Source organism: Natator depressus, chromosome 8 (genome assembly GCF_965152275.1).
Source record: "Natator depressus isolate rNatDep1 chromosome 8, rNatDep2.hap1, whole genome shotgun sequence".
Taxonomy (NCBI): domain Eukaryota; kingdom Metazoa; phylum Chordata; order Testudines; family Cheloniidae; genus Natator; species Natator depressus.
In genome coordinates this window covers 69281917-69426095 of record NC_134241.1, presented here as the reverse complement: position 1 = coordinate 69426095, position 144179 = coordinate 69281917, and the positions used below count along the sequence as shown (strand labels likewise).

Here is a 144179-nt window from a genome sequence, read left to right as displayed (position 1 = left end):
AGTGCGCAAGCAGGCATGGGCGCTGACTCTGTGAGTGCTTCAGGGCTGGAGCACCCATGGGAAAAAAAGGGATTGCTCCACACCCACTGGAACCCCTGTGAGTCAGTGCATCCCCCTTCCCCCGCCCCCAGCATCTACTGTCCACTGGCTGCCCTGCCAATCGGCTCCTCCCTCTCCCTCCCAGCACCTCCTGCCCACCACAGATCAGGTGTTCCACGGCATGCAGGAGGCATTGGGGGGAGGAGCAAGGGCAGGAAGATGTGGGGGAGGGGTGAAAAGAGGTGGGGTGGGGGCAGGGCAGGGGTGGGGGCTTGGAGGAAGGGGCAGAGTGGAGTGGGGCCTGGGGAGGAGCAAGAGTCAAGCACCCTGCAGCAACTAGGTAAGTCGGCGCCTATGCAAGTAGGAGTGGGGAGCTGGAACTAGAGTCTTGTTTCATCCACACTGATCCTCCTCCGCCCTGCTTCGACCCTGATATAGCTGAGGAAAGATTGCGTTATCTGAGCCAGTCCAGCTATGCTCAGGTATCTCTGAAAGCAGAGGGAGTTGATGTTTTGTCCCTGAAAGCAACACTCAGAGTTGACACCATACAAAAGAATATCAGAACAGTCATACTAGGTCAGACCAAATCTCCATCTAGACCAGTACCCTGTCTTCCAACAGTGGCCAATACCAGATGCCTCAGAGGGAATCATCAAGTGATCCATCCCATCACCCATTCCCAGCTTCTGGCAAACAGGCTAAGGACACCATCCCTGCCCATCCTGGCAAGTGATGGACCTATCCTCCATGAATGGATCTAGTTATTTTTTGAACCCTGTTATAGTCTTGGTCTTCACAACATCCTCTGGCAAAGAGTTCAACAGATTGACTGTGCGTTGTGTGAAGAAATACTTCCTTTTGTTTATTTTAAATCTGCGGCCTATTAATCTCATTCGTTGACCCCTAGTTCTTGTGTTATGAGAAGGAGTAAATAAAACTTCCTTATTTACTTTTTCCATGCCAGTTGTGATTTTATAGGCCTCTATCATATCCCTCCTTAGTTGTCTCTTTTCCAAGTTGAAAAGTCCCAATCTGATTAATCACTCCTCAGATGGAAGCTGTTCCATACCCCTAATCATTTTTGTTGCTCTTTTCTGTACCTTTTCCAATTCTAATACATAGCACTACAGGACAGGATTTTTAATGGAAGGTATATTGGGTGCACCTGCAATATTTGCATCTCCCACACAGGTTTTGTGACTGCAATGGGTTCACATACATTTTGTGGATGGAAACTCCTTCCGGTCCTAAATGTAATGTATTAATTTAGGCAAAGGGACCGGGAAGGCTGAAGAAGAGACACTGCTGAACTTCCAGGGCTTTTATCAGTTCCCATGGTAATGGTTATTTTTTTAGGAAAAGAAAGGAGAAAGATCCAGCATAATGGGTTTAATTCAGACAAAGGCAACAAGCTACCCTTGTACTGATACAGATTATCAGGGTCTGCAGTATGATTATAACATCTCTTTACAACTTCCAAGCATGGTGGAATTTAGGGCCCATCTCCACTTCAAGTCTAACTTGGCTGTCCAAAACTTTGCGGATGTCTGTTTTCTATCACTGTTTGTCCTTGTAGTGTGGATGGGACAACACTTTGGATGATAGAAATGCCCCCCAAATAAGCAAACTCCGCAAGAGTCCCAGTGTGATTTTTGGGTTCACTGCTGCAGTTGACACTAATTGGAAAGAGCAGAAATAGGAAAATTCTATGTACATTGCATAGAGCTAGGGGAATACTGCAAGAAATTGCCGTGATATTCACTGAACTTTTTAAACATATTCACTTAGCATGTGTTGAGAGCATGCTCGTGTAGTTGCTTTCCACAATCATCCACAAACATTGAATTTACAGGCAAAACAACCAAAACAGTTAATTTTAAGTGAACCTTGCAGCATAGTTGACTATAAATGATGAATATTCACACCAGAAACCTGATTGTGAGTTGTTCTCATCCAGTCAGTGAAGAGAAGCATGCCATGTGGCTTAGATATCTATTCAAAGCAGCATGAATCACAAATTTCTAAAATCAAGTGCCAGCAAAAGATGGCTCACAAACCAGCTTCAGAACAGGCATTTTAGAAGGAAGTTATTCTTCATTAATTCAGTATAACGAACACATTCAAGAAAAATTACAGTGTGTTTGTGGACATTTTGTTCCAAATTCACAATGGTACTTAGGCACCTCACTCCCTTCGATTCCAAACAGGAGTTAGGTGTTTAAGTATCTTAATGAATTTGGGCCTTTGGGTCTGATCCAACTTTGCCAAGTCTTTCCATTGAGTTTATTAGGCTTTGTTCAGACCCTTTGTGAACAATCCATCAGCCTAGACTATAACACACATTACTTACAAATACAACATCTGAATGGGTAATTAACAAATATGCTGCAAAGATTCACTTAAAATTCATTCGGTTGGTGAACAGTCTTCATGATCATTTCTTTAACTCGAATATTCATGGAAAGTGAACACAAGACAGCCTCCGACACATGATAAGCAAATTTGTTAACAAATTTAAATGAATATTCCAGGGTTTTTTTTTCAGAATTCATCCAGATCTAAAGTGTACTGAATTTACCTGCTTCTGAACTCTTCAGTTAGAATCACCTACAACAGTGAACGCAAAAAATAATACACTGGGATTCTTGCTGAGTTGCTCACTTTGGGGTGGGTTGCTGTGACCCAAACTATTAGTATTTTATTTGGCATCAGCACTTCCTAGAAAAACACGTTACTTTGAAAAAATTTCTAGACTATGTATTTTAAGGACACCAGGAGTTGAGGCAAATGTGAAGGGGACATGCTGTACACAGTTATTATTATAGGAAACAGAGATCAGATATAACAAGAAAACCCTCACATCCTTAATAATTGAGAAATTGGCACCAGGCATTGTTTGTTTAAGCCCTGCTGTCGCCTACCACTATATGTCTACCTTGAGCCATACACAACTTGACCCTAGACTTCTGGTGTCCATAAGCTTTCATTCATTTGAGCTACTAATAGCTTGGATCTGTAAGAAGTTCAGCCAACATTCAAGCTACTTAAGAATGGCTTGCTTACCCAGTCTAAAAGAAACAAAATTTGGCTTCCTCAAATTTTAGAAAAAAAGTGCTTATATGACACATATAAAAACAAAAAGTTTGTTCTAAGTCCTTTAAGCACTGTTTACTGTAAGCACATCTTCTTCCCGCTGAGATGGCATTAAATGCAGAAGTTATATAACTGTGCCGCCAATATCACAACTCTTCCATTTGCAGCACTGTCAAAGTTTGACTGAGCCTAAAGACAAAGGATGAGGCCTGTTGGCCATTTACCCAGCTTTGCTAGGTCCCTCTTATGATGTTGCATCCCATAATTCTTTATGGAAATATGCTTATGAATGTATATACGACATAACTGGAATATGGTTTATGCTACATATGACATGTAACATATCTCTGCAAAGGTTATGATCTACTGAATGTATTCATCCTATTTGTATGCATGTGTCATTTTTGTATTCGAAGTTATGAATATTGGCTGTGTACTTGTTTGATTTTAAGTAGCCTTAGTAAGACATTTGGGCAGCTTCTTTGGAAAGGAATTTGCAAGTTAAGTGCCCAATCAAGAAACGCTTAACGGACAATGGATCTTGGAAGGTTCCAATCCACATAAGAAGTCTACTTGAGGAGGTTCAAGGTAGCATGTGAACCATGGCTGCTACCTGTAAGTTCTGAGTCATGCATGGACATGTGCCTTGCCCATGTGACTCCAAAACTCCATCGTGTAGCTGGGATTTTACCCAGGGGGAGGGAGGGGTGTCCACCCACAAGAGAAAGTCTGTTTAAACCCCAGGGAGACCCTTCCATTTTGTCTGCAGCTGGCTCAAGAGATAGCCTCTCCACCTCAAAGGATACCTGAAGGAAATTGGAACAAAGGACAGTAACTACAGAGGGTGAGAGTGATTGCTGGACCCAGACTAGAAGGAGGCTAGTGTGTAAAAGAGGCTTATTGGAACATCTCTGAGGGTGAGATTTTATCTGTATTTCGCTTGCGTGTTTTATTTTATTGTGCTTGGTAATTCACTTTGTTCTGTCTGTTATCACTTGGAACCACTTAAATTCAGCTTTTTGTATTTAATAAAATCACTTTTTATTTATTAATTAACCCAAAGTATGTATTAATACGGGGGGGGGGGGGGGGAAGAAACAGCTGTGCATATCTCTCTGTCAGTGTTATAGAGGGAAAACAATTTATGAGTTTACACTGTATAAGCTTTATACAGGGTAAAACGGATTTATTTGGGGTTTGGACCCCATTGGGAGTTGGGCATCTGAGTGTTAGAGACAGGAACACTTCTTACGCTGCTTTCAGTTAAGCCTGCAGTTTATGGGACTTGGTTCAGACCTGGGTCTGTGTTTGTAGCTGGCAAGCATGTCTGGCACAACCAGGCAGGGCTCTGGAGTCCCAAATTGGCAGGGAAAGCAGGGGCGGAAGTAGTCTTGGCACATTAGTTGGCAGCCCCAAGGGGGTTTCTGTGATCCAACCTGTCACACCTCTGAATTTCCTTACACTCTTCTCCAGGTGTGACTAACTTCAATAATTTTGTATCCCCTGCAAAGATTGCCATCTCACTGCTCACCCCCATTCCAGAACACTAATTAATACATTGTCCACACAAGAGGAATTAATCTCTCATCTGCTAGTGGCTGTTGATTAATTGGTAGCCTCTCACTGGAAAAATAAAAATAGCCTAACCATCGAGGAATGGTTAAAAAAATATGAGAGGTTGTATACGGAAAAATTAACACACCAGTTATGTACTCAGCAAAATAGACAGTTACCAGTTACTTAGAAATTAGGTAACCTTTCATTCAGTACTCAAAGTACATTTACCTGGCAAAAACAAACAAACAAACCAGCACACCTGTCCAATTTTTTTTTAATAATAACATTTGATAGACATACTTGGTCTGTGTATAGAGAGATTTTACTCAATTTCATAAAGTCACTAGAAATGACAGATGTTGTAAGGATGCTCAATCCGTAATATGGTAATTCTCTGTTAAATAGAAGGATCTGATGACTGTATTCTTGTATAATGTCCCCTTAAAACAAAAGCTAACTGTTGTAATGATTGTTTGTTTCTAAGTATCAGAGGAGTAGCTGTGTTAGTCTGTATCCACAAAATCAACGAGGAATCCGGTGGCACCTTAAAGACTAAGATTTATTTGGGCATAAGCAGTGATGAGCTGCCAAAATCTTAACAACCAGTTCCCTATAAAAAGTTCTGATTTAAGGTATGTGCCCCAGTATGTATTTTTTGTACCAACAGGGTTACCATACATCCGTATTTTCCCGGGAGGAATTTTTAAATTTTAAAAATCGCACCGAACGGCGATTTAAGAACCAAAAAGCCTGACCTGGCCGGGAAAATACGGATGTATGTTAACCCTGCCTAAAGTTCTTTTTTAAAAAGATGGGCCTGAACTAGAAATGAGCTCCGTTTCACATGTGTGGGTCCCTGCCACTCCCTGGGGGTGTGGTAGGGTGACCAGATGTCCTGATTTTATAGGGACAGTCCCGATTTTGGGGTCTTTTTCTTATATAGGCTCCTATTACCCCCTACCCCCGTCCTGATTTTTCACACTTGCTGTCTGGTCACCCTAGGGTGTTCACATGTGTGGGTCCCAGCTGCTCCCTGCCCCCCTCATTGAAGCAGGTGTGCAGGGTTACTGCCATGAGAACTGCAGGGCATCAGTGGACGTGGGGCCAGCTGCAGACAGGGGCGTGGGGGAGGGCTAGCTGGAGGCAGGGGGTGCAGGGCTGGCTGCAGGCAGGGCACGGAGTGGCTGGAGACAGGGGCTGGTTGCGGGCAGGGGGTGTGGGGATGGCTGCAGGCAGGGGGGTGGGTACTCACAGGGAGAGCAGCAGGACGCAGCCCAGGCCCAGCAGAGCAGCCGGGGACCCACCAGGCAGCATTGGGAGCCCCAGGGCCAGGGGAGCAGCAGCAGCAACAGGGCTTGTGCTCAGGGCCAGGCAGCAGCCCACATGACTCCCACAGCACAGCGCCCCCGGCAGCCGGAGGAGGAATTACATCACTTCCCAGTCAGAGTCCATCAAAGCCTCAGCGCCCCCTGCAGGGAAGCGGGTTAACAACCGGTTCTAAAACTGCTTCAAAATTTAACAACCGGTTTGCGCGAACTGGCTCCAGCTCACCACTGGGCATAAGTTTTCGTGGGTAAAAAACCGATTTCTTCAGATGCATGGAGTGAAAATTACAGATACAGGCATGAATATATATTGGCACATGAAGCAAAGGGAGTTACCTTACAAGTGGAGAACCAATGTTGAAGGCTAATTCAGTCACGGTGGATGTGGACTGCTCCCAGTAACTGATGAGGAGGTGTCAATACCAAGAGAGGGAAAATTGCTTTTGTAGTGAGCCAGCCACTCCCATTCAAGCCCAAACTGATGGTGTTAAGTTTGCAAATGAATTATAGCTCAGCAGTTTCTCTTTGAAGTCTGTTTTTGAAGGATTTTTTTTGTTGAAGAATGGCTACTTTTAAATCTGTTATTGAGTGTCCAGGGAGATTGAAGTGTTCTCCTACTGGCTTTGGTATGTTACCATTCCTGATGTCTCATTTGTGTCCATTTATCCTACGTAAAAGTATATGCCCAAATAAATCTGTTAGTCTTTAAGGTGCCACAGGACTCCTCATTGTTTTTGTTTTGTTTCTGATATTTTCATGGCAAGAATTTGCAAACTTGTTACAACTTCCTAAATATATAGGTTTGTTTGTTTTTTAAAAGTAAAGAAAAGAAAAATGGAATAAATACATTAAGCACTGGTTCTAATGCAACCTTGGAACACCTGATGGTTAACTTTTTGCCATAATGAAAACTGATCACTTCTTCCTACTCTTTGATTTCTCTCTCTTAGCCAGTTTCTGGAATAATTTAGCAATACTTTACAGTTTTTAAAGCAAAAGAAGATAATGTATAGCTAAGCACCCATACTTTCCCTGTTCACCTTTGATAAGAGTGTCCCTATTTTTGCTGAAATCTATGAAAGGCCACAGGCTTCTGAGCCCAGAGAACATTAGCACTGCTTAGGACTTACTCTCACGAAGTAAATCTCCTTGTAGCACAGTGCCATCTAGCTTCTCTCTTTATGGCTGTTCAGCAAAATTGAACAGTTGTATGTCATAAGAAATATTTCCCTGTGGCCAGTCTTAAGTGGATTATGGTCACACAGCAGGTCTGACATATTTGCCCACACATGAAGGGCAAGATGGTTTCTTTACATCGTGAATAAACTACAGAAAGGGCCTAAGGACAAGGAAACTCCACAGTGATCCCATCTTGGAGTTCCTCCATCATTCCATTCAGGGCGGAGATATGGAGACAAAGGTTTATTCCCCTGAGGAACAGGCCACAGGAGCTGTCCCCCACAATGTGAAGAAACTGGAGATCCACACAGCTCCTCTAGAACATTCTCAGGGAGACCCTGTGCCTTTGCTATGGTGCTGGCCCCCAGTGTTACCCAACCCGCACTGCTCGACAACATGGCTACACTGGAGCAGGACTACCAGGTATTCTTAGCCCCAGAAGCTCCTCTTTAAAAGTGCTCCCTGTCCCAAAGGGGCCTCAACGAAGAGATTGTGCAAATCTTCCTACAAGGCAAGAAAGAGCGTGAGGACCAGCATGAGCTAAAGGGACGAGACCTCTCATCGCAGAGACCCACTGGGTTTTTGTGGGACCTCTCTCTGCCCCTGGTAGTCCAGATACTTGTAAGATGGAAGCTAAACCAACTGTCACCACGAGAACCTATAATATTCCCCTGGAATAAGCCTGCCAAGATGGGAACCCTTTTTGTGCAAAGAGTTTCTACGTGTTCAGCAAGAGTCTGCAATACATTCAAAACTGCTGGTGGTGAACAGAAACTTTCTTTGCCTCTGCTTAGTCTTTACAACATATCCAGGGCCTGCCTATTCTCACATGCACAACAGCAAATCCAGCCTTCTTGATGAAGCCTGCTTTCCATTTCAAAGAATGATAGTACAACAGTAGATCGAATTCGCCACAAGTCTGGGCCTGCCTGACCCCCCCTCCCCCAGCAGCTCCCTTGGGCCAAGAATAAACAATATCCATTTTACCCTCCTGACCATGCTCTCTTCATTCCTTGGCATGTTCTTTCGGCCGTGGAGGGAAATTTCCTGCTGTGTCTCATCACAGAACAAGATCCATTCCCCACACAGTATTACCACCCTGTGAATATAATTAGCCTCTCTGTGCTACTGTCCATCCAGGCTTTGGGCCTCAGCTGCTGACAGACTTAAGTTGGAACTGCCCGATTTCCCTTGGTTTTCTACTAGCCACTTAATGTTTTAAAGGAGAAGTGCAAAACTTTTGTGGGGGCGAGGAAGTGTTTAAAATCCCAGGTCAACTAAGAAACTGTAGCCAGATTCCAGCGTGGAACTGCTTGAAGAGTAAGGTACAATTCAATGAGAATAAGGGTGGCAGGATGCTGCCTTACATGCACAGATTTTAAAATAATGAGCCAGCTTGTGCATTTAGCCACTGGCCTGCAGGTGGATGACTCAAGATGCTTCCATTTCTGTGCCTTGCTAGAAGGCCAGAGTGAGGAGGTGGGCTGCAGCCAGCCTCCTCCCTGTCCCTATGAAGCTTGCAGAGGGAATTGTCCCTATGCTGGGAATGCAGGGTGTGGGACAGATCGCTGAAAATTGCTTGCATTGTCCACACCGCTAAGCACTTGCCCTATCGCTAAGGATCACCTGGCCCTATGATTAACCAAAGATTTTTAATAGAAATATGTGCTGACTGCTCATCTAAGGCCTGTGTGAAAAGAAGTCTCAGTGCCGATCCTAGTGGACAGGTGTCTATGTCACCAAAACATGATCGCAACGGGAAATAATTGGCACTTAAATTGCTTTCTACGCTTATGTTTGAAATCAACTGTTGATGGTCAAAATATTATCAGCAACCATATTAGAATGATAAATAGCAACGTTTTGAAGCAGGGTAGAAGCTGTTTGCAAAAATCTATTAATACAGAGTAATGGTCAAATCAGGTGATAAGAGCAGGAAGTAGAACTATGTCCCAGCATGGCTGCTATCACATTGGCACACCAAAATCTGAATGTGCTATTCTAATCTTATGGTAGTAATCTGAACTGTGTTGAAGTTTAAGGTCTCATAGTAAAATTAACTTCCTCACATTGCATATAGGCTACTAAATGCAATAGCTGAATATATGCACTAACAAATAATCTAATTTATTATATATGCACTAAGAGAGAAAATTGTTATTCTGAAAACCATAACTTTACTTTCACTACCTTTCTGTATTTAAACATATGCCCTCAATGTTGCATTCACAAAAGTTTTTGCATTTAATTTGCTTATAGTTTTTGTTTGTTTGCTGGTTGGTTGGTTGATTTGTGAGAAAACAATGAGAAAGATTGTTCTTCCGGGCTGGATGAATAAGGCTGCAACATATATATAATAAAGCAACAGATGATAGCAACAGTACCAGAAAAAAAGACACATTTTAATGTCTTCATCTTGCTGTCCTTGAAGTCCATGGGAGTTCTGCTATTGCCCTCCACAGGAATAGGCTCGTGCCCTGAATTTATATCTTTTGAAAGATTCTGTGGCAAATGTCCTTCTTATAAATTGCTCTGTCAGGAGTCCATGGTCTAATACAAGCATAACTTACAGAACTTTTGTCTGAAATTTATTTCCTGGCACCTGTTCTGGATCACGGGAACAAAGGTCACTATCCTCTGCCACATCAGGAATCTCAATATCTACTAAAAGAACAAGGAGTACTTGTGGCACCTTAGAGACTAACACATTTATTTGGGCATAAGCTTTCATGGGCTAAACCCACTTCATCAGGTGCATGCAGTGGAAAATACAGTAGGAAGATATATATATATACACAGAGAACATGAAAAAATGGGGGTTGCCATACCAACTCTAATAAGAGTAATCAATTAAGGTGGGCTATTATCAGCAGGAGAAAAAAAACTTTTGTAGTTATAATCAGAATGGCCTATTTCAAACAGTTGACAAGAAGGTGTGAGTAACAGTAGGGGAAAAATTAGCATGGGGAAATAGTTTTTAGTTTGTGTAATGACTCATCCACTCCCAGTCTTTACTCAAGCCTAATTTAATGGTGTCCAGTCTGCAAATTAATTCCAGTTCTGCAGTTTCTTGTTGGAGCCTGTTTCTGAAATTTTTTTGTTGAAGAATTGCAACTTTTAGGTCTGAAATTGAGAGTCCCGGGAGGTTGAAGTATTCTCCGACTGGTTTTTGAATGTTATAATTCTTGACATCTGATTTGTGTCCATTTATTCTTTTGCGTAGAGACTGTCCGCTTTGGCCAATGTACATGACAGAGAGGCATTGCTGGCACATGATGGCATATATCACATTGGTAGATGGTAGATGTGCAGGTGAACGAGCCCCTGGTGGTGTGGCTGATGTGATTAGGTCCTGTGATGTGATTAGGTCCTGTGATGGTGTCCCTTGAATAGATATGTGGACAGAGTTGGCAACGGGCTTTGTTGCAAGGATAGGTTCCTGGGTTAGTGTTTTCGTTGTGTGGTGTGTGGTTGCTGGAGAGTATTTGCTTCAGGTTGGGGGGCTGTCTGTAAGTGAGGATTGGCCTGTCTCCCAAGATCTGTGAGAGTGAGGGATCGTCCTTCAGAATAGGTTGTAGATCCTTGATGATGCGCTGGAGAGGTTTTAGTTGGGGGCTGAAGGTGATGGCTAGTGGCGTTCTGTTACTTTTTTTGTTGGGCCTGTCTTGTAGTAGGTGACTTCTGGGTACTCTTCTGGCTCTGTCAATCTGTTTCTTCACTTCAGCAGGTGGGTATTTTAGTTTTAAGAATTGTTGATAGAGATCTTGTAGGTGTTTGTCTGAGGGATTGGAGCAAATGCGGTTGTATCTTAGAGCTTGGCTGTAAACAAAGGATCGTATGATGTGGTCTGGATGAAAGCTGGAGGCATGTAGGTAAGTATAGCGGTCGGTAGGTTTCCAGTATAGGGTGGTGTTTATGTGACCATCGTTTATTAGCACTGTAGTGTCCAGGAAGTAGATTTCTTGTGTGGACTGGTCCAGGCTGAGGTTGATGGTGGGATGGAAATTGTTGAAATCATGGTGGAATTCCTCAAGGGCTTTTTTTCCATGGGTCCAGATGATGAAGATGTCATCAGTGTAGCGCAAGTAGAGTAGGGGCATTAGGGGACGAGAGCTAAGGAAGCGTTGTTCTAAGTCAGCCATAAAAATGTTGGCATAATGTAGGGCCATGCGGGTACCCATAGCAGTGCTGCTGACTTGAAGGTATATATTGTCCCCAAATGTGAAATAGTTGTGGGTCAGGACAAAGTCTCAAAGTATTTTATCTGTGTCAAGGTTCCTCCCCCACTCTGAACGCTAGGGTACAGATGTGGGGACCTGCATGAAAAACCTCCTAAGCTTATCTTTACCAGCTTAGGTCAAAACTTCCCCAAGGTACAAAATATTCCACCCTTTGTCCTTGGATTGGCCGCTACCACCACCAAACAAATACTGGTTACTGGGGAAGAGCTGTTTGGACACATCTTTCCCCCCAAAATACTCCCCAAAACCTTGCACCCCACTTTCTGGACAAGGTTTGGTAAAAAGCCTCACCAATTTGCCTAGGTGACTACAGACCCAGACCCTTGGATCTTAAGAACAATCCTCCCAACACTTGCACCCCCCCTTTCCGGGGAAATGTTGGATAAAAAGCCTCACCAATTTGCATAGGTGACCACAGACCCAAACCCTTGGATCTGAGAACAATGAAAAAAAGCATTCAGTTTTCTTACAAGAAGACTTTTAATAGAAATAGAAGTAAATAGAAATAAAGAAATCCCCCCTGTAAAATCAGGATGGTAGATACCTTACAGGGTAATTAGATTCAAAACATAGAGAACCCCTCTAGGCAAAACCTTAAGTTACAAAAAAGATACAAAGACAGAAATAGTTATTCTATTCAGCACAATTCTTTTCTCAGCCATTTAAAGAAATCATAATCTAATATGTACCTAGCTAGATTACTTACTAAAAGTTCTAAGACTCCATTCCTGGTCTATCCCCGGCAAAGACAGAATATAGACAGACCCACAGGCCCTTTGTTTCTCTCCCTCCTCCCAGCTTTTGAAAGTATCTTGTCTCCTCATTGGTCATTTTGGTCAGGTGCCAGCGAGGTTACCTTTAGCTTCTTAACCCTTTACAGGTGAGAGGAGTTTCCCTCTGGCCAGGAGGGATTTTAAAGGGGTTTACCCTTCCCTTTATATTTATGACAATCTGCTACCCAAGATCCATGGAAATTCTGGACACCCCATTATCTCAGGCATTGGCACTCTGACAGCAGGATTGTCTGGCTATGTAGACTCTCTCCTCAGGCCCTGTGCTACCAGCACTCCTAGCTATCTTTGAGACACCACTGACTTCCTAAGGAAACTACAATCCATTGGTGATCTTCCAGAAAACACCATCCTGGCCACTATGGATGCAGAAGCCCTCTACAATAACATTCCACACAAAGATGGACTACAAGCCGTCAGGAACAGTATCCCCGATAACGTATCAAGGGATACTGTATCACTATCCCCGATAATGTCATGGCAAACCTGGTGGCTGAACTTTGTGACTTTGTCCTCGCTCACAGATTAACATGGCTACCACTCTGAAACCTGTCAATATCTACGGTTACATCTGGGCAATTGTGCACAAAAGAGAAGGGCTTCATCCAGCTAATCTAGCGCCAGAGCACATTATCCTGAGCTCAGAAGTGAATTTTTTCAATTAATTTTTTTAATTCTTCAATTCCAAAGCGCAGCAGAGGGCTGGGAGTCCTCAAAAGGGACTATTCACATATGCAGTCTGGAGAGTTTGTGTTCATTTCAGTTGTTCAGGGAGGAAAAGTAGTCTCAAAAGGCTGATATTTTTTCATTTTCTTTGTGCTTCCAGTAACTCAGAAACAGCTGAGACATATTTTTCCCTCAAACTTTCCAAAAATTATTCACCTCTTGCTGAGACAAAGTATAGAAAGTTTTGTGCATTTTGTTGTATGTTATGAGTACATGACAAAAGATGGTTACAATGAAAGTTCTGACATTACTGTAAATATTCTTCTTTTGTGTGGCTTGGGTAGATAGCAACAATTACTTTACTGTAACTATGATGGTTGCTACCGGGCAGCAGGTATAACATAAGAAAATTAGAGTGTACAATAGCATATATGATGACACAAGAAACAAAAGATAATCATTTGTGCCTCTCAAGTCAGCTCACATGTATCCTGCAGTGTCGTGTTTTAGTGTCACTCTCCTGTTTCTATTAATAACACGTCAGTTGTAATGTACTGCAAAGAGCCAAAAAAAGATCTTCTGCTGGAGAATCCTGCAGGGAAAGCTTTCATATCCTCACCATATACTGTACTTATTTTACTGTTCAGACCATGTTCGTATTATATCAGCTCTGTTATCCTCAATGTATCGCAGGAACTATTACATTACCTGGCCTTAAAAATCAGTGCAAAACATCTGGGTGCTACAGATTGCTATCGACAGCCCTTTAGTCTTCTGCAAGAGTCAACGCAATGAAATAAGGCCCCATTAAGCAGTGCTGAGCCTGTACCATTACATGTCAGTATTACTGCCTACTCCCTGTCAGATTTTACCAATCTCTGCTGTCTGGAGGAGTGCAATAACACAGACTGGAAAATACCAATTTACAGCTAAGGGAGGTGTCAGAGCGGAGGAAAGAGGGGGCTGTTTTGCTCCTGAGAGGAGTTAGCAGATGTACATTGCACTGCCTGATATCATACACAGCACAGCCAAGTTCATAAACAGAAGCTGTTTACTGGCCATGGGAATGTATAATAATTTTCTCCAGCTACTACTGGTTGATTATGAGAGTCCCTCCCACAGTATAAGGGGAGAAGCTTGTTCAAAGCATGGAGTCACCTCAAACATGCCCACTAAAGAATTAAAATATACAAACCTTGGGAGAGTCCCAGTGGAGCCTGACCAGTATTTCAGCTCCCGCAAGACCTTCCTCTTCCTACCACCCTTTTACTAATTAGGTATTATTCATATAGCACAAAACTGAAGGAGGCACTTTTCAGAAGCCAAGACACCTACATGGAAGGGCTTCTAATCTGACCAGATAAAGAGATCTGAGATGCAACAGAAATCAAAGTGGTTAACTGTGATGTCAACTCTTCTCTGAACGGAGAGTAAAGTTTATAGGATCATGGAAGAGGTGTTTTAAGGAAAGATGTGAAGGAAAGGGTAGAGACATGCTGGGCAAGGAGGGGAAGGGGAGTTCCAGTAATAGGGAGCATCAGAGACAAGAGTGGGAGAAGGAAGCAAAGGGGACACTTAGCTGTGTGACTGAGGTGGAGCACAAGAGGAGCATGGTGTGCACTGTCATCCTGCGACTTAATGAATTCTGGCTGCCACCTGCCTTTACCAACATTACTTCTCATTAATATATTATTAAATTTACAATTTTTCCACTCTAAGAGTGGCATTCAGCCTCCACCTCATAATTACCTTCAGAAAAGATCAAGATTATTATGGTTCTTGCCTCAGCCACGTTTGTATTTGTACCTCTGTAATACCGCAGACCTGCTCTCTAATGAGTGGGTCCTACGGCAGGTAGGTACCCTAGGTTTTTCAGAAGCCATGTGTGAGCAGACACCTTTCCAAAGCTACTCCACAAACATGGATCTGGGGTTTGGCTTCACTGACAAAATAGCAATAAAATAATAAAGATCAGACCTTTCTTCCAGCTTCGGCTGCTCTTAGAGTTCTTCCCTCAGGACCACTCAGCCAACACACCAGATTCTCCCTCCCCTACAGAACCACTCCCACCTCCTCTATATCCAGATGGGGTAATAAGTCACCTCCCGCACTGAGTCACCAGAACCCACTTAACCATTTCCTAAGATAATCAACGCCTTCTAACAATGGGAAGAGTTTGAGGCAAACACTGCTTACTAGTTACACTGACTAATCATTAAACAAAGGGGTCTCAATACCTCCATTTGAGAGGATTCAAAGGTTGTACTTTTCTGCTGTATCTTTTCACCCCTGTAATTTATGGATGGTGCTCCTTTGTACCATTAACATGCCTGTTTTGGTAACGCATGTCTAAACCTTTGACACTGACAGTAACACCATTCATGGTTCTTATCCCGTAGTATTTTGGCTGTAAGAGCTGTTCATATTTCTCATCCCACGCGAGGAGAATGGAATACTTTCTTTGTAGTGAAAAATAAGCTTGGATTTCTTCAGCTGCCCCTCTGAAAAGAGCAGGAAAGACCTCAAGGCTGAGAATAATGGCTCATAAAGCTGCCAGACCAAAGAGCTTTAAGGAATCCCAGGAACTCTGGTTTTATTTTTTGGCACTCTTTCAGCTGTACTTGAGTATCCAAGGGGTTTCTGTCATGAGGTGGTTAAAATAAGCCCAAGAAAAGTGTTTTGTTCTATCAGGTTCTCTTGCTTTGCCTGAGCTCCCCAGGTACAGATCATGCCCATCTCACAGCACGGGCCCTCTCCCTCAGCAACACAGTTCTCAAAGGCTAATTGCCATATTTTTAGCAGTTTTTTCAAGGAGCTACAGGTTGTAAACATAGTGTGTTGCATGGGGTATGCAGTTATCTGCTCTGGAGGGGAAATTCTCTGTGCTGAAACTCAAGGGGCAAAGCCAGGAATCACTATTGGGTCAGTCTTGAGGCCCTTTTAATTTTTATTAAAAAGTGTGTGTCTAGTTCCATACCTTCTCATCCCATGCATGGCCTGAACACCTGTCTGGGCATCTCCATCAGTAGTGCAATGCCTGGATAAGAGTCCTCCCCTGGGGCATGATGGAGCTGCCCTGCAGCCAAAATAGCAGCCTCCATGGCTCTGCTGTATTCCTTTGTTGGGAGCAGGTGAAAAAAAGAATCTATGTACTATCATATCCTCCCATCCCACCCCTACATTGTTCCACTCCTCTGCCTACCACACCACTGTGCACTGACATTCAGGGAAGCCCACTGAGATGAACTGTGGGCTAGACAAGGGGTACATAATCCCTCTTCCCCCACATTCCTGCCTACCCTTGCATAGCAGAACTGTACTTCCATTGCTAGGGGCTGTCCACATCCATAAAGCAGGACTTTAAAAATAGATTTTAAGGCTAGAAGGAAGCATTAGATCAACCAGTCTAACCTCTTGTATAACACAGGCTGTAAAATTTCACCTAGTTACCCCTATACTGAGCCTGGTGACTTATGTTCAACTAAAGAATGTCTTCCAGAAATGCCTCTAGTCCTGAGGTGAACACATCAAAAGATCACGAATCCCCCCTTTCCCTTGGTGGTCTGTTCCAATGGTTAATCACTCTGAAAAAATTGTGTATTATTTTTCATTTGAATTGGTCTGGCTTCAGCTTACAGCCATTCGTTTTTGTTATGCCTTCCTCCGTTAGTTTAAGGAGCCCTTTAGTACCCCGTATTTTCTCCCTGTGAAGGCACTGATACACAGTAATCAAGTCACCTCTCAGTTTTCTCTTTGGTGAGCTAAACAGATTGTGCTCTTTAAGTTTCTCACCGTAAGGAATTTTCTTCAGCTCTTGAATAATTTTTGTGGCTATTTTCTGCACCTTTTCCATTTATCAACATCCTTTTCAAAATGTGGACCACAGAACTGGATGCGGTATTCTAGTACTGGTCTCATCAATGCTGCACACAGAGGTAAATTCACCTCTCTCACCCTGTTTATACATCCATTGATCAAGGATTTGTCCCTTAGTTTCTTATTTATCATGTGCATGTCAGTCTTCCACCATCCACTCAGTACAAACAACCTCATCCAAGTCCCCTGAGCATACACAACAAATGCTTTTTTTTAAGCGTAGAAACTTGCAGTAAAGACTTTAACGATCTGGAAGAGGAATAAAGAGGTGGAGTGGGAGAGAGTGGTAAAATAACCAGAATGCATGGGAAAGAATGGAGTGAAAGAGCAAAAATAGAACAGTTTTTTACACATTAGAGAACAATGAAGAGAAAAGCCTTTGGTTTCTGTCACTTGGAGACAGGACTTTTGACTTTAACCAAAGCTGCAATAATCTATTTGCACATTTTAGGATGAAAGGGATGTGGAAATTATATGTTGTCATTTTTATTTGCAATTTTTCCTTAACAAGATGCTGCACTTGAACTACTTTATTTGAAATTAATCTGTACGGGAACGTTTTAAAAATAGCTCCAGTTTGGCAGCTTGGGAGCAAAGATCACGTTGTGCTAGCAGCTACCTGAGTCAAGAGGTGAGCTGGGGTCTCTTGCTAGCTCCTTATGAACGTTGATTTGTGGCACTTAGTCTCCAGGGGGTTGGGGATGGCTGGTCACATGTACATCCCCTTCAAGATGATTCACAGAGCAGCCCTGGCTCTAGCCTCTGGCATCACACTCTCCCTTCACAATTATAGCCATCTCCAAAGAGCAGGGGCCCTAAGGGAGAGGGTGGATTCCTCAATGGCCAAACCAAAAATGGTGCTTCTGAATCAGTAGGAGGATTCTTTAGGCCATGCGCAAAACCAGCTTTTGGGTCATGATGTGTCTCAGCAATGGAGAACGTTGCCTGTTTACCTGCTGGGATTCCCACTGCATTGAATTACACATCTTGGAGGACTAGCTGGCTCAGGCATTTGGAATAGTAATCGGCTCTGAAAAGCCTTTCACGTGTAGGTTAGTATTTGGCTGTGACAGAGGCAGGTCAGTAGTGAACAAAAGTCTAATGGCTGATTGGTGGAATCAATCAAGTTGTATACAGCATAGCAGAGATGCCAAGGAGTGAATGGGAGTCTGATCTACTTTCTCATCCCAGAGGTGATGACGCGAGTGCTAGAGCACACCAGTATACTAGCAGGACTGGCCTTTGGTATTTCTGCTGCCCAGAATGGAAAACATTTTCAGTGCTCCTCCCACCCCTGGCCAGCTAAGCAAAAATTCCAACACAGCTTAGTGGCAGAGCGAGGTGGTGCCCCCAGAAGTTGGCAACCAAAGAACTCACCTGCTCACTTGCCCCTAAGGCTGGCCCGGTACACTAAGTCAGTGTTGGGAAGCGCATAATGTCACTGGCCATGGGTTATTTATACTGTAGGAAGACAAAGCGCTTAGCTCTGGGTCAAGGAATACATGATCTTTCTGAGCAGTAATTTCACAGGGGGAAGAGAGATCTGAAATTAAGACAAATTATGTTACGGTAATTTCTTTGCACAGAACAAAATGGTCATCTAATGTTATTTTCTGGTTACCTGAATGTCTAAAGACGCATCCTCAAAGATTAGTAATCAAATGTAATTGCCTCAGAAGTTTCCAAAGGCTTTCCGACTGTTCTGTGGAATTTAATACATAGCATATATATCTGAAAAAAATCCCAAGTGCAGCTCTTAGGAGATAGGGGTTCTGTACATGACAATAGTCATTTAAAATGTAAATTAAATAAGCTTGGGTTTCAGATATTGCCCTATGAAAACAAACAAGCATTTTAGATTTAATCAGCAGCATTATTCCAGAAGGGACTAAAGCCAGCTGCCTCCAATTTTTCTTGTGGTGGATGTTTGAGCCCAAACATGGCGCTGCTTTAAACAAAAGAAACTTTCTTCCCTTGTGAATACAGTACTTGGATTTGGTTGGCTGATTTGTTTATTCATTTAACATTTGCTCTTCTATTTGTGGGCCCAGTCCTGCAAGGTGCCGAGTGTCTTCAGCTCCCATGGATTCAGTGGGAATTTAAGCTGCTCAGCTCTTGTGGGTTTGGGCTCTAGGATTGTTTTACTGTGGTGGGAATGAATCTAGCAGTGGTTAGACAGAGTGCTCAGCCCTGGGTGGCAGAGTACTTGGCAGTGCTCAAGAGGGACCACTGGAGAGAGATTCCTCCCAGCCCTCGCTAGCAAGAAGGATGGTGACACATTTGGCAGAGAGGGTGCAGCAGAGACACAGTGGATCTCCCGCTCCCCCAGAGAGGGTGCTGAAAAGATGGGAATAGTGGTGGTGAAGCACAGACATTCTATACTCATGTTACCTTGCTCTCCTCTTAGTCCCACTGAGTCTGTCAGGTGAGTACTCTGGCCTCTATAACAATGTTAATAGTCTCAGACAGATCTGTGGTTAGCAGATCTCCCATTTCACATGATTTTCACTCTTCCTTTTCACATAGAAGCCAAGTGACATATTTTGGGTGGGAGGAGAAGACCCAAGGATCTCCCTCCCTGTTCCCTCTTATTCCTCCCCGAAAGGCTCAGTAGGCCCCATATCTACCAGTTTAGCCTTTCAGCTGAGCACAGGATACACGCCATGGGGTTTGCTGTAGCAGAGGGGCCATTCAAGCGTACTTCAAAGCAAACCATCTGAGCTGAGGGAAGCAAAGTTCACAGAACTTTGTAAACTGCAAACTTTTCAGTTGCTGTAGCCACAGCAGATGAAGAGGAGGCTGTCTTATCATCCCTTCCCCAAGGTCTTACCATCTTGCTGCTGTTCCTCTCACATAGCTGCATGACTCATGAGCTTTCACTCCTGGTCCCCACCACATTAAAATCGATGTAGTTGTACCTTTGTTAAGATCACACACACATACATAAGCTCCGTCCTGTATTCTTATCCAGCAAGATTTAGGCAATCAATGGAGACAACTTGCTAAACCAAACGGTACGTGGAGTTGTGAGAAGAAGTGCATTGTATTGCTCTGCAGCAACTCTGGCAGTCTGAATGAGCAGCACCGATGGACTTGGGAAGGGGCTACCATCAGCACTCATTGCAAGACAGCACCAGCGATAATAATGTTCACATTATAACCTAGCATCTCCACAGGACGGCATTACAACGACAGTCCTTGTGGGAAAAGGGAGCTTTTTAATTGCTTTTTTGAAAGGAGGTAAAATAGAGGATTCTACGTCCACTGTCAGAAGAAGTGTAGAGGCTGCAGTCGCGGCTACCAGAAAGCTCCACTGCCACTCTGTATCCTGAGTGGGAGGATTTACTGCCCCCACCCCCTAAAATACTAGAGAATCCATCCACTGTGTCTGTGGTCTCCAGCTTGGCCCAAACTGTAAAATCCCTTTGTAACACTAATGTGGTTTTGTATCCAATTGACTAAACTAACACGCCCTAATTATCGCACCTGCTGAACTCTTGGTGGTAGAATGGGGCTCCAGTCATCACTGTGGCAAGCTGGACTCAGCTATCAACTCCGCCCTTCGTATCATCACTCGTGTGACCTGGACAACTCCAGTTTCCAACCTCCCTATCCTGGCTGTCACTGCTTCCCCAGTGATTAGGTTTGAAGGCAGGGTCCTGGACACATTACTGCACACAGGTAACTAGCAAGTCAGCTTACTTCACAATTTCATCTCAAAGCCACATCAGAAAGGCCAATTAAAGTCAAGGTGCCCCTTTCCTGAGTCTTTTGGACAGTACATCAGACACAACGTTCCTGGGTCATGGGAGGTTTAACTTACATCTTTACCGTTGGGGTTTCTTGAGCTCCCTGACCCACCCCTGTGGGCGTGGCACCCCAGAACAAACAGTGTGCCATCTGCTTATGGACTGCCCTCTTCATCGTCTTGATGGTGGACAGATGACCTTAACATCTCTGGATGCTGCTGCTGTGATAGAGCAGCTACATCACTTATCCAACGTCTAATTCATTATTTGTGCTGTCATGAGCTATATGCCAGAACTACTAACACAAGAAAATAAATAGTTGGACAGATTATAATACTATAAACAGAGAGAGAACCTGTAGGATATTTTGATCAAAGAGAATTTCCCAAGGCAGAGATAGGTGTCAAAATTTGTTTTATTTAAAGGGCTGTCCAAAAAAATCCAAAGCAAATTATGTTAAAAAACAGAGTTTTCTCCATTAATATAAGAGTTTCAGCATGTAATTTATTCCTCTCCATCCCTGATACCTCCAATGGGAAGTACAAGGAGAATGTTTCTTGGAGAGCATAGGAGAGAAGTGGGAGCTAACAGAAGCAGTTCTTGGATTCCTTAGATTGTAGGAGATAGTAACTAACTTCTGCACAAACATCTCCAGTGCATTGGGAATGGTGGGATTTGGATTGAGTGAGCATTATGGAGTGAGCATTGTGGTCACTTTAAAGAGATACTGTCAGGGTTCTTTACATTTTATAAGAAACAAGCATTTGCAAAGCGGATCCTCACTAGAGGTCTTTAGTAGAGGTGTTCAGATGGGTGTTTTATTTCACTGGAACGCCTTGGTTTTTTTAAGAAAGGAATTACATGCCGAAGCATATTTACCAATTATCCCAATTTGGCCAGGACTGTCCTTGTTTCTAAAGCTAGTCCTGCAGGCTCTAACTTTTGCACCAGACAGGCAATTTAAAAAAAATTGCAGCAATTAGATAATGTGGTGCAGGGAAGGCAGGCTGCAGCCTGTGGCTGAGGGCTTGTCTGCCTCTGTGCACTAAAGGCACCAGCAGAAAAGGCTGAGGCAGGGGTGAGAAGTCCCAGGCTACAGAGCAGGTGTGACGAGCACCAACTCCCCATCTCCTAGTCCCCTAGCTGTGCTGACCAGAGACTTTCAGCCTCCCCATTGCTGCAGTAAAAAAGAGGGGGCAGGGAGTAAAACTTGGGGGAGAGGGCAAATTGGGGGGCACAAAAAAGAAGCTACATTGAGGGGGCAGGGAAGGAGAAAAAAGAGAAACTAATTCACAGAAGAAGGGGGATTAAAAAAAAGAGGAGAGAAATAGGATTTCAATAGGAAGGGAGAGAAGAACCTCAAAGGAGTGGGCAGGGAGAGAAAGATGGAGAAGCCCCACAGACCTTCAGGGAGAGAGGAGAAACTGGAGGAGAGGGAATGGGCATAACATCCTCCTTTTAAGTTGCAAGCAGAGGAGTGAACCTGCTGCCCTTCTCCAAACACATTTCAGGGACACCCACCCAAGCGGCTGTGCCGAGGGTTTGTGGGATGGAGGGTTATGGGGGCTGCCCCAGGTTTGCATCACTATCCCAACTTCTGGGTGCCTGTCTAGAACCCTGAGGCCCTCATTTAAATCTGCCTATGATGCACCAGCCTATGGTGAGGGGGTTTGAGCAGCCCCAGACCCTGTAGAAGAGTCTCCCTGGAAATATTTTTACAAGGCTACATCTACAACCCGAACACAGAAACATCATGCTAAAGTAAAAGACTCAGAGAGTGAAGTGAAACCGACCATAAACAAGTCTAAATGGCATTGTCCAAGCTGAGAGAAATGCAAAAGAGAAACTAACAGCATGACACAGGGGCTTTAGAGGTATAAAATGCTTTCATCTCATGAAAATCCCTGGTGATGTCGATTACACAGGGAAGGAAATTGGTTTGATATACATTTTAACCTGGCTGTGTCTGTAAGGCAGCGTTCAACGTCTTTCCCGTAGGGAGTGGAGGATTCTGCTGTGCAGTTCTGTGAGTCATCTACGCTCACACTCATGCCAAATGTGTCAGATGCTACCTCTGGAAGTGAATGCAATCCCCAAGCAGATCATTGGAGCACTAGGTTCCCCAGGCTCTCAACTTTGGTACCCTGCTGCGACTGTTCCTGGCAAGGCAGTGACACCGTGGGGAGGGCAGCAGCTGCTGCCACAGTTACAGCTGGGGTCTCTCCTCTGGGCAGCACTGAGCGCACAGAGCGCCTGAATTCCTCATTCTTCCAGGTATAGAGCAATGGGTTGAATGCAGACAGGGAGCAGAAGAGCAGCCAGCTGGTCACCTGCAATGCCCGGGGTACGGACTGCAGGAAGAAGCCTAGCAGGCTCACCCAGACCACAGGCTGGGTGCCCAGAAGGAAGACACAGCACAGGAGCAGCACGGAGACGCTGCTGAGGCGCCGCTGAACCCGGCGGGCAGGCAGTGGGGCAGCAGGGAAGGGCAGCTGATGCAGGAGGTGGAAGTTGAGGACGCTGACCCGTTTGACGCTGACCCGCACCCGTCTCATGATGCCCAGGTAGCAATGGAGCAGCAGCATGGTCTGGCTGAGCATGGCCAGTGCTACCAGCAGGGCAGTGTGGTGTGAACTGCTGCTGGCACTGCTGATCTCCTGCTGAGATGACTGCTGTGACAGCCATTGTGTCCAGAGCCCAGGCAGCAGTAACACCAAGAGCAGGGCAAGTGCCCAGGAAAGTCCGATCATCCACCCTGTGCGCCTCTGCTGGTAGAGTGCCTGGTAAGTGCTGGGTGCCTTGGTGATCAGCACATACCGGTTGAGGGCCACCAGCAGGTGGGAGAGCAGGGAGACAGTGAGGCCAAGGCCAAGGAGCCCATCCCGCAGCAGCCTGTATCCTGCTGAATGAGCAGAGGAGGAGCTAGGGGGCAACAGCCCCAGCACCGCTTCCTGCGGCATCCAGAGGGCACAGACACTCAGGTCAGCTACACAGCCGTTCACGATGAAGGCATTGCTGGTGGTCTGTAGCTTCTTGAAGGAGAAGACCAGGTAAATGACCATCACATTGGATAAGGTCCCCACAAGGGCTAACAGTGAATAGATGAGAGACAAGGAGATTCTGGTCCCCGCGGATTCTTCACACAGCAGCAGCAGAGAGGAGCTTGGACTCCAGACAGAAGAGGACGAAAAGTTGGGCATCTTGTTGAATGCAGCTCAGCTTCAACTCCTCTGGGCAAATCCCATCCTTATCTGGTCAGGAGGCTGTGAAGCCGAGACACAGACCATGTAGCAGAGAGAAGCCAGAGCATTCAGCTAGGAGGATTCACAGCAGGTAGCAGGCATGTTTCAGAGCATGCAAAATCCAAAGCAGGCAGCTAGCAAGGATGGTTCAGAGCAGGCAGCTAGCAACATCCAGAGCAGGCAGCTAGCAATGGGTGATCCAGGGCAGGTCCAGGGCAGCAGCTAGCAGGGGTGGCTCAGAGCATGCATCAAGCAAGGATGGTTCAGGGCAGGCAGCAGCAAGGATGCTCCAGCTGTGAAAATACCACGAGAAGCAGCACCCTGCAATCAACAGCAAGAAGAGCGGCAGCAGCTGCTATGAAGCCTTGCAGCTTTTTTCTGCACTACAGTATGTACACCGTATATCACTCCTGGAAAATTCAGCCCTTTCGCTCTTCATGAATTATTCAGCAGATTTCCTACTTGCAAAAACAGGAGAAACCCCCCCTCCGGCTTGCTCTGAAAATCCTGCGGTTACACCAACTGATTTCCCCCCTGCTTCAGCAACTCCATGGTTCTAATACCACCTTATATTTACACAGCACCTTTCATCCTCAATGAGCTTTACAGACGCGGATAGACTTCATTCGCCTGCCTCTGAAACACAGTCTATCTGGGGTAGAAACTCCCGTGCTAACTATTCACTTTAACAGATTTCTTCTGATTCACATTGTTAGGAAGGTTTCTGTGCATCTATAAACATTTTTTTTAAAGTATAATTTTAGAGCAGGTTTCTAGTAGCAACATGCTCTTTGAATGTATCCCCCCACCTCATTTATTAGATAGGATGCCTTGTCAAAAGAAAAAACTTTTCATTTTAGGGAGCTAAGCCCCAAATGCATATAATTTTGGTGGGGGGAAGGAAATGTGACTGTGGAATACACGGAAATCTATTACACAGCCTCTGCTCTGGTTCTATCACAACTCTTCACTGTGAACAGTCTAGTGTTATAAACATGGATCCTGACTATGCAGCCCTTACTCCCACAAATAATCCTACTGAAAGCACATGACGAGGTTTCCAGAAGCAGGAACCTGATACAAACAAGTGCAAGTTCCATACTCGACATCACGAACTGGTGTTAATTCCACACAAACCCTTTCTATGGTCTATCTGAGGGTTACCAGGAGTGGCATGGGGATGAAAAAGGGATAGCTAGAGATTCAGTCTTTTCACCACAGTGGCACAAAGGGAATGAAGACTGGCTGTATCTCCGCAGCTGAGGTTATCCCGGGCATTGGGGATCCATATGCATGTAGAGACAACACAGCTGCTTTGTAATGTGTCTTAAAGGGTGCAGAGTGTTGTGGGGAGCACCTTCCAGATTTGTGGTACCCAGCAACATCAGCGTGCCTGTGTTTCTGGAGTGCAGTACATTCGCTCATCAGCCAGTACGCGATATCCAAAAAGCCGTGACTTGTGAATCTAACCTATACCTTTACTTTCCTGTGAAAGTGAGTCAAAAGTAACTGGTATCATTCATGACCAAAATAGCCAATGCCTCATCGGGAAAGCCCATTCCTCTCCATCAAGCACACAATAGTCTAACTTCAATAAAACTACTCATGTTCTTAAAGTTAAGAACATACTTAAGTGCTTTGCTGGATCAGGACCTAAATGTAGTAGTAGTTTGCACTTGCAAACTGAGAAACCCACACTGGATACAAAAGTTCTAGCCAGCTACCACCCAGTATCAAAACCCCTTTTCCCAAGCAACCTCCTAGAGAAGCTAGCCAAAGGCTACTATAAGCTTATCTAACTGAAGCTAATATCCTAGACATGGCACAATCTGGCTTCATGCCAAGATACGGGTCTTAAACCTCTTTAGTGACACTGATGAATGATCTGCTATAAATGGATGGAGAGCAGACATTCATCATCATATTCCTGGACCTTTCTGCAACGTTCAGCACTGTCAACCATGTGATACTGCTGTCCCGCCTGAGAGAGGTGGCATGAGTCTAAGGAAATGTGCTAAAATGATTTGAATTCTCCCTGGAGAGAGGCACCCAATGAGTAATGACCAGAAACAGCACTTCCATTACTAGACACATACAAAACACTCTCTTACTTGTGGAGCTCCACAAGGATCAACTCCTTTGCCGTACCTATTCAATATCTGCAAGCAACCACCATGTGAACTGGTCAGATGATATACTGCCAGCAATATGCAAATGAAACTCAGCTCTACTTATCCTTTTGGGGTGATGGTGAACAACCAGCTTCACTTCAGCTTCCATTGTGATGCTAGTGGCCAAAAGAACTAATGCAATCCTGGGATGCATAAACTGGGCAATCATGATTAGGAATAGAGAGGTTTTTTTACTGGTGTGACCGCTACTGGAATACTGTGTCCAGTTAAGGTGCCCAGAATTCAGGAAGGATGTTGATAAATTGAAGAGGGTTCAGAAAAGAGCCATGAAAATAATTAAAGGATTAGAAAACAGGCCTTATAGTGCTAGACTCAAGGAGCTCAATCTATTTAGCTTAGGAAAGAGAAGATTAAGGGCTGACTTGATTACAGCCTATAAGTATCGAAATGAGAAACAAATATTTAACAATGGGGTCTTCAATTTGGCAGGGAAAGGTGATCCAGTTGAAACTACTGAAATTTATATTGGAAATAAGGTGTACATTTTTAACTATTGGAACATTTTACCAAGGGTCACAGTGAATTCTCCATCTCTGGCAATTTTTAAATCAAGGTTGGATGTTTTTCTAAAAGATCTGCTCTAGGAATTATTTTGCGGAAGTACTGTGGCCTGCGTTTTATAGGAAGTCAGACTAGATGATCACTTAGGTCCTTTCTGGCCTTGGAATCCGTGGATCCATCCGTATGACCAGACCACTGCCACCAAGATGGCCCTGTGCTTGAATGAGATCAACTCATGGACAAAGAAGAGCTGATTGAAGCTGAACCGGAGCAAGTGGGCAGCAGAAAGCATTGTGATGAGTTTGCGGCTACAGTACAATCTCCTTTGGTTGACCTGCAATTGGTCAATTCAGCCCCTAGTTTAGGAGTGCTCCTAGATTCCTCACAGATGCTAAGCTCTGACATCACAACATCCACAATTAATACTTTCTACCATCTCCAGATGGCTAGGAGACTCCATCTTATTCCATCTTATTCTGGCAGATGGTGACCTGATCTCAGTTATTCACGCCTTCACCACCTCCTGTCTGGACAACAGCATTGAGACATATCTGGGCATGAAGCCTTCTGCCTTTAGGAAACTCTACCTTGTACAAAACATTGCAGCACATCTCACCAACACTGGATACTATGAACACATCAAATATTTTCTCCTCTGCTCCCTGAGCTGGCTTCCCATAGAATATCAAGTCAAGTGCAAGGCCTCATTTCTTATTTTCAAAGTGCTCAACAGCCTAGGCCCAGGTTATTTAAAAGATTCCCTAAAGCTCCAGGGCAAAGGCTGTAGGCAACATTTCATCTGTACAGAAGACAGATCTTTATTGGAGGTTGGCCCAACACAATGGAACAAACTCCCATAGGAACCAAAGACCATCACAAACATCATCATCTTCCAGCCCAAGAGCACAGAGCATTTTTCGGACTTGCCTTCTCCAATATAAACGCAGTACAGCCCATACTTACTGTGATACAGCATGGCCAGAAGGCAGCATTAGAATGATATAGGAGAGATATGTAAGTCCCAGGATGAGGAGAAGCCTTATTCCCTGTAGAGGGAAGAAAGGTTTTTATAGATTAATTAAAAGCCCCTGAAGCCAATTAGAGCACCTGAAGCCAGTCACCTGATAAAAACCCCCTGCTTCAATCAGCCAGGGGAAGGAGTTGGAGCAGAGTGCAGTTTGGAGGAGTTGAAGTAGAGGAGAGTTTGGAGAAGAGCCGTGGCTGGCTAGAAGACCAAGACCCTAGGTAAAGAGACACCCAGCTTGTTCAGAGAGAGGGCAGGATGCCCCACAAGCTGAAGAGCAGGAGAGTGAAGTAGCCCAGGGGGAAGAAGCACTAGTTCAAGTGGTTTGCCACTATCCCTAGGGCCTCTGGTCTGGGACCTGGAGTAGAGGGCAGGCCCGGGTCCCTCCCTCTCCACTACCCTTCTCTGGGTTACTAGTGGGACAGTAGATACCCTAGTTCAGGGGCAGGAAACTGCACCCTGAACCCTCCCCCCGTCCCACAAGAAGAGGAAGCGTGGGACCCATCATAATCGTGCCAACAATTTGCCACATTACACAACCCCCCTCCCACCAAAAAGCCCTATGAGAATAAAACATTTCACTGCACACACAATTCTCCCCCTGGTGAGAGGATAAGAGAACAAAGCACAAGTGGCAGATATTGGTCATGTTACTTAATGCTCTACTTGATGGTGTTCAGCTACTATGGTGCTCATTATAAAAACTTTTTGTAGACTGTAGAGCAGGAGCCATCCCAGAGAGCACCCTGGCAGCATCCTTCCCTACAGCCAGGGATCTCCAGCTCTAGCGCCTCCACTAATCACAGTGATGGTATTATGGAAAAAAAAGGTGACCCTGGACTAAAGTAACCATTTAGGACTTCAAAAGTCAAAACTACCATCTTGAATTTCACACTGAAGCCCATAGATGGCTGCCACATCCTTGAGGTGCAGCTCCATCTTAGATTACTCTAATGTGACCAGTCTCAGGGTGACAAAAAGTATGGAGCAGCACAGCAAGGTCCACATCTGAAAAGCTGTCGCATGTGCTGCATGGAGTAAAGCTTGAAACACACACTTTTCATTATTGATGCCATCTAAATCACAAGCCCAATTTACAAATAATGGCTACTCACCACCAGGTGGAGGGGCTGATACAACCTCCGGCCAGTTCTGGTTGCTTTCCCCAGTCTACTGTCGAAATCTTATTTTATGTCAATGTAAAATTAAAGAACATGTGTATTTTAAACACCAACAGTGCATAACTTAACTTCTCTATCATGTTAATACTATAGAATGTGCATTTTCTTAACATTATAGTGTATTTCCAAATACTATGTCACATTGCTCAGTGGTGGGTGATTGTCTCTTATATTAGTAAGACCCAACTGTCATACATGTGGAGGGATGGGAAGCTTGGAGAACACAAACAAACAGTTCAATTCACAGAAATATGTTGCAATGATTACAACGCTCACAAAAGTCTGGATATTAATGTGTATGTATATACATGTACACGTTGGTTTATTGCACTGAGGAATAGCAGATCTTCTCTGACAGAAATACTCTCTTTTGTGGTTGATAATATGACAATTAAGTGTGTTCCAGGTCTGAGCTCAGCTTGCAAGTGCGAACTACTATGACATTTAGGCCCTAATCCAGCAAAGCATTTGAGTATGTCCTTAACTTTAAGAACATGAGTAGTCCTACTGAAGTTATTGGGACTGCCCACATGATTAAAATTTACTCCATCAGCACCTTACTCACTGCTTCTCTCTTATCTTTCCTTTCCGCTGCACCTATGATACAATCAAGGTGAAACCTTGTTTAAGCTTCCCACGATTTAGAGGTCATAGGTTATAATAATAAATTTTGCACATGAGGTTCATCCCCAGTCGTCAAAGACAAGAGCGGATCTTAGCTCCAGTACTTTGTGATTGAAGGATATTTTGTAAATTGTAACAGGAAACATGTCCCCAGTGTGTGTACTTTAATACCCAGATTTTAGAAAGTCCAAAGATATTGAGTTTCATAGCAAGCTATCAATTAAAGTGTTCCTGCCATTTGGACAACCAACATGTACTTGTACCTCTAACAGGACAGTGATGGAGTAATTGGCTGAGCTTGTGAGACCATACATTCAGTTGGATGGCATTTCTCTATCTGTCTGTAATACAATAACTTTTGAACTCCGCAACTGCTAAATTCCAAAACTTCAGGGAATGTTCTAGACATCAATCACCAGAACCCTATTGTGTTTGAGGAAAAACAGAAAATCAAAAGGGGTAAAATGAGGGACGCATTCTTAGATACCAAGGCCAAAGCGAACCATTGTGATCATCTAGTCTGACCTTCTGTACAACACAGGCCATAGAACTTGCCCTGAAAAAGTTCCTAGAGCAGATCTTTTAGAAAACCATCCATTCTTTAAAAATTGCCAACAATGGAGAATCCACCGCAACCCTTGGTAAATTGTTCCAGTGATTAATTACCCTCATGGTTAAAAATTTACACCTTATTTCCAGTCTGAATTTGTCTAGCTTCAACATTGAATCATGTGATACCTTTCTATGCTACACTGAAGACTCCATTATCAAATATTTGTTCCCCATATAGACTGTAATCAATCACCCCTTAATCCTTCTGTATATTAAGCTAAATAGATTGAGCTCCTTAAGTCCACCACCATATGGTTTTGAGGTTCTGGTGGACACAGGCTACTATTGGGAAAAATATTGATAGGAACGGAGGACACTACTCTGTATGCATGAAGGAATAGGAGTAGTACCTTTAATAATTATCCTTGTATAGGTCATTTGTTTAACCATATGACAAATTTCATTATAGTAATGTTCTTTTTATAATCACTGTATTCTTACATTATTGACTGAACACAGCCTCAGGCACTCAAAGTGAAGAACTCTCTGGCTGTCACTTTTTCGAAAGAGAATGGCTTTCTGTACCCAGATCTTTTTGTGAAATTCAAATTCTCTCTTAAAAACGCATCATCTACAACAGTAGAATTATGGTCTTTTGAAAAAGCAGTTTAACATTATGTAGTTAAGAGTCAACTCTATTCTTGTACAATGACTGACAAAAGCTAGAGCAAAATCTGAGTAAAAGATGAAAGAACAAAGGAGGCAGCTGACTTATATAAGCATTGCTTTTTTTTTTATTGTTGATTAGCAGTGTCTACTTCAAAATAGAACAAAATATGTATTTTATGAGGCAAACTATTCATAACAAAATACAAACAATTTTATAGGAGGTAGAATTACCTTACAATTAACCTAACAATCATTCATATACAGTATATCATTATGTGCATATATATATGCACGCACAAACATATGCTACTTGGTGTGTGTATGTGTTACATATACACAAGGCTATTGCATGTAAATTTTATTCAGTGATTTAAATAGCTGTATTCAACATGGTTTATGTAACTATAGGGATTTTCATTATGACTGCTTCCCGTCAAAATGTGATCTAAACATGATTTTTTTCATAATAAAACATTAAATTATCGTAACTTCATTTGCTGCCTCTCTTCCCTCTCCCAGCACCTACCTGTACGTTTACTCAGGTTAGTCCACTCAATGTACTTTAGCAACGAGGACTCAACGTTTAGCCTAATATTTCCTCCTCATCTTTCTGTAACTAGTGAAAAGATTTGAGGCTGACAATTCTAGGTTTTATTGCTGCATTCCGAATTATACTGATCATTCACTGCAGAATCAAATTAGTGCATTTTTTTGAAAAGCACTTTTTTTTTGCACATATATGTATGTGATGATCTCACCAAGACACTTTCTCCTATAAATATAGGAGAAATAGTTCTGTTATAATCAAGTACTACAAACCTCATCTGCTAACATTGTTTGAAATGCTTTCAGTAAGTTTTATTCCTAATTAACTCTAAGTAGATCTACAAGTCCAAGGTTGTCTGTACCACTGGTGAAATCAGCTTGTGGTGTAACAATAATTAATAGCCTGATTGGATGTCTGGTTAGCTAACAATAGAGCATAGTCGAGAAAATGTCTATAAAAGATATTAATTCACTTGCAAACTGTAATGCAAATAATTTTTTCCTTCCATGTCCAAATCTGTGGCAACATTTTTTGCCATCCAACTTGCACACCTGGCCATCGTTATAAGCAGGTGTGCAACTCCACCCAATTCAGTGGAATTACGCTGCTTATGTCCGTTCTGAATTTGGCCTTTCTTTTCATGCACAGTTTAAATGCACAGCAGAAGGTTAATTCTGATTTATGTTAGACTTTAAAACTGCTACAACGCAAATGTAACTATAGGGTAGATCAAATGGTACACACATTTAGCAATGCTGAAAGTAAAAAGCTAAGAGTAAAACATCCCTTTAAAATAAATTATCAGAAGGAAAATGTTAGTAATATAGCAGAATTAGCAGCTATATTAATTTTTTCTTTCAAAAGGAGGAATATGATGATACGAATGTTGGGTTTCCCCTAATCCACAAGTAGCTATTTTAAGTTCCTTTTAGGATGACCATATGGAACATTAGCAGCTGACAGCTGAAAGGAAAACTTGATGATATATCAAGCTCTATCAGATGATACAACTAACTAGTTTTCCAACTAAGTTACTTAAAGCAGATTAGTTGCTAAAAACAAACTGAGCTTGAAGCGGTAACAATGGACCCATAAATAAAACCAAAAATGGTTTTGTTCATAAAATGTTTTCATACACTGTAGATAAACCTTAAAATATATTTAAAAATATATATTTTTGGTAGCAAAGAAGTGAAGAAATCTAAATCAAAATATATTCTAATTTTTACATAATTATATATATTTATAGTTTACCAAAATACTCTTTTTCTTAATACATACATACTGTAACACTGTATACACAAATGTAATTATAAATGTATTATTGAAATCCATTAGAAATACCCTCAAGTCAGAGTCAACTTTAAAATTTTCCAGCTGTATACAAAATTGTTGCAATTTTCATAAATTTAACTTCAGTGCATTTGCAGTAGTCATTAATCAGAAATCTCTGGCTGTTCAAAGTCTCTGCTGGGTGTCTTAGTTTAATGTTTTAATGTATCTAGGGATGAAGAGTTCTCCTCTCAGTGAGCAGTTTCTTTCCCTCAACATTGCTCCTCCAGGAAGAAATGGGATTTTAAGAGTTGAACAGCTTTCATCGAAGCAGCAAGGCTTTAGTATTGAACATATTCAGACTGAAGGGACTGTGCAGAGGAGAAACAGAAACTGGTGTTAACATTCAGTTTAAGAGAAGTCACTTTAAACAACACACACAACTTGTACCTTCAAATCAAGAAATTGTATTTCTAGGAGAAAAAAACAGATTAAGCCATAGAGGAAAACAGGACTATTCCAAGGTCTCCTGTACATAGGCCAAAAAATGAATGTATTTTGGACTATAATATAGCAAATGCACCAAAAATGGGCAAGAGCTATATAAAACAGATGCATCTTTTCTGTATGTAGATTTATATTTACTAGCTTTCCCTCGTCAGTTCATGCTGAAGTTTTAGGTAACAGCATTACTTTTAAATGTTTTTAGGTATCAAGATGTATTGTTTGTGAGTAACTGGGATAAAAAATTCTTTAAAGATATAACTGGCATTGTCCTTTTATATAATTCATTACATTTTAATTCAATTACTTCTAATTCAGAGAATTCTAGAAGTTTTTTTCTTTTTAATGAAAACCTTATGAAATTCAAATCCAACATACAGACAATACCCTTAAAACTGATCTCAATAGAAAAAAAAATGTGATTGTAGTTATCGTAATTTAATTGTTTTCATTCTCTCTCAAACAATGAGAATGAAAATGCTACTAAAATATACAATGCACTTTACAGATTTTGATTCAGATGACACAGGAAACATGTAAGGTATGGGTAATTACTGTGAAAGGAAGCAAGAAAGCAAAACATAATTAAATACAGTGGAACATTCTAGAGATAATTAGCAAAATGAAAAAAACAAAAAAGAGAAAGGACTGAATAGTTTTTGCAAGCAGTTAACATGGAGTAGCAGACAGAAAATTAGTACAGCTAAGAGGATGGCATGATCACCTTTACTGGTTGGTTTATCTGCATCTGGTTATCCACAATATTTTACAACTATTCAGTCTTGCAATTGGTAGTGTATCAGTTAAAAACTAATATGACTTTATATTAAAAAGGATTGTAAAATTCAGATTGACATGGTCTAACTGTATTTCTGTCTGTATTTCTTCCAATACAGATGTAATCTGTGTCAGTTGTGTTAGAGCAGTAGCTTTGTAATTAATGAAGATAGATAAATGTTCACCAATTCTAATAAAATTGTACTGATGAATAAAAATTACTTTTACTTTGAAAGTTCATCACAGTTGCCTTAAAATATATTTGAAAAACAATTATAAACTATATCAAAATATACTTAAAGAGTAGCAATGCAATAGGATTACAGAGGACTGTTGGGAAAAGACCCCAGCTTTCCCTAGTGTGAACTCCAAGGAAGCTAGGAATCTGAGATTTATCCAAAGGCTGATTCAAGATGATTTTTTAAAAAATGATTAAAACACCATTAATTCATCCAGAGGCTAGATTACCATCCACAATAGAGCTAAGTTAAAAAGTAGTTTAAAAATCCCCCCAAAAATTAATTTTTTTTTCAGAAAGCCTATATATCTGTTCAAACACACATGCTTTTATGGAGTTCAATAATCAGAGATATAACTCCAAAGTATTTGGCACACCGTGGATGTTTCTGACAGCATCTGAGTGCTTTCTTTCATATGTTAAACCCACCCCCCCCTCCCACTTTCTATATAAATTTTTGAACAGCTTTCACTAGAGTAGCAAGGCTTTAGTAATGAATATATTCAGATTGAAGGGACCGTGTCTTTATATATGAGAGTAAATATGTAAAGACAGGTCATTGTAAAAGAAAGAAAAGACAGAAAGAGGTCTTTAAAATGGCAAACTACTTTACTACAGGGGTTAGGACCACAAGGGAATTGAAAACCTGCACCACGCTATTTTTCCTGATCTACCCACTGGCAATTGTGCCAGATTATTAGCCCTGTTAAGAAAGTCTGTGAGGCAATCCATTACTGTACGTAATTGATGTTGAAGGGTCCGTATTTCTTTTTGTCCACAAATACTTAAGATTTCTGCTGGTCTCAAAGCTATTTTAAGACCATTTTGTTAAAGCAACATTTTATTGACTGAAATGTAGTCCCTGTGGAATTGTAAAGTTTTTGCAGTGATCTCTTAAAAACTAAAGTCAAAGTAGAGCTGACTAACTTCTTCCATCACAAACTTGAAAGCTTAAAAATTAACTCTATATAATTGGGCGTTTCAGAATAATGGATGATTCTTTAGCTTTTGATAGGTGCACAATGACCAGACAGCAATTAGGAATGGGTCATTAGTTGACTCAAAGAACTAAGAACGGCACATCATTACTTAATAGTAAATTGTAACTCATGATTCTGGAATCACAATTTAAGTAACATTTTAATTCTGGGATTCAAGCTGCAATTCTTGATATTAGAAGATCTGTGCTTTATCACAACATGGAACATCAGGATGTGAAAGATAAAAATCCATAGCAACATATCAAAAAGAAGAACAAATAAGTATATAGCACATGTACAGAGAGATTCAAACACTGATCACTTGTTTTGGTTTGTCTTTTAAATGCTTGTCACAGATGGGTAGGAGTTTCTGTCTTGTGATGTACACTGCTGTTTTCAGCATCTCCACCTCCTCGTCATCTCGAATTAATAGCAATAAAAGATCCTCCTCCCACTGTTCTAAATCATTTTCTAAGTACAGTGAAGAACTAAATTGAATTTTAAAAATGGTAATTTCCTCACATACATCATCATTTGGCCATGGTAAGGAGCTCTTCATTTCTTTGCAGATTAAATCTTGTTGCTATTATCCCCAATACATTTCCTATTAAAAGCTTGTTAAGCTACAATGGTAGCTATAATTACAACTAAATTGCTGAAAAGTGCAATGGCCTTGTTTAGTTTTATTTACTTGAAATTTTAATTTTTTTTATTTGTACAAAAATAAAGCATTTTCTTCTTCTCCGTGATTGCAATCACAGTTGTAGCAAATGTTTTTTTTAAACCTTCTTTTCCGGGGGGGGCGGGGGGGGGCCTGAAAAACTGTCTACCTAATGTTTTGGATCCCATAATATAATCCTTGTTTTACTGCCTGTGGATTGTATTTATCTTTTTTCACTACTTCAGTTAACATTTTAGATCTGTGTACATGTGCACTTTAAGTATGACCTACCATATTGAATTTGAATACTAATGTTTTTTTTTAAACTCCCTGAATCCACATTGGAAGTTATCTGGCTTTGACAAAACTCAGACATGGTCTATTCTGAAGACAAGCAGAATTTAAAATGTGAAAATAAAGAATTAGTCATAAAAGTGTTTTTCCTAATGAACATGATGAGGCAATAAAAGTAAACTGAGTAATAAAAATAAGTAAACTAAGTTAAAAGGGATAATTTTAAAAAGGATATCCATAAGATCTCACTGGAGCTTTCTTTTGGCATCCTGGTGTGGTCTGATACAATAGCCAACTTGATATTTTATGCCTAATCATCAGACTAGGGCTTGTCTACATATTGCCTATAGTGGCCTTCATGCACACTAGCAGGGGTGTAAATTCTAATGCACACCAGTGTGTTCTGCACTAACTGGCCCATGTGGATTCTGCTCGTGAGCTCTAAAAGTTCCCTAGTATGCATTAACAGAGTCCTGTTTCAAATGCGGCTACATTAATGCACACTAGAGAACTTTTAGTGTGCACCAGCAGGGTCCACATGGGCAAGTTAATGCACGACATGCTGGTGCACATTAAAATTTACACCCCACTGGTGCATACTAAGACACTGTGTGGACAAGCTGCTAATTACTCACAAAGGGCCTGATCCAGCAAAGCACCTAAAAGAATAACATTAAGGATGCAAATAGTCATACTGACTTCAATGGAATTACTGATGTGCTTCAAGTCAAGCTAGGGTTGTTGGAACAATCTGTATACTGGGGGTGCCGAGAGGCACTGAACCAAACATAGTTTTCTTGCTATTTTAAAGACAATTTGAAAAACATGGAAACAATATCCATATCCAGTATGTTGTAAATTTACAAGTAAAAGGATAATTATTCTAACTACTAGTGTGGCAAACTCACTCTGCAATTTGAAAATCAAAGATCTCATGGGAACTTTCTCATGGCATCCTGGTGTGGTTAATGTATCATATAGCAACATATGACAAATGGAAAAAAGGGAAATGGATAACATCTCATTTATATAGATTGCTATGAAATGTAAAAAATTGATAAGGGATTCTGAAGACATCAGGGAAAAATCAATAGCTGTAAAGCTAAGAACAATAAGATGGAGGAGTGTGTTTCTTTTTTTAAGATATGAGGGGGAAAAATCCAAGCAAGGTATTATAACCAGTAAGTACCTTTAGTAGATGGAGGTATGCATTACCTAGACACAAATAAGAAAGGAGCCCCAGCCATAACTTAATTTCTTCACCTATTTTGATTAGTGTCATATTCCTGTTGTTAATGTCTAGCTTTTAGTCTTATTACTGGGGTTCAAAAATGACTTTAATAGAGGAAGACTTTTACCTCAGAAGAAAAATTTCGGCACAGGTGACTAAAATAGCTGAGAAAGGAGAGGTAATTGAATAACTAACCCAAAAATGGTAGCAGGTGCTCTCAGCCAGTCAGCTGTTTTTCATTTTCTGAGAGTGTGAGAACCCAAAAGAGAAAGGTGAACTGCCATAATGGAGCAGAGTTGCCTTGGCTTAAATCAGAGGTCTTCAATCTGTGAGGCATGCCCACTTAGCAGGGCATGGAGTAATGTTCGCAGGGCGCAGCTGGGGCCCAGCCCCCACAGAGGGCAGGGAGAGAGCACCGCCCAGATCCACTCCATGGCTGCAGGCCAAGGGTCCGTTCCCACCCCCATCTATGGCCCTAACCTCGGCCCCATTACCCTTGTCCATGTTCCCCCCGGAGCCATGGCCCTGCTCCCAGCTCCGTGAGAGGGGGTGTGAGGTAAAAAGTTTGGGGACCACTGGCTTAGGTAAAGGAGGAGATGCTGTTTTTCCACATGCAGGTAATGAGAGATCAGAGGGGAGAGAGGAGGAATGTTTACTTTAATTTGCATGCACCACTTTCAATTTTTTCAAATGGAAGCATGTATCTACCACAGTTGCTTGTACATTTTATTTACAACAATAACAACTGATGAATAAAAAAAATTAATGGACTGTAGCCTGTAACTAAGCTGCTAAAAATAAGAAAAATGGTCCCATCCAAATGTATTTCAGGGAAAAGCCAGAGTTACACAGTCTTTTACACTGTACCTTGGGCTCTGTCAGATTGAAGAGTATTGCAAGCTCTCCACTGAAAATGCCAGCGTTTCAGCTCCAAGATTTTCAAATCTAGCAGATGTTGATACTAGTATGTGAGCTGATCGCAACAATTACAACTGTGCATGGAAAGAGACATGCTAGGACCAAAATCACACAAGACTAAGATCAATATCAACACCTTGAAATACAGCTGGAAACAAACAGGAAGCCATTGGGGTCTTCGGCACACTGGCGAAATTGTTCAAAGCCAATCTGACTAAAATAAATCACTGCATTCTGCATCATCTGTAGCTTCCAAATGCCCTTCAGAGTTAAACCCACGTATAGCATGATGAATTTCTAAGATCATGAAGGAGTGTTATTGAGGCCAGGTCCACGAAGGGAAAACTGTCACAAACATTAAGGAACACTTCTAACCATCAAGATTATACAGAAGAGGAAAAACATTCATATCATCCAAATGATGAGACTACTTAACGGTGAGAAGTTTACAGGAAATTGAGTATTTAACACTTTAACTATTCTGATGATGAATACTGCTATTTTTAATAATATTTTAATTTGCTTCCAAGGTACCTGCCTGAAATGCAGTCAGTCAGTCAGTGGAGCCTTCTGTCGTATAAGCCCTGATTCTCTCTACCTGCACTCCTATCCTCTTCCCTGCACTTTCCTGTCTGTGAATTCAGTTGTATAACATATAGATATCTGGGAACATTCATCAAGGAGGATTTAAAAAAAAAAAAAAAAAAAAAAGAACCAAGAACATTCACAGCTCTCCATGAAGTTCAAGATCCTTATTTTGCTGCATGGCTTATTCCATTGTTTTAAAATGTCCATGCCTGCAAGAATGAATCCGAGCAAGTGGTGCTGTGTTACTAGATTATCCTGTCCTAAAAACTAGACAATTATCCTGGCTAGTCATTAGACACCCTACATTTATATTTAATCTGAGAACAAGATCTAGGTACAGCTTCCTTTAAGAGGATCCTGTGTAAGGAAGTTACATGCATGGATGCCATGGAATTCAAAATGTCCCTAGTAGGGCTGTCAATTAATTGCAGTTAACTCAAAACAAATTAACTATTAAAAAATTAATCGCGATTAATCCCAGTTTTAATTGCACTGTTAAACAATAATAGAATACCAATTGAAATTTATTATAAATATTTTTGGATGTTTTTCTACATTTTCAAATATATTGATTTCAATTACAACACAGAATGCAAGTGTACAGTGCTCACTTTATTATTTTTTATTACAAATATTTGCACTGTAAAAAAGATAAAACAATTTCTTTAGTTTTCAATTCACCTCATACAAGTACTGTAGTGAAATCTCTATCATGCAAGTGCAATTTACAAATGTAGATTTTTTTTTGCTATATAACTGCACTCAAAAACAAAACAATGTAAAACTTTAGAGCCTACAAATCCACTCAGTCCTACTGCTTGTTCAGACTATACATTTTATTGAAGACTGATATTCTTTAGCATTTGAAGTAATTCTTGATTTACTTTTAATGCATTCTACTTAGAAACAGCAATTTTTTTTCCAAGGAGAAAGAACTGCAGAATATGATTGTAGTCATCACTGTTGTGTCTTGACCAAGTGGCTAAAACGGAAGTAATAACAGGAAACATTTTTGATATAAAAAGATGTGACCATCAAGTTTTAGAGAGACCAGGCCGTGATTCAGTAAGCCATCCCTACACATACATGAAAGCACTTATGTGTTTAAGGCACAGGCGTAAGATATTAAAATTGTACTTCTTTAATACTTAATACGACTTCACATACTGGAATGATTTATTCTGGAAGTTTTCATAGGGTCTTAGAGGGAGACTTTTCAACTTAAAAAAAATCACTTCTGATTTCTCTCTTTTTTTGTTTTAAAACCTCCTATTTTTGCAAATTCCACAAATATTATAACTCAAAGATGAGAAATAATTTCTCTATTTTTTCCCTGTTTCTTTACTCTGTACATTTAACAACGTATAGTGAGTTCATTACTATATCAGTGTACCTCTGTGTGGGTTTTTTACACAGCAAGAAGGGAGAAAAAGCATTTACCTTTCCTCCCACTCTCACCCACTCCCCCTCAAAAGGAAAACAGGGTTATAAAACCATGAAAAATAGAAGGTGGACTCTGGGGGCTGGCATACTACCTTGAACTATCTAACTCAGTGTTTGAAAATGATGAGATTTCAACAGTGCCCATTTTAAAGAACTAAGTTGATTCATTTTACGCATATTTATTTTCAATTTAGGGTGGTATATACACAAAGCAGTTCCTCTAATTTTACTGTATAAAGACACCTATGATATCTAATGATCCAGGAAGATCCTATACTACATATAACTTTTAGTTTGAGAATTTCAATATAACACAAATGATTTGAAATGGAAAATCTAAATGAAAAAACCTCCAAATCAGAAGCTGTAATCATGAAAGGTATTTTTATAAATTGTGTACTTTCATAACACTTTTCTCTGAGCCAAATTCTGGAGAAGCAAAAAGGAAGCAGCTGAAAGAACAATAGAAACAGACAAAGGTGCTATACGCATTCAGGAAATTTTAAAAGAGAAGGGATTAGATTGTTAAGAGTTTTCTTGTGATAGTTTTGGCTGAAGAAGCAAGGTAGATAAGCTTCTGTCATGTCCCTGAGAGAGCTTTTGTGGCTGTGAACTTACAGGAATTGAACGACTCAGGTATCGTGCTGGAGAAGCAGTTAACCCCATAAAGGAGGGCTGGTAGCTGCTGTTGTCGTCATCTGTCCCGGTGCTGTGAGAACTGGCAGGATTGTTGAGGTTGGTGCCATTATTGCTGCTTCTGTTGTACAGGTTGTTGTTCAGCTCATGGTAATTTCTGGTAGGCAGCTGCAAGCTGCCATTCAAATGACTGGAGATATGGTTTACAGAAAAACCTGTCCTAGAGGATGATGACATCATTTTGCTCTCTGTATCATCTGAAGCAGCATACAGGTTCCCTAGAGAATTGGCTAGCCTGGAGTTTACGGAAACGCTGAGTGGAAAACATGTGGGAAAAATACATGCAATGTATATACATGTGAAGATTTCACACACAAGACATTTAAAGACATTGGGGAAAATGACAAGGACCATTCTGACACATATAAACAGTGGTAGCACACAGCTTCATTTTCTCTCTGAAATAATGAAAATCCAAGTTCTGTACAAATTGCACATCAAAAGTAGTAATATAAGACAAGATAATGCAAGACAAGATAAAGTAGCCAAAAAGCTATTTCATAAATATCCTGAGAGTAAAAAATAGGATGCCTTTAGTTCACTAAAGCACTTATTTGGGCTAACATAACATCTCATTTCATCTTAATGAATGAATATTCATTATGTCCAGAGGTTATGTCAAAATTCATCAACCATCGTGAGTTTCATTTAACGTCCTACATTATTCAGAATAGCAGAAATATCTAAGCTGTTACCTAATGGTAACAAATGAAAAGTTCATAAAAAGGGCATATGATCTCCCACTTAGTATTTTCTTGAGATGAACAGAATTTTATAGATATTAAAGTTTTGGGAGTGTTCCCACTAATTTATATTCCATCTCAGACATAAGTGACAAATGTATAAAGCAAGCACAATGGCCTCTTTCATAATTTGTCACGTGACTTTAGAGAAAGTGACCTAACCCTCCCTTAAGCCACCCAAAAAGCCACAGAAGAACAAGAAAACGTACCTTTTTAAATTAGATCCTAAGGATGTAGGGCTTCTGCTTATTCTCTTTGCAGAGGGTGAAACAGCTGCGGCCACCTTGGAGGACTTTGACGGAGACACGGACACTTGTGTACTACTTGAACTATTCAATCTGAAAAAGTACAAAGCTTTAATGGGGAGCGAGATTATATTACTCAAATGTGAACTTCAGAAATAATAAATTGTTTTAAACATCTGAGCCAAGATTTTCAGAAGTGGGTGCCAAAAGTTAGGCTTCTAAATCCATATTTAGGCACTAAGTAGGTGGCCAGATTTTTCAAAAAAGTGTAAGCACTCAGCAGCTCCCATTCACATCAGTTTTGAAAAATCCCGATTAAAAAAAATAAAATAAAAATCTTGGCTCTGATTTGCTCCTATTTATGCATTTTTGCTAATAAACCCTGGATATGTTTAAAGAACCAGAATAAAGATAATTTTAGATATTAAAAGATCACATCAGTTTGTTATTCACAGCCACTGAGTTTTCCCTCAATGTATCAAGTCACTTACTTGGTTAAAGGCTCCGTGAGCATGCTAAAATTTTTAAATTGCAACTGCCAATTTTAGATAGAACGTCTGCTGCTGATAAAGCTCATTTTTGTTCCTAAATTCTGCTCTTCATTCTTGTGTTTTAGGGGCTGATCCTGTGAGATGCTGAGCATCCTCTCTTCTAAATGACGTCAAAAAGTACTCCGCACCTATTCTTTTCTAGGATTGGGCATTTAATAACTAAGTAATATATGACTTAACAACAGAAATATGGTGCAGTAGGTTTCTCAGAAATATTTTTGGGCAAGTCCTAAAATCTAGTGACACTGTGATATCCTCTCACTCCCATAGCTGGCAGCTCAGTATGTTCAACTCCTGGGGAAAGAAAGTGCTGTGTGTTCTTAAAAGGTTCCAACTGAAATAACGTGGTAATAATGGTCTTGGGTGGGAGCTCCCCTAAGTCTGTGCCAAGGAGTCTCTGAGATAGACAAAAGTAAACAAGGGGAAATGGAGATCAGCGCTCTTAAAAATCATGTCTCTTAAAATCACATTGGGAACAACTGTAGCCAATATATTCTTTTGTTTACTAAATACTTTCCCCTAAATAGTACTATTTATCTACCTTAGATACCAGGTGACAGGCACAATGGAAATAACCAACTGCTAGAAATAATGATTCAAATTTATCTTTTTATATGTGGTACCATTTCTAATATGGTTCTTAATATTAACACCACTTTTCATGCTAAATTGTATTATCTTTAATGTGGCACAAGGTTTGCAGAAATGTTTAATTCTGACCCAAGTCACAAGTGAAGTAGTGTCCTTCTAGTCTCTAAAGGACATTTATCAGCTTCATAAAGTTACTATACATTTTACAGAACCGGCAGACTTTAATTAGGAAAGGCCCAGTTATAAGACTAAAAAAGTTTTATTCCACCATTACTAGAAGACTAGCTGTTCTAATTAACCAATTGTTGTCTGTCCCTTGAATGGCTGCTTAAAATAGATTTTAATATCATTAGCAGAAGTCAAACAAATTGCTATTAATCAAACTGATAAGACAAAGCACTAAAAGGTTAAAGAGTAGAATAGCAGACATTTTTAAAAAATGAAATGTAAATGCACTAAACATTTTCTCACAAGTTTAACTAAGTAAATAGATACCTGAAAGGTTGTGATATTGATCTGGTGTGCAATTTCATATCTTCCAGCCTAAAGTAATTAAAGCAGCTTGTCACACAAAAAATTATGAAAGTATCGTTTCAATCTTTTAGTAAATATAAGAACAAAGACCCTGACTTGGGCAATGTTTTATTTATGTGCCGCATACATAAAGTAGAAAATGCTTCATATAAATTGTGAGATGCATCATACAAATATATAATTTTTTAAATTGTACTCCTGTAACATTGTTTTTCAACTACAACCATCACACCTACAATCAGCTGCCATCTCCTGTCATACAGTAGCAGCTTCATACGTGCATACGAAAATTCTGTTATAAAAAGCCAACTATCTAGGTATTTATGTGGTCCTCCTCCTCATAGTATATGAACTGAAGGATAGAAATAAAACTTCTATTCCTTCTTCACCTTTAAGGGTAGCTTGAAAATAGGTTAGAAGATTAAGTCTCTGGTCAGCTTACTGTGGAAAAAAGTTACGTGAAAAATGAAGTTTGCATTTACTTCTGAATGTGGGGAGTACTATTCATGATGTCTTCAGCTTTAAAAGCCTTCTATTTGAACTGCACAATATGTTTAAATACAGACTTCAGCATCATATTTTTTGCATAGACAATGTTTTACAATTATATTTAAAAAGAAGAAATTTTTGAGCAGAAGGGGGAAAAATATAAAAGGAAATCAGAAGTATGAAAAAGGAACCCAAATATTCTTTTCATGTGCAGTTACTAAGCAATAGCAAAGCATTTTGACTTGAACTGCTGTAATTAAGATTACATATGAAATGGCATTTCGTTTAACTGTTATCCTTAAAAACTTTCATATAGTTATTGCTTTACAAGATGGAACTTGAAACTCATGAGAAATAGAGATAAATAATTTAAAACTGGAACCAAATATATTGTTAATTATTTTCATAGGAATGTAAACTTTTATATGGTGAATAAGTATACATTTATAATATGACAACAATTGATACTTTAGATTTTGAGTTGCATTTTTCAAATTTTCATTTGGTGCCTGATGATACAGGGTTATTTTAGTAAACAGCAGCAAAGAAAAAAAAATACAGACATGGAAAGGAATAGAACAATATATATGTCCATATTATATTCAGTTCTGTCTTAGAATACTTCTAGCATAACTAATTAAGGCTCAGACATAATAAAAATCTCTTTACCGCTGCAGTGGCAGAGAGAATAATTCTCTCCTTTGGAATGCAAGTTTTATTTTAAATTAAATATCCTTGTTCGATAATACTACCCTCTCTAAAGTTTCTCCAGTTCTGCATCTCTCTTAGCTTTTAGGACTCCCACCATTTTTATCTGCTTTAACTGTCCACATATCAGGAAGCAACTCTACGCACTTGCTGAGGGACAATATGTGGCACTTAGTATGGTGCTTGCCACAACTCCTTAAGCATCGCTGTTGAGAAATACAAAACATCTTTCCAAGGGTGAAAGGGTACTACCTCCCAGTTCGTAACAGGAGACAGGAAACTGAAATCCATTTTCTCCTATGTGTCTGCAAAGAGAACTTCCATTAGACTACTTCCCTTTAGCTAAAATGAGTTCCCCCTTCTTGAAATGTGGGCACTGGCCTTTTACTTGGCTAATTACAATGTTGTATGCACATATTAAATTGCATCAGTAAGTTGTTACAGTTATGAAAGCTTTTACACCACAAAGCAGTATCTGGCTACCACAAATGCAGTCCAGACAAATGGCAACAATATCAATGGCTAACATTAACCAATCTTGAAGGTTGGTTTTGTTTGATATTAGCACATGCTGCCTCTTCAGATTTTGAAGGGTGGTGTGAATAAACTTGACGAAGACCTAAGTCTGAAGAACCTTTGAAGAAGAGAGCTTAAGATTGTGCAAACTATTTCTGGTGGAAAGCAGTGAACTTTAAACTAACAACAAACCTCTATAAATTTAATGTTTATAGCAGGTAGAAAGTGGTGTGGTAGTAGGTGGACTAAGCACAGGACTAGGAGCTAGAAATTTGAGTTCTAATTATTAGTATTTGTTTGTTGTTTTGTGTATTACCATAACACCTAGGGTCCCCTAAAACCAGCTCTAAGACTAACCACTTCTGTAGTCTTAGGCGAGTCATTTAACCTCTCAGTTCCTGATTCCCCATTTGAGTGCCTACCTAACTCATTGAAAAGTTGGCAGTATTAATGTTTGTAAAGAGATCTAAAAATGAGAAGGTCTACATACCATAATTTGTAAGTGTCAGAATTATAAAACAAACACACGAGCATATGCTTGCCATAAAGAATTAGTACACACTGAATTTAATAATACAAAAAGTGGGAAGAGGATTACCTAAGAGCTCCAGTTGTAGCAGATCGCGGCTGTCTCTGACTTTTTAAGGCACGAAGTTTGTCTCCCTGTGTCATGCCGTTCTTAGATTCCAACTCTGCATTGTCTTCAACGTCATTCTAAAACAAAGGAAGATGCACTCTAATAAAAATACAAAATCTTTGGAACAATGATCTAATTTCAGTACCTCAAAGATTACTTCTGCTTTGCAGAGACCACAATTTAAGGGTCAGATAGTGCAATTATAAACAAACTAGGGAAATACTACCTAGACTGAGCTACTGTAAGGTGGGTGCATAACTGGTTGGAAAATCATTCTTAGAGAGTAATTATCAGTGGTTCAGAGTCAAGCTGCAAGGGCCCATCGAGTGGGGTGCTGCAGTTATCAGTTCTGGGTCCAAGTTCTCTTCAATATCTTCATAAATGATTTAGATAATGGCATGGAGAGTACATTTATAAAGTTTGTAGATGATACCAAGATGGGACGGGTTGCAAGTACTTTGGAGGATAGGATTAAAATTAAAAATTATCTGGACAAACTGGAGGAACGGCGTGAAATAAACAGGATGAAATTCAATAAGGACAAATGCAAAGTACTCCACTTAGTAAGGAACAATCAGTTGCACACAATACAAATGGGAAACGACTGCCTAGAAAGGAGTACTGCAGAAAGGGATCTGGGGGTCCGAGTGGATCACAAGTTAAATATGAGTCAACAGTGTATCATCATTACAAAAAAAGCAATCATTCTGGAATGTATTAGCAAGAGTGTTATAAGCAAGACAAGTAGTAATTCTTCCGCTCTACTCCGTGCTGTTTAGACCTCAACTGGAGTATTGTGTCCAGTTCTGGGTGACACATTCCAAGAAAGATGTGGATAAACTGGAGAAAATCCAGAGAAGAGCAATACAAATGATTAAAGGTCTAGAAAACATGACCTATAAGGGAAGATTGAAAAAATTGGGTTTGTTTAGTCTGGAGAAGAGAAGACTGGAAGGGGACATGGTAACAGTTTTCAAGTACATAAAAGGTTGTTACAAGGAGGAGAGAGAAAAATTGTTCTCCTTGGGATAGGACAAGAAGCAATGGGCTTAAATTGCAGCAAGGGTGGTTTACGTTGGACATTAGGAAAAACTTCCTGTCAGAGTGGTTAAGCACTGAAATAAATTCACTTAATATAGGCACACCGCTAGTGACTTCAATGGGGCAGTATGTAAGCATGCAGCCACATGGATGCATTTATAGGATCTAGTCTTAATTATGTACTGAGTCGGAGACAAGTGACATAAAACACTGGAAATAAAATAGGAAATATTTTATAACTGATATTTCAGTTGTTATGGAACCCAGGAATCCTAATTCAGATCTCTACTATCAGGCTAACAAAAGCTTCTTCTTATTCTTACTTATTCTCCTTATTCTTACACTTTGACTTAAGATCAAGAGCAGAGCCTTCAGATTAACACCAAGTAAAATAAATGGATAAATTCTTGTGCTGTGGATTGTGAGGCAAGCGTCTGAAAAGATTAATTTCTCTAGCAAGGGAGTGTGAGAAGTGAGGAAAAAGAAACTTTCAAGATCTTTAGGGCAGTGGTTCCCAAACTTGTTCCTCCGCTTGTGCAGGGAAAGCCCCTGGCGGGCCGGGCCGGTTAGTTTACCTGCCGCGTCCGCAGGTTTGGCTGATCCCACGGTTCGCTGCTCCAGGCCAATGGGAGCTGCTGGAAGCAGCGGCCAGTACGTCCCTCGGCCCGCACCGCTTCCAGCAGCTCCCATTGGCCTGGAGCAGTGAACTGCGGCAACTGGGAGTCGCAACAGCCGAACCTGCGGACACAGCAGGTAAACAAACCAGCCCAGCCTGCCAGAGGCTTTCCCTGCACAAGCGGAGGAACAAGTTTGGGAACCACTGCTTTCGAACAATGCAGTTTTGGAAGAGTTCTGCTCTGCTATTAAAAACCAATATCAAGGAAAACACAAGAATAAAAAAGGGAATAGTATTCTAAATTAGGAATGTATCCCCACTGTTTATCAGCAGGATTAAAAAAAGCCTTTTGAACTCCGAGCACTTTAAAATATTCATTGCCTCAGAAAAATTCAACTAAGACACGTATTTCTCAAAAGTCTGCTACAGGTCATTAAGGCAAAAGGAATATTCAAGTGAATGCCAAAACATGTTATACTACAAAATAGAGCACATTTCTGAAATATCTTAGTATTGGGTCATTTACCAATAAAAAAAAGTGTTAAGAAAGCACTTAACAGCTTTAAGTGTACAATAGTGAACTTCATAGCATATATTATATATATAAAAAATAAATAAATAAATAAAAAAAAAGAATCAAAGGACTTCAGTGGGAGCAGGATCAGATCCATACTGAGGAATCTAAGAAGCTACAGATTATCTTCCACTGAACTTTGAATTTAATAAAAAAATAAATAAAGTAGTACAAGTTAGGGTATTTCAGACGCAAGATCCTCTGTATAGCTTAGGTTATGTATTTCCCACAAAATAAAAAGTATGATACCAAAAAACTTTTGGTAAATAGCATAAGAAAAGCAAGAGAAGTAAAGATTCAAGTGCCTTAACCTACAATTTTAATAGGAAAAAAATATGGAAATTTTACACTATAATAATTAGGAGACATTAAACTAAACTAAACAAGAGAAGAAAAAGTGTGGATGGTTCCAAGTTCCCAGAGAGTTTGCTCTTTTCTAAAGTTGTGGCAGATATAATCAATAATTATTATTTTCAAAAGAACTTGGTAACAAACAGCATGTGAACAGCTTCACCACAGATTAATGCCACCTCTCACTGTTCTCCGATACAAGCTCTGAATACAGCTGTCATGAAGAATACCAGACCTACCATGGGATCTTGCATTTAAATTGGACTGACTACATTACGCTGAATGGCTACTTAGACACAGTTTATATTTTTAACGGTCCTTAGCCAGATAAGATTAAAATTGCTTCAAAAGCCATGCATTTAACATTGCAAGAATTCTTAGAAATATTTATGGGTGGGGAAAATCTAAAATTACCCGATTTTAAACTTCAGTAATTTAACTCCTTAAAAATACAGTAAAAAAGCAACTTAATTATGTACTGTCATAACCAAGTTTTTATAGAAAGCCTAAACCAATTTACATTACAGAAAGAACAAACAGCATCCTAAAAATACACTCTCTTTATTGTTTAAAAATAACTTTTACAACTCAAAAATATCCAAATAGATTTTTTTTCAAATTTAATACAGAAGTTAAAACAATTCCTTCCACCCAAAACACCACCTACATAACTTGATTCAGAATTTTATTTTGTTTTACATCAAAATTAAAAATCTCAAAAAAAAAAAAAAAAAAAGGTTGAAAATGGAACACTGTAAAACAGAAATCTGGCTAAGCAAAGCACGAATCGATACTCCTTTTATAATTATTTCAATAAAGAAATATTTACAGAAAGGAAATACTGAAGAACGTTAACTATTCCGTGAATAACGCAGGTGATAGGGTTAATGCTTTGGTGTCTAAGATCCCAATCCACCTGATTTCTAACCGAGTCTGGGCTCTAAGCCTGTCCCACATGCTCCAGCTGCCATAGATGACTGGGGTCATTCATTGGTTACTACCTGCAAGGACTGGGAAGAAAAAACGGAGGTATTTGTTTCCTCCCACTTGCTGGCTGGTAGCCATTTTTGCTTTGTTTTAACGCCACCCCCTCCCATCTTATATGACATGGTATACCTCTTATGATGCTGAGGGATATGCCGATCATCAAATTTTATTTGAGGTCTGGAAGGGATGTTTCCCACATAGCAAAAATTGGCAAATGGCTATGGAGACCATTTCATCTTCCATCCAACATCCCAGAGTCTGGTTTACATTACACTTGTTGCAATTCCGGTGGATTCCAGTATGGTGACTGGGTTAAGAAAAGGACTCAATGCAAGGTCCCAGTAACCCAATGGGCTACTTGGGTACAGGCCTCAAGCATCACACTGCACAAGGTGTATGCCTCCATGTCTCATGCAGCCTGGGGCTCCCCATCTCTCATCTTTCCGACCTCCAGTATGTATGAGGGAAATGGGCTGGGATTCTGGCTTCATGCCAGAGTCCCTGGGCAGGCCTGAAGGTATAAAGGGGGCACTGCAGTTTGTAAAACCCAGAGTCACTGGTGCCCAGTTCAATTTCACCCTGGAACAGCCCAGTTGGGTATTTTGAGGAGTGCTTTCTCATTGATTAATAGATTAATAAAGCTGTGGCCTCTGCATGTAACCATACTCTGGCACATGTCTCATTGCTTTCCTGTCTGCATCAATTAAGCTGAGCTAGTAAAGAAACTGGCAAAGATTTTTTCTGAAAAAACTTGTAAACAATATCTGTTAAAAGTGAATGTCTACAACAACTGCAAACAAAATCTGAGACAATCCTAAGCCATTTCCATTTCTAGGTTTGTATTCTTTAACCAGATGAAGTCACAACCATCAGAAACAAAGTGCTGGAGGGTCAACAAAGATGAAAAATTGTGATGGGGACAGTATTTTAACTATTTTTTCATTTTAATGATGTGATTATTTCTTAGCATATGAACTCTGTAACAAGACTCCAATACACAAATAGTCAGAGAGTTTAAACTATACACTTGCCAAGATGGTTGATCAAAGGCCTTTGTGAACAAGTAGGTCCTGAAACGACTCCCAAAAGGACAGCAAACACTGGCCCTTGGGAACTAATAGAGTGAATGAATTCCTCCAGCAAAAAAAGCCCTCAATTAAGAATGGTCTGACAACTACATGCTCAGTTCCAGTTAGCAGACTACAACATCAACCCAGTTGATCCTAAAAGCCGCAGCAGAAAACAAGAAATGCACTCTCCCAGAAAACTAGACAGTTAGGATCTTCACAGATCCTAAGCAATAAACTATATGACAATTGGACACAAATAGTTGCCAGAATAGAATACAGAATATACCACTGTTGTATACTCAGAGTGACCCATTCTCAAAAGACAAAAAGGAGTTCAGAAGAGACAATATTAAAGGTGTAACAGCAAACTATCCCGATACAAAGGAAAGACAGGAAGATCAGGAGCAATGTAATGACCTGAAAAATTAAGAAGGAATCCTATAAAAAGTGGAAATGGATAAATTGCTAAGGAGTACAAAAGAATTGCACAAGCACGTAGGGACAAAATCAGAAAGCCTGAGGCAAAAAATGATTTAAACCTAGTAAGGGACATAAAAGGCAAGGAAAAGAGGCTCTATAAATACACTAGGAGCAAGAGAAATATGAGGGAAAGTGTAGGTCTTCTGCTTAGCTGGAAGGAGAGCTAATAACTGATGACATCCAGAAGACTGAGATGTTTAATGCCTATTTTGCTATACTAAGGACAGCTGACCAAAGAGGAAATGTCTCCACACCTCTGTGTACTTTTTGTGATTCTCATCACAGAGGAGATTCACTTACACTCCTTGCTAAGTACTTGAAAATTAGCCAGTGGAAATGAGAACTGCAGCTACCCAAGAGATTGGGGGAGGCAATGAAGTGCTACCTTGCAGCAAAAAGCACTATTGGGACAGCCTAGGTGATAGGATAAATCCAGAATTATACTGAAACTGGAACTGGTTTCAATAGAACTGACTGGAAAACCAGGATGACTGAATCAATGGAGTTGCCAAAGAGTCACACAAGGCGTGCCATCTTCCATTTCAGTGGGTAGTGGCCAGGGTTTGGTTTTTTGTTTAGCTGCTTTTCTTTCCTCAAAATACTAAATATCAGGTAGCTGCCATATTCTTTCAGCCAACATAATTTACCAATAATAGCTAGTCTCATCCTGTCCGATCAAGATGCTAATCTTGAATTTACATTTTGAAATAGATAACAAATAAGCTTTAAGTTTCACTTTTGTGTTGTTTATCATAAATATTCATGTTGCCCAAACATTTTTTCCTTAGAATCTACATTCATTTTGAATTCTATTTTTTTCCATCACTGATGGCTGTTTTATCATTTTGGTTGTTTTCTGCTCTTCTTTTTCATTATTATTAGTATACACCGAGACATTCTTCATTCTTTTTATTTTTCCTGTCTTCATTTAATATGTATAAATTTCAAAAGATCTATTTTCTTCTTGCATTCACATGTGATTTTTATAACAGGCACTATATTATGGAAAGCAGCACTAAAATTGGGTATAGTTCATTATTAAAAGTTATGAGCTCTCCCCGCTGGTGTATGGTTCTTCCAGTGAATGCTTACCTCCCCACATGGAGCCAAGTTTTGTACTTTACTAAAACTCCCACTGACTGAAAGGTCATCCAAGCTAGAAAGAATTTTATTCACAGTTCCATCATCAGCTGATCGTTGTTTTTGTTTGGATCGGCAGAAGTCTCCTTGGATCCACAATACTGCTTGCTTCCTGTTCAATATTAAACCAAAACCAATTAGTATCAACCACAAATTTTCATGCAGACAAAACTGGAGAGAGAAACATGCCAAACCATCAACTGAGAATATTTTGTCTTTTATATCGCGTCATAAATACATCGTATAATAAATGTATACATCTCTTCTTCAGTGGTAAATTTTAAAAAAGTCATAGATCAGATATGAATCCCTGTATGGTTTTGTGCATCAGATATATATTTTCCAGCTGTCCCTTGCTCTAAAATACTTCAGAATTTTGTTTAAAAGAAGCTTATCTGAATCAGAAAAACAAACATACTGCAGAACTCAGTCATTTTGGAACAATATGTTAAAGCCCCACACACAATGCATGACAACGGGGTGTTGTATTACTGGCATGAGTTTGGGAGGTGTGGATTAATCATAAGTAGCAAAACCACGGCTGAGTTATGCAGGAGATTGGGGGAAGTATAGAAGTACAGTAAAGAGAACCAAGACAAGAATATCAGCTGCAGGAATGGAAGGAATGGGCAGATGATTTTTAGGTGCATGGGAGAGGGGGAAAAAAAAAAAAAAGTAGCATTTATCCACTGTGCCACCCATTTATGAGATGTGTGAGCTTGCAAACTGGAGACAGATTAAACTGGAAGTTCTTTAGGACAAAACTGTTTTTGCTGTGTGTATGCACAAATGCTGTCAGACACTACTGTGTTTCATATTAGTAGTAATAATGGAGAGTAGAGAGAGGAATGAAAGAATTTTTAGTAACACGTTTCTGTTAGGAACATCTCTCCTCATTCATAACAAATGGGTAATACCTCTTGCCTGTGGAATTTGCAGGTAGTCCAACAAGGTCCAAAGACTAAGCCCCATGGTTCAACTCAGGCTACCAGAAGAGTTTTTCCAAAGCTATAGAAACACTCCAGGATCTGAATATTAGCATTAAGACAACAACTTGAAATTATATTAACAGGCAATTACATTTTTAAGTCTCCCTTTAGAGAAAATATTCACTTTGTTACAAATTGTGTTTTAGTCATTTACCAGACTTCCAAGGTGGTTGAATGAAGATGGAATCTATTATCAAAGAAAATGATCAGGTAAGAAATTTCTCATACTGCTGTATAGGTTCTCTCCTCATTCATAAGAAATGGGAAGTTGTGAACAATGATTCACAGAAGTATGGAGGTCAGGTGGGGAGTAGATAAGCAGAGAGTTATTCATTATAGTAGAATAAGCAAAAATTAAACTGTGCCTCCCAATATAAAGCAAAAGCTCTGTAATTTAAGGAACTATTTGGGAACACAGTAGCAACTTCCTACCAAAGGATGCCTTCTGCAGAGGAATGGAAACCTTTGACTTTCTTCCTCAGGTAAGGCTCAGACACTTTCTTCCCATAAGAATGCTTGAGAGGTATCTTTACAACTCCAGGAATGCCTATTTGTGCCAAAGAAGTGCTGAGGACTGGAACAAAGTCATAGGAGAACTACTTCCCAGGAACTGTGGTAAGAGGAACCTACGTTGGGCAGAAAGGTTTCTGGAGCTCTAAGAATAATCTTTTCTTTATGACAAAAGGAGTGTGGGTTCTTGTGATGGCAACTAGAAAAACCACCCACAGGCTTGTCTAATCTGTTCTTGTTTAATCTCAACATCAGTTGGAGAGGGTAATATACCTGAATAAAGAATGCTGGTAGGGTTGTTACCTACTTTTCTCTGGTGAGACCTACTATCCTGGGGAAACTCCAGTGTCTCTGCTGTGGTAAACTTTGTGATTATTAAATCTGTATAACAAACATCTACAGGCTGGTTCCAGTTGTTCTGGGCAGTGTAAAAATATAACAGAGACCATCCCTGCCCCAAAGAAATGGTTTGTCCTCATACCAGAAACTGAATTGGACAAGACCAATGCTTATTCCTAATTGAGTTCTGTCTTGAGCCCAAAATGTATCAATGAGGTTAATGGAGAACTCCTGAACTACACTTTTCCTTCAACACCAGGCTGTTAACTGTGAGTGGTCCAGGTCTGGACAAAGAAGACATCCTTGCTTTAAGAGGTCTGGTCTTTTGTTGCTTCTTTGGCTACCTAGCAAGTCCAAACAACTGCCTTTTAGGCAAGTGGTGGTCTAGGAGGATGAAACTTCATCTCTCTATTTTTAAAGATAGCAGATTCTTCTCTGCCTTGGGCATTATTTCCATTACCTCAGAAAAGGTCTGACCTCTGGTTATTCACCGATTTCGGAAGGGGTTCAGGTTTCAGGGCGCAACCTAATCTCTAACCTACAGGAGGGTAGACAAAACTTCCCCTTTAGGAAATTTATCCCATAAAACCCACTACAGGGTTTGATGCACCTTCTTCTGAAGCTGCTGCTACTCTGGCTACTGTGAGACAGAACACTGGACTCAATGGACCACAGTGGTCAATCTTGTATGGGTATTCTTATATTTTTTGCTCAGACATGCAATTGATAGAGCTGAAGTAAAAGGATGCGGTAGCCTGAGATTTTGGAAATTTGTACAGCAGAGAGGCAGAGCTGGAGAGAGAGCTGGATGCTTTCTTTTTTCTAAGTGAGGGATCATAACCCCAGGACCATCTAATCTTCCACGTACACTCCTCACTTTGTGTGGCTTGCTTCCACAATGAGCACGCAAAGATGCAGAGTGAAAACTGGGTTGTCTTTCAGCATATTGTCTGTATTTACCTGCCTAAAAGGGGACATTCAGATATGTACCATGAATGATGCTTATTTTTGTACTGCATACAACAAGTGGGTCCATGCTCTCAGAAAGACTTTTTGGAGGAACATTCTGTGAAGTCCTGCTTAGGGAATGATATCAATGCATAGTGCCAACAATCCTAGCTGCTAGAGATAACTGGTAAGGATGACCACTGTCAGGAAGTGACTGATGCAATGAAGTTGTAGATTTTTGCAAATCTTTACAATGGTGGTAAAATTATTCCTTGTAGCTACTGATTTTGGAGCCACTGTTCTTGCCATACATGACTTCAAAACTCAGAAAAAAAAATACCAAAAAAGAATAGTCTGCATGCTGTTACAAAAGATCTGACCAGAATGTGAAACTTTCACACTGAAAGCAAGGATCCTACCCTGAAACAAACAAACCACTTGCTTGCCACCAAAGAGATGTTCCTTACTAAGTATAGGGAATATTTTTGGTCTGAATGCCTACAATTTAGGTTTTGAAATTTCTATGCAGTCTTCCTCACCCTTACGGTTTATGGGATTTTTTGGATGGAAATCCTCTTTCTGAGGGTGTGACATCTTTTCATTGGTGGGGCTACTGCTCTGCCAATGTTAGGCTCCTAAAACTTATGCAATTTCTATTTTTTTGTAATATAACATTTTGGCTAAAACCAAATGTTAAACTAAAAGCCCCCATTTGGACATTACGATGTCCTCAAAGATGGTACATGTGGAAAACCCTCTACCGAATTATGATTGAAGGGGAAAATAGATATTTTATTATAATTAATATTGATGAACTCCTTGCAAGCTAGTGGTTTCCTGTCCTGTGATAGTCATGCAAGGGTTTTTATTGGGACAAATAGCTTGATTGTGAGAATAATCTGTTAGAAAGACCAAGGAGCCTGAAAGGACACCTGTTTGCTTCCCCAGGGTGGCCAGCGGATATCTGAGTACTTCAGAAGAAACCTAGTACCAGTCAAGGCTTTAGGGGTCAGAAAATCAGGAGCCAGTTTGAACATGGGAAGGGATTTCTCTCTTACGTCCCTGTAATTCTAAGATGATGTAGCTGCATATGGAATGTACTTCTGCTGTAAGTACAGACTACCTGAAGTGCTCCTTCTAATCTAATGTGGAGCCAGCTCATGAAGATGGGGAGGGACAGAGAGAGACCTCTTGCTACTCTTCAGATTCTGATTCCCTTTCCCTGTCAAAGTGAGGGTCTGCAGGCAGTAAACAAGAAACAGGCAAAATTTTTATTACACTGCTGTCTGAAATCTGAGACCCTTTCCTTGAGAGAGCCAGGGTTCATGGGCTAAAAGCTAGAAAGGCACAATACCTATTATGTTGCAGCCTGAGGTAGGGCTTCACAGGAGTAACAGGCTTCTCTGCATGTCTACATATGCTGCAGGGTGAAGATGGGACCAATACCAAGCACAGTGAAGGAACTTTACAGAGAACTGGAAAGTCCCAGCAAACACTACATCTGGGTGTAAAGGCAAAGAAGAATGGGTTTAAACCCTGATATTTACTCCACTTGCTCATTAACAAAATGAAATGATGCCTTACAAAGACTACGCTTGCTTTTCTATTTTTGGATCTGAAGCCTCTGGGGTTTGCAAGATTTATTCCTGGAGCAGGCTGGGAGGGTTCTCCTCTCCTTGGAAACCCTCATGCTCCTCAATGAGCCTTCCCACAGCAGAGTTGTGGTTTGGGGGTGGTAGAAGGAGGGAGAGAGGAGAGGGCATGCCAATCTGATTCAAAGCACCATGCCCGGCTCATCCAGTGAGGCTCCTGAAAAATCACTTTATAAATACAGCATCTTAGACTTGGCTCAATGAGTGCAGGGTTTCTTTGCTACTGTGATGGGGGCAGAGGGAGCTTGCTAAGAGGTGCCGCTGCACTGGAGGAACCAGAGGGGTAGAGCATCAATGCTCCAGTGATCCTTCAGCTCAGCAGAGAGAGTGGGAGGAGCTAGAAGCTGAAATGAAGTTGCTACTGCATGAAAATGAATAAAAATTGAAGTTATGAAACAAAACTGAACTGCCAACTTGTTCTGCTGCCAGAGATAGAATTTTGGTGGCCTGAGTTGAACAGTGGGGCTTAGTTGCTGGAAGTTCCAGCAACAACACTGAATTGCTTCTAAACTGTGCAGGTCAGAGGGATTACCTATTAGTGATGAATGAGGACAGAAGCTGTGCAGCAGAAATTTACTTTATCTTTTTCTTTACAAGATCTGGAAATCTATTATAAAGTGTGGTTGTAAGTGGAAGGACTGTTCTCTGCTAGCTAGGGAGGAAAATCATGCTTCAAACAATTCAGCATCTGTTCTCTTCCCAGGTCTTTATAAATAATAAAATGCAAAACAAAAACAAAAAAGCAACCTGTCTCATCACCCATCAGGGTCTTGTCTCAGCCCTTGTCTCTAGGGCTTCAAAGTCCTTACAGCCCTTCTTCATAGCCTTCCCCAGCCAGCCCCTGCGCCCTGCAGGTGTCCCCTGCCTCAAGCCTTCTGCCTGGCAGGTGCAGAGAGCCCTTTTCCAGTTCCTTTTCCAGCCCCAGGTCTCTGCTTACAGGGCCCAAGGACTGTAACAAGCTTATTGGGATGCAAGCATGTGCCTTGTTACAGTGATAGTCTTTACTCTCTTCATTCAAAGTATGTTACATGTAAAGCAGAGGTTGGAACACACTGTTTTTAGTGCTGTCCATGAAGTCTAAATTTTGAAAGCAAACTTACATAGCCTAATAAAAGTGGCAGTACAGATCATTTGAAAGTTCACTCCTCTCACCAGTACAGTACACTGTGGCACAGAGTATGGTAAACAGTTTTCACAAAATGACTATCAAGTTGATTTTCTTGACACTTTGCTGCTCAGAAAAGCAGTAGGAAACTGAAGCAATGCATTTCCTCCTACCTACTCCATTTTCCTCAGTGAAACTAAATAGCTTTTTATTTTACACATGAAAACCATTGCCTAAATCCCAAAGATGAGTGACCATCACAAAAGCATATGCAGAAGTGAACTGGAAACCTTTCATTCGTCATAAAACATATATTCCTTTCATAGAATCATAGAATATCAGGGTTGGAAGGGACCCCAGAAGGTCATCTAGTCCAACCCCCTGCTCGAAGCAGGACCAATTCCCAGTTAAATCATCCCAGCCAGGGCTTTGTCAAGCCTGACCTTAAAAACCTCTAAGGAAGGAGATTCTACCACCTCCCTAGGTAACGCATTCCAGTGTTTCACCACCCTCTTAGTGAAAAAGTTTTTCCTAATATCCAATCTAAACCTCCCCCATTGCAACTTGAGACCATTACTCCTCGTTCTTTGTATAAGCTTAAAAGATGAATATAGTGTAGCAATAAAGTCAGTGATAAAGACAGGCCTATGTCAATATAATTTCAAATAATATGCTTTTACATGATTGTTGCAGAAGAGAAAGAAAGTCTGGTTGACTAGTTCAGGATGATGAATTTGTACCTCCTGATAGATACACTGAATACATGCTTTATTACCACACATAGCAAATATTTGCATGTTTGCCAGCATGTGTGAACTAATTACCTGAGGTGCTCTCTCTCTTTTGGCTCCAAATATTCATAAAAGTGGGAGCATAAACACATAAATCTCACTATGAATAAATCTTTTTAGCTCCAAATTTAGTTTTTTACATTTTTTAAAAGGAACAATAATCTATTTCTCGAATCTTCTCTATTAGCCTTCTTTTCCCATCAGAAGTATAAGATAATATCACTTCTGTTAGAGGGGAAAAAAGTGTGACACTATAGCAATAAACCAAAAAGAGATTGGATTATGTGCATGCATTGCCTCAGAGAAAAGCTCCCACTGGGAGGTCAGATAATCAGTAAATATAGCAGGATTAGATAGTTGAAAAAGTGTTCCTACACAGAGTGAGGAAAGTCAATATCCAGTATACTTAAGAATGATCTGAGATTACACAGCTGCTGATGTCAGCCAAGTTAACTCGGAAGAACATGATGGGAATTTTTAAAACGAAAACAGCCAATATAGGAGATGGAGCTGTAGAGGAATCCTGCCATCGCTTCAATAACAAGTAAAAACTGAAATCATGTTGCTCATGAAGTTTACGATCATTTATAAGAGGGCTTTGTGTATTTTATATATAATTATACATATAATTGTGCTTCTAGCTCTCATGTTTAGGAAGATAACTTTTCAGATGAGAACAATGTGCAAATCAATGCAGAATTGTTTTCTCAGGCTGCTTACAGCCCAAAGCAGCAACTCTAAGACAAGCATGAGTTGCTCCATTTATCTATATGTGTTGTTCACTCTGAATACTAATGATATTTTAAATAGCAAATCTGTTACCTATTTTACTGCTTCACATTTTAAACACAAGCACAACCCCAAACCACCTGCCATGTTTTCTCAGGTGCCAAAAGCCTTAACTGTCCCCAGGTAATAAAACCTTGAGCTCTGTTCTAACAACTTCTAAAATAAAGTTTTGTGTTGCCAATACAAAAATCTACAGCACAAAAACCTGAAAAATGTAGAGAAAGGTTAAAAAATTTATAACTCCATTTTAAAATTTCCCTGCATTTTACAGTAAAATCTGCAATTTCCCACATTGGAGTGCTGCAGAACAAGAGTTATGTCACAGCATGTAAGTCCAATTGAGTGAATACTAACGCTCTGAGTAATAGGCTAATTTGAGACTGTTGTATTTACATTTGTTGAAATAAATGTTACTTTAGCACAATCTGTGACACACATGCAAAGCCCCCTTCCTATTCCAGGGAGAGGGCCCCTCCCCAGAGGGAGCTGCTGAATACAGGCTAGGCTGTTGCTCCCTTTGGGGTGGAGTGAGTAAGGGGAGAACCTTCGGCCCTAACTAAATCAGGGCATGAGTGAGATGTACAGAGTGGAGGAGGGCAGGGCGAGTGGCTGGTGCTGGGAACCCAGCAGGCTAGGAGGTAGCGAATCCAGCGCTTTCACTAATCTTTCCAGACAACCCTGTGTCTTACTGCCAAGAGAAAGCTGACAGTCGGGGGCATCAGACTAGATTGGCACCTCCACAGGACTCATTGACTACGTGTGTTTTTTTTAAACAGAAAAGGTTTTTATAAATCAGACACTAAATATATGGATTTGTGACCCAAATCTAGCCATTGGTACCAAACTTAAGGTAAAGATAATAAAGTAATATATTTCTTTTTCTCAGGCCAAAATCTCAATCTGCCACAGCTCTAGGCTTTATTTGAACCTGAATACATCAAAGATGCTTTGGGCACTGCTAAGCAACACTACACTCAAGCATTTTTTTTTAAATAAAGATGACCACCACTTTGGCCGTCACTGTTCTACTGTCCTTTAGAAGCTTCTGAAACAAGACGTGTATGTGCTTTAAGTTTTCATATTTTCATTTTATAATCAATCTTGATGAAGTTAATTATTTCTCAAACACCACATTTACACTACTCCAGAACAATGTATTTCTCAAACAATACTATTATTCTGCAACAATAGATATTAAAGGTATGAATCTTCAACTCAAATTTTGGCACAGGTTTCTCTTGTGCGACCTTGGACTAGTCATTTTTTAATCTCTATGCATAGGCACTGACTCCGTGGGTGCTCTGGGGCTGGAGCATCCACAGAAAATTAATAAATCTCCTCCTCCCCCTCCAGTGTCTCCCGCCAATCAGTTCCTCTCCCTCACCCCCCAGCACCTCCTGCCTACCCCCATCAGCTGTTTGGCGGCAGCGTGTGCAGGAGGGGGTTGGCCTGGCCTATGCATACCCCAGACGCCGGGGAGCGGAAGGGGCGGAGGTCCAGGTGCAGATGGGGCGGGACCAGCCAGTCCCTTCCGGCCGCTGGGATGCTGCTCTGCAGCATGGTGGGCTGATGTTGGTGGCTGTCAGAGAGCCTGCTCAGCCTGGCTGGGAAGACTGCTTCTGCTCCCTGCTCAGGCGCCAGGAACTGGGGGTGAGCGAGCCAGAGTCCCCCACCCCCTGGCATGTTTCCAGCTTGCTCAGCCATGGTCCCCAGCAGCTGAGCCCAGGCAGGGAGTGGAAGCCACCTCCCCAGCCAGGCTCTCCCAGACAGCTGCTAGGCTGCAGAGCAGCGACTGGGAGGGGCCGGCATTAGAAGCAGCCCCCTCCCACTCCCCGCCTGAGCTCCCTCCCGCCAGAAATGTGCTCCGGGGGGGAGGGGGAGGGAGGTGCAGAGGGAGGACAGAGCACCCCCCCCCCCCCACCTTGCAGGTAACATGGGTTGGGGAGAGCACGGTGGCCCCAGGCTGAGTGCAGGGGAGGCCGGAGGGGCGAGAAGAGAGATGACATGTTCCTGGTCATGGGACCCCCATTTAGATCATGCCCCCTCCCCGGTATGGGGAGGCACCAGTTATTTATGGCCACCCTCAGGAGAGGGGGTGGAACGAGGGTGAAAAGAGGCGGGGCAGGGCCTTGAGGGAAGGGGCAGGGCCTGTGATGGAGCAAGACTGTTGTGTATCTTAGTTTTTCTTAAGGACACTACATCCTCTGTTAGATTTTTCCCATAATGATGCGCATTTACAGTGGTCATCTTAAAATGTATTTTGTGTTGGATAGGAAGTTAAGCTTGGGGCAGGAGGGGAGGTAATGGGCAGAAGAGTCTATGCTCACCAAACCTCACTCCCCTTCAGAGCCTGGAAAGGAACCGAAGATTCCCGAGTTGTATGTACCATGCCTCTGCTGTCAGCAAATATCTGTGAAATCCAATGGCAAAGTGTCCTATTCCCACCTCCAGTGCTAGTATACTCACTCTTCCAAAAAGTAGTAGGTGACAACCTACTACTGTTATCAGTTACTTCATTAGTTCAAGTGGCAGAGGGCTGTGAGGTCGATCTAAAGATTCCAATCCTGCTGATGACCCACGCAGGTGTCAATATAAATGCCACATTACGGAATTTGTTTTTTCAGTTTGCTTTTTTAAAAAGCCGAAGATATTACACTCACAGTCATTAAAAACATTCAGAGTCCAAAGTCAAGCACTCAAAAAATCAGGAAATGCCAGAATTAAGGATGCTTGTGCATATGCATTAAGATACCACCTTTAAATACATTATCACATACTTTTCCCCCCCACATTCATCCTCCTTGGATAATCACAGGCTTAGCCTCCAACACTGACACCCCTTTCAACTCCCAGACCCCTTCCCCCGTGCCCCAAAAATAATCAAACCCAAAATCCAGGAGAGTTTTAACTCCAATAAAGGAAGAGTGCCAGAGATTCCATAGAGATGTCACAATTGCTACTGATTTTATGTGGAAGATAGTCAAACACTAAGGTGATGATGGGCGGCAACACAAAACCCTATGAAATTAGATAGATAAGATTTGGTAGATACTACAAATAGGTAAAAACAGAGATGGTTAGAAGCAGTAGACTACCTACAGTAATAAAAGATGCTATACTCACTCTTCCAAAAAGTGCTGCTGGGGTCCTATAATAGAGCCTGGCCGACATATTCTAATCCAAGCAATGACTTCAGCATGCGTGAACCTATAGTGTTTCATTATGTAACAGGCTAGCAATGTTCCTGTTCTCCCAAGACCAGCTACAAGAGACAAAAGTATCAAAATAAATATTCATATACAAATACACACGTACAACACTTAAGTATTTTGAAACTGAAGTGTTCCCCCCATACCACATCTCTATATTGCAATTTCATCCATGCCTCTGATGTTGGATTTATGATTTTTGCTTAATTTCTTATTCAATTTGCTATGTTTTAGAAATAAAGCTGGCCAGATACCTAAACAAGTATCAAATTGTTGGAAGTTTGTTTTAGTAGAAGTGTTTAAGAAAACATGGAAGAAAGGTGGAATTGTGGATTTCATTGTAATTTGCATCATTTCACCACTAAAACCCTTTAGATTGAAATTTATTTCAATAAATAATTTTTTAAAGGAAGTTTTTAATTTTTATAACTGATTATAAAATACAAAAATGTATCTAATATCCTATAATAAATGTTAAAAAAGCAAAATGTGTTTCCTGATAAAGTAGAAAGAAAATTTTAAGACTGACCACTTTACAAGCTAGGGCTCAAATCCTGCAGACACTTAAGCATGGGTGTGAAAAGATATTCATATTTAAATGTTGGCAGGATTGGGACCCAAATTAACTTTCTGGAATCACTATATTGTGTTATTAAATGAACACTCATTCAATTTATTTTTTTAAATTTTTTTTTTTTTGCAGGTTGGCAAAACTAAAAAAATAAATACTAGTTAGTGTTTTGATAACTGTTTTAATCTAAACCGATTAAAGCAATGATCAAGTTGTTCTGCACAAGGGAAATTAAGAAACAGAAGCTAAGGGACATGTCTAAGTTAACAGCAAGTTAGCAACAGAATAGGGATTTGCCCAATTCCAGTGCTGTGCTCTATCCACTAGACCACACTGTCTCCCCAATAAAATATTTAGAGTTTACAGTATGGTTAATTACCTGCAGATGTCCATTAGCTGCCTAACTATGGTTTCTGCACTAACAGTAACTGTTGAGATGAAAACCTTTTTACATTTCTATCTAGTATTTTTCTTCCATTTAATATAGAACCACCACCACTCTACATTTAATCAAGAAATACTAATCTTGCTGTCTGACTTCTCAGAATGCTAAAATAATTTAAGAAATGGGATGAATGGGGTCACAAGAACAAATAATGAGCCGATTCTATTTAGTACCGCACTAGCTCTGTAGAATGATTTGAAGTGAAAGACAATAGTGTTACATTAGAGACAGACATGCAGTTTGTGTTGGGAAGGCAGTTTATACATAGATTTCTCAAACTGTAACAACTCACATATTTGTCTGAAAAAGAAAACACTCTCTGATCTACAAAAATATTTTTTATTACATCACATTTGTTACTCAAGGTTTCAGCAGAAAAGCTATATGAAAAAACTAAGGCTGCGGAAACACCTGCAATAGCAAACTTTCAGATTAAATGATTTTAACAACAGCTCCAGTAACAAGTGATTTCTAACCTAGAAGCTGTAAAAACATCCTTGGAAAAACAAGAGAGCAATACAACTACTATGCAGTATATTAAGTACGAATGAACATTGAATTTGTATCTTATAAATTTAGTAGAGTCCAAGGAAGGAACAAAGGCCAAGTAGTTGATCTTCAGACAGTATGTTATTGAACTAAATGACAACTAGTTCAACAATATAAATGTACGACAATGAATTCAGAGCATTTAGAGTCATATACTTGTAACACAACTGTTAAGCGTATCATGTCCCTCTAGTAATTAATCCACATAAATTATAACAATCTACTATTATCATCAATAATTTAAGTTACGACTTTAGTTCAAGCCATACAGCTCTGTGTTATTGTTGTCAAAATGTCTGCTGACAACTTCTGGTAGGGGATTCTCAAAAAGAAAAGGAGTACTTGTGGCACCTTAGAGACTAACCAATTTATTTGAGCATAGCTTACGCTCAAATAAATTGGTTAGTCTCTAAGGTGCCACAAGTACTCCTTTTCTTTTTGCGAATACAGACTAACACGGCTGTTACTCTGAAACCTGGTAGGGGATTGTTAGTTTTTTCTGAACATTTTGTAGGAAAATTTAGTGCTCATAGAAATGACAAATGTATACCACTGTTCTGAGCGAGGCATAGTGCAAAGAAATATTTTGCTAACCTCTCTATATAACTCTGTTCATGCACTTCATTCTTGATCTTCAATGGCCCTGCTAGTCCTTCCTGTATAATCTTGAAGAAAACTACCACTAACTGTGCTTGATGCATCAAGATATAAAGCTTTGTGACACCAGTATCACGAATGGGAGTTAATTTGCAACCACTTATTTTCATGTTATGAGAGATCAAGTTCTAGTGAACTGATCTACTGTGCAACCTATCCAGTTCTCCTTTGTCTAAAATTTTAATTGGAGACATAATCCATATTTGATTACTTAAAAAAAAAAAAAAAAAAAGATACATTAAGTCCCTCAATGCTATAGCTAACAAAAAGCATCATGCCAGGCAGAGTATAAAGATTTTATTACGTGCTACCCAGTATTAAGTTATGGCGCAGTGTACTTGATGCTTTACTCTTCCTCAGGCTACAACAGTAGCTGCAAAATTGTATTTTACAATTAAAAAAAAGTCATGTTCTTTAGACAAAATTCATAGTAGCAGTTCAGAAGCATGAAGACGACTGTGTGCCTCAACATCTACTAGCCCACTTTCTATAAACGCTAAAGAGAGATCTTCAGCAAAATAAACAAAACAAAACAGCAGCATCATTATATGGAATTAAAAAAGAAACCCTGAATAGCAAATAATGTAATGTATAGTTCTCATGCTGGAGTAGAAGAATTTACTGTGAACTCTTTGTAGAATGAAAATAACCTGCACAGGATCAAAAACTCTTAAGCAAAATTATTTTCAGAACTGGCAAATGCTTTTTCTTATTTTGAACTAAAAACTCCTGAGTACACTGTGTTAGGTTTTTACATACCTTTACAGTGTACAGCTATAGCACCTTCAGCATTCTCGCAGATGTTCAAGAACCGTCGCACTATATGGTCACTTGGTGTGCTTCCATCTATGAAGAACAGGTCATAATGCTCAAAGCCAGCATCTGTAAACCGTTTTGCCTCATAGATTTTTTTGTTTAGTCTTATGATTGATGTGACATTATGCTTCCTGAAATAGGGAAAGTAGGCTTCAGGTGCGTGAAGAGGATAACCTAAAAGAAACAAAAAAAGATTACACATTTGTAAATCACTGAAACCTACCTGACACACACGCAAATCCAAACCTCCATTAAAAAACCAAAACAAATGAACACATTTTTGAATGAAAAACTTTTTACTAATGCTGTAAACAATCACATTTGACATTTTAATAAAGGTAAATATATCTATGAGAAAAAAATATGCTAAGATGTGTTAAAAATTAACAAAAAGCTTTAGTCTGAGGTTTATAAAGCTATTATTCTTAGAAATAAAGGTATCAGAAGACATTAAAGCATAATGTGTCTTAGGTACTGTACAATGTCCTGTGTGTTATAAGTTAGGTTTACAATTAATACATTATACACCCACTCACACTCTAAAGCTCTTCTTATAATGAAGGATTGTCTGCTTTAAAGTGGGGCATGTATATGAATGTAGGATTCCATAATGGTGCAGATGTGTATTTGTTATGGAGCCACAGGCCAAGAGCCTTAGAACAAGTGGACACCTTCTGCAACTAAGAAGCTACAGTACAATATGTAAAGAATATGCTGGCAATGCTATTACTATGCTAGTGCATTAGGTTTATCACAAGACGCGTTAATTTTAAATTGGTATTCTGTTTCTTTTTTATTTTTAACCTTTATTTCTGTGGGTAGTAGACCTAGCCAAACTGAACTTCCCATTGTTTATTGTTGGTTAAGAGAGGGTAACTCATGTGGAGAAAATAGCTGCTTTTGTTAAGAAAAGGCCAGATCTTTTTTTCTTGATTTGGGTTATTAACCTGAATTTCTTCCTAGCAGTAAGTCTGGCTGTGCCAAGTGGAGATAGGATTAGTCAGAATTTCTCCTATGAAAAATTTTATTCATGACTATATGGGCATATAGAGGAATGGAGAAAATAAACTTAAACAAACATTTAAAACTAAATACTCCTAGCAACTAAGTGAAATCCTGGTCCCATTGGAGTCAAAGCCAAAACTCCCATTGACTTCAGAAGGGACAAGATTTCACCATTTATGTAATAAGTCTCCACTGCCTTACGGCTAATTTTATAGCAGTAACTTACCATAATATTAATGTTAGGATTGTTAAGAAACAGTTAATTAAGTTTAAATCCTGCAAATAAAAACGTACATGTTACAGGAAGCTTTTTCTTTGAACCTGAAAGCTGGAGTCTCCATTCTGAAGTGAGTATGTGCATGCTATAGCAATGTGTAAAGCAACAGAAGATGATTAAAACCTCTTTTATGGGAATGTTCGATTTTCCACAGCCCATAAAATCTTCTGCCGGACCAACCTCATCAGTTGGGATTAGAATTTATTTTCATCAGATCAGGTCCTATTAAGATTAAGAAAGGATGAATCAATCTTTGGAACAGAAAAGAATCTGGTGCCCTTATCCAATTAGACTTGGTACGTCAGAGAGATCTTATTAATGGACCACCTGAATCAACAATCTTCTCAAGAGATTCTAGAATGAGGAAAACTGAACCGCTTTTCCTAAAGCTCATTTTGAGAGGGTCCTGGAGAGACTGGGCTATTGGTTGGCTATCTGAAAGGCAAATGGCTCAAATCAAGCATTCCTCCACATCTTCATTAGCGAATAAGCAACTCAGGTCATCTTCACTAAAATGTGCAGAGTGGGAGGAAAGTTTCCCTCCATCAGCTGAGGTCTGAGAAAAATGTTATGCCAAGGGGTATCTTTAAAAGAAGAGAGACAGGTTTGCTGTTTTATGTTTGCTTATTTTAGAAAAGTGTTAATTGCCCTAGGACTGCAAACCCAGAAAAGGAGAAGAAAAAAAAGAAAAAAAAGAGTCCTGTCCTTTGTGCTTAAGAGCGTTGCTTTGGCAGTCAGGTGGGAGATGAGGTGATCCTCCTCAAATTCAAACAAGCAATTTAAAGTTGCCGACTGTCTGCAGCTTGAGGATTGGAGGGGCTTTGATCAGTAAGAAGGGAAGCCTTAGATGACACAGAGGATGAACAGTGTGGGGAGCAAAGCAGACAAAGGTCATTGATGGTAGGGTACTCCATGGAACACAGTGGGCATCAAAACTTAGTCACTGTGGCATTTTGGAGGGATCTCACACAGCCCACATTTATTCCCCTGCTGCCATTTATCCCACCCAGTGGAGTTAAACCAGTTGTAGCACTGGTGGGAAGGCTGTTGATAGGCTGAATGGAAGTACTGTGACTTGGTAGTGGGTTCTATTGACTATGAACCTTAGAATCTTCTGCTGATCTGGACAGGTCACTGTATGAAAGTAAGTCCCCTTTAAGTTGAGGGCAGCATACCAGTCCCCTTGTTCTAGGGAAGGAATAATAGAAGTTAGGGTAGCCATGTGGAACTTTATTTTCTTCAGGTATTTATTTAACTCTCTTAGATCTAAAATAGACCTGAAACCATCTTTTGCTTTGGGAATAAGGAAACAGCAAGAACAAAAACCCTTCTCCCTGAGAAACAGAGGAACTTCCTCTATGGCTACTGCTAGGAGAGATTGAACCTCCTGCTGAAGAATGGTCTTGTGAGAGTGTCCCTGAAGAGCATGGAGGAAGTGGTATATAGGATTGGGAAAACATATGGGAAGGAACAGATGGGCCTGTATGAACTAGTATATTGCCCTTGACAAACTGTCAAAAATGTGTTTTTAGAATGGACAGCTGGATAAGAGGAATCTGCTGCCACAAGGAGGAGTGAGGAGGTGATTGTTTCCAATAATTTCTGCCCCTTTTTCTCAGCAGGTCTTGCGGCGGAGACAAAAAGCTTCCTCTCTGTCGCTGGTGTGTAGATTCCAAGCGACTTCAGAGCTGCCCTGGAACCTTTTAGACTACATCACCTATTGTCCATCTTTTCTGAAAAGGACCTCTAAAGGGCAGATCTTGAATGGTCTGTTATACTTCATGAGAAGACCAGAAGACTGCAGCCATATGCATATGCAGTTCGATTCACAGATATGGCAGACACCATGAATCAAACTGCTGAGTCTGCTGAATCCCAGTGATCCTGGCCATCAGCTTGCTCTCCTCCACCATCACTCCTGCCTGGAATCTTCCATTAGCCTGTCTTTAAACTTCATGATGTTTTCCCAGAGGGTAGTCATGACAACTCAGAGGAGTCTGCTGGTTAGCAACTGTAAGTTGCACCCCACCTGTTGAATAAAATTTATGGCCAAACAAGTCTAGTCTCTTCGATGCCTTCCCCTTTGGTGTGAACACTTTATGCCCCTATCCTTCCTGCTCGTTAGCTACTGCCACCACCAAAGACCCTGGGGCTGGGTGAGAGTAGTGGTGTTCAAAACCCTTAAAAGGGACATCTCTGCCTGTTTCACTGTAGGAAGAAGGGAAGGAAAGGAAGAAGGGGTCTACCAATTGCTTCATTAATTGGGAGTGCAACTCAGGAGGCTGCCATCGAAGCTAATTTATCCACTAGTTTGTGGCATTTCTCGCAGACCTCTTCCCCTGAATGTCTAATACCAAAGCCACCCTTTTAAGCAGTTCTTGGTGAACCCTGCAATCCTCCAGTGGTGGTGAATCACTCACCATCTCTATAACCTCATTTGGTGATAAGGAAGATGATGCACCAGGATGCTGAGGCAACGTCTGGTCGGTCTCCTGTAGTGGAAAAGCTGTCTGAGCAATTTCCAGATGCTTGGTACCACATGTCAAGAGAACATTCCCCGAGGTGCTGACTACCCCTCAGAAATCAACTCAGGTGGGTGAAGGGAGGTCCTAGTAGGGGGAGGGACACCTGATGGTGTCCAGAAAGACCTATAACATGGTGGTGTCTGGGCCCACACTAGCATAGGCCACTGTCTCTGAGGTGTGCCACTGCTGGAATTGCTGTGAGACCCATGAACTCCAAAGCTCTGATGGAGGGTATGCATCCTGTTTTGCATGGGACACAAAAAGACCCCACTTCCGAGTCTGAAGAAAATGACTCCAAGTCCTTTGATAACAGTGAAGCAGAACCCATGTGGATAGGAGATAGATAAGCTGAGCTAGAGAATGGCAGTACTGGGGATATTAATGGTTGTTTGCCCCTGGATTGTACTGCCTCTTAGGTCATCAGCCTGGCACCCGACTTACAGGATTTAAACCACAGAGTGCGAGGCATGGCTCTGGTACCAGTACTGAGATTCAAATCTGGCCCAAAAAGGACCTAAAACTGAAGCCTATCACCAGCACTAACTATACTCTATACTTAACTGACTGCTAAGAGAACAAATAAATTATATACAAAAAATGAGGGAAAAGCTTGTGACAGCAAGACCAGAAGTGCTCCAACAACCAGCACTGTGGTAAGAAGGAACTGAAGGGCGGTTGGCTGCAACTCCATATTCTTATGCCTGCATGCAATGTGTGCGATGGTGGAGAGCGCTTGTGCATCCCAATGGATATTGATGAGGGATAAAGTTCCCCAACAACTGCCCATGAGGTGCGTACATACCTACAGTAGAACAGACATGTGCAATCACTTGAAGAACTCACCCACTTTGCAATGAGAATGCAGGTTAAATCACTCAAGCAATTACAGTCCTTCATTGCCTTACCACAATGCCCTCTGTATGCCCAGAAGACAGACAAGTTCTCCTACAATTCACTGGGAAAGAGTTAAAGAACGGCTCAGCTTACTCCAACACAAAGAATCATGAGATATGCGCCCAAAAGTCCTGGTGACACACAGGTGGCTGCAGCACCAGCAAGGACACAGTAACTTGTGGATGGCTTTGCAACTCTAAAGTATTCAGACTTCATATGATGGTCCAACCTTTTCAGTACTGTGGGCCGCATTCGTAGCTGTGTAGCACCTCCGCAGGCAATGTACATTAACAAAATAGTGTCTTCCATGAGGCGTGACCTTGCACGCACCACATGTGTGAGGTCATGCTGTGCGGAGGTTGCCAATTTTGTAGAGAAAAATGGTGCAGGGCTGGACGCTTTTCGGGGCCAGACACAATTGTCCTGAGGGATGCATCCTGCCCACTGGCTGCCAGTTGGACCACCCCTCATCCCTCCACTCCAGTAGTTAGTTGAATACGTGCTTTAAAGGAGCAACTTATAAATCACATCTGTTAAAGTGTTTTGCCTACTGCAGGTAATGCTTGTAACTGAAAAGTAAAAAAAAAAAAAAAAAAAAAAAAGTTTTTTCTCAGTTCATGTACTCAATATATTTGACAGTACTTTGCGGTTTCCGTTTCCCTGTATAGCTAGTCAGTTTCCATTTTAATTTGTATGCGTATTTATATTAAATACAGCAGCTGGAAAGAGACCATTAAAAATTAGAAAGCGTGACTTTAAAACCACAAAGACTGGCAGGGAATCTGCGGGGTAAGGTGTAGCAAAACAACTGCCTGTAACCAATTTTTTTTTTTAGGTTTCAGATAACAGGTAACAGCAGCCGTGTTAGACTGTATTCGCAAAAAGAAAAGGAGTACTTGTGGCACCTTAGAGACTAACACATTTACTTGAGCATAAGCTTTCGTGAGTTACAGCTCACTTCATCGGATGCAATTTTCGCAAATTTTTTTAAAAACTAACTTGATTTCTAGTTGACTCTTCCCTTTTAAGTAGTATGAATACAAATCCATTCCCTTTTCAATCAGGTTTCACTTCCTTGCTCTCTCTAAATGTTATAAAACCTACTAGTTTCTCCATCATCTACAGAATTTTCAATAGACAACACCTGAATTTCTAACATAATAACAAGCATTTTTAACCCCTTCAGGGCTTTTTTATACGATATAAAGAATCTGGACTTGCACCCTTTTTTCTTCATTTCCCCCCTTTGTCATTCACCTTTAATTCTGCATAGAAGTGAGTTCAGTTGTCAGTTTCAGGAAGAAAAGTAGGGAGCCACCTCAAATTTCGGAGTCACTTACTGAGTGAATTTCACAGATCTCTTCTGATCGTCACTGAATGAAATTCAGTCCTATGATGTGAAAACTCGATACAAAATTCTATCCAAACTGACCAAAAAACCCAAAAACCCATCAACCTACCAATCCACCAACTAGAATTAATGTAACTTTTTTTTTTAAAAACATACCCTAACCCTTAACTACTGTCTTCACAAATACGCCAGAGATTGGAAATAAAGACTAATCATATTAAGGAATAGCAGGGTTATAAAAAAAAATACAATGTTTTGACGTATGATTGACAAGAAAAACATACCATTTTCAATTTTGGTTTTTGGATGAGGTCCACTAAATGCTAAAAATTTTCCTGGAACAATCCAGTTGAAGTCACCATTTTCTACCCGCTAGTGAACATTTTAGGAGAGAAGAAAGGAAAAACATTTTAAAATTCACACACAACTGTTAAAAATCTATTTCTGAATAATACTTTTTTAAAAAATAACTGTATCCTCTCTATAGAAATCATATGAGCAAAGCATTTCAGATGTAACTATTTGGCTCAGAAAATGGGAGAAACCAGCCATGTATGAAGCTACTTGCCAGAAATGTACATGATAGTAAAGGTAAACTTAGAAAAGCCTGCTTTGGAGAGATCTTCAAATAGGCAAACCTTTCTACACCTGACCTAAGACATTTCTGCTTAAAGGCTCAGGCTTTCCAATGCAGCTCTACTTATGAAATACAATAGATGCTGGCAAACACCAATTTTATTTTATGCATTATCAAAGGCTATGGAAATCTGCCACATCATTAACAATGGCAAAAAAAGGAATTAATAGTAAACAAATTAAGACAAATTAGCTCTCAAAATAATAATTTCCTTTTTTCTTTTTGAAAGTTGTAATCCATGTACTGGCATAGCTCTGATGGGTCAGCAAACAAACCCAACTATAAATCAATAAGAGGATATTAAAGTTTGAAAGAGGGTTTTCTTTAAAAGAAACTAAAAAAGAGTGCATGTTCCTCTAACATGAGAAACAAAAAAAAGTGTTTTGTTTATTTTTAAACTCAGGCTTCACAACTAATCTGTAAACCTGGAATTCTTCCATTGCTCATTCAGCCGGCCAAATCTGAAAGCATCTCTGAGATACATAACCCAAGGCTTCTCTAATCTCTAAGGTTTCTTAAAAAAATTACAGATGGGTTCATTCCCAGTTTGACAGTGTAGTTGCTCTACACATGACATTTTTTGCAATGACACACTGTTTTCATGTTGTATGAAGATTTTTGTATAATTTATGAGTAGATGATATATTCAGTAGACCAGCTCGCCACCCCACATAAAATCTTGCCAAGTAAAAAGTTCTGATTCTGTCCATCACTGTAGGTAATTTGTAAACTATTTGCCTGGCTACCCCATTACAATTGACTCCATGGTCCTCCCACAAGTAAAACTCATGCTGAAGTAAATAGGAGCGTAAGGACCGGTGGCCTGACTCCTTACTTGGCAAACAGCAGAAACAAAAATTTATACCAATGGCTGTAACCTCAGTAGACTGAGCAGAATTTTATATAAGAACATTTTTCACTTGATCACTCGATGTTGTCAGCTGTATTCATGAATACTGAATTCTTTGTACTTAAAAAGGGACATCATCCACACCTCAATTTTTAACCTACCTGAAGAAATATACAGCTGACAGATAAACTGGAGATAGCTGATAAGAACTTAAGATACCATTATAAATTCAGTATTTTCTGTCTAGTTTAATGAAAAGGGAACAATCTATAAGCTTGGACCTGTGTAGGACAATGAAGGAGAATTGGTTTCTACATCCATTATTCTTGCATATCTGTCTGTTTAAAATTACTCTTAAAACAACTCCCACATCTACACTACAAGTCATCACATGTATTTTTTTGGCACCATCACAAATAAGTGTTTACATTTAGCTTCACATACTGGGAGCATCTGCACTGAATAAATACACACAGCAGGTTAGTTTGTGTGCATGCTCAGAGTTTAAACTGGAGAAGTGCAAGTATAAAGGTAAGTGGCATTTGGTTATGAGAAAGTTGGGGAGAACTGGATAAAGGAGAACAAAGACACTTTTTAAATGGGCAAACCTGAAAGAATGCAAGAAGAGGAAATTGAAGAGGCTCCCAGATTCTCATTTCTTTAAGTAGGTCAAAATTAATCCAAGGCAGCAGTGTTCCTTTAAACAACATATTCCACATTCTCATTCTTCAAAAGTGAATAATCTCAAATGTAAACATTTAACAAATAATGGAACACTTTGTACACAGATCACTAGTTTATACTATTATGTACACACCCTACTAAAGAAACTTGAACGGGCACATACATATTCCAAAGAATCTTCTTTTTTCAATCAACTATCTTTTGTTTTTAGAACAAGCATTTTGCTATAGTATACAAAGAGTAAACAGAATAAAGATTACTTGTTCAACATAAAATATAGTAACTATAACAAAAAACGCTAAGCAATGCAACAAAGACTGCTGTTGTGGAGAACAAAATTGGTTTACCAGTCTATACACAATAGCACACTACTGTACTTAGAAAAACCTCTTTCAAAGATTTTTAACATTGTGGGAAAAGCTAGACGGTAGGAGATATGGGAGAACTCAATTTGGTGAATGCTGAATGTTCAATACTGAGTTCAAGGTTTGGCTGTCATTTCACTCCCTGCAAACTAAAATCTCAACAGCCATTCTTCTTGCCCATTTCCTACTGCCTCTTGTACTTCAGAGGGATCTTAACTCATATCCTAGAATCACAGGACTGGAAGGGACTTCGAGAGGTCATCTAGTCCAGTCCCCTAGCAGGACTAAGTATTATCTAGACCAGAGGTTGGCAAACTATGGCCCGCGGGACCGTCCTGCCTGGCCCCTGAGCTCCCAGACAGGGAGACTAGCCCTGGCCACTCCCCCAATGTCCCCCCTCCCCTGCAGCCACACCGGCCCACCTCCCAGGCTTTCCAAGAAGCCTGTCCTGCCACTCTGAGTAGCACGGTAAGGGGGCGGGGAGAGGTGGTCAGGAGGCCCCAGGGGGCAGGGGGCGGTTGGATGGAGCAGAGGTTTGGGGGGGGTGGTGGTCAGGAGACAGGGAGCGGGGGGGGGTTGGAAAGGGAGTTGGGTCTGGGGGGGGTCACTTAGGAATGGGGGTCCCGGGAGGGGGTGGTCAGGGGACAAGGAGTGCGGGGGGTTTGGATGGGTTGGGGCTCCCGGGGGGCCTGTCAGGGGGCGGGGGTGTGGATAGGGGTCGGGGCAGTCAGGGGACAGGGAGCAGGGGGGGTTAGATAGGGGGTGGGGTCCTGGCGGGGTGATTAGTGGCGGGAGGTCCCAGGAGGGGGTGGTCAGGAGACAAGGAGCAGGGGGGGTTAGATGGGTCGGGGGTTCTGAGGGTGGCAGTCAGGGGGCAGGAAGTGGAAGGGGGCGGAAGCCAGGCTGTTTGCGGAGGCACAGCCTTCCCTACCCTGCCCTCCATACTGTGCGCAACCCCGATGTGGCCCTCGGGCCAAAACATTTGCCCATCCCTGATCTAGACCATCCCTGACAGGTGTTTGTCTAACCTGCTGTTAAAAATCAAGGATAGAGATTCCACAACTTCCTTAGGCGATTTATTCCAGTGCTTAACCACCTTGACAGTTAGGAAGTTTTTCCTAATGTCCAACCTAAACCTCCCTTGATACAATTTAAGCCCATTGCTTCTTGTCCTATCCTCAGAGGTTAAGAAGAACAATTCTCCTCCCTCCTTCTTGTAACAACCTTTTATGTACTTTAAAACTCTTATGTCCCCCCTCAGTCTTCTCTTTTCCAGACTAAACAAACCCAATTTTTTCAATCTTCCCTCATAGGTCATGTTTCTAGATCTTTAATCATTTTTGTTGCTCTCCTCTGGTCTTCCTCCAGTTTATCCACATCTTTCCTGAAATGTGGTGCCCCAAACTGGACAAAACACTCAAGTTGAAGCCTAATCAGCGCAGAGTAGAGTGGAAGAATTACTTCTTGTGTCTTGCTTGCAACACTCCTGTTAATACATCCCAGAATGATGTTCGCTTTTTTGCAACAGTGTTACACTGTTGACTCACATTTAGCTTGTCATCCACTATGACCCCCAGATCCCTTTCCGCAGTACTCCTTCCTATGCAGTCATTTCCCATTTTGTACGTGTGCAACTGATTGTTCCTTCCGAAATAGAGTACTCTGCATTTGTCCTTATTGAATTTCATCCTGTTTACTTCAGACCATTTCTCCAGTTTGTCCAGATCATTTTGAATTATAATCTTATCCTCCAAAGCATTTGCAACCCCTCCCAGCTTGTTACTGTCCGCAAACTTTATAAGTGTACTCTCTATGCCATTATCTAAATAACTGATGAAGATATTGAACAGAACCGGATCCAGAGCTGATCCCTGCGGGACCCCACTCATTATGCCCTTCCAGCATGACTGTGAACCACCGATAACTACTCTCTGGGAATTGTTTTCCAATCAGTTATTCACCCACCTTATAGTACTATCTAGGTTGCATTTCCCTAGTTTATGAGAAGGTCATGCGAGACAGTATCAAAAGCTTTACTAAAGTCAAGATATACCACGTCTACCACTTACCCTTAACCACAAGGCTTATTACCCTGTCAAAGAAAGCTATCAGGCTGGTTTGACACGATTTGTTCTTGACATATCCATGCTGAATGTTACTTATCACCTTATTATCTTCTAGATATTTTCAAATAGATTGCTTTATTATTTGCTGCATTATCTTTCCGGGTACAGAAGGTAAGCTAAGCTGACTGGTCTGTAATTCCCCAGGCTGTCCTTATTTCACTTTTTATAGATAATTTTCAAAGATAATTGCTAATGACTCAGATATCTCTTCAGTCAGCTCCTTGAGTATTCTAGGATGCATTTCATCAGGCCCTGGTGACTTGAAGACATCTAACTTGTATAAGTAATTTTTAACTGTTCTTTCCCTATTTTAGCTTCTGATCCTACCTCATTTTCACTGGCATTCACTATGTTAGACGTCCAACCACCAACAACCTTCTTGGTGAAAACCAAAACAAAAAAGTCATGAAGCACCTCTGCCATTTCCACATTTTCTGATATTGTCGTCCCCCCCGCATTGAGTAACAGGCCTACCCTGTCTTTGGTCTTCCTCTTGCTTCTAATGTAGTTGTAGATTATGTCTCTAGCTAGTTTGACCTCATTTTGTGCCATGGCCTTTCTAATTTTCTCCCTACATACTTGTGTTATTTGTTATATTCATCCTTTGTAATTTGACATAGTTTCCATATTTTGTAGGACTCTTTTTTGAGTTTAGATCATTGAAGCTCTCCTGGTTAAGCAAGGGTGGTCTCTTGCCATACTTCCTATCTGTCTTATGCAGTGGGATAGTTTGCTCTTGCGCCGTTAATAATGTCTCTGAAAAACTGCCAACTGTCATCTTATCTCAAATAAATTAAACAGATTTTTAATGGAGTCACAAAGACCTGTTTAAGTTAAGCACGTCTACAAATCTTTAGACTTATTTTATTTAAGCATGCTCAACTACACTTAAAAAGGGACACCAATGCCTCTGTGCTACTACATAAATGATTTTTGAAAATACAGAGTTTTCTAGAAATACATACAGTAGTACATCAAAGCATTGGATACATTTTTTAATAAGCAATCTCCAGAAGATATTTTGGTATGTATTCAATTTAATATTGAATACACCACTGGTACATATACCACAGTTTTAACTTACATTGGTCAGCATATCATGTTAGACATACAAAAATAAAATCCAAGGTCCAACACTACAATGGATTGCTATTTATGCACATTCTAATTCATAGCATATGCCACTACACATGCAAGTCTAACATACTTTGAGCAAAGCTAGAATTAAGAATTAAATATTAAGATATACAAACCTCATAGTGTTCATACTCATCCACGTCAAATGTCTTAAAATCAAAAAATCCATGCTGAAAAGCCTAAAAAAAATAATAAAAAAATTTCTTACATAGGAGATTGATCATCATAATGTATTGTCAGGTCTTCGTATTTTGTAGCATATTTGAGAATCAACAAAATAAAACAGTTTAAAATTTTTAAAAATCCAAAAGTTTACACTAAGAACATTGAAGCTTGCACATTTGAGCAAATCAGAAAACTTGGAACTTTAAGTAACATTAAGGTACCACCTGTCATCTTAATTCTACCCCCTTACACATAGAATTATGGTACAGTCTTTTTTTTTTTTTTTTTAAACTTTTTACTAAGGCAAAGTTACAATAAAATATTAACACACTACATCATACATTACTTATTCAGGATTAGGTTAATATTCAAAGAAGCTGACTATATATTCTGGTTTGCTGTCTGGGGGGGAGTCCTTCCTCGAGGTAGCCTTTAATTACATTAACGGCCACTACTTTTCCTAATAATAAAATTGACTATTTTTAACTACTTACTTATTACTTTATATAGTGTATTGTGTAAGCTGCACAATGAATGGAACAGGCTTCCCTCACCCACCACTTTTTGAGAATAAATGACTTATGGAGTCTGTCTGACATACAGAGTAGAAAAATGTAGTACAAGGTAGAAAAATTTATATTATATTGTATTTGAGAAATACTATATGAGTACATAATTAAAGATTATAATGTTTATGCAAATGGCATACAAAGGGTTATGGTAGCGTGTGCAACCTGTATTTTGGCATTCCCTAACTCTGATTGTTAAGTTTGCAACTATAATGTTTTCCAAGTTTTTTTTTTTTTGTGGCATATATAGTTCCTGAAGCACTGTGGGATTCTTCCAACTTTGCACTAACTGTTTTTACCCTCCTGGTTGATAATACTTAAGCCTATAATGTCTTGTGAATGAAGAAGACATGGCACTGATTGTCTGTGGGGAATAAATGGTGTATAGTTCTGCAGCATGTTAGTATAAGTATTTATACCAATGAACCAGATATATCCATCATGTTCTGAAAAATATAGTTTATAGAAAGTGTGCTTTGGGATTAAGGAACGTTTAAACTAGTTTATGCACTAGGTGAAAAATCCATTCTGGAATTCTACTATACAGAGTGTAATCTTTTAAAGGCAGAACAAAATAGTTTCTTCCAAATTAATAAAGCAGGCCAAGAATTTTGCTTTAGACTAAAAGAGGAGATTTCAGCTTGAAATACTTTTGGCTTTGCAGGTCAACTGGTAGAAATTCAGTGCTGATCTCTATAATGGAACAAAGAAAAAACGTGATCTCTATATCCTTGCTGATAAACACACGTTCATTTCACATGCACTACTATAATTTCCTACAACATCTGGTTTTAGCCATCTCCCAGAGCTCTCAGTAAGATTTCCCAGTGTTAGTGCCCTGTTAACTGGCTGGACTTCTCCAACCAATGTGAAGAGTTGAAAAAATATTCAGCTAAAGTTGCTTTTTGGTTTATTTTGAAGAAACAAATTTGCTTCAATACCCTTGCAGAACAATTAAGATTGCACATTTCTATTGGTGACCAATACAAAATCAAAGATAAATCCTGCTCTCCTCCCTGAAGCAAGTATTCCACTGAAGTCAGCAATGAGACAGAGGAGCAGAATTTGGTCCTATCTTGTGGTATAAGGTGACTAATTAAAGTCGCATAATATCTGTTGTGTATCTTAAAACCCTACTTATCAGAGTTGTGACTAGATGAGACTCTCAGTTTGCATTTAATAACAACAAAACTCTCTAACCCTCAGGGTTGTGAAGAAAAGCTTAACACATGATCCAAGTGTACCTTACCAGTCCAAAAACCAGAAGGTAAATAACCCCCCCAAATATATATATATATATATTATATTTATATTTGTAATCTAATTTTTAGGACAATCTCCTGATTTTAGGGGGCCTGACTCATGTTTTTTTAATTTTTGGTGCTGGCAATCCTGTCATGTGTTTTCTAGAAAATACTTATTTCTTCAGTCCCATGCATCATCAATGTACACTGAATCCCTAATACAAATATTACAAAGAACACTTACCTACACATTTGACTTTTTTTAAAAACTAGTTTCCTTGATAAGTTTGACACAAAAATTATAAAGTGAAAATCCAATTTGAAAACCGTAAATTGAAAAAGAAAAATACTCAGGACTAGCCAAATTGCTGCATAAAGTGAATGGTACAACAAAAACTAAGCAAGTTATTAAAATTGCATTACCATTTTTCTTTTTCAAGAGTTTTGGAAAGGCTGGAAAGCTATATCAAATCATAAAAGTCACTATGCCAAGAATTTTATTTAGTACAGGTCATAAATATAATACTGGATTAAACATTGTTAATTTTCTCACCATCGTTCGCAAATACTGTGTTAAAGATAGTATTTTTGAAATGCCAGTTAGATTAAATAATTTAAATTAAATCTTAGTCTATTTTCTCAATAAGTAAGGAAACTGACCTAAATTATTCCTTTGTACCAATTTTTAATTTGAGCCAAGAAATTGTTACAGAAACATTTCTACACAGATGAGGTTTGGTGTACATACAAGTTCCTACACATCAGCTGATCTTCAGAAGACTGTAAAACTCAGGTGGTGGCCAACTAGCAAATTAGTAGTTTAATACTTTCTCCTACTCTCAGCATTTAAAGGAAGTCCCCACTCTTTCAAGTTTTGTGGCAGGGTATGACTCTTTCCCAGGAAATTAAAAAAAGACAAAACAAAAAAACCCCCCACCCACCAGATTTCTAGGTATTTTTTTTTTTAAAAAAGAATTATTGCATTTTAGAGTAAGGAGAAGTGATATTACCTTTTTTATTCCCTGCAAGCAATCCAGGATTGTGAGATTGTATGTGCAGTTCCCAAATGAGGCATCCCTAAAAATTTAATACAAATTAACTTTAACATGTACTGGACAAAAGTCTGTCAAGAAAAGGCATAATCACAGTGGCATTATTACATTCATTTATTTCATAGTTATTCAATTCTCATGTGAAAGATCAATCTAGTTGGCAGAAAACATCACTTACAAATATGAATATGCCAAATCTCTTTCCCCCACGCTCATTAACTCAATTTCTAGTAACTAATGTTTAAATTATCTTTAAAAAAATAAATCAAAATTCTTTCATCTCAGCAGTAACACATTTTCAGGAAGCACACAGTACTGCTTTGTGATAGATTAATTCTCTTCGTTACACATGCAGCATTGCTTAGCAACCTCTTCAAAAAAAAAAGTCTTTACCACAGCATGTGCAAGAACAGTAGCAGTCTTGGCAAGAGACAACAACAAACAAATACATAACAAAAATCAGAAGCAAGTCTTAATTTCTGTTTTTAATCAACCCAGATACCCTAAGGAAGAGGGATGAAGATGACCACCAATTGGCATTTTTTCTGAAAACTATTTCACTTAAATGTGTCACTACAGATATGATTAACAATTATCCTAACACACAAAGTAACTGAAAATTACACTGACATCCTTAACAACTTTACCAGTATGGCAAAAATGTAGCTCCCCTTAGTGACATGAAATTATATTAAACATCAAGCCAGATATTTAAAAAAAAAAACAACCCCCCAAAACCACAAACACAAAAAGAGTATCATTCAAGAGTTACACTGAACACACTCGTAAAAACTGCCAAGCAGAAGTGAAAATATGATTTTTTTAAACTGTTCAACAGTTTCATGGAACATACACTTCATAAATGGTTTACTATATTAATATTTTGAGACAACTTACTTTTCCATAATGAACTCATAAATAGGAAGAAATAAAAGGCTTTTCAAAATGATGCCGTAGTCTGCCAAACATTTTTTTCCACAGACATACTGCCAAAACATTAATACAACATGTTCTAACTTGGGAATTTTCACACTATTCATCCTGTAGAACTGAGAGACCATTATAGAAGTGGAGACATATAGTACATGATTTTTGCATTATGAACACATAAATGCATACCTAATTTGCATATGCAATGGTCAATTTGATGATGTATTGATTTTTATCTTAATTGACAGTAATACATGAAGGCAGGGGTAAGGAGGGAATTTGGTCCACTGCTTATTTTACTAAATTAATGTTTCTGTCTAGCTGTTATCTGAAATTTTGTAATGCTGCTTGACTTAGAGCACCTGGGGCAACCAACTGTCAGAAAAAAAAAATAGGAACTACAAATAACCTCACTACATTCAGAGCTAAACCCATCTCTTTCCCACAGTAGTATCCTCATTGCCCAGCCACAGTAAAGAAAGACAGGAGGCACTGCATGTGGTTTAACTCGGTGGCAACTTTATTCCCTTAAAATATCTATTGTACAGTGCAGGTCATCATCACTTCCTTAATCATTTCCACATAATCCTCAATCAAGTCCAGCTACTGCATTGCTGGGACCCTCATAAGGGGGCTAGAAAAAGAGGGGGGCTGGCTCCTTCTTGTACCACACTTAGGACCCCCTGAACTCCGCTTCCCCATCTCCCTTAGGGATGTTTTCCTTTAAATCCTTTTCCAATCTATTTTATCCAAATTACCATGTGCCTTCCATAATGACACTACACTCTAAACCCTCTTCCCCTACCCCAAACCTGAAGTGGGGAAAGTGAAAAACTCACCCCTTTGCCAATTTGGCAGTGGGGGGAATTTTTTTCCTTCAGTCCCTGAGGAAAAAGGGGTGACTAGTATAATGCCCACGATGGGTCACGAATGAACCCAGGGTTTTTTTTCAGATTTCATGGGTGGGTGCTGTGGGTGCTGCCAGCCTGATCCAAGTAAAAGACAGCTTCTCTGAGATTGCCCAAAGTATAAATGACCCGACTTCCAGTCAGCTGGAAGGACAGTGGACCTTCCCCACCCCACAATGACCACCTGGGTCAGCTGTTTCCTGCTCCTTCTGGGTAAACTTTCTCCCTTCCTCCCCCACTGGTACCAGTTGCACAGGGTGCCCTTGAAGGGGTAACAACCCCTTTTCTTCCAACCTGCCAAACAAGGATCCCACTGCATACAGCTTTGGTAAGCACATTCTCCTAGGCTCATTCTCAAAAGGGACTGTAAAGGAAGTAACCATTTGCCTCAGCCATACTTGCACCAGGTCAATATAATTGATCGATATAAAAATGTCTCAAATCAGAACATCCATAGTTAGGTAAGATGAAAAATTTAGAAGAGACACTCTGATACTTCAGGACAGCATTAACTTCCTGACGTTAGATGATCTGCCCTATAGACAGGTTGTTCCCTAACTGTTCAGTGAAGAGGTCTTTTGCACCCTTTTCTGACTCACAGAATCATAGGGCTGGAAGGGACCTCGAGAGGTCATCTAGTCCAGTCCCCTGCACTCATGGGAGGACTAAGTATTATCTGGACAGAGCAAGACGGGTACCCAGAAGTCACCTACTACAGGACAGGCCCAACAAGAAAAACAACAGAACACCACTGGCCATCACATACAGCCCCCAGCTAAAACCTCGCCAGTGCATCATCAACCATCTACAACCTATCCTGGAAAACAATCCCCCACTCTCACAGGCCTTGGGAGGCAGGCCAGTCCTCATTTACAGACAGCCCCCCAACCTGAAGCAAATACTCACCAGCATCTATACACCACACCACAGAAACACTAACCCAGGGTACAGATGTGGGGACCTACATGAAAGACCCCCTAAGCTTATTCTTACCAGCTTAAGTTAAAAACTTCCTCAAGGTAGAAACTTTGCCTTGTCCTTGAACCATATGCTGCCACCACCAAGTGTTTTAAAACAAGGAACAGGGAAAGAGCCCACTTGGAGATGTCGTCCCCAAAATATTCCCCCCCCCCACCCCAAGCCCTACATCCCCTTTTCTGGGGAAGGCTTGATAAGAATCCTCACCAGTTTGTATAGGTGAACACAGACCCAAACGCTTGGATCTTAAGAACAATGAAAAATCAATCAGGTTCTTAAAAGAAGAATTTTAATTAAAGAAAAGATAAAAGAATCACCTCTGTAAAATCAGGATGGTAAATACCTTACAGGGTAATCAGGTTCAGAACACAGAGAATCCTTCTAGGCAAAACCGTAAGTTACAAAAAGACACAAAAAAACAGGAATACATTCCATCCAGCACAGCTTATTTTACCAGCCATTAAACAAAAGGAAATCTAACGCATTTCTAGCTAGATTATGTACTAACTTTACAGCAGTTGTAAGGCTGCATTCCTGATCTGTTCCCAGCAAGAGCATTACACAGACAGCCTAACCCTTTGTTCCCCCCCACCCCCAGATTTGAAAGTATCTGGTCGTCTCATTGGTCATTTTGGGTCAGGTGCAGCTAGGTTACCTCAGCTTCTTAACCCTTTACAGGTGAAAGGGTTTTGCCTCTGGCCAGGAGGGATTTTATAGCACTGTATACAGAAAGGTGGTTACCCTTCCCTTTATATTTATGACAGCCCCTCTGCCATGTACACTGGCCAAAATGGACAGTCTCTACGTAAAAGGATAAATGGACACAAATGTGAAATCAGGAATGGTAACATACAAAAACCAGTAGGAGAACACTTCAATCTCCCTGGACATTCTACAACAGATTTAAAAGTAGCCATACTTCAACTAAAGAAACTTCAGAAACAGACTTCAAAGAGAAACCGCTGAGCTACAATTCATTTGCAAACTTAACACCATCAATTTGGGCTTGAATGGGGACTGGGAGTGGCTGGCTCACTACAAAAACAAATTTTCCCTCTCTTGGTATTGACACCTCCTCATTAATTATTGGGAGTGGACAACATCCACCCTGACTAAATTGGCTTTCAACATTGGTTCTCCACTTGTAAGGTAAATACCAATATATATTCATGCCTGTATCTGTAATTTTCACTCCCTGCATCTGAAGAAGTGGGTTTTTTACCTATGAAAGCTTATGCCCAAATAAATCGGTTAGTCTTTAAGGTGCCACTGGACTCCTCGTTGCTTTTGTGGATACAGACTAACATGGCTACCCCTCTGATATTTGCATTTGTCCTTATTGAATTTCATCCTATTTACTTCAGACCATTTCTCCAGTTTGTCCACATTTTGAATTATAATACTATCCTCCAAATACTAAATACTATCCTCCAAGCACTCCCAGCTTGGTATCTATCGCCTGCACATTTTATAAGTGTACTCCCTATGGCATTATCTAAATCACTGATGAAGATATTGAACAGAACTGATCCCTGTGAGCCCCCACTCGTTATGCCGTTCCAGCATAGGGTGACCAGAGGGCAAGTGTGAAAAATCGGGACAGGGGTGAGCGGTCATAGGTGCCTATATATATTAAAAAAAGCCCACAAAATCGGGACTGTCCCTATAAAATCAGAACATCTGGTCACCCTATTCCAGCATGACTGTGAACCACTGGTAACTACTCTCTGGGAACAGTTTTCCAACCAGTTATGCACCCACCTTATAGTAGCGCCATCTAGGTTGCATTTCTCTAGTTTGTGTACTCGTCTCTGCTTGAGACAGAATAACTGACTAGAAAGACCTTTGGTCTGTCTTATCTGGTAAGGCAATTCCTTTGGTCCTAATTAAGCCGGATTGTCAGAAAATACAGAACAAAAAACATTTAAAGCAAGCCTTGACTGCACATCGCAATACAGCTTCCTTTTTTAGCTGGCTACTATTTTCTATGTACACATTTTCATATGTTTTAAGAGAAGACTATGTAGTCTCACCAGAAGAAAATATATTTAGTTGCAATTATAATGGCATGTGTTGTATTTGGGGAAAAGTTTATTGAAGAGAAGTAAAAATGAGAGACTGCTTTGTGATGCATTACAAATGAGTTAAAACATAAAAAGTAACTTCATATTTATCACTAGATTATAAAAAGCATGTTTATTTGAAATAAGTTTTAGCACGGAAAAAACTGAATTTGAATAATTTCATTGTTACATTAAAATATTTAATTATAACAAATTCATTTAAAAAGTTTAAACTTTCAAGTTTTCTCGATAAAAATCAAAATATCCTCTTGATAAGCTTCAAAATACATAGAAAATAATAAACTTTATTACGGAAAAGGAGATGCAATTTTGATGGGGCTAAAATGCATAAAAAAGGAGTTCGGAGAAGATAAACACAGGTGTATTTTAGTATTAGGTCTGTTGAGAGACAGAATGAATAGGAACATACATATGGATATATCAAGAAAAAAATCCCTGAACAGAACAACAGTAACAGAAAATTTATTATACATGGAGAAGGTAATTAAGTGGCAAAGCTAGGAGAAAAGGACATGAAGTGTTTCTGTAAAGTGTTTACAGAAATATGTAATGAGTGGTGGTGATTAGACTCGTTTTGTATAAGTTATTATACTACAAATTGTGCACAAGACTTATTTTTTTACTTTTATTCCAAAACATTCCATTGCAAATAGCATATAATTCTGGCTATATTAGTATGCACGCAATAACCAACTACTCCTCCAGCTGATAAGCCCTCAGATACTGTGGCAGAGGCACTGAATTAAGAATCCATTTTGCATCAAGGAAGTGTCATGACAGCTGATTTAGCTAACTGCAGAAACCCAAATAATTTGCCTGTTACATTTTAATGCCTAGATGAATACAAAATTTTGCTTTATCTCATTACTTATGTCAGTTCACATAAAAGTCAACAGCTCTTGTATATTTGTAGATGAAATGCATGTAGTAATGAAATGTGGCAACTGTGTAAGTTACTTTTCTTCATTTCATTTTACAAAACCTATTATCCTATCACCATAAGGTAAAACATATTTTCAAACAATAGTTGCATGAGGGTAGATTTTCATTAACTACAACTAGAGCACCACACTCAATCTAAAGATTCAATTCCTAAAGTCATAGAAAGTGTTCAATGGAATAAAATGTTTAATTACTCACAGCATTTCTTTACCCTGACAATGAAATGGTAAGAGAACAGGAGAAAGCTAGGATCAAAGATCAAAACGGAGAGAGCAAAACTAATAGCCACCATGCATCTCATACCTGTGACAGGAGAAGAACACCAAGCAATCAGGTCAGAAAACAGGAATTGGAATGTTCCCTGTTTTTCATACACATGATAAGGGGAGATATAAATTATCTGCTTTCTTAACAACCCAGACAAGCAGAGGCCGTTGTGAAAAGTATCAACTCTGGAGAGCTACCTGCTCTTTGGGTAGATTAAAAAAACAAACAAACAAAAACAGGAAGCTACCACCCTATTAACTAAATAACCACATATTATCAATTATTCTTATTAATTGCTATTAGAAGATGCATTTTAATATAAATAATGAGGAGTATAGCTCTGTACAGGGATAACTGCTGTGTCTGTTTCAATTTTTATAGAAATAAAAGAAACTGTCCATTTGGAACTTGGAAAACTTATTTTAAACATAATACAATTTATTTAGACAAATTGACAAATGAAAGGAATGGCCTGAGGGTCTAAATCACAGGATGAAACTAACCAGCTTCCCTGGAACATGAATTTCAGATCACAACAGGGTCAACCCATCCCTCTCCTTTTGAGACAACTTACGTAAGCTGAGTACCAAGCAACTCTGCGGGGATCTTCCAGATGTAATCTTAAAGACAGAGATCATGAATGCTCTCATGGACTTTAAAGATTCTGAGGCAGTTTTAATGAAAAATGAAACTGGACAGTGCAACTTGAATACTGTATTTCTATCTAAAAATGTTCTATTGTTACAAGTAACAAGATGACTAGTGGAAAGATTACAGGAAAAGATATTTTCTCTATTGTTTCAGTTAGTTTACCTTGTATAATTTGACCGCATTTCTGTGTATCCGTATTGCTATACGGGTCAGAAACCTGGACCTTCTTACAGGCAAATTTGGAGTGACTTGAGGCATTCCATATGCACTGTCAGCACCAAATCCTGAGCATAAAGTCATCTGACTTTGTGTGAAGTTTCATAATCTCACAAAGATTTCAGTCACTCGTATTCGAAAGCAGCACTGTATGCTCTTTGGTCATATTGCCTAGAAGAACAAAAACACCTCTGCACACAGTGCTCTGAAGCACTCCATTGTTACATGAAGTGCATGCCCTGTGACCCTAGCTGGCATTGCCTATGGGACCACCCACAGATTTCTGGATGCACATGACTGAGCCAGATCTGGGAACTTCACTGCATGACACCTGGTGCAGTGCCCTCAAGTCTGGTCACTCTGGCTGGTGCAGTGGTCCTTAGTAGACTGTGCATGTTTGTTGATTTCTGTGTAGTCCGTTTTACTGTTTTGTTGATGTCCCATTTCACTTCCTGTCTCATGCACTAACATAATACAATTGCTGGTACATAATGATCGGGGGGAGCTAACTTGTATGCTTTTCCCCTGGTTCTGCAAGAAGGCATTCACCAGTAACAATAGCAGCAGAGATGAAAACTAAACAGAGAGGAAGGCATATGTATAGAAAGCATATAGAGAAAGAGCAGGCAGGCAAGTGGACAAATGAGAAGGATAAGAGTATATCTCAAGTAGGTGCAGTAGAATTACTCCTGGGCCCATTCCAAATGTCAGCAAGAAAGTAGAAAAACGTGCGTTTAAATAGCATGCCCTGAAAAGTCTTTAAAAAAAATTCTTTAAAAATATTTTAAAGATGTTTTGTCACAATTTAATTATTCAAAAATAAGTCAATTTAAAAAAAATGCAAGCTTTCAAGCATCTGTTATTTCTCTTGGGTTTTTTTAGGCCCTGATCTTGCAAACACTTAGTTTCATGCTTATCATAAAACTAAACACAAACGTTTTCAGACTTAAGGCCTTATTTTTATTCTGGTGGACCCAGTAAAGATTGGGACTAGTTGTTAGTACAATGTACAGCTGGTGCTACCAGCCCTGCTTATTATTAAGGTTGCCGGACATGTCCCATTATAAGACCCTGTTTTCAGTTGCTTATAACTTTGCCCAACTTTAACTGTTTGGTGAGAAACTCTCCTTGCTAGGAGTCTGCATCAGACTAATTTTTTTTTTTTTTTAAACTTAAGTCAAAGTGGGTCAGCCATTTTTTGAGAACAAGGCTGTTGTTTTTCAGTATTAAAAAATATATATATGTTGGGAGCGTCTTCTTTGGAAATCTCTACCTCTCCCTGTGGTTTGGAACAAAGACTTGAGATTTGGAAAAGGTGACCTTTGATGTGCCTTTTGCTGTGCCATTGAGAATCTGTCCAAATTTGGCCAAGTTATAAGTCTTTGAAAAACTGCTGTTCACACATGCTCAGTAGACTTATTTCACTTTTATCAGCTAAAATGTTAGAAGATTCTGCCCTAAGTAAGCATGCTCAAGCCTCTCACTACTTCTAGTGCTGAGCAGACTGCACATGCACTATTCTCAGAGTAACTGAGCATTTTGTACCTCAGACCTACAGGGCTAAGCTGGACTTTCCATTTAATGGCTGTTCCAGGGCAAAGTGGGGTGGAACACTGGAACTGAGAACTGGGAGCTGCTCTCTCGTGTGCTCTGTGTCCTTCCCCCATCCTTGCTGGCACCCAGGCCACTGGCCATGAAAACTGACAATATTGGTTTTATTGACTGACTTTAAAAAAAAAAAAAAATAGATAGTGGGGGAAAATGAGATTTTGTTCTAATAATTAGACTGAGTGGAATTTAAGTTGTACATGTGGCTTCCTTTTTGTTGCCCTGACACTTGATTACAGAGAATTGTAGGGGTCTGCTATAATATTATGGGTCTTTTCATGTTGCATGACTCTTGTCTTCCTTGGTATAGTAGATCATACTTAGTTTCGAGACCGGTTTTACTGGCACTTTGTTGCTGTGAAAGGGATACATAGTGGTGCTGTGGCTTGGTTAATAGTAAATCTCAGAGACTGTTATTCTAAATCTCTTAGGCTTGCCAGAACTTGCTGGCTTGTTGTACAAAGAGAAAAACTGATCAATCATTTTGAAAGAGATAAGAATTTCAAATACTAGGAAACTTCAGTCCATGAAGGTTTTTGAGTTTATGAAGCTAATTTTAGTGGTAGAGCACATATTTTCCCTGAAAGAGCCTGAAAAATTCCTGTTTTCTGCACAACAGAAAAAATTCCACGTTTTGTAAAATGTATTCCTTTGAGAGGCCAGGTTGATTGGGCCTTTCATTCCTAGGCATCCCAAAGAACTTCACATACAATACACAGAGCATCACTGAAATGCAGTCAGACCTGGGGTGCAGGGTAGACCCCAATAGTGCTAGGTAGTGGAAACAAGAGAGGAAATTCAGGAATCTGGGGAGAAAACAGTTCTTTAAACTATCTACTCTTAAAAAGTAAGCCTTCTGCCTACCACAATGATGCCCCAATCATTCAAGTTTATGCATATGCTTAGCTGTAAACAAGTGAGCATGCATAACTATTTGCAGGCGTAGAGCCTCAGTGTTTGAAATGTACAGCAGCTGTTTGAATTCCTGTTCTTCTTGTATTTCCTATAGTCCAATTCATTAAATTCTGTGTTAGGAATGAAGAGATATTGTTGTAACTGGATATCAGATCAATAAAATAATGAAATGGTAACAGACAGATATTTACTACTTAATTCTATGAATTTATACTATATTCTGTATTTCTGTTGCTTGTCAGGTAATTTATTGCTGGTAGCTGGAGAGAACTCTTCCAATCTCAAGTGGCCAACTCGCTGCATTATTGTGTACACTGACTTTTTTTTTTAAAAGTCATTACTAATTGCTATTTGATGCAGATCTGTAGTAACAGGTTTTGAAATATGAAAAATGTTAATCTATATGTGACAAACTATTAATGGAATCTGCATGGGACTTGCAAACCTAGTAATATGAACATCAGACCTCACAGATATTTATTCAATAGGCTTTGCTCTCGTAGCACATTCAACTGAATACAAGTCATCTTTCCTAAAAAAAACCCCATGGACTTTTCAAAAGCAGTTAGGTAGGAGACAATATGCAAGAGTTTAGTTTTGCTTTTTGCATTTCAATTTTCCTCAGTGTTTAAGAAAAATCAAAAGCTTTTCAGATGCAATTACTGTAATACAAACATATTTGGCTTTTTTCTTGAATACCAACACATGCACATTTCCATTTAAGTAATTTTGCAAAAATGATTTCCATGCTGTTGTAAAGAAAATCTTAAATGTCAAGGTTACAGTAGGAAAAAGGATGTCTGAATGACACAATGGTGTTCCTTTGGGGCAGGGAGGACAGTAAGAGTCTAGGCACCTTCAGAAATTAGAGGGTTTGGATATGATGAAAAATGAGTCAGCCAAGAATAAAACACGTATCTCAAATGCAGCAGTAATGTCTATAAGCCTCTCTGAGCTACTGCTTTGTCTGCAAGTTTGCAGCTATAGAAGTGTTTTTATATATCTGGTAAAGGGTACAGTGATACTTTCCCACAATATTTTGCTGAAGCAGTCTTTAAATGAAATGACTGCTGAAGTTCTAAGCTGAATAAGGCCTTTTCAGGTCATTGAGCTAAATGAAACTAAATCAGTTTCTGAGTAAACATATTTAGTGTCCCCTAAAGGAATCTGTCTATCCTGCAACCTCCAAACTATTTAAAAAAGAATATAGTCTTCTATACACAAAAGACATTTAAAAAGGTCATATTACCAGCTTCCCCTAACTAAAGAAACTATCTGCAGACACGATTCAACAGTGATTCCTCAAATCATTACACTGAGAAATTCTGAATATGAAGTCACTTATACCAGTAAGCAGTACAGTATTTGCTGGGGGTTTTTTTTTTTGGTGTGATCTCCGATGCTGCCTGATTGATTATTTCAGGTTCCACCTGGTGTCTGAGTTGACTGGTAAGTCCATAACTCTGATGTTCATATCTTTGAAGTTCTACCGTATCTCTTTCTGCACATACCAAAGGCAGTTCAGTTTGATCCATGAGACTAAATGTGAATGGGAAAAATATGAGCCAAAAATAATAATAAAAAAAAAAAAAAAATCAAAGACTGACAAATTGGTGGCAACCTTTCTGAGACGGACTTCTTTCCCAGCCCACCCCACCTGAGAGAAGTGTTCTCGCTATCTATAGGATGGCCTCTTCAGGATCTATCTTTTTATGTATATATATTGCCCATCCCAATATATATATATATGCAGTATATATTCAGACCTGGTCTCTTCCACTCTGTTGATGGTCTGATCTTAGTGTCCATTCCCTGCCTTCTCCCACTCCCCAGGCTCTCAATTCATCCCCATCTCCAGCTGCCAGTCCATTTGTCATGACCCCAACTCGCAGTTTGAATTTCCCTCCCCTCCCTCTTAGCCTCTAATCAGCCCCTTTCCTCTCCCCCCACAACCCTTAGGCAGGTCTCTCATCTCTTCCGCATCTGACCCAGCATTGCCAGTCCACACAGCTCAAGGCAGCAACTGAAGTGAAAATCCTGCTCCGCAAGGTGGAATCTTCAGGGAAATAAGCTGTGAAGCTCTAGCAAGTCTCTAGAGAGAGAGTGCCTGCGATTTTTCAAAGGCTTATAACTTTGCCAAATATGGGTGGCTTTTCATAGTAACAACAGAAAGCACTTGTGGCACCTTAGAGACTAACAAATTTAGTCTCTAAGGTGCCACAAGTACTCCTTTTCTTTTTGCGAATACAGAATAACATGGCTGCTACTCTGAAAACAGAAAGCACATCCCCGATATAAAGCTCTAATATCTCCATGCTTTGTAGCAAGGAGTTGAGCTTCTAAGAGAAAAGATCACCAGAACTTTTTAACATGGGCAAAGCAATGTGCTTTCCCCAAAGCCCTTTTATTGGAAATACCTCAATCATGTTGGAAGCTGACACTCAGCATGGAAAATTTTAGCCCACATGGTTAAACGTCAAAGTTATAAGTAACTGAAAACAGGGTCTTATGTTTACCCCACACTTCACGCTTTATAATAGGAAGTGCTACCAGCCCTGCCTATAGCACACATTAGGCACCCCACATTTGAAATCATGTGTACAGCAATTATATCTGACCTACTAAGAAGGTCATCATATAGATACCCAGAGGCATCTTGAATGGTGTGAACTAGAGAAGCTGTTTGTCCCTTAAGGGAAGCTATAAAGTTACTACAGTTTCCATTCTGGATCATCTCTCTTGTCCACTTGGACATCTGGGATGTAGTAAGCATAAGGTATAAGAAAGAATGAATTAAAAAGATGATTCCACAGCCCTAAATGTAGTAATACTTGTATTTTAGGATCACTGCTTGGAGAAACTTCATGCCAAAGATATTTCTGCAGAAGAATGCAATTCAAGTCTGTAGTGCTTTATCATATTGTCAGTTGATGACCAGGTGGCAGATGCAGATTTTCTCTGGGGGTAACTGACCGTCTGCCTGCGCAGAAGGTCACTAATGTATTGAGTTACCTCTGATCCCTTCTGAAATCAGTTATGTATAACTGGATACACTTCAATGATAGCTGATTAATTTTATTTACCTAGGTATGCTAGCTGTGGATGCTTTCAGGACCAGCAGGAAGGAAATGAATATAGAGAGATGTTTTCTTCAATTGATTGGTTCTACAACAGTATTTTTTACTGACTCTCTCAAAGCTGCCACGTGCCATGTATTTTCCTTTGGTGCTGAAGTTTTGGAGAAGAAAGAATGATTTCTTGTGAGTTTACTCTTGGTTACAAATGACTTTGTGATCAAAAGACCTACTTTGTCCTCATGGATAGTATTCTAAGGCTTGTGTCTTCTAAGAGCAGAGATTTTTGAGAATTAAATGCCATTAGTTCAAATGGATGGGTTACAAGAGCTCGTAGCATTGTGGACAGACCTCAATAGGAAAATATGCCTTTTGGTTTGGATAGGATGAGCTACCCCAAGGAATCTTGATCAACTAGAGACTGAAGTTTGGAAGAGATGTAGAAGAGCAGGAGGTTTTATGAAAATAACTATGCCATACATTAGCTCCCAGACCCAATTGTCTGAAGTTGATTGGAACCAGATACATTTTAGAAGTGGGATAACCTTCTCCCCAACAGCCATTTCTGGACATAGACAGACACTACTGAACTCATTCTGATTATCTGGACTGGAAAAAAGTGTTGGTCCCATTCCTGGATGTGGACTTCCCCTTAGTATTCTGAGTCAAGGTCTTACCCATTGGATAAGAGTAGTATTTTCTTCTGTAGTTAGGAATGAAATGAACTTCTATCTTTAGAACAGGGTCTTATCGTTTCTCGTATTTTCCTGAGTGAGCACTTTCATTTGTGTCTCAGCCACTACCTTATTAGATTTCTCATGGAGCAGAATTCTGTGAACCTGAAATCAGAGAGGATTAGCTTTGGATAATTATCTGCTGTTCAGGATTTAAGAAAGAGTTAGCAATTCAGTGGATCAGAAGCTACCATGGTTCTTACTGCCAGCCTCACAGAAGCCATCTGTTACAAACATTACTAAAAATCCCTAGCTTCTTTAAGTTAAATTCATCATGGGTCTTGAGGATCATCAGTTTTTAGGATGTTTCTGTCTGCAGAGTTTTTGGTCTGAATGGATGGGTCACAAGGGTTTGTTTTTGAAGAGGTTACCATATCTCTGCCACTACTGCATAAACTTGGGGACTATGACGACAGTCTAGGTTCTGGGATGCTCTAGAATTTCAGTACCTGACAATTAAACCTCTTTCCTTTGTCAGGGGTTTCCCACTACTCCCTAATGGACTTCTTCAAAAGGAGGAATGCAAGGGAATTGCAACTTATTTCGTAGTTTTGCAAAGGAGATATTATCCTTAGATTTAGCTTGCTCATTCTCTCTCTCAAGTTGGATATCAGTGGTATCCACCACCTTCCTCCATATGGATTCAAACCAAATCCATATACCACACACACAACTAGAGAATTTTTTTTTAAATAAGAAATTGGATATTTAATTTAAAAATCAGACTTCTAAAATAGTTTACTTTTTAAAAATAAACAAATTTATAATAAAATTTGAAATCAGAACAACTTATGTTAAGGCATAAACTATTGAAATAATTTGCTGCTGCTCAAGTTTAAAAGAAAATTCAATCACTGAATTGATGGAAATCACTGGCTAAGACTTGACTTCAAACATTGCTGAAGTGCTAAACCATCTTTTCACAGAATCAGCCTCTCCTGCAGGTGAAAAGCAAATATTTTCTTTGTTTCTGTTTAATCAACTAGTTCATTCATTTGCTGAGAAGCGAAATGGGAACTGAAAAAGCAGAAAAGCTTGTTTTCCTCTACCAAACTATGAATAAAAACAAGGTGTGAGAGGATAAGGTTTACTAGTTCTAAAAACTTGACGGACAAGGTAACCAGAAACAATCAGGTCAATTTCACTAACTACAGATATTTCCTTTGTTTAATGAATCGGTTAGTTTTAAATGCAAAACTTGCATATTTAGTTTTATTTAACTAATAAAAAACATTTTAACATTGTTTGTGCATTTTAACTGAATTCCTATTTACATCCAAATGCAGCTTAAACAAATCACATGTAAAAAAAATCTTGTACATAAATATGTCATTTCAGACAAATGTAAAAATTAAGTATCTGAATAAATGTAAGTCAAGGTATATAATTGCTTAAATAAATGAATATCAATATAGTGTATCTTCCTGGTTAGCAAAAAGAAATACCAAGTTTAGTGTAAAGGCTATATTCAGTAGTTGTAAGTCAAGATATTTTAACAGTTATACCAGTCAATGAAAATGAACCTTTCTTTAGGAAAGTAACTAAAAAGTCAAGGTTTCCTGCTTGCTTACTTAAATCACAATACAAATCAGTCATTTAAAGTCACTTTGATTAAAAAGCAAAATCAATCCACTCTCATACAAACATGCCAGGGGGAAGAAATGTTCCTGCTTCTCCATTGCAGGGTTTTCAAAATCCTGAAGCAGATAGTGCCCCTTCCTTGATGGTGGTATTAAAACTTATGGAAAGAGGACAATCTGGTGCAATTCTTGGCTTTTTTTCCCCCCTTTGTTTTTTAGTATTTATTTTGTCTTATGTGGAGTGGGAGAGGTCATCATTTCAGTAGGACCACCCCCTTTTCTTGTTGGGTGCTCCATTTTGGGTTTTAGTCAGCATCTCTTCATCATCCAATCCCTAAGAGAGCATAGGATCTTTCTCTCAGTAAAGAGACTCAAAGAATACTCGATTCCTTGCCAAGTGACTCAGTTACCCACTTAACAATCTGGGATGATCCTTGAGCTTTTCCTTTTCCAGGTGGAATGGAATGGGGATTCAGAAATTTTTTTTAAATATTTCTCTCTCATTGAAGTCCTTGATAGATGAAGGAGGTCTGGTTTTCTTAGTCCCAAGAACCAAGAAGGATTGAACCACTCTCAAGTTGTTTCTAAGAAAAGTTTGACTCATGTGGGGCGGGTAGGCTGCAGCCTTAACAAATCCATGCTCTGAATCCCTAGCAAAATAAGAGTCCATGGACTGGGAGCGATTGTGACAGAGCTCCCTTCTATGTCTCCTGAACTTTGGCTTGCTCTGTGTCTTCTCCATGATGGGGGAAAGGAAAGGAAAAAGGAGAGAATGAGCTCAGTGGGTCACACCATTTAAGAAACAAAGCTCCCCAAATTTCTGTCTCCTAAAGGAGAAGAAAGAGAGGATTTTTATTTGTCACTCCCTCAAAATAAACCATAAAAGGCAGAAGAGCTGAATGCTGCCTTTTTTGTACTACCAGAGGTAGAGAATGTATTGCAAGGACAGGAATGTGACCACACCTTAAAGCCTCAGAAACAGTATCTGCATCAAGAGACGAGAGGCACAACCCAACTCACAGACGAGGAGGGAAAGACCAGGAGCCAGAAAAATGCACTAGTTGAAACACAGTTACTAAGACTAAGTAGTTCAACTGCTTTTTCAAAAACTCACACTACCGTCCACACATTTTACACTTTCGAGCCTGTGGATTTTATGACCAAGCACTGGCATTTCAATGTAAAAGGTGTGTTTCGTTATTAAGGCCACCCAGTGCCTTTTTATTATTTTATGAACAGTGGCAGCTTAGCAGGATTTTTATGCCAGCAGCTCAGCAAACTTTGTATATTTTTGGTAGATGTCTAAACACAAGGTGTGAACAAAACAGCTCTCTACTCATAAAGCTTTGATCACTTGTATAAAATTAACTTAATTCATAAGTCTAGCTATACAGGCCCCACTGAAAGAAACTGATTGAGATGGCTTCTGTTACTTGTAAAATTCAGTGTATGACATGGAAAATTACCAGCAAGTTATTACCTTTCTAATGAATTAATTTTGAACTATAGTGTTGTCAGCCTTAATTAGTGTGTGATCAGCAGTGATTTTCTTAGATGGAAATGTGTCTTAAACACGGCTCTCAATCCACATGGATTTATTATTCTATCCGGGAGCAAATGTTTTCTCCAAAAGTCAAAGAAGAATTTCTTGGGAAGTAATCATTTTATAACCGTAAAATTTTTCCATCACACATTCACGATTTTGAAAATGCGTCAGGAAAATCAAGTCCTAAAGTAAAAATTTCAACAAGTAATATTTAATTTGCAAACGTACCTAAATGGAAGATATGGTGGATTAGATCCAGATAAAAGTGCTCTGTATGCTTCTTCTGGTGTTTTCTTTAAGTAAATTACCTGGAAAAAATGCAACCAGTCATTAGAAAACAGCCACTGGACTCAACCGCAAAGTAGTCATGAAAAAAATAAATCAAATTGTACGATGTATTTCTTCTGACATAATATAGTCATCTGTATTTGTCATCTTAATTTGCATGTAATTTATTCCTTCCCCCATTATTATGTAGACCTAATAGGGTGTATCTACACAGAAATTATCTTCAACAGAAGTTACAAGTAAACAGAAATATTGTTTATAGATTATTGCAATCTAGAGGCACACAAAGGAAGACAATACAAAAACTAAAAATCAATGAGTAAACTATTCCTATGATTTAACCTCCGATTAGGACAATATCCATGAACAGATCTCCATTCAGTGATTGGCCCATTTCTTTCCAATGCCTTCACCAGCATAGGTTATTGAACAGGATGCTCCCAACTCCACCAGTGCCTCACAGAAGCTCTCTCAGATACTGTGACACTCTTCAAAAAATGCAGTAGATGTTGCTTGTGATCTGGTGAATGCACTTGCACCCTGTGAGGGCTGAGAACCTCAGACTCATAACAGGTACAGATACAAACCAATAAAGATTGTCTAAATGGATTAGCAGAAATGGGAACCCTGTCAGATCTATCCACGAAGGACATTAATCTTCTAGGAGATCTCCTAAACTGCTTATTGCTATCCAGGTAGACAGCTAAGGCCTTTTTAACACCCAGCAAAGGGAAATAGGATTCCTGCTGGAACTATGAGTTTTTGGAAAAAATACTGATAGATGATTAGGAAGCAGCTACAGGCGGATCTGCAAACTCTGCCGCTTCTGCTGTGGGAGCCTCAGCCGAGGCTGATTGGCCCTGAGGAACCTGCTCTGACTCAATGTCCGTAGCGAGGGGGCGGACAGGAGACTGTTGCCGATAGTCTGTCGGATGCCCCCAAGGCTGACCTATGCCCCTGCAATGGGTGGGGAAATTCCCAGCGGTTCCAGAGTTGCTAGGGGGCCAGCCACTGGCCCTGGGGCCATGATGCCCCTGATGGCCCGCAGGCAAGGTCTCCTCCTTGCTGTCGGAGCCCGAGGAGGGGGGGGAGACTTGTCTGGGGGACGAGGACGGTGCCGAGGCCGCCTCTCTACCCTAATCCCATCGGCTCTGGCTGTGGACCTCCATTGAGGAGCTGTACAGGGCGATGGCTCTCAGTGCCACGATCCCGGTGATGTTCTGCAGATCAGAGACAGTACCCCGGTGATCTACGCCTTATGAGCGGTGCCGTTCGGTAGAGCGGAAGCGGAAACAGGAGCGAGAAGACCAACGTGGTGGAGACTGTTGATGCACCTTCCGTGAACCATACCGGCAATGGGGCTCAAGGGACTAGAGTCTTGACCCTCCAGAGCCATGCCGTGAGCTAGGAGAGACAGTTGGGTGCTCCCGGCACCCAGGCTGTGGGGACTGGTGCCATGCTGCTGCAGGTCTGTGCTAGACCACTGGCAATGGACACCTAGAGCTCGAGGAATGCTGCCTGGAGTCTGGGGACTGACGCCGGGAACTCTGCAGGCAAGCCGACCCACGTCCGTGGACTGGTGATGCTGTTCAGGTGAGCGCTGACAGGGCACTCCCTACGGCGAGGAGCGGTGCCACACTGATGGGGACTGTTGACAGGGTCCCAAGGCAGATTTACCCCTTGAACAGGGCACCACCATGGCCGGCATGGGCAACACTGGCACGGAGCATGGACGGCACTGCAAGGTGCCAAGTGTCTCGGCCACTCCCCAGGGTGGCATGCTGGTGGGCCTTGGAGGGGAAGAGCTACCCCGCGTGGGTCTTTGCTCTTTTCTAGCTCTCTCCTTCCCTTTATTACGTAGGAGAATGTCCCCTCTTGGCCTTTCTTTCTTGCTTTTTAGCCAGTACTGAGGCTGTGGTGCTAGGAGCAGAGTTCAATCTGGCTGTCTCTGAGGCCGGTGCGAAGGCCAACTCCATAAAGAGCGCTCAGAGACGAATGTCCTGCTCCTTTTTGGTCCACAGTCTGAAGCTCTTGCGGATGTGACACTTGTCGCTAACGTGAGTTTCCCCTAAACACTTTAGGCAGCTTCTATGGGGATCACAGACTGGCATAGGTTTCTTGCAACAGTCACAAAGTTTGAAGCCTGGGGACCGGGGCATGTCTCGTCCCTAGGCTAAATCCTGTTCAGGACTAACAAACTATCACTAACTCTATACTAAGGGAACTATAAAACTATCAAAGTTTTTAACGACTGTATAAAAAAGTTCACAACCAGGCACAGTTGAGAGGAGTGAGCCTGCTGAGGCCAGGAGACATTCCAGCACTGTCACTGCCGGTAAGAGGGAACTGAGGGAGGGGGAAGCCAGCGGCGCCCCTTATACCAGTGCATATGCATGCCACTCCAGAGGGCACCAGAGCCAGTCCCCTACAGATACCACTATGGGAAAAACTTCCGGCAACGGTGCATATGGCAAGCATACACATCTACAAGTTGCAATGGGGGAGGTTTAGATTGGATATTAGGAAAAACTTTTTCACTAAGAGGGTGGTGAAACACTGGAATGCGTTACCTAGGGAGGTGGTAGAATCTCCTTCCTTAGAGGTTTTTAAGGTCAGGCTTGACAAAGCCCTGGCTGGGATGATTTAACTGGGAATTGGTCCTGCTTCGAGCAGGGGGTTGGACTAGATGACCTTCTGGGGTCCCTTCCAACCCTGATATTCTATGATTCTATGAATGGACATGAGCAAGCACTCGGGGGGGGGGGGGGGGGGGAGTACTTCTGAGAGATGTGGGACTCCCCCAGAAAATGGACACACTTGGCGTGTCTGTCACTCACCGGTATAGCCTCCTGGCAAGAGAGGCAGCACTGAAATCTGGTGAAACAGGAATACCCTTCCAGAAGAGAACAAAGCTCCCGAGGGAAAAGAGGGGGCAGACAGTTCTCTCACCTAAAACTAACTATATAAACTCTAACAACAACCCTAAGCCAACTACTATGACAGAAAAAGAGAAAAGTCAAGTATGCTCTAGGCAGATACACCTGTATTCTGTCTTGGGGCAAGACAGCAGAGAAGGAACTGAAGGTGGTTTGCCCACACATCCCTGTAAAGCAGAGGTGGGCAAACTGCGGCCCATGGGCAGGATTCGGCCTGTGAACTGTTTTAAGCTGGCCCATGAGCATCTGCTAGGGAGTGGGGTCTGGTGGTTGCCCCGCTCCAGCCTGGGTGCAGGGTTGGGGGCTGCACCATGTGGCTCCCAGAAGCCGCGACATGGCCCTGCCCTGGCTCCTACGGCCCCCTCCAACGCTCCAATGGGAGCTGCAGGGACGGTGCCTGTGGATGGGGCAGCGTGCAGAGCCACCTGGCCGCCTCCACCTAGGAGCCAGAGAAAGGACATGCTGCTGCTTCCGGGAGCCGCTTGAAGCATCACTCGGAGCCTGCTCCCCTGAGCCTCTCTCCACACCCCAACCCCTCCTGCCCTCCACACCCCTTGATTCTAGCCCAGAGCACCCTCCTGCACCCCAAACCCCTCATCCTTAGCCCCACTCTAGAGCCTGCACCCCTTCCTGCACCCCAAACCCCTGCCCCAGCCTGGAGCCCCCTCCCACACCCTGAACTCCTCATTTCTGGTCCCACCCCAGAGCTCTCACCCCATCCTGCACCCCAACCCCAATTTTGTGACATTCATGGCCTGCCATGCAATTTTTATTCCCAGATATGGCCCTCGGGCCACAAAGTTTGCCCACCCCTGCTATATAGCCTTGGTGTCTGCCATGGGGAGGTGTGGGGTGCATGTGTGGGCCGAACAGGCACTGATAGCAAGAAATCTCTGATCCAAGACATGAGAGAAGCATGGGCATCTGAAGTAGAGCACTCATAGGGACACTATTTGAAGAAAACCAACTTTTAGGAGTTTTACAGGTCCCCCCCCCCCGACCAGAACAGAACTGCATGTTGCTGCTGCTTCAGAAAGGTTTGAAGATAACAGAGACTGAGGGAATGCGATGTTTAAGATTGCAAAACAGTTTGGCGTTGACCTCAGTTTTCACTCTCCCAGCTTCCTGAATTATTATTTGTTTGATGGATAAAGCTTTCCATGCCTGGGACCTTGCACAGGAACATGCCAGATAATGACATGCTGGCCACAAACCAACTGTGAAGGAAAGTCACAGCTGCATGTTCTAAAAGGTTTTCAGAGGAGAAAAGGAAATCTGTAAGGTAGACTTGCAAAACTCTTTTCCCAAGGTTTGTATGATAGAATCTATTATATCCTCTTTCCTCTGACCCCCAATATCTACTTTATCAGTAGCTTCTGAACACATCTTTGCAGAGGCTGGTAAGTTTTCCTGAGAATTTTGCAAAGCAGCCTTAGGGCAATTTGGCTTGAAGCAGGAAAATCCAGACCTACAGTTGTGAGAAGAGCGAGGGACTGCTTTTTGGCCCCCACTTAGGAAGTAAACAGCATGTCAGGTTGCTGATCTGACTTCTAAGATTAAGAGCAAGTAATCTCTCAAGGCTACAAAGTAGGATTAAGAAATTGTTTATATTTTCAAGTTAGGGATGAGACCATTATAGTTCAACATAATAAGGAGAGTGATCACTTTAGATAAGCTATTACCAGCAGGAGAGTGGGGTGGGGGGGGGGAGGTATTTTTTCATGCTTTGTGTGTATAAAAAGATCTTCTACACTTTCCACAGTAAGCATCCGATGAAGTGAGCTGTAGCTCATGAAAGCTTATGCTCAAATAAATTGGCTAGTCTCTAAGGTGCCACAAGTACTCCTTTTCTTTTTGCGAATACAGACTAACACGGCTGTTACTCTGAAACCTAGATTAGCGTAGTTTCCGTTAGAGTGAGTGAGTGTGAGTGTGTCCCAACAGATATGCTATGCTTGTGTGCTGGAGAAGAATAAGAGCAACTAGTAAAGAGAGATCCATTTCTGAAAAAGAAGAGGTACTAAAATGTCAAAAAACTAGAGCACTTATGCTGCAAGGGAAAGCTAATGCTGTACATTCCCATAGTCGACTGTGTGCCAATCATCACAGTTAATACAAAAAAAAAACCCCAATCACAGAATGCTGGTTTTAATAGAAAAAAATAATATTTTTGGATTCAAGGGAAGTTCTAGAAGCCAATTTTTTTTATGAAGTATCACATTATATAGAGTGGGTCAAAACTACTCACTTTATTAATCATTACACCAAAAATTTACCCCTCAGCACTTAGTTGCAAGTCAGAATAATTCAGAGTAGGAAAAATGTGCATGTGTTTCCATAAACACACTTACAAGTTTAATACACAGCTATAAAAATTCACTCTGGGATGAACTAGGCAGGTCAAAGGATACTTTTATACTCCTTAAAATTAAACTTTTTTGTAACATGAATGTTACTCAACTAATCTATAATTAGAACCAATGTATTTGACTGTTTTAGAAGCTATATTTTAAATCATATTTTACTCATCATATTTTACTCTTTTTAAATCAGAAGAGTAACTAGTGTGCATATGAAAATATCCCATAATAAAAGGGGCAGTTTTTTGGTTTACAGTCACACTGATAGAAAAGGAGTACTTGTGGCACCTTAGAGACTAACCAATTTATTTGAGCATAAGCTTTCGTGAGCTACAGCTCACTTCATCGGATGCACTGATGTAACACACTGATGTAACAGACCAAACTATTATCTGCACATCAGCGATCAAAGATTTACAGCATCAACCAGCCAAAGAAATGTTAAACCACCGAATTATTTTTCTAAGAGAATAACCATATCCTGTGCACATGCAAGCCCCAGCAGCATATGGTGGCAATCAGAAAGTATTAGTTAGGACTGGTAAACAGGTTAGCTTCGGACAGGCGCTCATATGAGCGGAGACTGCCAATTGTACCACATTGCATGGAAATTTTCCAGGGTTTTTCCCACTAGTACATTTTAAAATACTTCACTTGCTGCAACACTTACATGTAGATTTGAATTCAGCGTTAAATATTGGAAGAACAATTTTTAGAAAGTCCCAGATCAGAGAATCACAGTCTGGATCAGGGGCCGTCTGCATGCTTGCTCAGCAAGGAGCACACACTGCCCTATATAGGTCTTAAGCCAGAGGTGGGCAAACTACTGCCCGCAGGCCACATCCAGCACGCGGGACCCTCCTGCTCAGCTCCTGAGCTCCTGGCCCAGGAGGCTCACCGCTGGCCCCTCCCCTGCTGTTCCCCCTTCCCTGCAGCCTTGGCGCACCACACCGCCTGTGCAATGCTCTAGGCAGCTGGGCAGCGCAGTTGCAGAGCTGCAGCCTGACCCAGTGCTGTGGGCGGCGCGGCTGTAGCGCCGCCAGCCACCGGTGCTCAAGGCAACACGGTAAGGGAGCAGGGGGGTTGGATAAAGGGCAGGGAAGTTGGGGGAGTGGTCAGGGGACGGGGGCGGGGCGGTCAGAGGGCAGGGAACAGGGGTGTTGAATGGGAACAGGGGTCCCGGGGGGGGGCAGTCAGGAAGGAGGGGAGGGTTGGATGGGGCGGCGGGGGGCAGTCAGGGGCAGGGGTTCCAGGGGTGGTCAGGGGACAGGGAGAAGGGGTGGTTGGATGGGGCAAGGGTTCCGGGGGACAAGTCAGGAATGAGAGGGGGGCTTAGATGGAGCAGCAGGGGGCAGTCAGGGGACAGGGAGCAGGGGTATGGTGGATGGGGTAGGAGTCCCGGGGAGGGCTGTCCAGGTAAGAAGCATGGGGCGGGGGGAGGAAGGTGTCGGATAGGAGGCGGGGGCTGGGCCATGCCTGGCTGTTTGGGGAGACACAGCCACCCCTAACTGGCCCTCCATACAATTTTGGAAACCCGATGTGGCCCTCAGGCCAAAAAGTTTGCCTGCCCCGTCTTAAGCTCTCTGCCAGGGGCTCTGCAGAGCCTCTCGATACCCTGCCTAGTCCAGATTCCTTTACTTGAGTTTCTGTGGTGGGAGTCCACTGTTTTACTCTTCATCTCTCTTAATTCAGCCTTCTGGTAATAGGGGATGCTTAAGATTTGCAAGGAGTACTTCATTCCAACAAGCGTAGAGGCTGCTCTCTACATTTGGGCCTCAACCATGTTGCTCTGTACCAGTACTGAGTATTTCCTTTTAACACCATTATGGTAACAGAGGGAAAGCTACTCCATAGAGGCCAGCTAGAGCAGCAAACAATCTTGTAGCAGGTACCAGGGAGAAGGGCAGGGGGACACCTTAATCCTTCCAGAACCTGTCCCACTGCTGGGACTGCAGGAACTTGTGGGAAGGGGACCAAGATGGGGGAAGAGAATGCTGGGTAAGGTGCAATACAGAAGGGAGGGAATCTAGAACTCTCCCTCCCCCTCACAAAAAAATTTAAAACCCAGAGTACAGCAGGTTAAAATATTAGTTAAAAGGGAACTTTACAAAACTATTCTTAACCACTATATCTGGGGAAAAACAAACCTTTAAAAAATGCCTGAAATATAACAAAATATAACCTGGTAGGAATCTGCCATGTCCAAAGTTTCCAGGGCAGACTAAACCTCTGAAAATCTAGGTCCCACTAAAGACCATTGGGGAAAAATATAAGATTTTCTCCACTAAAAAAAAATTATTTTTTAATAGTTGGTTTAGCCAGTTAAACTATTAAGTTACCAGGTAACTAAACTTAGAACAGTTCATTCTTAAAATGATATTTACCTTTTACTTATTTTCAATGGTTTCTATGGAGATCTAAGTTTTCCACAGGTCTAATCTGTTTTACAGGCTCAATACTGTACTAGGAATCATAATGTACATCCTCAAGATGGCACTGAATGGAAAGTTACTGATACAGTGACAGACAGAGCTAACATATTTTGAATATTTGTTTATTCCTGTTTAGAATATTTAGCTTTCCATGTTATGAAGCATTATTGAGGGGAAAAAAATATCTTTGCAGCCTTGTTTTCAAATTTGAGATTTCTGGCTCAGATTTGAATTTCCAACATTGTGGAGTTAGACCTGCTAACATTTTTGCAGTGCAATTTCTTTCCATTTTGTTGTTAGGTTAAGCAGTTTCATGCCCAGTAGTATTCATGACTCCTTCCTCTAAAAAAATCACTTTCAATAATATGGTTTATTAATTGACTTGTTTTGCAAATAAGTCTATTTATAAGTAGATATTGACCAATGAAAGTTTTTATATTTTTAAAATTATTTTTACAACATCCAACTGTGGAGGAGTACTTAAAACAAATGGCTCTTGCTTGGGAGAGCTTATAATCTATTGTTTAGAAATATTACTTGTAAAGGTGTCAAACGTGGGAAGGGATGGCATGAGGATGAACGAGGGCAAGAACCCTTCCCATCTTTGTTTTTCTCAAAACACATTTACAGTGCAAAAAGAGATTGACAGTTACACAACACTAACCCATTTAGAGAATATCAGGGTAACACTAGTGGCAATGAAATGAGAACTTATTCTTCCCTACTACTTTAATAAGTCTAGCAACAGGCACCTCCCTTCAACTTTGAGCTGTATCAAGGAGGATTCAAGGACCTCTACTACTACTTTCTGGTATATTCAAGTCTGGCTAAGTCACATGTAGACCCTAACTTTAGGATATACATTACTAGACCATCTGACTGGCTCTTATCTACACAATCTGAATAAGTCCCCATATAGAAAGCATTCGATTAGCACACATTATGTAATTCTATATTTAAAATAAAAGTTACACTTTCTAGTTTTAATTGGAGATAGAATTATTAAAGTGTAAAGAAAAAAGAACTGTTTGAACAGGATGACTGAAGCATTTTCCTCCAAAGGCTAGCTTGAAAGGAGGTTACTTCTTGCATACTCAGTGGTGAGCTGGAACCGGTTGTTAAATTTAGAAGCCCTTTTAAAACCGGTTGTCCCGCGAGGTTCTAAAAGGGCTTCTAAATTTAACAACCAGCCAAAAGCGGCACCTTAGGTGCCGACTCCATGGGTGCTCTGGGGCTGGAGCACCCACAGGGAAAATTTGGTGGGTGCAGAACACCCAATGGAAGCTCCCCCCTCGCCCCCGGCCCCAGCTTACCTCCGCTCCGCCTCTGCCCTTCAGTTATGTTCCGCCCTGCTCTGCTTCTCCGCCCCCCCCAACGGTTTCCCACGAATCAGCTGTTCGCACGGGAAGTCTGGGAGGGCTGAGAAGCAGGCAACGGCTTTGCACTCAGGCCCAGGGAGGCGGAGGCGAGCTGGGGCGGGGGGCCACGAGGAGGGCCGCCCGTGCCGCAGCAGGTAACCCGGGGGGCAGGCGCAGGAGAACTGCTCCTTGCCCCAACTCACCTCCGCCTCCCTGGGCCTGAGCACGAAGCCGTCACCTGCTTCTCAGCCCTCCCAGGCTTCCCGCACGAATAGCTGATTCGTGGGAAGACCGGGGGGGAGTGGGCGAGAAGCAGAGCAGGGCGGCGCGTTCAGGGGCAGAGGTGGAGCAGAGGTAAGCTGGGGCCAGGCATGGGGCAAATTTTCCCTGTGGGTGCTCCAGCCCCAGAGCGGCTGCTCTCCTTGCTAGCTATGCTACCCCACCCCAAGGAGCTGGAGAGACCTGCCGGATGCTTCCCGGGAGCCGCCCCAGGTAAGCACTGCTGGGACTCCCCACCTCGCCCCCCGGCAGGTCCCTCTGGCTCTTAGAGGCGGGGACCCACTACGGTGGCCCATGAGACCCTCCTGCCCGGTTCCAGGGGCAGTCAAGGGACAGGGGTGGATGGGGCAGGAGTCCCGGGGGCAGGCCACGACCCCCTCATGGGGTGAGGAGGGAACCGGTCGTTAAGATTTTGGCAGCTCATCACTGTGCGTACTGCTTTAGTAATGCATATAAAAGTTAAGGATGGATTGCCTCTATCCTGTGAAGAAATAAAATGAAAGATATTCAAAATGTGAGTTAAATGAATTTAAGCACAAACATTTAATTCTGCAACATTATGGCGGGGTCTTTTTGCCATGCCTGAGAGGCTACAAAGGAATATAAACAGACCTCAAAAGTGAAAGTACAGCAGAGTCTCTTTACAGACCATGCACTGTAAAACTGCTGGTTCCCTAAAGTGGGAAGCTAGCTAAATGAGCCAAATATGGAAGTTTTCTTCACAGTATTATGTTAATTCTGAGGAGATGAGTGAGCAGTTGCATCTTAAGAACAGAGAAGTCAATGCTAGTTACCAAGACTGAAATAATAATGGCGACTAGGATAACAGTGCAAAATGAAGGCATAACACATGATTTAGAGACAATACAGAGATTATTTAGAAGAGGAGAGAGAGAAAAGGAACCACCTAAACCAATTTAACAATTACTCTGGCTCTAAACTGGAGTCTTCAGCCAGGACTGCTGTTGGGGTATGTCTACCCTGCAGGTGGGAGTGAGCCTCCAGCCTGGGTAGACAGACTTGCTCTAAATTGGCTCGAGCTAACATACTACAAATAGCAGCACAAACTCTGCACCTTGGGCTCGCAAGCCCACCCAACAGCTTGGCTGCCATGGAGGATTAGCCACTGGGCCGACGAGGCCCGTGCCCAGGGGCCCCAGCCAATTGGGGGACTGTGGAAAAAATGGGTACCCTCAGGCTCTCAGGGAGCAGACGGAGCAGGACAGAGCAGCTTTCCACCCTGTGCTCCAGGTCCTGCCTCAGCAGCATACTGCAGCATACTGCCTCCTGGGTCTTACTGCCTGTTTCCTTTACAACCATCAGTACTGGGTTGGGGGTGGGGGGCAGAGCAAGAGAGGGTGCGGATAAGAAGAAGGGGAGAAAAAGGGGTAGGGAATCGGGAAGAGAAGGGGACATGGGAATGGGCAGGGAAGCAGGAGCCCAGCAGGTGGTATTCCCTGGGCAGCAGCAGCCCCAACCGCAGCAGCAGCTGGTGCCGGAGTGGTCGCCAGCAGCAGATGGAGCTCCCCTGTTACACCGTCCTGTGCCCCCCACAGCACCACTGTAAGCAGGTGGAGAAAGCCAGGGAACCAAGGGGACTGGCTTCAGCGTGCATGCATGCTTTTCTTCCTCCCACATATAAACAGTCAAACTACACTTATCGCCTACGGTGGCCAATTTTGGTTGGACATATTCTTGGCGGTTTCTTCACATGACATAATCTTTAATTAAAGATTAATCTTTAATTCCTGGAGACTCCAGGCCAATCCTGGAGTGTTGGCAATCCTACTATGGCCCCAGGATTGGAGGAGCTCTAACTCTCTGCTGCAGCCTCAGGGCTGGGGGAGCTCTCGCTTCCCGCTTCAGCCCGGGGCCATAGCAAGGGGGTGGGATACAGAGCTTCTCTTGTATGGGGGCCGCAGTGGGAAGGGGGACAGAAAGGAGCCAGGTTGCGGAACTGCAGTGTGGGGGGAAGAATGGGGCAGACCATGTGTGGAACGTGGTAGGGGAAGGGGCAGAAAAGGGTGGGGCCGTGGGCATGGCCACAGACAGATGGGGCAGAGCTGCAGGTGGAAGGGGTGGGGAGGGCCCCCCCTCACTTGCTCTGGCCCTGGAACCCACAAAACCTTAATCCGCCTCTGCCTGGTTGTCTGGGCTTGGATCACTAGCTTGGGCAGCTGCCTGAGCCACAATACCTACACTGCAATTTTTTTGAGCACTAGCATGAATTTGTCTACCCAGACTGGGAGGCATGCTCCCTGCTGGAGTGTAGACATACCCTGAAACTCTTTTCCTCCCCCAATACCACCACCACCAGATGCTCTGATCCTGGGTTCCCACCTTTCAGCAGTTTGGGGGTGGAGAAGATTAGAATTTGGTTTATGTTCCTGACATTTAAGGGAAGAGAATTGGGGCTAGAGTTAAAAGACCCTACATGAGTGAACACGGATTTTCTCCCTCTCCCTTTCCCCTCCAGGAAAGTCTCTCATGAGATTACTAAGAAATTCAGATTAATATCCTCTTCATAAGCTTAGGGGGGGGTGTACCCCACTTTCCAGTCTCAATGGGTTTGCAAATGAGCAAGGTAGTGCCCTTCTTATGTATAAGAGGATACATTTGGAGATTAGTGGAGGGATAGACAGTCATGAGAAAGTGGTTTGTTTTGTTATGCAACTCAGAGCAAGACTCATGGGATTAGTGTGAAACTCTGGGTTTCTCTCATACTTGGGCCAGACTGAATTGTCAGATCTCAGTGGCAGAGGTGCAACTGAGGTAGCATGAAGTGGTGTGTCCCCTTATTGCTAAGGGTCAGATTCAAAATTGTGGTGGAACTGCTGCCTTCATCTGGGGGATGATGTTGAGATGGACCCTATACTGACAATGACTTGCACTGAATGCCCTTACATAACAACTCAGCTGCAGACACTGTTTCCATTCAGTGGCCACATTAGGTGGACGCAAATGACAGAACAATGCAACTGCATGAGGATTTCAAAGGTATGTAGGAGGATTTGAATCCTTAATCCAGGCCATAAGGGGGAGAAGATTACATCTTTCATGTGAGACCCAGCCTGGAATAAAGATAGGACTGATGTCAGCACCACAGCACTTCAGGACATTATGCAGGGATGCTGAAGTTCCTCACTGAGGTGGCCGATAAGCTAGAATGCTAACATCCATATTGATGACAGTTCTTATGACACAGCTCAGTAGTTCATGGCTAGAGCGCCATGAAGTTCTTTTTATAGTTTGTTTTATATTTCAGGAATTTCTTATTTCGTTTTATCCATTAAAACTGTTTTATTTCTTTATTACATTCTGAGGTATTTAATGTCAATCACCATATATAAATAACAGCATATAAATCCTAGTTTATCTATACAACATCATTTTATTAAACATTATTAGAGGCCTTGAGATACTCACCAACAACTGTCATAGTTAGCTACACCAAAATACCCCAGACAACTCCTTAGGGTCCCCCCTTGAAGTTTACCTAGTACTGCAGCCCCCTCAACAACCCCAACTTCTTCATACCCACTGATGGGCACCACAGATCTTCCTAATCCTTCCTGCTTCCTTCTCCAGCACTGACTCCACCCCCCGTCCTCACCTTTATATCACCACGGAGCCCTCCTTCAGGCACTCTCCTCTCCCCTTATATGTCCCTCATCTCCCACTGAACCTTATCCTACCAGCTCCCCAATGAGCCCCAGCAAACCCTCCCTTCCTTAATTATTTCCCCTCTCCAACTGAGCCCCAGCTCCCTCTAAGTCCCAGAAACCCCTTCCCTATTCTCCCTTAGATAATTCCCCCTCCCCCACTGGTCCTGCCCTGTGGAAGTGGGTAGGAGGGCATCATGATGACTAAGGGACAACTGGCCTAAATCTGACTGAGTGGCACTGCAACCCTATGCTCCACGTCATAACACCCAGACCAGGGAGCCAGTAGCCACATGGTGACCAGGAATAGAGGCCCATGTATTTTTGCATTTGTACAATACCACAAAATAAAATAAAACCTTAACAAAAACAACACAAAATTAAAAACTGTACCAGGAGTGGTACAGTTTTGTACCAGGAGTGGTACAGTTTTTAAATTTCATGTAGTTTTTGTTAAGGTTTTATTTTATTTTGTGGTATTGTACAAATGCAAAAATACATGGGGCTCTATTCCTGGTCACCATGTGGTTAATGGCCGTCTTCATATGGCTGACCACTCCCCTAAACTGCTTCTATGCATTCAGAGTAATATCTCGACAGAACAGGAACAAAAGCCATACCTTCCATTTGAGTTTAGATCAAGAGTACTAGAACTGCTGGGGATGCTCCATGTTGTGACCTGTGCTTTGGACCCCATATCCTTCTCTGGTACTCGCTCTGTCTTTGCTTAAGTTTGCCTATCAGTGAAGCCGATACAGCTTTAATTTATAGCATCTATTTCAGAAAGCTACCTCCTATCCCTTTTGGAGAATAGTTTGTCCTCAGTTTAGTTGTCTCCCTCCTGGTAGAGATCATAATTATAAGTTTGTTGCTTTCTTAGAATTCTGGATCCAGTCTTGCACATGGAATCAAGGAGAAGTTACCTACCCTGCACAGTAACTGGAGTTCTTTGAGATGTTTTTTCCTATGGTGCTTCATTATGGGGGGCATAGGGCCCATGCGTACCTGAAGCTGAGCACCTATAGGGACATTACTTGAAGAACATCACATTCTTTCCAACCCACAAATATCTCCAGTGTTTCCAAAGAGTTTTTGATAAATTTTTCGTGACAACCCTTTCTCAGTGGCTTAACATTCAGATACACAAATCCGCTTTGGGGTAAAGCTTGGCACTAAAAGACCACAGGATGCTTGTTTAATACTCTGTTTTAAAACCAAGCTTTTAGAATTAAAATTACTATTTGATTAAAAAGAGAATGACACGGTGAATTTTACAAGAGTTTGCAGTTATCCGCCACTACCACAACTACAAACAAACCAAACCCACCCCTCATTCATAAGTCAGATCCTTTTGCTCGCTCACACAGTGTGATCATAATACTCAATGTGTGACAATTTCCTAGGTCAAAGAATTATTTGCAGTTAAGGGAAACTAGATTGTAAGGGAAAAAGGTCCAAATTAAACAGCTCTGCAGTAATGGTGGATAAAGTTTAAATTTTCTATTCTTAAGACTTCTTTCAGAATTCTGGCATAATTCCATTTGATTACCTGTTCTGATTTCCTTTGAGATATATATTACCTGTGAGAAATGTAAAAGCTTGATATCTACATTAGTTCTTCTGATGTGCGATACAGAACAGATTAATGTAGATACTGCTACAGAAATAATTCACTTACAAAAGATAAGCAATTGAAGCTTATCATTAGAGCAAGAAATACCAATTGCTAGAAAAATCTATGACTTATCCTCTAAAAGGACTAAGATCTCTCCCCATATATCTCATGTACTGCATAAACGGAGTATTAATTCGATCAGGGTCTGTACACTCAAGGATAATGGAAAAAAAAGTCAGTGTACTTAACTGTATTTGCATTATAAATTAAAATCTGTAATCATATTTGTTATTCAGTTAGTTCAGCTATAGGACAAACACTTTTGGATACCCATTTTAATTACTGATTACATAAACAATTCATACTGAAATTAAACTTTAAAAGACCAGAATAGGCTACTACAGAAAAAGCAACTCCATCAAAGTTCTAAATTACACCTTGAAGAAACAGTACAAAGAGCTAGATTACAGAAGATTGAATGACAGTCTCGCTATTTCACTGAAGTCTATGTTTAGCCACAGTTTTACATAGCAGCAAAAGTGTCTGCTCAGGGAAGGATAGAGGTGTATATAAACAAGTGATACTTACTGCATATGACCCTATTAAAAATGCTGCATTTGCTCGTTTCCGTTGATCAAAACTGGTATAGTGAACTATTTTCTTTCTTGATAGACTGAAAGACTGTTTAAAGAGAAAGGAGAGGGATGTGTCAGCTACATTAATTACAATAAGACACAGGATTTACAAAAAGCCAGAGCTTTAGAAAAAATCATTTTCAATTTGATAAAATAATCAAAAATATTATGAGGTGGGTGAGGTAATATCTTTCATTGGACCAACTTCTGCTGGTGAGAGGGTTCTGGAGTCCAGGCTCTAGCCTGAGCCTGAATGTCTACACCACAACTAAACAGCCCATTGGGCTCAGGCTGAGCAAGTTGGCATGGGCCAGCCATGCGTTTTTAACTGCCGTGTAGACATACCCTTAGCATTAGGCCTAATCTTATTTGCTGCATTGATTTTACTAATCCTTCTAAAACCATCTGAAAAGGAACAGTTAAATAATTGCACAGATGAGGAGATACAAGTCATAGTGAATAAGTGTCTAAAAACAGCAATATTTAGTTCACAAGGATTCTCTTTATAATTAAATAAAGGAAGACCAATGATTACAATATCTCAGCAAGAACGGAAATCTCAGAAATCCATAACGGACTTAAAACCGGAACAGTGTTAGTTAAAGCACATGTGAACCACAGTGATGGGGTGATATTTAGTTCACTCAGTGAATAAGTGTTGAATCACTGAATTTATAATATTGATATTTTGTCATTCCATGTCAAATATAAAGGGAAGGGTAAACACCTTTAAAATCCCTCCTGGCCAGAGGAAAAACCCTTTCACCTACAAAGGGTTAAGAAGCTAGGATAACCTTGCTGGCACCTGACCAAAATGACCAATGAGGAGATAAGATACTTTCAAAAGCTGGAGGGAGGGAGAAACAAAGTCTCTGTTCCCAGCAAATGCATCACACACACACACAGACAGAAAGGAATGGAGTCTTAGAACTTAGTAAGTAATCTAGCTAGATATGCATTAGACTGTTTAAATGGCTGAGAAAATAAGCTGTGCTGAATGGATATTCCTGTTTTTGTGTCTTTCTGTAACTTAAGGTTTTGCCTAGAGGGAGTCTCTATGTTTTGAATCTCATTACCCTGTAAGGTATTTACCATCCTGATTTTACAGAGGTGATTCTTTTACTTTTTCTTCTATTAAAATTCTTCTTTTAAGAACCTGATTGCTTTTTCATTGTTCTTAAGATCCAAGGGTTTGGGTCTGTATTCACCTATGCAAATTGGTGAGGATTTTTATCAAGCCTTCCCCGGAAAGGGGGTGTAGGGTTTGGGGAGGATTTTTGGGGGAAAGACGTTTCCAAGCGGGCTCTTTCCTGGTTATATATCTGTTAGACGCTTGGTGGTGGCAGCAATAAAGTCCAAGGGAAAAAAGGAAAATAGTTTGTACTTTGGGAAAAAAAGTTTAACCTAAGCTGGTAAAAATAAGCTTAGGAGGTTTTCATGCAGGTCCCCACATTTGTACCCTACAGTTCAGAATGGGGAAGGAACCTTGACATTCCATAATTCCACTAAATTGTGTAAACTTCAGATCACAATGCACTTTCCAGACAGATAAGCATGGATTTTTACACTGCAAATGGGTTAAGCAGTGTTTGTGGAGACTTGATTTAGAGGGAGCAAGTTTCTTGACTGAAAACTTTTGAGGAGTACTGCACACTACTACAGATTTTTGCAGCATTGTCAATTAATTTAATTGATGCTAGCCATACTGACTTTTCATACATAGTGAAAATAAAACTTAAGATACAGAAGTTTCTACAAGGATTCATATGAAAGCTTTAAATACAAAAAAGCATTTCTCTAAAAGAACCAAAAATAGCCAGCAAATTTAAGAGAAACTTATTGTAATACATTCATCAGTTTTTTTTACTCCTATCCTCCATAGGAATAGCCCCTCCAGCAGTGGATCTGTTTGTATGTTATGATAAGCTGGTCTTATTCACCACTGCTTCCACAAGAGGATAAACAATGTGATTTAAATTAATGTGACTGGAGTACATCTAAATGGGACTATAATCCCCCAGAGTGGGGGAGGGGCATCCTCACGGATTACAACAGGTCATGCTTGGAGACAGACAAGCATGACCTGCTTTATATTTATTATATGTGCACACCCCCATCTTCTATGGCATTCAAAGGATATTAAAATCTGACAAGTCACACCCAATAGCTCAAGAATATAGGAATAAGCTTTTTCTTTATCACACTGGCATCCAGCATTCTGTGATTTTGACCAAGTCTATTATGGTCTAAATCGGACAAAATTACAATAATAGTGCCACACAAACAATTGTATTTTATCGTCTACATATCTTATTTTAAATAATTCATAGCAACATAATTTACAGTTCTTTTGAAATACAATTCTTTCTATAGCCAAGAGCACTTTGGAATTTGTTTTATTTAAAAATCATTAAAAAAAATTGTTTAGTCGTCATGTAAAAACCTCCTCTACCTAAACAGCAATCTTTTTTTTCTTTTTCTTTTAAACAGGGTGATAGTAGACTGCAGTAATATACTACTACTGATGGCATTATTGTTGTACCAAGTGGGGGGAAGGAGGGGGAAAGAGAAAACATCCTCATTCTCAGAAGCATCCCTGACATTTAAGGTAAACTATTGGAATATAGAATTTTCATTGCTTCCATGCCATTTAAAAAAATAGGAGAGAGAGCTACACTTCAATCTCTATGGACTCAGATTTCTATATTATACATTTAGATCAATTTTTGATAAGCTTAAAGCTTTAAATAAGATTGAAAATTGGTTTTGAATAACTGGCATGAAAAACTCATTTACAATACAGCAAATGCTGAGGGAGATTTACAAGATAAGCATTTGAATTGAAAAAAGAAAAGGAGTACTTGTGGCACCTTAGAGATTAACCAATTTATTTGAGCATAAGCTTTCGTGAGCTACAGCTCACTTCATCGGATGCATCGAAAGCTTATGCTCAAATAAACTGGTTAGTCTCTAAGGTGCCACAAGTACTCCTTTTCTTTTTGCGAATACAGACTAACACGGCTATTACTCTGAAACCTGTCATTTGAATTGAAGATTCCAGTAGATTCAGAAATGTGGAACACTACTACCATGCTATATCACTACTTTGCTATGTAAAAATCCCATTCATTTAGGAACAATGACAACAAGTACTGGCCAAAATGACATTGTTACAAGAGCACTACACCAGGGGTTCTCAAACTGGGGGTCGGGACTCCACAGGGTGTCGCAAGGTTATTACCTCAGGGGTCGCGAGCTGCTAGCCTCCACTCCAAACCCTGCTTTGCCTCCAGCATTTATAATGGTGTTAAATATATTTAAAAAAGTGTTTTTAATTTATTGGGGGTGGAGGTCACGCTAAGAGGCTTGCTATGTGAAAGGGGTCACCAGTACAAAAGTTTGAGAACCACTGCACTACACTGTGTATCTGCACTTAACATTTACACAATTGAAACTTCTATATTCAGCTCAATTCCAGTTTCACCACAATTGCTAAAGTTACACAGACGAGAATTAAATGCAGTAGATTATAATTAACATATTAAGCCATTAGACCCCCAGTTCTGCAAGCTGACCCATGTGGGCAGAAACTTAAAACACATGTGGAGCCCTCTGAGATCTGTGGATTTTCACAGAGGTCCACTGCTTAGATCAGCTTACAGGGCCAGGCCTTTAGTTATGATAAAACACTTAGCAATAATTTATAGTATTTGCCAACAGAATACCTACAATTTTTTCTTTACATGTGTAAAACTTTTTTTAAAAAGTGTTCAGATTCCTTTCAGCTTGTTTTTTAAAAAGTCTATATAGTACCACATACCAATTGTTTTTAAATATGTAAAGAGAGATTTAATATGTGTAATACAAAAAGATGCTCTTCCTCTGTTTTCCTAGGATACCACAGTTTGGATGTTACAGTAGTAAAACTCATGAATATCAAGATATATATTTAAAAAAAAAAAAAAAATCAGTTAACTAGCCTTAGTCCACATTCTTCAAATGCTACGAAAGTGCTTCTTTATTCAAAATCATAATAATGAAAAGTTACTTATTTTAGTAATTAAACTAGAGCTTTTACTCTACACAAACCATCAGTTTCTCAATTAGTGAGGATGCAAAAGTCCACTTAACACAACATGACAATAGTGCTATACATTTCACAGTAAACTCTGGAATATGCTCAGACTATTCTGAAGTTAAAACACATCTCTAACAGGAAGTCCTTTTGTAATATAAAAACATATGAAAAGCAACATGCTAGTTCTAGTTTTAAGTAAAGAAAATCTAACTCATTCATTTACACAACAGAATCCCAAAATCCAGATTCCCAAACAAGTTCATACTGTTCAATTATTTAGAGAGATCCAAGACAAAAGAAAATGCCAGAAGTTTTAGAAATTCTCATTTATGCTGTGACTAGATTAGCATTTCATTACGACAGTCACTGGATGATGTTGTCACAGTATACTACTCAATCAATATGGCATAGCCCTTGCATTGTTCAGCATGAAGATATTGCTTTGCATTTAACAGAAAATTAGATTACTACAAGAAAGAACTGCAAGTTCAGATAAATCTCAGGGAAGTTTGCAAACTATCTACAAACAAATCACAGTTTAGAGTATGAAGCCCAAAAGCTCTGTGCCATGCTAAAAATAAAGTTTGCAAGTAATTTTTGTTATAGCAATTTTATTAAGTCAGATTTACTTAGCAGACCAAACAGTAGCATAGCACTGCATGGTTACTCTATTTGTTCTTCACTTGTTTGAAAAAAAAAAAAAAAAAAAAAAAAAAAGAGTGCGCCGTTGAGTTTCTCTGAACAATCAAGCTCCACAATATCGTAATGTTAAAGTGGGTTAAGCATTTCACCAAAGCTCAATTTCAAAGAGCAAACAGGATATTATGATCAAGTATTCTTGTCTTGCTGTTGATTACTTAGAACAGCATCACATCATCTCCATAGCAATCAGTGATCAAAACACAAGGAATGAAACAAGGTCAACAGGCTCTCTTATCAAGCATAACCTCTCAGGGCTTTACCTACAATTTTTTTCTTTTCTTTTTTTTTTTTTTTTTTGGAGAAAAGATATTCTTGAATAAGTTCTGACTATACAAAAAAGTTCATTTTTTAAAATCCACCACCAGAATATAACATTTTTAAAACACAAACAATTGTAAATCTGCTTTTGACACTCGCCAAGCCACACCTTAAAAAAAAAACAACAAAAAAAAATAAAAACAAGACTTTTCTCCCAACCATGTTTAAAGACTAAAAGTAGCCAATTGTTAAAAACAAACACCTGCCCCCGCACAAGTTGTGACGAAGTGGGGATTTTCCCTTTTTATGTTACATGTGAGTCTTACTGTTGAGCCTATGAGTTTTACTGTTTTGCATGAATGTGTGCTTCAGTTTCCCTGTGTGCTGCACCAATACCTCAGTGGTGGTAATAGGGGTTTGTTACTTTGGCTGAGACTTCTGGGGCAGGTGAGGCTGCTCCAGCTATCTGCATGGCCCTTCGTAACCTGAGACCCAGTGGGGATGCAACCGGGTGGCTCTTTGCCCAGGGACAAAGACAAGGAGGAGGAGCAGGAGCAATGGGGGTGTCAGAAGTCCGGTCACCGGAAGCTGGGCTGTCTGCTTGGGGGGACTGGAAGAGAGGGAGTCCAGGGCTTCCGGCCCAGGACTCCCCAGGATGGACTTGGTTAAAAGTCACTGATTTCTGTGCTAACAAGTTCTGTCCTACGCTGTGTTCCTGTCAGCTAATAAACCTTCTGTTTTACTGGCTGGATGAGAGTCAAATCTGATTGTGGAGTTGGGGTGCAGGGCCCTCTGGCTTCCCCAAGAGTCCCGCCCGGGCAGACTTGCTGCGGGAAGCACACAGGGAGGAAGGGGAGGCTGAATGCTCCGAGATCAGACCCAGGAAGGTCGAAGCTGTGTAAGCTTCTTGACCTGGCGACAGTATGCTCAGAGAGGCGAGGCACACTACCCCAGAGTCCTGACTAGCTTCCTATGGAGTAGTTCTAGAGCATTGGCCCAGTGACTCTGACACAAGTACACACACAAATACAGCTGAAGTACAACTTCTCAGAAGCCATTTAACTTATTTAAAGTTCAATGTTGGTTATAAACAGACATGCTCCCAAGTATTGTTCATTATATTAATGATACATGACTGTATATCAAGGAATTAAAAAACCCCTAAGAATAAGGGAATATCTAAGTGGAGACCAGTATTTGATGGAATGTAGCTGTCACTTAACTTTTTAAGCATATTTAATTTGTATTTCAGTCAGGGGAACTGTGTGTGTGTTTTATGAAAGGAGGTTTATCAAATGTTGATTTTTTGCAGTAGTTTCCAACTGACATTTCCATAATCTATCTCCACTTTTAGGTTGGATATAAGGACTAAGGCTTTTTTCCTATTATACATGGAGCAGGACTCTCAACACCATCAGACACTTGACAAGAGATTCTCAGCCTGGAGACTCAGTGGGAACAAGAGTGTCTCCATATTTCTGCTCCCAAAGGCAGCTACCCTCATGGGAGGGAGGTGTTACAGGTCCCCACTCCCCAAAGATTCTGCCTATTTCATGGTAATTTGGAGAAGAGATAGAACATCACAGTGAGGCTACAGCTGTTTAAGGCTGCAAGTTTGTCATGGAGGTCACGGATTCCATGATTTTCCGTGAACTTTGCAGTGGCCGGTGCATTTGGCTCGGGGCAGCTCAGATAGATCCTGTGCCAAGTGCACCAGCTGCTGCTGGGGCAGTCTTGGGCAACCGCGTGCCCCCCCCCCGCATACTCCCCAGCAGCAGAAAAGCTTTGGGTGTGGGAGGGGGCAGGGGGTTGGGGCCCGGGATGGGGTGAGGCAGGCTCTGGGTGGCACTAACCTGGGTGGCTCCCCAGAAGCTGTGACGTCCCCCTCATCCAGCCAATGGGAGCTGCGGGGGCAGTGCCCTGGGTAAAGGCAGCGCACAGAGTTGCCTGGCCATGCCTCTGCCTAGCAGCTGAGCAAGGGGGACATCGCAGCTTCCAGGAGATTGGGAATGGTGAGATCCCTAATGGAGTCTCTGGAGCTTTTTTATTTGAGGCAAAAATTTTGCTTGGAGTAGGATTTATTTAAACCCATATAAACCAATGTATTTTGTTGGATAAACTTGTTCACTTTCAACCACCCATTACAGTCTTATCGGTTACATGCAGAATGCCTAAAGAAAAGTGCAATGGTTAAAAAAAAGTTGTCTGGGACTTTTTGCACAACAGAAGAATATTTGAGTAAGACAGACTACTAGCTCAAGTGGATAACACCTCTGGCATTTTCCCTAACAGAAACCTAAAACAATTTTAAGAAGCTGAAGGCTTTCCATTTCTCTTTGGTGCATTTTTGAGCAGAGGGTAATCATGACATTTTCCACACTCCAGTTTGTCCAGTTAAATATTTGTACCTCACATTTCATTCATAAGAAGAGATAACTGTAGCATACATAGCCTTTTTTAAACAAAGTATGTAAAAACAAAAGGCTCACAACAACAAATAGCCAATATATTAGCTACTTATTTGTTATTCACATAAGGAAGTCACTATTCCAAAAAGCTGCTACTAAGGACTAGTTCACACACTAATCTCAAAACCTAATCTCTAACAAGGAAATCTGGATTTTACTTTTAGACCATGTCTTGACAGGTAAAAAGGGTGCATTTTTCAATTGTTAGTTCAACTGAATTAAATAAAGAAAATCATTTATTCATATCTGAATATTGGTGACACCACAGCAGACTTTTTCAGAAGCTCTCTCATTCCATTGCCAGCTCTGAGCCCTCAGCAGCTAAACTCCCAGTGATCTGCCGCATGTACTTTCTATTAAACTCCTTGCTGATTGTCCCCTACTACAATGACCCACCACCACTCCTTCCATGATGACTTTCTCAGGGTTACTTCCATCTCTATACCTGATGTGACCAAAGCATGTAGGCTTGTGCCTGTTGATTTCCGACAGCAGATTCTGCTTCTGTCCAATAATATTTCTAACAAGTATTTGTCTTCTTTTCCATCCAGGAGATATGCAACAGTCTTTGCCAGCACCATATCTGAAAGGCTTCATTTTTCTTCTCAGTAGCATTAATTTCCCATGATTCAAATCCGTAAGACGCTATGGAAAAAATTATGCTTTCACTAGTCAAACCTTCATACATTTTAAGATGTCATGGTTTTTCCAAATGTCCATAAGAGAGGCCATGGCTGACCAAGCCATTCCTAGTCTTCAGAACCGCCTCCTTGGTTGGATATGTATGATCCTAGATGACTGGATTCTATCTACTGCCTCTCAAACCTGAGCATTAATCTTGATTCCTGTTTATATCTTATTTTATTAATCGTGTAAATGTGCATGCATTTAGTTTTTACTCATTCAGGAAGGGTTCATATCCCTCACTGTTTTAACAGACTCCACAATTAATTGTATTATATCAGTGGTTGTAGCAAAGAGTACTTTGTCAGTGTGTCTAAAATAGGTTAAGAAGTGTCCATTAATGGAAATCCAAATTGCATCCACTTTGTCAAAACGTTCCAGGGCTTGTCTCACAATAAATTCTGTGTACATGTTGAAAAGGTTTGGGAAAAGTATATACAAAAAAGGCGTGTATGTGTGCGTGGCACCCTCCCCAGTAAAAAAAAAAAAACCACCACTTGCTGTCACCTGCTGCTATTCACACTGTAATCTGTCAATGTTAGACTTGCAATGAGTTCAGTGAAATGCTTTGGAATCTCCATGTCTGCAGTATCTTCCAAAGGTGATCATGTCAGATAGTACTGAATGTTTCAGAGTAGTCAATGAAATACACAATCAATGGGTGATTATATTCCCTCCCTGCATTTTTCAATGATGTGACAGATGTGTGTGGTCTGATAACTTTTGCCTTGACCCACTCTGAGCTTAACGCAATTGAAAAACCCCATTAAGATGTAGGTTAACGCATCTGAAGGCTAAAAATGCAGCCAGCTAACATGGCTTCAGATGTATTAGCCTGTGTCTTGATCATGCTTTCAGTGTGCTATGCTAACTCAATTGAGTTAACATGATTTAAAACACACACACACACACACACTTACTTACTTTTTGCCAATTAAGAGGGAAGATTTAAAGGGAGCTCCACTAAATAATCCTTATTTTATTTATGTAAATTCTCAGAGCCCAGGATTGCCTCCCCAATTCCTCTAAGATTTAAGGTATTTTGAGGACCATTATACTAGACTGCTTTCTCCTTCCTAGAATTACTGTCATGAATAGTTAGACAAGATGAGGGAAATAGATATAAACAAGTTTAAAATGGTGTTAATGTCTGAATTCCAAAAGAGGGAGAATTTAATACAGAGTACATTTAACATATAATAAAAAGTGGATTATTTTAAAACAAAAAAATCCCCACGTACAAACACACCACAAGCAGACGACTTGGAGTCCACATACTGTAAACAAAAGGAACAGTTTAAAAAAAAAAAGTCACTAGTCAGTACCTACAGGAATTTCTAGCCACAGAAAAAAAGTAACTTGAAGTTCAGTTTTTTCCTAAGATAAATCATATAACCCTTATGTAAACTAACTACAGCATCTTTAAAGAAAATTTTTCACCAACCAACCAAATGCCTAGACCTTAACAATTCAAACGTGTAACATTCCCCAGTAAGGTCCTCACTTTCAGTCTCTACTACTGCAAAATTTTCCCCTCTGACTTCCACACTACCCTATTCAGCATGTATAAAATGCTGTAGTTAAAAACCTTCCTGGCCTATCATTTTAACCATGCTCCCCACATATGAATCTCTCCATCGGCTTCCCCCTCTGCCACTATATCAAATTCAAGCTTCCTGTCTCAGTTGTCAATGCCCTACATAAATGCTCCATCCCTATTTTTCTGCTATTGTCTTGCTTTGAATCAGCCCTCCACTTCTAGGATGACAGATCCAGCCACCTATTTATCAACTGCTTAATTCCATACTGCCTTCTGTCATGAAACGTCCTTCCTGATTTTTAATTAAAATACCCGCACCCACTCCATATTTAAGTCCATTCCTAAGACACATTTCTGTTGTGTTGCATATGGAAAAGACTCACTGACTTTACCAACACGAGAATTAATGCTTCAACTTTATTTTGCCAGTACCTGACCCAGGGCCATCTTGGGCACCCAGCTAATATATTGTATCCCTTCCCTTTAATCGGTTTGTTTCTGACTGAGTACTCCACAAGACAAGGCCTGGGCCTTGTCTTTGTTTGGAAAATTCCTAGCACAACAGGTGCACTAACAAAAAATATTATGCAAATATTCGACATTTGATTAACAATATTGGCACAGAAAATCCAGATTATGCATTCCAACATTTAACTCCGACCCACAGGACATAATTCAAAACTCTGAAACTAATGATTGTTTCCTACACATATTATAAGTAGGGTTTGTGGTAGGACTGGTTGGATTTTCCCAACAGGTTTTCAATCAGAAAATGCTGAGTCAGTCAAACCAAAATTGTTCCTGAAAACCCCAGGCTTCCAGAGTTTGTGGCTCCAGGGCAGCCCTGCCATGCAGACTGCCTTGGAATTGGGAACCCAAGGGTTTCCAGGGTCATTGCTCCACAGGAAGGAGCCCAGAAACCCTGAGCACCCTGGCTAGAGCTAGTGTTCTCAGGCTTCTTGCCGTGGTGCTGAGAAGTCCTGGGTTGGGCTTCCAGGGCCCATGGCATGGGTTCTGAGGAAAAAAGTGGTATGCAATGGTGTAATTACAGACTGTATCAAGATGTATATGCACAAGGAGGGGCCAAATTTAGGTTGCATAGTTAGGCAACTGTAAATTTGGAATTTCTTAACTTCTGAGTGCTTGACTTCACAACTTTAATAATGTTCTTTTAACTTGTTTGTACCAATGTATTACAAAAACATAATAAATGGTCATTTTTACGAGAGGTTATTTTGCAAAGGGGTTATGAATAACATATATTAACAAAAGTTTCTTGCAGAAGTTCCCTTTAGGGCTTTTAAGTTTGTTTCAATCAAGTACTTGTTTGCAACTTTATGCCAGGCATTTAAATTTTGCTACTAAGTCAAGTTCCTATAAATTAGCTCTCCTATGGAGGGAATGAACTGTCACAGAACCTAAGGATTGTACAAGAGTAGATCTCTTTCTGAACACCATGAAGTGTGGGATGTTGTATTACCTGCACAACATTTAAGGTCACTCAGAGGATGACCCAGCACTCGCTGTTTGTTTTAAGAACACTTTTAATGCAGATTTGACAAAACTCAAAGAAGGTACTAATGTGAGTAAGATCACTGTGAGAATTCAGAGTGCCAGAATTATTTTTGTAGTATTATCTTGTTCTAGAAGGAAAATGTTAGTAGTAAAATGTTCAGCTAATGATACAAAGTAATCTAACTCCACACATTTACTTAGGTGGTAGTAATGTATTTCGTTTTGCAGTAATATGCTCTATAATTCCATTAGCTTTAAATCACTTTTTAACTATATTACATAGTCAGTGAAGAATTTGAAAGGAACAGTACAAATTTATTAAAAACTTTATAAAAATTAATTTGAGAATATTTCTGTACTTTGAAAAATGTTTTCTTGAAGTTAAAATTAGAACTGGTCAAAACTTGGAAAGTTCCAGTAGATGGGAAATCTTCCTATTTCAAAGATTGCTGTGAACTTAAATTGTGTAAAATTTTAGTTTTGTGTAAAATTTTAGTTTTGGAAGCACTGACACATGGCATTTCCAAAACAAAACATGGGCCCTAGGATCCAGCAGCTGCTGACCGAAATGGACATATTCTTGTCAGTTTCACATTGTCCATCTCTGAAAAACAGCAGTGAAAACTGACAGCAAGGTCTGTACCAGAGCCTGTTTTTGTCAGAAGATTCCTGACAAAGTTTAATTAAGATATTTATTTTTCTTATAAGGCAACCGAATTTGTTAGGATTTACACCAGGTGCAGAAAACCACCTGTGTTTTCCTTGGGCATCTGGGGACAGGGCTGGACTGAAGGCTACATGACTGTATTATTATTGTTCTTAGAGGAGGTCAATACAGTCACATTTTATATGCATTTTTGAAAGTCACTTGGTGCGTTTTAATTCTGAATTGTATATTTTATGTACTGCCTAGGATTCGGAACAGGCATTTTACAATTTAAATAAAAGTCGTCATGGCATCCAAAGAAAACAGATAGGTCCATAGGTCTTATGTGAGGTAAGTCAAAGTCAAGGACCAAATTTAGAAAGCCCTAATGGAGGGGCAGAGCAGAGAACAGGTACACAGATGTGTGGCTAGGAATAGCAACTGGGCCACCACATCAGAAAAAAGTGTTTTTGTATATGAATTTAACTGAAAGTTTCTTTAAAACCATATATCTTTATTAATGTAACAGTAATACAGAAACAATCTAAAGAAGTCCTAACTCTTCCATTGAAAAAAAATATTCATTTAAACCTGCATTTTCATCCTTTGTCATACACTCTTACCATGCTATCATGATCCCTCAGTCTTCTAATACTGTTCATGCTAATATACCTATAGATTACAGGCAGGTATGCTGGCAATGAACTCAAAGACATCAACACAACTCAAAAGGACTCTGGCTTTTATTCCTTTGTTTACTATTACACTAACTTCCTTTGGCTTATATTTCACCTTGAAGAGAAAGGTGTACATGTCCTTTGTGGTTCAATTGCTGAACAAAAAGGCTCAATTTTTAGTTCCTCATTGGGAGTACACACATGGCAAGACAGCACAACTTCTGTGTCCAAAGCTCAAGGTTAACCATGTAAATGACACTTGCACAACAATGCTGTGCACTGCAATTTGTTAAAAACAACAGAGTTTGAATACTTGGTACAGAAATCTAAATAGAAAGGATTAAAATTTTACCTTTAACTTCTTATTTAGTTTGCAGCAGTATCTGTATAACATCGCCAAGTTTAAAGGTCCAAAATCTGCATAGAAACTGTGGAGTGGAGAAAGATGAAAAAAATACATTTAGAGAAGAACTAAACTATTTCAATGAACATCTGCTTCCAGCTCTTTAAACTGCAAGCAAGTTAGTAATTTTTCTATGCTCCATTTCAGATGCAATGCAATCATGGCAGACAAGTTTTCAGAGCTGTTGTAGCCATGTCGGTCCCAGGGAATTAGAGAACAAGGTGTGTGAAGCAATATTGGGCCAACTTCTGTTGGTGAGAAGTTTTTGAGTTTACACAGAGCAAAAGTAGAGCTCTGTGTAAGCTTTAAAGCTTGTCTCTTTCACCAACAGCAGTTGCTCCCATAAAAAATATTACCTCACCCATTTTGTCTCTTCAGTATATATTGTGTAATTAAAAACACATTTTATCCATTATTGGAGGCCTCTATATTTCAGTTGCCTAATACTTTCTATTATAAAATATTCTCAAAACTTTGTTTTGAGAAGTCCCAAGACCTCCATTGTTTGCAGCACACAAGCTCTCAGAGAAACCCTCTTTGTCTCATAAAATTATGTTCAGTTTTTACTGAGACATGCACTGTTGAAAGCAGCCACTTCCCTTCCCTCACCTTCATTCTTCAGGAATTATGGCAGCTTGTCAAAACAACAGAATAGGAACAAACATTATAAGACTGGGCTCATGCTGCCACCTAAGGAGCAACTGCTGCTGACACCACATCGGGAACTGCCAAAATAGCTGTGCAGGGTCACAGAAGAGCCAGGAAAAACACTTCCTGACTACCCTCCCAGACGCAGAACATGACACAAAAGGCCCTCCCTCACTCTGGCTGCACATCACAGGAAACAGGAGCTCTCCCCACTCCTGAGCTGGGAAGAGAGAAAACATATCCAGGCCAGATGAGCCTCTCTTCCACCACCTCCCAGACCCAGCACATGGCCCCAGCAACCCATTCCGACCTCCCTCAGGGAAAACATCCTTCCCACTATCAGCTAATGTAGTTAGTCCTGTCTTCAAGTGGCACTCACTGTTCTGCGGTGCTGAAGATTAAGGATGTAAACACCACTCATGGTGAGAGGTTGTAGCAGTTAAGTGTAATTTCTCTTTTAGCTCAAAACAAACGAAAACAACCATACACCCTAGAAAATTATATTCATGAAAACCCTATGCTACGTTACAGGAACATTATTTAGGTTGCAAAGTCACGTACTTGAAAGTTAGGAAGTGTCAAATTTACAGTTGCCTGGGCAACCTTAATTTTGGCCCCCTTGCTTATCTATGTGCTGATGGAAGCTCTATGAAAAAAAATAGTAGGTGATAATGTAATTAAAGACTGTATCAGGCACATGCAAAGGGTGCAGTGTTAAGGTTTCGCTGCCAATCCCAAACATGGCATTTCCTAAAACTTGAGTGCGTCATTTTGCTTGCAAAATAACGTTCTTATAACACCTTTCTTTAATGTACTATAATTACACACAAAAAGTTATGTTAAAAAGGACCTTAAGGCTGTAAAGTCAAGCACTCAAAATTTAGAAAGTGCCAAAATTAAAGCATTTTCATGCCTCCCTGTGTGTGTATGTATTATGATACAGTCTAAATACATGAATTAGATTGAGTTAGAAAGCAGAGTCTTCCATAGTCTTTTAAATTGACCTGTTAACTCAGGGGTGGGCACACTTTTTGGCCAGAGGGCCACATCAGGGTTGCAAAACTGTGTGGAGGGTCGGGTAAGGAAGGCTGTGCCTCCCCAGACAGCCTGGTCTCCGCCCCCTCCCATTTCCCGCCCCCCGTCAGAACCCCCGACCCATCCAACCCCCTCAGCTCCTTGTCATCTGACTGCCCCTTCCTGGGATCCTCCGCCCCTAACCGCCCCCCCCCACACACACCCCCCGGAACTCTACCCCCTATCCAACCCCACCCACTTCTCCGTCCCCTGACTGCCCCAACCCCTATCCACACCCCTGCCCCCTGACAGGCCCTCTGGGACTCCCACGCCTATCCAACTCCCCCCCGCTCCCTGTCCCAACCACCCCCCCAAACCTCTGCCCCCCCCCCCCCGGGATCCCCTGCCCCTTTATCCAGCCCCCAGCCCTTTACCATGCCACTCAGAGCGGCACGTCTGGCAGCTGAGCCAGCCATGCTGCCCAGAGCACTGCCCACGGAGCTGCATGGCTGTGGGGGAGGGGCCAGCCTCCCAAGTGGGAGCTCAAGGGCCGGGCAGGACAGTCCCACGGGCCATGTAGTTTGCCCGCCTCTGTGTTAACTTATGTGAAAACGACAAATTGCCTTGTTTTCACTAGGATTTTACTATGAGTTAACTTACTACAGTTAACAGCCATACCTTTTCCTATTGAAGGAAAGGTAAAAAAGGATGAAAGTTTTGCTCCTTTTAAAACAAAACCCTCCACACAACTTCAAGAATTTAGGAGACTGAAAATGAGATTACAATGGAAGCCACTGTGAAACTTTTAAAGAGGTCACTGCTCCTAGTCTATTATTGGGTCCGCTCTACCACCCAGCTCAGCCACTGCTCTCTCTATCCAGGACAGCCTCCACCTCTTCTCTAGAAGGGGGAGAAACGTGCCATTCTATTGATTAATAATTTCAACATATTCCTCTACTGACAACATTCTGAGAGAGGGAGGGAGAACAGAAAGAAGAAAGAGGTTTAAAGTTGACTTTCCCACAGGGAGGTAGGGGGAAGGAAAAGAGGAAGGGAGAAGAGTCTAGTACAGTGACACTAAGTTGTTATACATGTTGCCCTCCTTTTTAAAAATTGGGGGGTATAAAAGGGTGACTGGTCATCTTTTTTGCAAAGGTTCTTCTGAGACTTTTTGTTGCTTCATTTGACATTTTTGCTTCTTTTGTTTAAAAAGTTCCCCCTTACTAACATATGGAAATTTCTTTATTCCTAATCAGAAAAGATGAGGGAGGTGTCTCAGGGACAGGTAAAGAAACTCTCCCCAACCTCGTCCTCCCTTCCCCCCAAAAAACTCAACAACCTAGGGTGACGTTGCACCCTAATGCTTTATATAAATATGCTTATAAGTGTAAATACGACTTAACTGGAATAGGTCTTATGCTAGATATGCCAATGAACATATCTTTGCAAAGGTTACGTTCTACTGAATGTATTCACCCTATTTGTATGCATGTATCATTTTTATATCTGAAGTTATGAGCATTGGCTCTATGCTTGTATTTAAAGTGTTTGCTGTAGGAAGCACCTAAGGCAGATTTGATCGACATAGTGTGAATGGTTTCAGGGGTTATTCAAGTAAATGGAAGTACTTGGCTAACAATGGAACTTGATAGACACCAATCCACATCTGAGCTTTCCTGGGAACATTCGGGCTAACGTGTGGGCAATGGCTCGGCCTGTAGGGAACTGAGCCATGCATGGACATGTGACTTGCCCAGGTGACTCGCCCAGGTGACTCCAAAACTCCATCTTGTAGCTGTGATTCTATACCGGGGGAGAGAGGGGTTTCCAGCCACAAGAGAGACTATATAAGCCCCTGGAAATCCCTCCATTTTGTCTTCAGCTGGCTCAAGACATAGCCTCTCCACCCAAAAGAGATGCCTCAAAGAAACTGGAACAAAGGACAGCAACTACAGGGATGTGAGTGATTGCTGGACCCAGACTAGGAGGAAGTCTAGTCTGTAAAAGAAGCATATTGGAACATCTCTGAGGGTAAGATTTATCTGCATTTAGTTTCTTCCTGTATTAGGCTTAGATTTGCGTGTTTTATTTTATTTTGCTTGGTAATTCACTTTGTTCTGTTTGTTATTACTTGGAACCACTTAAATCCTACTTTTTATATTTAATAAAATCACATTTTACTTATTAACCCAGAGTAATTATTTAATTCCTGGGGAAGCAAACAGCTGTGCATCTCTCTCTATCAGTGTTATAGATGGCGAACAATTTATGAGTTTATCCTGTATAAGCTTTATACAGAGTAAAATGGATTAATTTGGGGTTTGGATCCCATTGGGAACTGGGTATCTGGGTGTTGGGAGACAGAAGCACTTCTTAAGCTGTTTTCAGTTAAGCCTGCAGCTTTTGGGAGACGCAGTTCAGACCTGAGTCTGTTTGTAGCAGGCTAGTGTGTCTGGCACAACCAGGCAAGGTACTGAAGTCCTAAGGTGCCAGGGAAAATGGGCTCAGAAGCAGTCCCAGCACATCAGGTGGCAGTTCCCAAAGGGGGTTTCTGTGACTCAACCCATCACACCCAGGATATTCTTTAGTGAAGTTTATGACAAACAAGTGCTTAGGGACTTCATGCTTTAGGACAATGACTCCCAAACTGTGATCTACATACTATTTGCTGGTGGCCCCTAGAAAACTGACCAATCAGCATTAGCTCTCCTCATTTCCAGCCACTTCTACAGGTGTCATTTTCTCATTACAAACTGGACCTAGGTGACCTAAAAACATCTGGAAGCAAAGGAGTTTCCTACCTGCCTCTGATGCTTAAAAGCAAGAAAGAAAACAGAAGTTACTCACTACAAGAGCCAACCACTTACCAAGAGAGATGGGGGCAGGGTGCGTGTGTTTTGTGGGCAGGGGTGAACCAGGCATTAGAAAAACATACGTAGAGAGAAAAAGAGGAACAGGATGCAAGGGGAACAACAACAAAAGTGGCCAGTGTCATTAACACACTTATATTAGAGCAGTTAATACATTAAGTAATTGCCTATTACTTTTTCATAGTTGTGTTAGGAAAACAGGGATTTTCGATCACACAGAAATGTTTAATCTTCAGTAACAAAGAAAAAAGTTGACTGAATGTCAGAAAATGTCTATTTGGAAATGTCATCATGGTTCCTCATGAAAGCTGTAGCATAGGTGCCTAATATGTCCATTCTCGTCGACAGATTAACGTCCCATGATGTACCATAGCCTACATCTCTCATGATGCAGCACCTCCTCTCATCAAGAAGGGAGACTATGTCCACATTACCACTTATGTTGGCAAAACCTGTCAGTCACTCAGGGGTGTGAATATTGTACACCTCCCCCGGAGTGACATAGTTACACTGACATAGACGATAGCGTGCACAGCATTATGTCGACAGGCGAGCTCTCTCCTGCTTGCATAGAACAGCTACACAAGAGATCTTACAGCTGCACTGTTGTAGGTTCTCTAGTGTAGACATAGCCACAGTCCAGCTGGGAAGCCTGGCCCACTGAGGAGATCAGCGATTTGAGGCAACTGAGCTAGACTGCCCAAGCAGCAATGGTGGCATATCCAAATATGGATATTTTGAGTTTGGGGCATTCAGTTCTTCTAAGAAAAATTTTGTTTGGTCAAAAGCCCAATTTTCCAACTGAAAAAGAAAAAAAATCAGTTGAAAGTATATGACCACGCTTGCTTTGCTATGTAAGTATTCCGTACTTTCTACAGTGATGTTACATTATAAATGCAGGAGACTAAGAGAAGAGTCATATTATTAATAAAATTTGGAGAACCCCTGACCTAGGGGAAATGGTAATGAGATTAAGAGCCTAAATCACTGGTTTGAATCTGTCTTAGGTTGGCAGTGACAAGATATTATCTGGTAGCGTTTGTGAAATGAGCTAATGGACTCCAAATCAAGAGACCATCAACAACAACTTCACCCCTATTTATGGCACCTTATGGAAGCTGCCTCAGCAGGCAGGCCAAAAGGTGAAAGCTTAGAGAATTTGTTCTTTGACTTCTTGACATGGTCCTTCCAAATCAGAACTGAGGCACATTTTAAAATCAATGGGAGCAGGGATGTTTTCACATGCTGTAGTTATGTGGTATTTTAACAGAAGACTTGAGTCTTTAGTGCTATAAATCTGGCACTCCTGAACTCTAAAATCATTTTCCACAAAATTTAAAAATAGAAAAATCAAATTATAATGTATTGAACAAGCACTTTCTAAAATCAGTGGATACTTTGGGATGTCAATTTTATTCCTTGGAAGTCCTCAGTTCAGCCTGGATACAGACACATTAACCTTCAGAAAGACACCCATAGACTTTGTTTAACAATCTGGTACCTAACAATCCTGCTCTGAGAGAAGAACGGACTAGGTATTTATGTGAATATTAGTATGTAAAATTGTTGTGCCCTGCCATTCAGCTTCCCAAGTTCTCATGAATCCAATGACAATAATTGTAGCTCATCTGAAGGAAGGAGGGCACAATTTTATTCTTGTTTGGCAGGCAAGTCTAAGCATCTTCTCTACATGATATGCTGATGGCAGTGCAGTGGATGCAGAATTATTATTACCATGTCAGACTTGTGGTGACTGAATCCAAGCATGTTTCACACAAGCCCAGACACCTGTGACCAAGATTTCAAGATGTCCAAAAACAGAAGAGTATGTCCCAGGACAAATCCTAACACTGCTGTGATGTTCAAGAGGAGCTGAAGCTATTGGATCTCCTGAATTCTTGATTCAATGTTGTGCCATAGCTCATTACTAGTCCAGAGCAATTCAGCTCTTCATTGTTTTCCATGATTGTAGTGCATATGCTCTGAGGTAACTACTACCTTTCATGAAAGGCAATGTTATTGTTGATTAGTGGGAATACCCAAGTTAAGCCACCAAGCAGCAAATCCTTTGTGTCAACAATTCTGATGTCCAGATATGTAAACTCAAGCAAAAAATCACAGAGATTAGTCGGAAAGTAGAAATGCTTTAGAGAATTAGCAGGGTTTTTATTTTCCTTTCCACAGAAAGCTTCCTCCTGTCCACCTATCAGAGCCAAGGTGTCCTTGGTGTTCAAAGCCAAGGTGTCCTGGTCTCAGTTCACCACTTCTTCCACCTCCAATTTGCTAAAAAACCATGACTCTTCCTTCCATATAAGAATCTGGCCACAGTGACCCCTGTGCTCTCCGTCTCCATGCTGAATTACTGTAGGTCACTACACTTGGGAGTGAATGGGAATGCAACTCAGGGACTCCAGCCTACATAAATAGAATAGGCTACAAACAAGCCCATCACTCTGTGCTTCACTCCCTCAGCAAGTTTCCACTCCTCTTCAGGACTTCAGTCCTGATCTTCAAAACCATCAATGAATCATGACCCAGCTGCATCAATGACTGAACTTCCATTAATGAACTATCAATAGACAAGCAGTCCTGAGATAAGGTGCCTCAGAACCCAGGACAAAGCTTATGAGCAGGATATAAAGTTCTCAGTCAAGAAGGTTTAGTTATAGAACAAGGGTTTTTTTGTTTTGTTTTGTTTTTTAAATCAGAGTATGATCATTTTCAGAGCATGCTGGAAGCCCCTTCTCTTTGGGGAAAAAACCACCTTGAGGAATTCGAAGTTCCTCATTAAGTTGTCTAAGCAGGGAGGCAGTATGGTGTACAGCGGTGAAAGCTGGAGCCTGGGAATCAGAAGGTAAGTTCTATTTTTGATTGGTACTAACTTGCAGCGCAGTTTTTGGTGATTTGTTTATCCTTTAGTGAGAGAAACAGATATGCACAGATGCCCCTTTGAGATATTGAGGAGAGGCACAGTACAAGCGCAGAAAACTGTTAATTAGGTCAAAGTTCAGCACAAATGTTTTGAGGGGAGGGTTTTTGTTTTTTTTTTTTTTTGTTTGTTTCCCACCACTTCCCAAGAAGGAGGGGAAAAAAAAAAAAAGGTGTACTGACACTAATCTTTCTCCTCCACCCCAGTAGAAATCTGGGTAGGATCTAAAAATTAGAAGTATGATTTAGAACAGCTACCTAGAACTTCCACATACAATCTGAGGTTCCCCTTTATGGGCTAATTCTGCACCTTAAATGTTTGGCAGTTCATTTTTATAAGTGAGAGGGGAGGGGGGAATGGTACACTTCAATTTTTAATAGTGGTGTATGATTACTGCATGTGTTGGTTGGACCAGTATTTGAAGAAACTGTAGTTTTGCCACAAAGTATTCTCATACACATGATTTATGGTCTCTTGCTTGTACTCCATGTTAGCCTTCTAAAATGGCTTTTCTTGTATTCTATTGCCTGACAACATTGGTCAACTGATGTTCGATTTAACATCATCACATGCTGTTGAAATGAACAAAGAACTCACTGTTTTGTGTGTGAAGTGGTAGCTCGTGTGTGGTGTGACAAGGGTAGTCTAAATGTTCGTTATTGGTCCTACAGCCACTGAATCAGGGAGCATTCAGGGCTTTCTGCACAGCTACAATTACTGGGTCACTACAGTTAAGTAAAGAGACTTAACTTTGTGAAGTACGTGAAAATTTATCATTGCTCTGTCAGGAAAAAGAAACTGCTTCTTTGAACATATGAAGGCAGTGAAGAAGGCATGTCATACCAATACAGCTCTAGAAGTACCAATTAACTTTATTACACAGTAAGCATTCGAGATACTGACTTTATGACTTCCTAACCTCAAAAACAAGGGATATATATTCTCTGAATTAAGCTTGCTTTGGTCCACAGCAATATATCACAGTTTGAGTAAGTTAACCTAGATCCTCTTGCTGATATGAAGTATATGCCGTACAAAATGTTCCACTGTCACATATAATTACTTCTGCGGCTGTTCACAGAGTGTCTCTGGCGGCATAGTATCTGATGTCTTGATAATATAATTACTAACCAGAATAAATGGTTGATTAAAGGCTCTATAATTTAGGAAGACAGTGAAGGATCCTTATGCTTCATTACTGCAGTACTGGAATAAAATTTTTTGATAAAAAGTACCCAAAATTGAAACATGTCCAGCAAGCTCTCTAGTTTGTTGATATAACAAGTGAAAGTCTACTGTATGTTAATCAGTCAAGTGTAGGATGCCCAACCCAGATCTGATGGCTGAAAAACAAAGAACAAGAGCCACTATTCTTCTTGAAAAAAAGAAAAGGAGTACTTGTGGCACCTTAGAGACTAACCAATTTATCCGAGCATAAGCTTTCGCGAGCTACAGCTCACTTCATTGGATGCATCCGATGAAGTGAGCTGTAGCTCGCGAAAGCTTATGCTCAGATAAATTGGTTAGTCTCTAAGGTGCCACAAGTACTCCTTTTCTTTTTGCGAATACAGACTAACACGGCTGCTACTCTGAAACCTATTCTTCTTGAAGAAAGCTATTTACCAGGGCCTGACTCATTAACTATTAGGTCTATCCAAGACAGGCCATGTCTGTGTGCCAAATGATCATCTGCGAGCTGGGTTACTTCTCATCAGCTCTACATCCTTGAAGGCATCAAAAATGGCATACCTTTTACCGATGAAAGCATGTACCTCTTGAAGAGAGACCCCAGTCATCTTAAGACCAGAAAGTTTCACTTATAACCTTCACTAGATCAGAACCAATTTTACCTAATGTAGTCACAGCTGGATAACTGCATTCAGCTTTTTCCCTTTAATTTGATGATATATAAGGTTGGCAAGAGAAAGGAAGTGGTTTTAATACAAGCTCTCAACTATCATGCCATGGTGTAAAAACAACACATAACATATTTAACCAGAACAGTCATCATTACAGTAGTGAAATTCAAGATAGCTACCATTTGAGATGGGATTAAATAGCTTTTAAAAGTATTTCATTTGATAAAATATTGAGACATTTGATTTGAAAGTTTGAGCAAGAGTACTGAGTATGCAATTCTGACTCAGTTTCATTCCCAACTTTAATTTTCATCATAATTCAGTCATGCTTTGCATATATTTGGACTATAAAAAATAATTACAGAATATAAGAGTTGTTATCTTTAATGATAGGCGTGACCAGTACTCGAGACCAAACACCTCAAAAGCCACAACGATGGGGCCTCAAAATTCCTATCTATAAATGGAATGTCTAACAGCAAATCATTTTTACGGACTCTTCAAGGGTATTTTTTGAAGAACGAAGAGCTGTGGTAGGGGGACAGATCTTAAATACTGGGAGTGATCAGAGGATGTAATCCTGATAACTATTAGGCTGACAATCTTCTGCCTGAGTGTCTGGAGTAACTAGTTAGGAAATATATACACTGCTTCAATGAATGCACAGTGATGGGCTTCAGAGAAAGAGTTCAGAGTTTCTACAACCCTGTTGAACACACCTTATGAGTTTTGGGTTCTTATAGTGGTATCACCATAAAAGGCAGTCTGTAATTTCTTCTGTATACATTTGTAATTTCATCAGTTGCATGATTACTCACATATCCCACAGTAGTTTGGAACATTCTTTTTATACCAATAAAGTCCCATAAACAGTTTGGGTACTGGATCAATACCTCAAAGATCCTCTCCCCATTTGCAATAACAGCTTGAGCGCCTCAGTTGATTTCAAATGCTAACAATTTTAAACAAAAAGGGCCTGTGTAGCAAGGCGTTCTGAATGATGCACACAATTTTTACTCCTAGTGGAATTCTGCACTACTGCGCATGTGCAGAATTCACATGCAGTGCAGAATTCCCCTCCTCCACAGAAAATACTGTGCAGTTGCTCCTTTCACCCACCAGGGACTGCTGTGGTACCAGAACAGAGAGCAGCTGCTCCCAGGCAGGAGCTGCACCAGCTGTGGATAGACAAGAGAAAGAATCTGACTTCCTCACAGTGCTCTGCCCATGGGTCCAGGCCAGGAGGCACAGGATATGGGGGAAACAGACAGCATGGGGCACATGGGGCTCCTGGGGGGAGGGGTCACAGACTGGGGTTCAGAGGGGCTAGCATGGGAAAAGGGACACATGTGCCTGACTGAACGAGACGGATTTGGGTCAGCCAGAGTCTGCGTGGTGGAAGATTCCCAACAATCCTGCCCCACCCAAAAAAAACAAAACAAAACAACCCCTTCCATACTACTCCCACCCACACAACCCTTCACCTTCACACCCAGGCTCCTTCCCAGCAATTACTTCCCTCTCCCTCAGCTCCTCCATTACTCCTGACTCCCCCAGTCCTTTGCACTGCTTCTGAGGGGTGCAGGAAATATGTTTCTGTATTGTCATTTAAATGAATTAGTACTTGGAGTTCTATATTAATATACCTAGCAATGAATCTATTTGTCAAAACAACATTTCCTGGATCTTTTTTGTTGTCTGTGTTGTTACAGACATAGTTGCTGACAGGTATTTTAAAATAAATTACCAACATAATTTAAACTGGTGTGATTACACTGTTATTTGACCCAAAAAATGCAGTTACAAAATTATTTTAAATTACAGTAAGACCTAGAGGTCCCAACTGAGATTGGCGTGTCATTGTGCTAGGCACTGTACAAACATGTAGTAAGACAGTTATTGCCACAGACAGAAGAAGCATTATTAGAAGGCAGATGGTCTAGCTGATATGACACCCAACCAGCAATCAGGAGACTTATATTCTATTCCCAGTTTTGCTACAACCTGCTACCTTCAGAGAAATACATGAATAAAACATGTGGAGTGTACTGTTGCTAGGCCACCGTACGCTTACCTGCAGACGACCCAAGTTTCATAGGGGAAAACGTACTTTTGAAGCCATCCATATCCGGTATACAGTATAAAATTTGTGTGAGGGGTAACAAACGTCAAGGCAAAATCTGGTATTAGCCAGCTGAAGGAAGGTATATATTGCTGCACAAGGTTACTTAAAATCTGTATGCCGGCTGCTAATTGCCACCTAGTTTATAAATATCTACAGTTAACCCCTTCCCCTGGAAAAAAAGTTGTTGGTTTTTGTTTTTTTAATTGTCATGCTGTGCACAAAGAAACTAAAATAACTATTTTTTCATTAATCTATGAAACAACATTTCTGGGCTCTTCCTAGTGATTCAAAGATCAATTAACAACCATACTGCTAAAGCTATGTTAAAACGGTCAATGGATGTTGGTGGACAAGGAAATACACATCACTATTCTTGTAAAGTCATTTAAAACATTATAAAGTTCTGCTATTTGGCCAGATAGATTACAGAGGTATTCTCAAAAATCAAACACTGAACAGGACTTATTCTATAATTAGCCCATCATAGGAGTTATTCAGGCTGAGTTAGCAGAAGGCTATCATTACAGGACCAAATCTGATGGAGAGTTTGAGTATTGCTTTAGAATTTTAGTTCAGGGGGAAGGGAGGAGAGACACTCAAAGCACTGCATACAAAATGTCTTTAGACACATGCCCTAAAATATAAGGGCAATTTTACAATCCTTCCGCAAAAGGTAGGCTGATTACCAGGACATTTCAGGCATGTAACTACTGATATGAATGAAGATACACACTATTTGGACTTTAGAGTTTTTCCAATTGGTTTTTTCACCCCCTCTTGAATTTCTGTATATGCTTTCTGGATACTGTATATTGGAAGCAAGGTGTCCCTCCAGTGAGGAAGTAAAATACAGATAAATCTTCCTGACCATAACAATAATGAGTGAAGTTTTGATTTCAATTATTTTTAAGTAGCAAGTTCAAAATCTGTATATACTGAAGCTTTATAGTTTTTTTCCTTTAGAAGAGTGTTTAGAATTAAAAATGTCCAATCAAAGTCATCTTGCATATAAAGGAAGTCAATTTATATTTTTAAATGGTGGATCAAATTCTGCTTGCCATTAAACAGATACAAAATCACAGTAGTTAACATCTTGTCACCAGCCCAGACATTTAGATATGAAGCACCTAACCTGGGGAATCTCAATTGTGGGGTGCAAACTGGGAAGAGAGGCAGATGGTCTGAGGTAGCTAAGCCCCAAGACATAAAAAGTGCCATAAGAGAAATAAACCCAGAACTTTGAATTACATCCAAAAATTAAACTGGAAGCTAATGAAGATCATGAAACACAGGTATTGTGCTAGCTCAAGAAATGCTACCAAGGTCTAGTCTATGCTTGAAAAAGTTCGTTGGTATAACTATAGAAGAAATCTAGCAGTCTTAAGGCCTCATGCCAGCAAAAGAATGCTTTTTCCAGTATAGTTTACACTGGTTCAGTGTGTGAAATACACTATACCAGCAAAAACACTTTTATGCCAATATAACTTCATCAACCTTAGGACTTTTGCTGGGGGCGAAAAAAGGCACACTTAACCAAGATCACTATATGAGCGAAAGTTTCTAACATAGACCTCGCCTAAATAATCTGGACATGCATTGTGCACGAGGTGAAATTTCCAAGTGGTTTGCTGGTTTCCTCAAGCAGACCATATTGCAGTGATTGAATATGGATAAAGACAACCGTAGCAAGGTCAATATCCACAAGATGTCACAGGCTTTTTCACCAAGTAAGTACAGCCTAGAGTGCTTTAGCTGCTACTTTAGTAAAGTAGTGTTACCCTTAGATACCCAGCTAATTTTAGTAAAGTATCTCCAAATTGCAAACCCTTCTAACAAGAGGGCAAATCTCTTCAGAAGGGACACCGATCTCACTATTGCTGCCAGATGTTCCCCCTACCCTAAAAACATTATCTCCATCTTGCCAGGTTTTCTCAGCCACTTTGCCCTAATCCAGATACATACTGTCCCATCCAAATGCAATAAAAAGAAAACAGAGCTTGATATTATCTGTGTATAATTAATACTGAAGCCCAAAACAGTATTTGCCTGGTCATAAATTGCACACACATCACAATTATCTTGTGATCAGCAATATCAAAGACACCTGACAGAAATAAGAATTAGCATGACCACTTGATCCAGATCAATAACCATAAGGAGAATGTATAATGAGACCCATGCAATTTATGCATCATATCTAGGCTTAAACCAAGATTGAAGAAAAATCTGGAGACTGAGTACTGCAAGCACTGAACAAGCAGTTAATTCAAGCCCCAGACAGCACAATAATTAGCAAGATTTTGTCAAGAGCAGACTTCTTGAATCACAGCCTAACAGTTTTTTGTTTAAGATAAGACAGCACCAGTAACAGACCCAGAACCCTGCTGCATAATTTAGTCAGCCATAGGCACGAATCTTAGGCCTGGGTCTACACTATTGGTATAATTATGTTGCTCAGGGATGTGAAAAATCCACCCTGAGTGATGCAGTTATACTGACCTAACTCCAGTGTAAACCATCCTATGTCAATGGGAGGGCTTCTCCTGTCAACATAGCTACTGCCTCTCACAGAGGTGGATTAACTACACTGACGGGAAAAGCTCTCCCCTTGGTGTAGCAGCATCTTCACTGAAGTACTACAGTGGTGCAGCTGCACCGCTCTAGCATTTTAAGTGTAGACATGCACTAAGTCTCACAGTATGAAGTTCTTCAAGAATCCTCAGAGCCTCAACAAGGTTAAACCTGCCTGAGTATGAAATTTTTCATCATGTTTGTCCCTCCTGACACACAATCACACCCACAAAAGCAACTAATCTGCAAACAGGTAAAAAAGCAGCAAGAATTATTTTGACAAGAGCAGAAAATACAGATTCATCAGATTGTCAGGAACCCAAAACAGTTTCACGGAGGGTGATATACCAAATGCAAACAAAAATAATCCATCAGAGCCATAACAGATAAACAACTCTCTCTCACTTCCCCCAACAGAGCAATTTATACATCTTTATATGGCTGCACTGTATTAAGTGAACCTTTGCATGTAAAAAGGATAAAACCAAATTCTTTAGGGTCAGACAGTTAAATACTGCTAAATATATTTGTGTACTGAATGCCCCAAATAACCAGATTACGAGTGAATGGGCACATGAAGTTTAAACTTATTCTCCTCAAGTTTCAGGTCTCTATTCTTCATACCTCTCCCCTTGGCCCCAGTATCAGGATGCCACATTTGTGTACTACTGCCAACTCTTGATGCCCATTCTATAATAACTAAGCTACAAACAGAGCATACCCATTCAAGATATAATCTGGTTCTCTTGAGTTTTTAACAGTATTTTGTATCCTACAGTCTGAGGCATAGCCTCACTTTGTTGCATGAAATATAATTCTCTTTACTTTGAGTTCAGATCATACAAATAAAATAGGTAACATAACAGAGCCACTTTGTTTTAATAATGTTATTAAGATGGGCCACAGCCAACTTAAGAAAACATACACATCTAAAAGTGCTTTTATTTCCAACATTTATGAATAGTTTTCTTTAATCTCTATTTTTCAGCTTGTTTATTTTGTGCAGCGGACACCACTTTGTGTACAGTCAATTTCACTGCTGACCCTGAATTGTCAGTTTCCCTTGCAGGTGTTGGTCTTTCATCCCACAGGAAAGAAAAACAAACATCCTTATTTATTAAACCTACAAAACTATCAGTAAAAGATACCCCTCATTTTTTTTTCCAACTCTGACTAGATTTCAAGCTGTGTGTGTCCATTTAAGAGCCCACCTAAAACTTCACTGTCTTTAAATTATAAAAGAAAAAAGAAAAAAAATCCAAAGTATAATCACTTTGTACTTTTCTGCATATAGAAAATACAAGGAGTTAATTATTAACAAAACAGAGAAGCCCGTTAATTCACCTGACTTTTCCCTTCACAGACTTCTATGTAAGACTTTATCCAATAAGATGTAATTACTCTTGAGAGCCTCACTTTATAAATAAATCCTGAGCAGCATGTCCATCCCACCCACCCCGGGTCAACTACAAGTTAAGTAACTGCACTGCAGTCTTGTTATTCTTTAAGGGGAGGAAGCGATGTCGTTCACCATAAATGTTTGGTTCTTTACTACACTCCATTCATTACAGAGGACTGAAATGCATCAATTAACAAGAGAGTTAAGCAGTTAACAAGAGCCTTGCAGGACAATGGAAACTAAAAGACACTTACTTTTCATAAACCAGCTCCTCATCTGTACAGAAATAGTGGGTATTTACCGTGCTTTTGGGTTTATTCCGTAAAGTAGCAAAATATAATCGATCTGAAACAAAGTTGAAGGCAACTGACGAAGGCTATACAGATGTCGCGGTTCGCTTTCTCTACCTCCCCCAACCCGCCCCTACTATTCCCCCCGGCCAGCAGGGGCAGCTCCAGGCTAGGGGGTAAAAGAGCAATCTCCACCCGCCCTCTAATCCTCGGCCTCCGAACGGGCGGGGCATCGCTACATTTCTCCTGCGTAGAAGGGAGAAGAGAAAGTCGGGCTGCCTGCGCTTAGCCGCACGCTGCTGTCCCCCCAGGAGAGGGCTGGGCGGGACGGGCTCGTTACAGGGACAGCCACAGGGGCGGCTTTTACCCAGCGCAGAGCCCGTGGCGACAGGTGCCAGCTGGTTCCTCACCCGAACGGAGACGGGAGGAACCGGCTTAAACACGACCGGACCCAGCCCAGGGGAGCTGGGTCCGTGAGCGCTGGGGACAGCGATAGGACGGCGAGGACCACAGAACTAAGGGATAAGAAGGAGAAGGCAGAAGCCACAATCCCCCGGGGCCAAGGCAGCCAGGCAGGGTCCCGGGGCCAGGGCAGCCGGACGCCTTGTGTCCCTCAGGCTCTCACCTTTCAGGAACTCGGAAGCTCCCACCAGCAACTCAGAGGCGGACGGAGCCGGCTCCATCTTAAAGAGAGCGCGGAGCGGCGAGGCGCGGGGCAGCTCTGAACTCATGGGACCCCGGGGCTGCTCCGGCGGGACCTGCGCGGGCTCAGCAGACAGGGAGTCCCCGGGACATATCGAGAGGAGCCGCCTGCCTGCGGCCGCGCTGCCCAGAGTATCGTCGTCCCCACAGCCCGCATGGGAGTGAGAACGGGGATGGGGGGAGCTGCCAGCTCCAGCACAGAGCGGGCGGGCGCCGAAGGGGACTTCGGATCTTCCCCGCCCTCCGGCAAGGCAACACCCCCGCCGCTTAAAGGGGCAGCGCCTGGTTACTAGGCGCCGACCAGCGCGCTAGCAACCCCGTTACCAAGGCTTTGTTACACCGGACTTAGTGCCGTGGGGAGGGAGCAGACACCAGTGTCCCTCCCCGCCTCCGCTCCTCCCTCAGAGCCCGCCCCCCCTGCACCCAGGGCTGCTCCGCCCGCTGCCTTACAGCCTGCAAGGGGATCCTCTTCTCCGCCCCTTCGGAGACTCCTTACATACACACCCCGTCCTCCTCCCCCAGCCAGCAGCGCCCCTTCGGAGGCTCCTTACACCCGCCCCGCCCCTTCGGAGGCTCCTTACACCCACACCCCGCCCTCCTCCCCCAGCCAGTACCTCCCCCTCCCCGCCCCTTCGGAGACTCCTTACGCCCAGCCAGCTGCGCTCCGTCCTCCTCAGGCCCCCGGCAGCCCCCCTTGCAGGGTGATGCCGGAGAGCCCCCACGCTCTGCCCTAGCATCATGGAGAGCAGACGGCCTGGGAAGCTGCCGGGGTCTAGCGCTGCGGGGTGGAAGTGCCTTGGTTTCACACGGTGAGGACCTTGCCTCAGAGTGCGCTCCTCTACTGAATCGAACGTGCGGGCGGGCGGGGCCTGGGTCTCCTCAGCGCTATCTACTGGACGGAGCCTTCAGCCTGATGGACGACGCGATCAACCAATTAAGAGCGCCCTCCCGCGTTCGTCGTCAGCGGCGGGGCAGGGTTGTAAGGCCGCTCCCTCCAGAACACGCTCCTCGCTTGCGAGGTTGAACGGGCTGGGTTCAGCTTGCGGGGGGGCAGTGAAAAGCGGGCTGGGAAATAAGGGTGAAAACTTCCGCGGGCACGTTTGAAGTCTCAAGGTAGACGCGCCGCGGCCCAGCCCGGCCTCCCGGATACACGCACCCGCCGCACAGCGCCCCTTCTCCGGTGTAAGCTCTTACCAGGTGCCCCTGAAATCCCCCCCCCTTGAATTCGTTTCCCCACAGTCCTGTCTCTGAGGGAGAATTCGGGGGCGGGGCGCTCTCCACAGGCAGGGCTGGGCTAGCCTTGCCTCGCTGCCTAGGGGGCTAGGGTGGGGGTACGGCCCGAGGGCGGCTCCGTCTGCCGGTCCTGCTGTGGGCTTTATTCCCTCCTATGGAAGTAACTACTGGGCAGTGGTTACAGCCCCTTACCTTTGGCGCAGGTATAATAGGAACTGCTGTAGTGCTGAACGCCGACAGGTAACTGGCTAGAAAACTTGGAAGCTAGAGTCAGTCTGAGCAGAACTGGGCCTCACATCTTCATTACACCTGAACTACTGTCCAGTATTGTAGAGCTCGCTTCCTCACACTGCATCATAAAACAAATTCCTAGTGCATTGGACTGAGCCTCAGGCACTCTGAGCCCATTCTTTTGGGGCCTCTAAGAAGTTATCCGGTGATGTAATATTTACTAGAGGTTGCTACTGTTAAGACTGTGGAAATAGCTGGACTATGGGGAAAGCATTCATAATTTGTTTATACCTGGTAACGGTGAGAGACTGACCCTTGGTCAATTCAGAAAAGATGTTTCTTCATAAGTAGGTCAGTGGAGGTGAAATAGAGTTGGATACCCTTATTTTGCTCTGTCTGGCAGAAGCAGTAGTAGCCGATGCCCAGAATAAGGGGAAGGGGGAATCTAGATAACAGTCTTCCCCCACACAGAGTGATCCTAGTTTCAAATGTAGCTGTACCTTACCGCCCTCTTCCCCTACAATTCACACATTGATTCCATTCCCTTGCTAGCCCAAATATGGGTAGTTCAGATTACCTAGTCTCTCTCAGGCACACCACTATGCCTGAGTTTCCTCTCCAATCATACATCTGGGCTACTCACACACTGCATGGCTAAAGTTCCAAAATAGGATGTCCCTTTCTGGGGTTTGTTTAATAATATACTGGTTCTATTTGAGTACTTGAACAGGAAGCTCCCTGTCATCCACCTTGTCCTTAATTAAAGGGCTATGAAGCCTTTAGGTTTTCTTTGTAGTCCTTCTCCCCCCATATCAGGGTCCACAACAGTCTTCCTCACCCTTGGCTATAGGGGTTCCCCCAGCCCTTCCACCACCTTCTGTGTATAGTTTCCTCCCCTCCCCCCAGTTGCAGACATCTACAGTAGTTCCAAGTGGTCTCTGTCCCACTTGCTAGCCAAAACCTTACTTATGCTCCTTTCCCAAATCCTTACCAGGGGAGGATAAACCGTTACGGCTGTTGCTTCACTGGCAGGTCTGAGAGTCAATTCTCTTGCTCTGGGTCTTTTTCAGACTTAGCCATAAGACATACCTCTCTTCTTATCAGGCCTTTTTCTCAGTTTCATCATATGATTAGTCACATAACTTGTCTGGAGACCAAAGTTGCC

General features: G+C 41.0%; 2 protein-coding genes across 7 annotated transcripts; both read right to left on the bottom strand.

Annotated features, from left to right (window-relative positions):
• Positions 1-21733: 21733 nt before the first annotated feature.
• GPR88 (G protein-coupled receptor 88) lies at positions 21734-23944 on the bottom strand. The gene has a single exon (XM_074962220.1). The coding sequence runs from the start codon at positions 23714-23716 to the stop codon at positions 22619-22621; it is 1098 nt and encodes a 365-aa protein (XP_074818321.1). The 5' UTR covers positions 23717-23944; the 3' UTR covers positions 21734-22618.
• Positions 23945-32316: 8372 nt separating this feature from the next.
• Positions 32317-141771, bottom strand: CDC14A (cell division cycle 14A). 6 transcript variants are annotated; one of them, XM_074961249.1, is made up of 16 exons: positions 141474-141771; positions 140813-140903; positions 125093-125168; positions 112126-112218; positions 96836-96915; positions 80133-80199; positions 77261-77323; positions 71630-71717; positions 65237-65467; positions 62170-62308; positions 51876-52035; positions 45626-45741; positions 43276-43323; positions 41603-41731; positions 40573-40903; positions 32319-32691 (listed from the first exon to the last, which is right to left on the bottom strand). In XM_074961249.1, exons 1-16 carry the CDS (start codon positions 141577-141579, stop codon positions 32662-32664), a joined length of 1848 nt encoding a protein of 615 aa, XP_074817350.1. In that variant the 5' UTR covers positions 141580-141771; the 3' UTR covers positions 32319-32661. The 6 variants fall into 6 exon arrangements, with proteins under 6 accessions (XP_074817352.1, XP_074817351.1, XP_074817350.1 ...); XM_074961251.1 differs by lacking the exon at positions 40573-40903 and having other exon boundaries at positions 32317-32691; XM_074961250.1 differs by lacking the exon at positions 43276-43323 and having other exon boundaries at positions 32318-32691.
• Positions 141772-144179: the final 2408 nt, after the last annotated feature.

Bases quoted from the DNA above. Each gene is read 5' to 3' on its own strand.
- GPR88 (XM_074962220.1), bottom strand. From the start codon at position 23,716: ATGCCCAACTTTTCGTCCTCTTCTGTCTGGAGTCCAAGCTCCTCTCTG.
- CDC14A (XM_074961248.1), bottom strand. From the start codon at position 141,579: ATGAGTTCAGAGCTGCCCCGCGCCTCGCCGCTCCGCGCTCTCTTTAAG. The intron at 62,309-65,236 runs GTATGTAAAAAC...TGTCTCTTGTAG, and splicing joins TATAGCTGTACACTGTAAAG to CTGGTCTTGGGAGAACAGGA. The intron at 43,324-45,625 runs GTAATCCTCTTC...TAATTACTTTAG, and splicing joins GCTACAACTGGAGCTCTTAG to GCTGGAAGATATGAAATTGC.